Source organism: Lynx rufus, unplaced genomic scaffold (genome assembly GCF_022079265.1).
Source record: "Lynx rufus isolate CCGP_SWC_20201006 ecotype Redwood Valley unplaced genomic scaffold, mLynRuf1.p SCAF_4, whole genome shotgun sequence".
NCBI classification, from domain to species: Eukaryota; Metazoa; Chordata; class Mammalia; order Carnivora; family Felidae; genus Lynx; species Lynx rufus.
In genome coordinates this window covers 97,397,118-97,541,296 of record NW_025814856.1, presented here as the reverse complement: position 1 = coordinate 97,541,296, position 144,179 = coordinate 97,397,118, and the positions used below count along the sequence as shown (strand labels likewise).

At 36.7% G+C, this 144,179-nt stretch overlaps 1 protein-coding gene across 1 annotated transcript; it reads left to right on the top strand.

Annotated features, from left to right (window-relative positions):
• The first annotated feature begins 68,289 nt into the window (after nt 1–68,289).
• On the top strand, nt 68,290–127,718 carry CALCR (calcitonin receptor). Its single transcript, XM_047097332.1, has 12 exons — nt 68,290–68,340; nt 74,941–75,097; nt 76,991–77,101; nt 83,773–83,885; nt 86,749–86,840; nt 94,113–94,239; nt 110,553–110,706; nt 116,064–116,124; nt 116,232–116,298; nt 118,641–118,859; nt 119,553–119,594; nt 127,461–127,718. The coding sequence occupies exons 1-12, from the start codon at nt 68,290–68,292 to the stop codon at nt 127,716–127,718; spliced, it is 1,452 nt and encodes a 483-aa protein (XP_046953288.1).
• The last annotated feature ends 16,461 nt before the right edge of the window (nt 127,719–144,179 follow it).

Genomic DNA, 144,179 nt, shown 5'->3' with positions numbered 1-144,179 from the left:
AAAGATGTGGCTTAGTATAAAGAATTAATATCAAATCTGATCGACCCATACTTCAGGCCATGAAAGTGACTTTCTAAAGATAGGGCTGAATGAAATATAGCTAATCAATTGATTCACAAAGGTCAAACCTTGACGTTGGTTTTGTTGAAGTCATACTCACATGCCTATTCACATACATACCAATGGAGCTGAATCTTAGTTTTAAAATTACTTGTATGTAAGCCCTGAAACAGTGCAGTCTTGCACAGGGAATCAAATCAACAATCAGGACACCTGGGTTCTAGTTCGTTCTGCCAGTAGGTTTTGTGACTTTGGGTAACATGCTTATTGAGCACCTGTTTGGCTTTGAGAAATTGAGCTGGGTATTTTACCTCAGGTAATCTTCATAGCCATTTTGTAAGTTAGGTAATACATTTACTCTGTACAAATGAGGGAATTAAAACCCCAAGAGGCTAATTAACAATGGCCAAGATCATCCAGCTGGAAAAATGACAAAGCTAGGGTTTGACACAGCCATTTTCTACATTGAACTGTTTCCATCACTTAACCTCCTGCGTCTTAGTTTACTTCTTTTTTTTTTTTTTTAATTTTTTTTTTCAACGTTTATTTTATTTTTGGGACAGAGAGAGACAGAGCATGAACGGGGGAGGGGCAGAGAGAGAGGGAGACACAGAATCGAAACAGGCTCCAGGCTCTGAGCCATCAGCCCAGAGCCTGACGCGGGGCTCGAACTCACGGACCGCGAGATCGTGACCTGGCTGAAGTCGGACGCTTAACCGACTGCGCCACCCAGGCGCCCCTTAGTTTACTTCTTTAAAGAAGTGAGGTCTGTGTGCTCTCTATATCCTTTGTAACTTTGACATTCTTTGATTTTAGTATAAATATTTAAATATGATGTCCTATTCTATTGTTATTTTTATCCACTTCACTGCTAGCTGGCCTTTTTCTTAATTTGTATTATCTGTATTAAACATTTATTTCAAGCATATTATGTAATTTTATGTAATTTCTATTTGAGTTGGCTAAATATACCATATCATCATGATTTAATTTTACCTTTGTTATATCTGTAAAATAAAGTTAAATATTGTAGAATTTGACACCTGCAGCTTCAAGCTACCGGCACACTTTGCTGAAAGCAGAGGTGCTGGCACCTTCTGTGCCCTCCACCCAGGAGATGCCATTCCACAAGGATGGTTCAGTATTTGTTTTCCCAAAGGGGAGTTGGGGGGGGGGGCGGGGGGCGTGGATAGAAGTGCCTACAACCTTTTGCCAAGCTCCACTTTCACTGTCACTTTTGGCCTGATGCCTAAAAATAAAGTTGTTATTGTTTATGTGGGAATGGATCCAAACTAGCTGGCACCAAAAAGTCACTGCAGAAGTTACTGTGTTGTTGTTGTTGTTGTTGTTGTTGTTGTTGTTTGAACATTAAAGGACTGATTCTGAGCATAGGAATCACATTAGCAAAACAGCCTTCAGCAACAAATGGGAAGGTATCTTGTTGTCAAACGAGTCGGAAAAGTTTGCCTGCATATATCCCAGAGCTTTATTCCTGCCAAAGAATTTCAGAAGCCTTACTGCTGAAATACACATTTCAAGCTCTTGAGCACATTTCTTGGGAGTCAACAAGTTGTCCAGTAGGTGGCAGAGTGTTAACACTCTGTTAATGGCATTTCGTGTTGAAAGAAATTATCTTAAATTTGGTTGAGAAACAATCTCAGAGAGGACTTGCTTTATATTTATGATGTTAAAACATACATGCACAATATTTATTTCATTTTTGGGACACATTTCAAGATTAAAATAATTTTTGAGCTTATGTATCATGTTTGGGGTGTGTGTGTTAACTTTATACTCATTCATTATACCTTCTTCCTCCAAATATTTATAATATACACTTCTAATTATTTTTCATTAGAAATAATTAGAATCAGATACAGGTTGAAAATGGATTTTGTAAATATTTCAAGTAGGTTTTTTGCCATCCTTAATCCATCCAGATATTATACTTACTTAAATACCCTTTCCCAGTTGTCCCAGGTCCCATATCTCATTTTCTCATGTGTATTTAACCCAAATGGAAATTCTTGATTACAATAAATATAAATTCTAAAGATACAAAAATCCACCAACCCTGATCAAATTGACAAATTTCTACACTAATTTGTCTTTAAAGAGAAAATAAAACCACATGGTACACTATTTAGGAAACCCTGTCTAACCAAGTCATTATTTTGAGGAACAAAGCTGATTAAATGTTCTGTACTGGGAAAAATAAAAAAGTTTTCACCACACATTTTGACATATTGCTGTATTTAGCTAAAGTGCAACAAATGATGAACTCTATAATTGTGTTCTGAAGCAAATCATTGAATTTAATTATGTTGCCAGTCCGATCTTTCCAGTAGATAAGATTTTTAGTGATTAAAACTGAATTGCCTATTTGCCCTATTTAAAGCACTGTTCCATCAGCAGCATGTGGAAGTTTGGGACAGATTAGTTCCCAGATAGACCCTCTTGAATGTACTTGTCATTGTAATAATATTTAAACACTGCTCATGGTCTTTACATCTCAATTGAGTTACAAATATAACTGCATTAGCTTTGCATTTCCCATTAACTTGACTTAATAAGGTCTTCAGCAAGCCTTCAATCTGCAGAGGGTTTATCTAGTCAGATGGTCTGAATGAATTCTAAGATCAACCTCTTAATTTTTTTACTTTGATCTTTTCATCTTAATACCCTAACCACAAATCTTGACCTAAAATTATTCTCCTGGGAAACTTTCTATGACAAATAGTGGATACCTTCAGCCTTCAGAGTAATTATCTTCATATTATCTAATGTCAGTTTCCTGAGCTGGGTATTTTAAATGGTCCACAAGCTGGGAACGCTTAAGAAACAAACTGAAAAATTCAGTCATTGAGAAGATATCATTCTTTTCTCCCAGATTTCCCCTTTTCTCTCTCCACCTTTCCTAGTTGAAAGCGGCATAGAACTGAGAGTTATGAGAATTACCTAAAAAAAGTTATTGCCGTTAAATTAAAGAACAGGAGGTCTGAGAGTATTTTATCATCATTCAGTCTCTAACACTGATGTAAATCTCCAGGTGAATCATAGTGCTCATGTCTTACCTCACTGTACACTGGAGACAGAGCAGCAGGTAATTTAATTAAAGTTAGAATATTAAAAGTAACTTTTTGGCTGGATGATATTATTGTAAATGTTTTAGACATTAAATTGGTTACATCAAACCGCACATTTCTTATAATGAATCATTGGCAAATGTGGTAAGGTTTACCAAAAGCAAGCCTTGTGTTCCCTAGGTAGAAGAAGACTCCAAAGTGGTCTAAACATTTAGAATATCTGCTGCCCCCTGGAGCAAACTTCCCACCCCAGAGTCTACTAAATCCTTCTTGTTCTTGCATATCAAATAAAAGGGCTTATCATACCACCAATTATTACATAAACAAGTTCTAAGACTGTACCACCACATGAGGTTGAAGGCTAGATTATTTGTTTCTTTTTAGTTACAGGTTTTGAGTCAGGAAGGACCTCTTTGAACTCCTGGTCTCCCAAGTGGAGTTCTTTACCATATGAATTCTTCAAGTGCTCTTCAAAGTTTACTATGGCAGCGAGGGAATGGCCCAGGCCTTAGCTGCAGCCAACTTCTACCAAAGCAACTCAGCCTTTTATCCTCCACATGAAATTCCATCTGAATAAAGAGCTAAACAGCTAAAATAATAAATGAATTTCATCTAACACCTTCATTGTGAAATGAAAAAATGAAGGCACAAAGAGACCAAGTGATCAGCCTGTCATTCTTCCTTGTATATAGGTAGAAATTTAACAAGTGGAACTTCTGCATCATTTATGTTTGTCATATGCTTTAACTCATATTTCCATTTCACTTTCTGAAATTAAGGAAATAATTCAAACCCAAAAAAAGTAACACTTTTTTTTACTTGAAAATAATTTTTACTTGAAAATTTTGATAATCACATCATTATGATTCTCTGAAGAAGGAAAAAAAACATGTACAAATTTAAATCTTAATAAGAGTCCCAGGGAATAAAAATTTAATATACACACATGAAAATAATTTCTTCTGGATTGAATTATCATTATGATTATTATCAGTTTACAGTTGTACAAGACAACATGAATATATCATGAATTTTAATAATTACTAAATATCTAAAGTATTGAAAATGCCTCTCTTTATGAGATGGATGAAGTACTTTGTGGGATTTCATTTTTCTGTTTTTTTGTTTTTCTAATTATTTCATATATCCATGGGTAAAGATTATATATTGATAGAAGTATACAGATTTCAGCATCAGTTCTATTTGTATTTTTGGTTTTTCTAACTGAAGTGCTGAGAAAATTTATTTACATTAGAAAGCAGATGGGCTAGAGGAGTTTTACTATAGTTAGGTCCCTTAGTTCTTTGAATTCTTCCCAGTTATAAGTCAAAAATCACATGATAATTGATCGTTAAATTAAGAATTATGTCTAATCATTTTTCAGCTTTACTTATTTAGATCCTCTTACAACTTTGTGGAAAGCTAAGGACTCCACCTGACTTGCAAAAAGATTTGTTAGTCAATCACTGTACCTAATGGTTAGTTATAGCCATTCGCTCTACCAACACCACACCAATATTTGGAGCCAGGAAGGTTCTTTATATCCCAAAAGATGCACAAGAGATGGGTGTCAGGTGGCCTTTGTGTTTTGTTTGTTCATTTATTCTTTTGTAAAGTGGGAGAAGGCTGTTTATGAAAAGAGGTTAGAGAAAAAACTTGGCACACCTAAGACAAATTCGAAGGCCTACTGGTCTTAGGAAAGACTTCATGTAGAGATTGAGAATGTAGAAATTTGCACTCAGTTACTTGTAGGCGCTCTACCTTGGGAAGTGTTCCCATCACCAAGTTATGTGTGTAGTCATTTGAAGACCACTTAGAGAAGCCTCAGGATGAGCAATGTTCTAGAGCCAGAGGAATATGCCCATGAATTAGCCATTTGTTCTCAAACTTAGCCATCAGGGCAATTCCACAAACTCCTTTTGTAGAAGCAAATTTTCCCTCACATAGTGTTGTAAGGCCTTGATAAGACGGTACACCTGAGAACCCACAGGACAGAGGTCAAATGGATCCAGAAATGGCTGATTCCAACTCATTAAGTTATTGGGACCAGTTACTTGCTTTGAATACTAAGGGGTGACTTTTCAAATATAATGAAACATGATTTAAGGCACTGGTAGTTTTAAGGATGAAAAAAGTAAGCTAGTTAACATGGTAATAACTGACATTTTAAAAAATGTTTTAATGTTTATTTATTTTTGGCAGAGAGAGAGAGAGAGGGAGAGACAGCGGTAGAGAGACAAAGTGCGAGTAGGAGACAGGCACAGAGAGAGGGAGACACAGAATCTGAAGCAGGCTCCAGGCTCTGAGCTGTCAGCACAGAGCCCAACCTGGGGCCCAAACCCACGAACTGCAAGATCATGACCTGAGCCGAAGTCACTTAACCCACTGAGCCACCCAGGCACCCCAGAGCTGACATTTTAAAAATGCAATTTACTTAGTACACTCCATCTATTTCTTTCTATACCCAAAGAGTTTTCTGCATTCAGGGGTTAGAGATCAACAAAGAAGTAGTGCTATCTATCCTACTGGATAAAACAGAAACTTCAAAAGGAAGTATGTTCCATAAGTTAACACACACTGTCCTCATGTTGCACTAGCTGTGTGCCGTACCTGCCAGCCAGAGTAGGCAAACTCATCCTTTTAAGCCACTTTGGCCCAATGCCTCAAGAGTAGAGTTCCCCTAAGCCACATAACCATTCCTGAGGGGTCTGTACCATGAGATTGGGGCCTTTTTCCTTGCATCCTGGAAGTCGCTAAAGTCAAATGGGAGAATTTCCATCCCCGTTCGGCACTTTCTTCTCTGGGGGCTAGCAGACTTGTGCTTCCAAGAGCTCATTTTACCGCTCTGTGAGCCAAGAGCATGAAAGCATGCATACGAGCTTATCCTGATGAAGAGAACCCAAATCTGAATCCAATTCTGCTCCACTCTAGGAGTATACTGTACATTAGAAGTCACTCAGCTTCAGGACAAATCCTGGGGACCTACCCTGACAAGATCTGCGGCCAGACTGCCTGGGTTTGATTTCCAGCCTCTGCCATTTAAAAAGTGTGTGGCTTCAGATAAATTACTTAGCTTTTCTATAAATCAGTAACTCATCTGCAAAATGGAGATCATAATAATAGCATCTGCCTCATGGTTCTTACAAGAGAAAAGATAATAAGTCACATAAATAATATGACTATATAAACTATCACTCAAACTGGTACACTTTTGTGAGTGAACAGGGATGTTATTAATAATTACATCAGGACAACAGGAATAAACCAGGACTTTGCTGGGAAATCCAGAATGTAGGGGGTTGCTCTATCATAAAACCCCTAGCATGATGCCTGAAGTCTTCTTAGAATGCACTATTAATATGTACCACTAAATTGCCTGAGGGATTATGGTCAAAAAATATCTGAGAATATGGCATTTTCTTCCATATTAGTATTTTCAGAGTTTGTTCTTTTGCAGCAGTGTTTTGTTTTGTTTTGTTTTGTTTCAACAAAGGGAAAGAAAGTGTGCTCAAATGTATATGTTTAGGAGGGTTCCTTACCATTGTTTCACTTATTTAGCCCCTACTCTCACTTTTTTCAAGAGAAATACAAGCATAGAGTGTAGCAAGGAGGTTTCTTGTGTTTGTTCCAATCCACACCCTTGTCTGATGATGAAAGAGGGGTGATACGAGGTCGGTCCCACACCAGCAGCAGGACTAAGGCTTAGTTTCAGGAAGTTGACAGTTATTTTTATTTAGATTTTAAAAATTAAAAACACTGTGTCAAAAATCTAGCAAAAATAATTGGTAATAGAAGCAAAAAAATTCCAGACTCAGAAGTCCCATGAAGTCATCTCTATACCTCTTGCCAGCATAGGGTCTTTTAAAAACATGTTCTCAAGGTCCTGGCCAGCCTAGCATCAGCTGCCTCAAAGATGGGGCTTCCATCATTTCTTTGGCAAAACATCATCAAAATTGAGCAGGCAAGGTCTTCAGACCTGGATTTCTCAGTTCAGTATAATCCCCATACTAGGAGATACCACATTAAGTGTCTGTCAAATGCAATTTCTTAACCAAACATTGCCTCGTTTGAGCCTGCACATCTAGAAGCAGACTTTACATTTCATAGTTCAAATTCTTTTAATACTAACCATCAAAATTACCTCACCCTTCTAAATCTAAATTTAACAAGCTGGCACTCTCCACTTGGCAAGAGGACAGGATATCTAGTTATGTGACATAAAAAGCAACAGCATACATGAAAGTCACATTTTACTGAGGGGCCTAATAGGTTCCTTTCTTCTTGGTAATAATATCAGGGCCTCCCAGTTTACAAAGTAAGCCAAAATACATTATCTCATGGGCATTTTATTCTTTCAGTTCCACCAATTTAACACGCAGCAGGTCCAGCCTCGTGCACGGACCAGCCTAAAGAGAAAGCACAGACAGCAGTATCACACAGCATGTTTTCAGCCCTTCTCTGGCAGACCAGGGACAGTGTGGGACAGCTCGCGAGAAGATGAGTTCATGTTCAGCCCTGGGAAAGCTGCACAGCAGCCTTTCCTGCTGCTCTGCATGAAATGAGCCATGAGCGGCATGAAATCACTGACCACAGGTGTAGAGATTCACAGTGACATAAATATCTTTGCTGTTTCGCAGTTGGAGGAAGGCTGTGGGAAGATTTACCACAAGCTCCTCCTGGCCAAGCCGGCCTTTATGAAGAAATGGTCATTCGGGGCACACTGTTACCAGGGAGCTTGAGGAGTCATCCCAACTTCCAGCTAAAAGACTCGTGAAAAAGAATTAGAGAAAGGTGAACACTTATCTCAAGCCATCCTAAGGAAAAGAACACAAGAAAAATAATCACAAACTATGAAACTGATAGGTATGTTGGACAACAAAGTCTTGAGATCTTCTATGTGTTAAAAAAAAAAACTCCATAAACAAAAATTTATATAGAAAAATAAAGGCAAAATTGTAATCTGTATGACAAATTATTAGCAATATAACTATATAAAGTGTTTCAAAATTCTTTCGAAAAGGAGTTAAACTGATGAAAATATGCAAAACAAGGGAAAGCAAATCATCAAACGGGGGAAATGTCTTAAAGTATGTGAAATTCACTAATGAGAGATATGTAAATTAATATAAGAAATATATGTGCCATACTTGCCCATAAAACTGGAACAGTTTTTTAAAAATTATAACATCCAGCCTTAACTGGGATGTGAACAGGGGAGATTCTATACCATCAGATTTCAGTTTTCAACCCTTCTTGCATTTTATGTGGTATCAGACCATACTTTATTGATCTACTTTACTTATTCATTTCTGCATCATTTTATTTAGTTTATTACCAATGTAAGCAGGATATAATTGGATTTGATAACCAAATTAAAAGTTAGTCTTTTTTAATGGAGAAATATAACTATGTTTATTGTCATAATTGGCATGATTGATCATAAATTTTGCTATAAATTTTCCAGTTTCCCTCTACTCTGCTGTTTCTTTTTGTTGTTGTTGTTATCCAGCCTATGTTTTGTTTAGTTTTAATTTCTATCAAAATTTAAAATTTGGAAGTCATATAGCAATTATTATCACATGTAAATATTACTAATTGCTAATTGTGATAATGATAAACCACTAACAGAAAAAATAACCAATAATAAAAAATACTAAATATAATAGGTTTAACAATTTGATAGAATATTTTGTAATTATTAACATTTTTTTAAATTTTGGCATAAAAAAATCTCACAATATAATCAAAACTTGACAAAAAAACTAATAGAGTATGATCCCAAATTTATATGTGTGTATAGATATTATACTGTTTATATAAAAGAGAGTGAGAGATGAATACATCAAAATGGTAACAATGATTGTCACCTATTTATCAGTTATGGATATTTTTTCTCTACTACATTTAGAAAACTTTTCCAAATACATGTAATGAGTTCATACTATATTTATAACCCCAAAATAACCACTAAAGTGAATTTTAAATTGCTTATCACTGAACTTCCTATAAAGTTAAAACAACAGAAACTCTTCTAATACAGATTATCAGGATTAATTAGAAGTCCAGAGACCCAGTTTACAATGCATGGTCCAAGCCAAGCCCTTTATTTTTTAAAATTATTTTTAATTATTTTTTTAAATATATTTTTTAAAATTTTTATTTGAGAGAGAGAGACAGGGGCGCAAGCAGAGGAGGGGCAGAGAGAGACAGAGACAGAATCTGAAACAGGCTCCAGGCTCTGAACTGTCAGCACAGAGCCCGACACTGGGCTTGAACCCAGGATCCTTGAGATCATGACTTGAGCCAAAGTTGGATGCTTAACCAACTGAGCCACCCAGGTGCCCCTAAGCCAAGCCCTTTAAGAAGGATGGCTAGTTCCAGCCACACATTAAGCTTGATATTTGTGGATGGACAAATGGATGGAATGGAACTTGTCCTCAATCTGCCGAACTGTTCTCGTATGTTAGCGTACAAAGCACAACCTTGAGATGTCCTGTAGCCCGTAGATTATCTAACATATACCAAAAGAACATAAAACAAAACACTCCAGCAGATGATTTTTTAATTACAAAACTATGTGATATATTGTTCTGAAGTCAATATTTAATGCAAATGAAGCAGTGAATGTATCTTCCCCAGTTTCTATCACTTAATTTCAATTCTATTGCTCTTTTATCTTGAAAAGAATTCAGTGCTCAGTTTCGTGTTTCATTTACAAAGCCATAATTTGATTTTCTTACTTTGGAGTTTATAATCCAATTTGTATCTATTGTTCAGCCCACTGGAGTGAATTTGCATGGCAATCATAGGTACAAATTATAAACTCAAAACACATCTGAAATTTTACAGTCTTTATAAGGCTACAGTGAGTTTTAATGCCAAATCACTTGTCATTTTTCTTAATGAAATAGAATTTTTTGCTACCAGTATTGAACTATTTTTTATTGAATCCTTCCTGATTGATTATAAATGGAGAAAGAGAAGTTGAACTAAATTGATTTATAGAGAAATGCTAATATTTATATATTCCTATTCTCTGTTATACCACTTAAATATAATGAATACATACATCTTTAGAGTTGTCTTAAAGTTTGAGCATAGTTTGAAAACAGGACAGTTGGGGATAAAACAATACAAATTGTTTAAAAGGAACAAGAAAAAGTAGAGTTTACTGGGCATTTAAAATAAATTGATTACCATTGGGTACTAAATTTGCATCCAATTTTCCTGTAAGTAAATACAAATAAAGAAACACACTGAGTTACATAAAGACTAAAATACTTAGGAAATACATTGACAAAGATAAACTATTTACTGGATCTCAATTCAAACAAAATTTGATCATGTTACCCATGTATGAAAAATGTTAGGCATCAGCACAAAATACTTTCAACCGACTTTACCAAAGATAGAGTGACTGTATTTAAGTAGAACCTTCATACAAGAGAACCATAACCATATCCTAACAGTTGACTCCTGTGTTCCTACTTAATGTACTCATGTAGCTTTTTCACAGGTACTGAAGACTCACCAAGTCCAAAATTGAGCTACCTGCCCCTCAAATCCTGTTGAATTAATCAGTGTTTTTATTTCACACAACAGACTCATTTGCAGTCACCTTAACAAGGAGTATTTTGTTGGAAGGATCATAGGGCAGCTTAGAGAAACTGAAAGCAGCTACTAGAGAATAATCCCGCCTTTCCCCCTCACTCTAGGGATGAAACTAGGCATTGAAAGCTTTGAAGAAGCCTGGCAGTACTTTCTATCTAGCTCTCATCTCTGCTGCTCTCTGCTCATCTGCTTCATTTCACTGTAAATCTGTGATGTCCATGGCAGAAGACAGTTGTCCCACAGATCCCTTTTTTTTTTTAAATTTACATCCAAATTAGCATGTAGTGCAACAATAATTTCAGGAGTAGATTCCTTAGTGCCCCTTACCCATTTAGCCCGTCCCCCCTCCCACAACCCCTCCTGTAACCCTCAGTTTGTTCTCCATATTTAAGAGTCTCTTATGTTTTTCCCCTTCCTGTTTTTTATGATTTTTGCTTCCCTTTCCTTGTGTTCATCTGTTCTGTGTCTTAAGGTCCTCATATGAGTGAAGTTATATGATGTTTATCTTTCTCTGACTGACTAATTTCACTTAGCATAATACCCTCTAGTTCCATCCACATAGTTGCAAATGGCAAGATTTCATTCTTTTTGATTGCTGAGTAATACTCCATGGTGTGTGTGTGTGTGTGTGTGTGTGTACATTTTCTTTATCCATTTCATCCATCAATGGACGTTTGGGCTTCTTCCAAACTTTGGCTATTGTTGATAGTGCTGCTATAAACATGGGGGTGCATGTGTCCCTTCAAAACAGCACATCTGTATCCCGTGGATAAATGCCTGGTAGTGCTTCCACAGATCCTTCTTTGACATGGGGCTTCCATTTCAGGCCATGAAAAGATATGGACTGCCTCTTTCTTCTTACTCTCTAGAATCTTGTCATAGGAAGGCACCTTTCAGTTCCCAGAGCACACCGTGCTCTCTCCCTATTATAGTCTTTGCCATGGAACTGCTCCCCCTTTTTCTCACTCAGGATCCTTTGCCTTGCTAACTCTCAGGTATCCTTGGGTTTTCAACTTAAAAATCATTTCCTCTACCTCCTCCATTACTTCTTAGATCATTCATTCATTCATTCATTCAACAAATATTTACTGAGTACCTACTATGTGTCACACAGCACTGGGTACTGGATAAACCCTGGTCTCTTCCTTCATGGAGCTTATAGTCTATGAGGAATATATAAGTATGTCTTATGATAAATACAATAGAGGAAAGCAATAAGATAAGAATAATAGGAGGAGCTCAGGTGGTCAAAGAACGTCTACCTGAGGAAGTGTTATTTCAACTGAGTTCTCAGAAGAACAAGAAGTCAGGGTTCTGATCCAAAGGACTTAGAATACGTACCAGCTCCATAGTACATTTAAAGAATTGAAAGAAGGCCAGTGTCCCTGAAAACACTGAGAACATGAACTAGAAGAGTGGCCATGATAGAAAATGAGATCAACACCCCCCCCCATTCAAAAGGTGGTAGAACAGAAGGGAACAATTAGTAATCTGCACACTAGATTTGGCTGCAGGCACATTTTGTTTGGTAGAGGTTTTGATGATCTTTTTGTAAAAGGTAATATATTAGGCAGGGCAGCACTCCATACTCCACACTTACATCAGGCCAGATTCAGACATTTATGCTACTTTGCCAGTCCCCAGGATTCAATTTGGAAGGTGCTGGAAACAATTGAATTGGCTGTTGCACATTCTGTTTCTGTGGATATGCAGAAACACCTAGTGCAATGTTTAAAATCTTTGAGGTTCTAATAGAGTGGAATGAGCTGAATGGAATCCTGGAGCTATAGAATTCAGCTCAAGATGGTAATGAGAACTGCAGTGGCCTTACTGAAGGCTGGCCGTTTTATTTCTCTGGATAGTAAATGCTCTCAAATTATTTATATAAGGAGATAACGGGGCACCTGGGTGGCTCAGTCGGTTAAGTGTCCGACTTCGGCTCAGGTCATGATCTCATGGTTTGTGGGTTCGAGCCCTGCATGGGGTTCTGTGTTGACCGCTCAGAGCCTGCTTTGGATTCTGTGTCTCCCTCTTTCTCTGCCCCTCCCCCCACTCGTGCACTGTCTCTTGTCTCAAAAATAAATAAACATTAAAAAAATTATAAAGAGATAACTTAAAGGAAATGCTCTTAAATTTTTCTTTCAATCTCATACATATGTTCTTGAGATTGATTACTGATTTTTTTCCTTCTTTTCATACAAGGTTTCCATATCATTATGATTAGCCACATCTGCTGTCTTTACTTGTTTTAGTAAAATTCTAATTCAGGATGTAGTCTCTGCATCTAATCTAGATAAATAATATATTTTTAATAATACCTGAGCCAATGTCTGTCAAATTTTTAAAGCTAAGTCTAACATACCTCAGCTAAGTGATAACTTTTCCTATAAAACACTTGAATACAAATAATAATATTGCTTTCAGGATTATAGCTAATTATACTTTTTAAAAACATAGATATTATTCATAGCTCTATGTGTATCCAGTGTAATATTTTTTCTTTATCAATGAAATTCCTATCATTTCCCCTTATTGTTCCTCCATGAGATTTTAGTGACATCTGGGATTGTTTGTGACCATTCACTATCAATGATCAGTTGCATTTTTTGGAAAAAAATATTGCCCGATGATAAAAAAATAAAAAACAGACCACAATGTTTTGTTATATCTAATAATTAAATCTTGGCAAAAATATTTGAGAAATACCCTAAAATGACGGTTGTCAGTTACAAGTGAAAACAAAGAAAATGACACCAATTCAGACACTTAAAATGGTCAGAATTAAAACTGAACTGAATTGGAAGCTCAAATTGAGTTATACAAAACTATTCTAGCTTAATTATATAAAGGACATAGATACCCTGTTTTTTGTTTTTCTTCATAATTAGAATTAAAAGACATAGTGAAATTCTTAGGGGTTCTGTGGTCTTTCTTTCTTTTTTTATTTAAGATTTTATTTTTAAGTAATCTCTGTACTCAGCATGGGGCTTGAACTCACTACCTCGGGACCAAGAGTCGCATGCTCCACTGACTGATGCAGCTGGGTGCCCCATTCTGTGGTCTTTCTTTGATGACATTCTTTGCATTCTTTTGGTGTGCATGCGATATCTGATAAGGCAGGAGCAAATAGAATGAAGGTGTAACTCTATACCTAAGCTGTAGCCTAACTATACATTAAGCTCCCTGGGGAGGTACTTGTCAGTGCACTGTGATGTTGCACTTCAGTAAAGTCAAACATAGTAAATGCTTTCCTCTGCTGCACTGAAAGGGATTTTTAAGTTAGTAATGGCCAAAATATTTAGCCAGAGCTCTAAATTACACCTATATACTCTATCTTTTCAAAAGACTCAGTTAAAATTGCAGCTATTCTACTTTGGGGGTGACACCTTAATTTACATGGGCAAAGAACCCAGAGACATTTCACTAAATATCAGGCATTCTGCTATACATTCTAACATTTCCTTGCTTCTTGTCTCCCTTCTAAAAGATGATGGCTTCTCAGAAAGCTTCATAAAGGTCGGTGCAAGCTTAATCAACACTTCCCAACCTTAATTTATTTCAGTTTAATGTGGAAGACAAACTCTTGGCTGTCCTGTTTGGCTGATTATTTTTCTCCCTTTAAATGCAAATCACTGAGATGGCAAAGCAAGAATTTAACCCTGAGTTTGGTTTTCATGGTTAATAATACGTAATGATGTATACTTAGAAAATTTATTAACTGTAATACATTGAAAAAGAATGGAACCTTTTAAGTACAGACTGTTTCCACACGGCTAAGAAATGTCATGATTCCATTATAGAAGTGTTTTCAGAAATATGTTTGATTCTGAAAGTCATGAAAACATATTAAACATACAAAAATGTTTCAAAATTTATTTATGTGCCACAGAAAAAGGTGACCATAAATTGTTTCCTAATGGAACACTATGATATTGTTGTATACAATAAATGAGTAACATGTACTCAGTTGTGGCAATAGGAAGACCAGCTTATAATGCCAAATCATAATAGAAATCTTAAAGTGGCATACAAAAACAGAAAGTGGCCCATTTACCTATTTCTTTCTATTATATGTAAGTTTTTTTTCAGATTTGAAAACTTCCAGGCATAATTTGTGGTTTATCCAACTTTAATCAGCATTCATAAGTTTGTTATGCAATGTTACCACCTTTCTACTGCTAGCTTTCTACTCTGCTCATGGTCCTCCAAGGTTGAAATCATGGTATCCGTCCCACTCTGATCTCATTGGAGTTGGGGGTCCTCTCCCAAGGGTGTTTCAAGGTTGTTGGAAGAATTTAATTTCCTGGTATTCTGGGATAAGGATTCCTGTTTTCTCAGTGGTTATAGGATTGAATTCCTGACTTTCTTGCTAGTTATAGGCCAGGGACCCCTCTTTACTCCTAGAGGCTGCCAGAAGTTCCCTGCCATGTGGCCCCTGTCTTCAGCCCTTGTATTCTTACACTTTCTGATTTCAGGAAGGCCCAGTTCCTTTAAAGACTCTTCTGAATAACTCAGGCCCACCCAGGAAATCTTCCATTTGATTAAATCAAAGTCAGCAGATTTGAAACCTTCCTTATATTTGCAAAAACTCTTCACTCCTGTCATATAACACAGTCTGATCATGGGAGTGGATTAGAATATATTCACAGTCCCGCTCACACTTAAGGGGCATGTATTCAAGTGGGACAGTGGGACAGTACACCAGGGGGGCAAGATTCTTGGGGGTCATCTTAGAGTTTTGCCTACAACATGCCACAAGGGGCCAATACTACCAAGAAATCAAATAAGTAACTCTAAGTACTTGCTATATTCCAGCATTATTCTATGCATTTTTTTCTGTTAATTCATTTTGAAGCAACAATTCTATGGAGGAAATTCTCTTATTATTCTTGTTTTACATATAAGAAAGCTGAGCCTTTTAGAGGCATTCACTAACTTGCCCAAGAACACACAACAAGCGAGTATCAGAGTTGAGATGTAATCCTACGTAAGATGTGTTTGATCCCAGAGACCTGTGCCATGAAGAAATGACTCACTGGATGTGAGAGAGTGAAAGAGTACATTGTCATAGACTTTTAAGGAAAATTACTGATTTCAGAGGAACATTTCTTTCTTTAATCATGAATTTATCAACCAATAAAGATTTATTAAGTTCCTTACTTCCTGGGACACTGGGCTGAGCAATCAGTAGTTATATAGATCTGTACTAGATCCTTGTCCTCAAAAGCTCATGATCAAAATATGAAATATAATATACAACAATATTATTAACTATGTTTACCATATTGCTGAGGGTAAATCTTAAAAGTTCCCTTTACGTTCTGAACTTAAAAGTTCAGAAAAAACAGAAGAGTTTTTTTCAGAAGAAAAAGAAATGGTAACTATGAATGGCTATACATGTTAACTAGACATTGTGGTGATTATTTCACAATGTATACAAATATTAAATCACTATGCTGTTGAAGTTAATATAATGTTATATATCAATTATATCTCAGTTAAAAATGGGAGAAATAAGATAACCATATGCCTCCCCTAAATAGCAATTAAGATCTTGAATAACTAAAACATAATACACTTGCCAAACAGGTGGTACAATCAATAAATGTAGATCATTATGAAGTAAAAATTTCACAGAACACTTTAGAGAAACAATGGGACTTTGATGCAAGTGATTGGGTTTTCATAAATCCTTATGCTGGGGATTTAAATGAACGTTTTATATATAAAAGATAATTATCTAGGGAGTCTTTATAACACAACAACATGTTGTAACATGTTGTAAACTAAATAAAGTATGTAAGGTCTCTAAGTTCAAATTCTTCTAGGAACTAAGAAACATAAAACCTGAAGAGGGCACAGAGTGGAGAGTCTTCATCTGAGGATCCCAGACTCTCAAGGAGTCTTTCTCAGAGTGTGGTACACTCTTCATACATCTGTGTCACTTAGAGTTTGTTAAAATGCAGATACTAAATCTCTTGTACTCAGTTAATATCGGAGAGAGTTGGGTAGCACTTGGATGCTCAGTTGGTTATGTGTCCAACTCTTGATTGTAGCTCAGGGCTTGATCTCAGGGTCATGAGTTCAAGCTCCATATTGGACTCCACACGGAGCATGAAGCCTACTTTTAAAAAAAAAGAATATCTTAGAGAGTTGGTCTGAAGAACCCACTATTTGAACAACCTGAGGACATTCTTATCTCAATAACTGCTCTCCTGAAGGGTGTACATACAGGCTATGAGGCAGAGCATATCCTGAAACAGCACACAAAGTCGTGAACACTTGTGCCTATCTGCCTGGCGTGAAGCTCCTTGGCTGCCTTCAGATTCTCAAAAGGGTCTCTGATCAAAAAAATATTAAGAATCACTAGAATACAGGAAAGAGGGATAAGTCATTTTAAAGAAAGAGAAACAGGATGTTTTCCATGTGAAGGGGATCAGAACTGTCTAGCCCAGGATAGAACACTAACCTCAGGGTGGATCTTAGCATGCAACGATCTTAAATGGATGATAATGCTGACCACATGCTCACCACCTCTATTGAAGAAGAATAAGTATCATAATACAAGAGGAATTGAGACAGGAAATAAACACTTTTCACGCTTAAAATGCTGGGAATACCACAGAGGGTAGGGGTATAAACTAGATAGTCGCCCATCCAGAAAGTCAGACACACTAAAAGATTGATGATTTGGGTCTGTCTGCTTTTTCAACCGACAATAGAATTATGCATTTTTGGCTCCTTTTGTTATGACAGTAATCACAATGGTCCTAATAAAGGGAGAGACTTTATGACTTTTAAGGTATTTTGAATGTTTAGGTTTATTAAAAATTAAATTTTAAGTCAGTCTCTTATTATATTTTCTGTGTCCTTCATTAATTATCCATTATCATAGCAAAATGATCACTGCTACAATTTAGTGGATCAGCTAGTGATATTTTAAAAGGCATGTGTTGGGCATATATCACCTGGCTAATTTTCTACTAGAAAAAGATGGGAAAAGTTTTATATTTAATAGCACCCATTCTAAATAAAGTAAGTGTACATTTATCAGTGGCATACTATAAAGTGTCTTGGGCTTTGGCTAAAACAGTCCCATAATAACTAGTCAACTCCATTAATTTGGTAAGAATAAAATTTATCAAACATGTTGTTTGCCCTTATGCAAGAGAATAAAAATATTGATTTTTCATTCAGATGATTTAAATATATATATTTTTAAAAAGTGATTCATAGAATGATAAAGTTTCATGATTGATATAAGAATTATTTTTATTAATTTTTAAAATAAAATTACTAAAACAATGATCAAATAATAAGCTAATTACCTTCTTAGTAGACTAACCTTAAGCTCGTAGTAGGAAAAAAAAATGGAGAAGATATTGTCACTGTTAAAATGAAAAGCTATGGAATTCTACAGAGTTTAAGAAAAGGATAAGGGATGTATAGTTATATCTATAAGTTTTCATTTATGCTTTAGAATGTTTGAAATGTAATTTCATTTAGCTGTATTAATATCTAAGAGAGACGTTGAAAACTGCAATGAAAAGTGGAAAATGTCTGATTTAGAACTAGACTAATAAAACCCTATACTCGATGATACACAAACACCCAGGACCCTATCCACTGCAGCATAGCAAAGGGGCAATAATAACTCATCGTGCCACTTGAGTTCTACTCTGACTTCCACCACCAGTAGAAGTCTTCATCTGTTTGTCTTCATCTGTTCTGATACACTGTGGTTCTATTGAGTAACCCAATGAGCACTTTCCCCTTCAAAGTGCCCAATTACAGTTTTCTTCTCCAAAGCACTAAACATATTAGAAGGTGTTGTCACTGAGGGAAATTCATTTTAGCCTGAAACCTGGAACAGAACTTAAGAGGAAAGATCTTTTTTTACCTCACTGAGTTTTGCATTACTTACGGCTTAAAAAATGTTTTATAAATGTTCATTTGAAATGAAGAAAATTATTTCACAGCATTTTCTTAATATCAGTGTATTTCTCTCACTTATTTCAATAGACCTTCAAACTTACAAAAAAGTCACAAAGGCACCTTGGGTGGCTCATTCGGTTAAGCATCCAATTCTTGGTTTCAGCTCATATCATGATCTCACGGCTTTGTGGGTTCGAGCCCCACATGAGGATCTGTGCTGGCAGTGCAGAGCCTGCTTGGGATTCTCTCTCTCTCTCTCTCTGCCCCTTCTCCACTTGCACTGTCTCTGTCTCTCTCAAAATAAATTTTAAAACTTTAAAAAATGGCATTTATTTAACAATAATACTATTGTTTAATCCACAGTCCATATTTAAATTCCATTACTAACTTTTAATATCAAGAATAACCCAAAAGAAACTATGAAAATATACTAAAACATAAAGAAGTCAATAAACTTATTTTTTTAAGGCTTTCCTCTTAGGAAAAAAAAAAGAGAGAGAGAAAAGATGATGCTCTTTACCATTCTCTAAAATTTTTAGAGATGTCACTTTTTCCATAATGGAATAAGAGCTCAAACTTTTCTATAAGGTCTCTGGTTTTTCTTTCCAAAACCAGTTAACCAGCAAACATTAACCTTTTTTAAATAGAAATGCATGGCATAATAAGATAGATCTCTTTAAGCTGATCAATAGAGCAGGAACAAAATTAATGCCCAGGACTGGTGACAAAGTATGCCACTCACTTCCATGAAATAGCATGTGTCTGTCTGGGGGCAGAAAGCATTTAGTGCAGAAAACAGCTATCAGGATTTATTTTGCACTTTAAAAATGCTCTTATACTTCTTCCATGCACTCACAGCTTAAAATCGATGACTAGAAGTGAGAAGAAACTTCTGGATAGCCTCACCAATTAACTCATTCCTTCTTAGATAGAATAGAAAAATGCTAACATGAGTGCTAGCTGAACAGAGTTCAGGCTGTTTTGGTAGTTCCAAAAGTCCCATACTGTAGCTCAGTCTGCATTGAACTTCATAATTAGGTCAGAGAAATGATCACACTGCCTCTTAGGCCAAGAGCAAGTGCTTAAATAGTGTTTACAGCCCTGAGTAGATAAGCCAAGTTTATTTACTTCTGGTTTTCAATATGAAATTCTTTCCATTTTGAAATTCTTTGGCAATTTTCTGTATATCTCAAGTGAAAACTACTGAGCCAAAGAGGGATACTTTTTGGTCTTTGTGAGAACATTAATTCAGTCATTCACTCATTCAAAAGCTGTAGACTTTAGCTTACTGATGGAAGCAGCAGCAAGATAATAGTTATCTGTATATTAGTTTTCAGTTTATAAGACTTTTAGCATACATAATGTCAAATGATCCTCATACTTACTGCTATAAGACAAAGGTTCTCAATGTCTCCATTTCACAAGAAACTGCTTAAGTGCTTACAAAATAAAATGTTAAACAAGACAGCCCTGTGCACTTAAGGAATTCAAGGTTACAGGTAAAATACTCAGCTAGGTGGAATTTTCATTAAATATAAAGAATAAAATTTGCACTTCAAAGTTGTTTGGTATGAATTATCTAGATTTCAGTTATACAACTGTTACCAGGGTCTCATATAAGTCATATATTATGATTAGAAGAAATGCTGATCATACTTAGAAAAATAGAGCATAAGTACAGAGTTAAAAATTATAGGTCAGAAAGATTCAATGATAGTGAAGTTTACACTCATTTTCCTGAATATTCACATGAATAATTATGGGAGAATTATTGTGAATAGCCATAAAATAATCTGTAAGTAATGTTGAGCAGCAATATAGTTTACTGAGTTAAGATTAGCGTAACAGCTCTATCATTGACTGAGTTAGTAATATTGGGCAAGTTTTTAATTCTCTGATTCTGTCTTCTCATCTCTAAGATGGGGTTAGTAAACAGTCTCTTCCTTGGTTTTTTATATAGATTGAGACACTATGTATAAAATACCTAGTATAACTCAGTAAATGTTATCTCTTTTGTATGAGTATCCAAACAGTTCTATATGGGGTTATTTATATATTTCTAAACACTGTATGCTCTCTGGACTTGGATAAAGGTAAATATTTCTTGTAATGTCTGTATCTGTCTTCAGTAAAGCCTTCTGATATAATTTTACTGAAAAATGAGGGAGGAAGAGACCATATAATGAAACTTGTTTCACAAAAATATTATCCTCCGTTCTGCAAACACTGTTACATATGAGTTTAATATTTCCTCATTATCACTCTAAGAAATTCAAACTTTTCATAAGAAATGTTTTTTTATACCATAATTTGTAAAACTTTGGAGTTTTGTTGGGAGGGATGCTAACATGGATGGAAACAGAAATAATGTCTACCTACATTTGCATCTTTATTCAAAAGAATGATAGTTATTTTTTAATGTTCATTTATTTTTGAGAGAGAGAGAGCACATGCATGAGTGTGCTGGCAACAAGCAGGGGAGGGGCAGAGAGAAAGGGAGAGAAAATCTCAAGCAGGATCCACAGTCAGTGCAGAGCCCAATGCTGGGCTCAACCTCATGAACCGTGAGACTATGACCTGAGCCAAAACCAAGAGTCAGATGCTTAATCCACTGAGCCACCCAGGTGCTCCTAAAGAATGATAGTTATTTTTGAATGAGTTAGGTTTGCAATCTCTGAGCAAATCTGTGCACTTGGGACCAAACAGATCATATCATATGAGGCAGCATGGGTTAGTGGGAAGCAAATGGGCTTTGGAGGTAGATTCCCCTAGTTTACAAATCCCAGTTCATCCATTTACTCCCTGTGCAACTTGGAGCATGCTTTTTAACTATGCTCAGCTTTGCTTTCTACTCTTTCAACAGAAACTGCTAATTCATACCTTTTAGGGCTGTGGAAAATATTAGAGGTATTTTGCAACGTGTGCCAAACATTTGATAGGTGTCTAGTAAATCATGTTTCTTGGTTTTATTTTTAGCTATTTTGATACATAATTTTATGACCTTGACAAAATGTTCATAGTTAGCTTTTTCTTTTATATCGTTCTTTTAAAAGTAGCATCTTCAAAATCATCCCTCTGTTAGATAAAGGGATCTTTTGTTCACCCGTGGTACTTGATTTGTTTTCTACTTGAAAGCAGGTCTCTAGGAAGATAAGAGTATACCAGCAGCTAAATAAACATCAGGAAGGTCAAAGCAGACTGCTCCTGAACTCGTGAGCCATGACTTCCAGATTTATTTCTCAAAGAAATAACTTAGCAAAAAAAAAAAGAGAAAGAAAGTATTTTCTGACTTTACTGGGCAAGGAGGAAAAAGACTCTAAAATGCTAATAGCTTATCTTTGTACACAATTCCAGATGTACTTGGCCACTAAACCTGTGAGCAAAGGACTCTATCTTTCCACTCTCCTTCAGAGTAAACCCACAGTGAAAGGATGAAATGAACAGTTCTTCATTTCAGTGTGTCTACCCACTCTGACTTCCCAATCCATGTTTAAGCATCCAACAATGCCAAGTCTTTTTGATCTTTTTTTCAGTATCCTCCCTCATTGAAACCTTACCTCTGATGTTTCATTAACACAAAAAACCTAAAAACCAAGAGCAGCTTAATGCTTTTTAGCACACTGGGCTTTGCATTTCAAGAGAAGTCAAAGGCCAATATTTCAATTGAAAACATGAAGCATAATTTGTTTAAAAAAAAAATGTCAGGCTTTTGGAGGAAAGGGTGGCAGATTAGGAAGATGATTAGAACTTCCTGCAAAAATGAAGTCATATTGGATGATTGGTGCCAAGCGATCTCTTGGGCATTTTGGTTAATTTGGGAAAAATGAAAATGTCTATCAGACATACTTTTGGCTTATTCAAAATGAAAATCACATAACTGAGTCCCATGGGAAAAAAAGTATTCTTCAATTTAGATTACCTATTTTAATAAAATAAGAATAAAAATGAGAAAATCAGTACTACTTTTATCCTCTAAAATGTTAGTTCCTGGGCGACATTTAGAGAAGTATCATCTATAATCCCTCAGATTTCTTAAGACGTGTTTCTGGGTATTGTCCCACTTCATACTTGTCATGGGAGCACCATTATCATCCTTGTTTTGTGAAACCTCAGAAAAGAAAAGTAGTTAAGGTTGAATAGGTAGTTAGCAGCAGAACTGAGGCTAGAATTAATTTATCTTATTCAGTGGACTGTTTACTGAATGCCTATTGTGAGCCAGGTCACCTACCATTCAGTGCTGCTTGGCCTCCCTCATTATTATTGCAGGCTTTCATCTCTGTCTGGCCTTGGTATGGCAGAGCAAAAGGGATTATACAACCTTCATTACACTAATGCCATGAGTTGACCAAAGAGGGAATGGGCTTTGGTTTCTCCAATTTTCATTGTACCCACAAAGCTCAGGAGCCCTAGTCTATACTGGGTGATCCCCCTGTGGGTTAGATTGCATGTCCCTAAGAAACAGAAACAACAACAACAACAACAAAAACACCAAAGTTCTTCTCCCTTTGGAGGCTTTTATTCTGTAATCTTTCTTTGAACAGAAAGGTACTATTTGACATTGGCAAAACTAACTAAAGGAGTTGATAGTTAACCAACTGGAACGTATGATCATGTTCTTCCTAAATTTAAGGCCAGTCCTAATTTTAACCATGATCCAACAAGTCTTGGTTCTCTGTGGCTCTTGTATATACCAGAGTCATATGAAGGAAAGCCAGAGTGCCATTTTTCCCACTGGTTTGGCAGTATGTTGATCTTTTGTAAAGCATACCAGCCAAATAAATTGATCTCACATCTAGTTTGCCAAGTATTTCTGCATTTACCAGGAAATGGGAAATTATCTTTCACACCAATGACATTGAATACTCCTATCTTTCCTGAGATTTTTCTGCTTTGGACATGAGCAATCAAGGCTCTGTGATATGGATAAAATTCCTGTGAAATCCTTTGGGTCTTTTGGCAAAGAAGCACCTCTGCCATTTGTTTTTATTCTAAAGAATTGCATCCATAGGCCACAATCTGTCTACCATTCCAAAACGTAGCCAGATGGACTGTTAGCGGGTCTGTTCTAATTTGGGAACCATTCCAGCTCTGAAATAAAGTGCCTTAATAATTTTGTTCCATGTGTATCAGCCATTGACTGAGGTTTTGGCCCACCACAAAGAGCAATTACACAGCTTTTTCATTACTATCATTATCCATCTGTAAAGCGTCCTGTCAATAAACTACATTCTCTGCTGCTTGAGGTCTTTTTTAACCTAGCCTCCTGAATATTATTCTATTCTGCCTAAGGTAAAAGGAGACCCAGCAAATAGCAACATATGCAACAGAAGGACTTATAAAGATAGATTAGTGACCAGTGGATAATGGAAGCGTCTGTGAAAAACTAACAAGAGTTCCCTTCCTGTCTTCAGCAACAACCCAATCTTGGAGCTAAACCCATCCAACACACACATAATCTCTTCAGGGCTTGTGGGGAAAGCTATTTATTACAGAGCCTGCACGTGCCTTTAGATAGACTTAATCATGCGGTATCTTTCCTGAAATTGAGGAGGGAAGTTTCGAAGTAATGAGAACATTGGTTATTTTACCACTACTTTATTTTATTCATATCACACAGTTGTGATAATTATTTCTACATGGCTATCTACAGAGCTGATATTGAGAATATTTAATCGTGACCATATCAACAAAACGCATATTCTTCTTATAGTTCATATAAGTTATTTTTTAACATCTCAGAAATAATGATATTTTTAATTTGGTGTGAGTGTTAACAGCATTATGAATTTTGTTGATTTATTTATTCAGTGTATTAAATATCCCTCAGCTATAATTTAAAAACTTCTGTGGTAATTTGTTGATGATGATTTCATCAGATTAAAATTTTAGCTACACATTGAATTTTGATTAACACTTTGGCCACCATATTTTGGAGTTGTTTCAATTATCCTAAAACTAGAGGAGTCCTTTTTTCTGTTTGTTTTTAAGCTTCCAATAGCAGTGGCTTTCACAGTTGGCACTGTTGACCTGGAAACCAGTATAAAGAATGAACAGAATAAAAGAAATAAGGATTAAGAGAATATAAATATAACTGTACGGAAAAAATAAATAAATAAATAAATATAATTGTACGGACACACATATTTCATACTGCCAGTTCTGGAATTGCTTTGAAGAGTATATGAAAATAAACTCAAGGAAAAGAAATATTTTTCATATTGCCTCCCTAGATTGGTAATTTGCTAATGTCTCCATCTTTCAAGATGTTGGGTTTTTTTCTTCACTTCTATTTTGTGATGTGTAAAGGTAATGTGTGATTGGAGGAAATACCCTGAAGTCATAGGGCATGCGAGAAGGACACATGGAACACCAAAGGTGATAATTTGGCATCTCAGATCCCTTCCAATTTGCAAAGCACATTGCAAAAGCAACTCCATCTAGGTTCCCACACTAACTTCCATCCCACCATTGCCTACAGCAAATTCCTCATACAGTAAAGTCATATTACCATCCATATAGTGCTACGTCTATAAATTATTAATTCAAATACATTAATTCTAATGAATTCAAAATGAAGAAATTAAAAATAAGAATTAAACATCCTGTCCATGACCAAATAGTGTTTTATAATTTAAATATAATACAAATTGTAATAATACTTTAATTTTTACATTCCACTGTGTTCTCTCTGGAGAGCCCTTTATCCAGGCACCTCCAACGAGCTTACAGCAGGGGTTCTCAAATTTTCACTTGTATGGGAATCATCTGGAGGGTTTATAGAAACACTAATTGCTAGGCCTCATCACCAGTTTCTGGCTCAGTAGGTCTGGGGTGGGGCCAAAGAATTTGCATTTCTAACAAGCTCCCAAGTGATGCAGATAATGCTGGTCCAGGGACTACACTTGAAGAACCACTGGCTAAAAGAACCATCCATCCTGCCAGGATTGGATTTTCCATCAATCAGCCATTTTGAAAGCTCTCATATGAGTAAAGACTTTATTTTTTCCCAGCTTTATTGAGATATAATTGACATATAACATCGTATAAGTTTAACATGGATAATATGTTAATTAACGAGCAAAGAATTTATATAAGAATCGAGTAAAGTTAGAGTACTGATAGGAGATGCTCTGAATAGCATCTAATACTATGTTTCTGGAGATTCAGAGGTTCTTTTCATAGATGGTGCTGCTCTCCTCAATCAAAGAAGTTAACCACCAAACACCTGTGTGACTAATTGCCATCTGTGCTCTCTGGAACCTTGCTAATAGAAGAACATGTCAGAGATCTTTAATGAATTTCAAAATGCACTGCTTGTGGATGATCTTAAGCACTTTTTATGTCAAGGAAATTATGGACCTCCTGTCTAATGTATTATATGAATCCAAAGAAATGAAACTGAGCCAACTCTTTTATGTGATGTGGCATTAAAGTTAATTAAAAGGTGGGAATAAAGTCTATAGTTACATAATCTACACAGGTTTCTAGAATGAAAAACCTGGTCCACCTGCTGAGTCCCCCATTTGGTATAGCAGTTAGGGACTGGGGAGTATTCCCCACTGGCAGGAAAGCACATATCTAATGTTTCTATGAAAATGGAATTGGTCATAGCTTAAACTAAGCAAAAATCTGAATATTTTGATTTATAAATTTACAACTTCTGTCTGCCACTGACTGCCACTGAGGATCACTGTATTTCCCCAGTTACATAATGAGGGAAAATTATGTTGACCTGCTCCATAGTTTTGTGAGAACACTTTTAATAGAAAAAAGCTCCTTTCTAGAACTTTCTAGAATATAAATAATGGTCAAAGTACTCATTACTGTATCTTTGTTCAGTTTGATTAACCAATTTATGTGAAAGTTCATGCTGTAAAACAAGAGTACTGATAGAGAGTAGTGAAAGAAAAAAAAGGAGCTATGTTTTACATGTAGAGGGTTTTGCTATTATAATGGAAGTATATATTGAACTGTTGATCTAAGAGGAAAATTTTGTCTTCATATATATTAATGTTAATTTTATTGTACTGTCTTTACAATGACTAAGTATTTTAGTGTGGTAATCACTGACTTTGCCCACACCTTCATCTTTTTTCTGCAGATTCATTCATTCATTAAACAAATACCTCGCGTTCTATCTGAACTGTGGTTGGATCTGTGCCTTGACCCTATGTTTTAATCAAAGTTATATATGTCCCATATACAAAATATTCAAACATGAAGTTAAAAGAAATTAAAGAAGACACATGAAGATACCTGGCATTTATGGGATAAGTGATTTAAAAATACATGAAAAATCAGATCAAATGTGAAGTTTTGTTGTTCTTCAAATTGTTGCTTTACTTTGAAACTCTGTGAAATCATACTTATATCTTTATCATATATCTACTTATCAAATTTTATTCACTTAATAGAGTCATCCATGCATGCAATAGGCATTAAAATAAACTAATTTTCCTATAATCATATTCCAGGCCAGTGCCTACAACTATGAAACACATTACTCCACAAGGAATTGAAGATCATAGTTTTCTACAGAAATAAAGTCAAACATTCCTATTTCACAAAATCTTCAGTAAAGTGGGTTAAATATTGCATATCAGTTTCAGGCTAAGTTAGCGAAATCGGAAGCCTTATTCAGAGCAAGTATTTCAGGGTAAAATAAAACATTAGTATTATAGAACTCTGGATAGAAAGTTTCAGTGTAGCTTTTCCTTAGGGTTTAATTTATTAAGGGCTAAATATGAGTAAAATACATTTCTAATTCTTTTCCCATTAGATCTTTTCAAAGAAAACAATCAGTTTTGATATATTTATACTGAGAATACTATTTTAGAACGTATTTCTATTACATCATAAATTTTAAAATTTGCCAAGCCAGCTATTTGACAGAATAAGGAAGATATGTTATTGTGTGAATGTGAAGTTCTGCTAACAGCTTTAGAGCTACTTTTGTATATGGCGACTCCTTATAATAAAAATATATTTCATAATACAAACCCAAATTTGGGGAAAAGAGAGCAGTCATGAATAATAGATATTTTTCTCAAAACTCTTTTATTCTGATTCATAGTTTTATGATTTTGTAGCAATTTAGTTCATCTTGTATCAAAAGATGTCTAACAAATACAAAAGATGTATTCTGGGAATGAATGACCCAAGCTAGAATTTTGGTATCTTATGCTTGTTCATAAATTTATACTGTCAAACAGAGACTCTCTGTCTACTCTTTAGAAAAAGTTTTGTTTAAGTCATAAGGAACTATGTTGTTGAATAAACTTCTAAAACTCACATAGTTAAAAGAACTAACATCTTGTATTATCTATTGACAAATACATGGAATAATTTTATTTCTTTTTGGAATAATTTGCTGTTTAAACTATATGATCTGCCTAATTGAAATAGATTTTAATAAGTTTTCATCTTACATTATTTTGTATCCTCTAGATATCCTGAAAGTCTTATTAACATTCTTTATGACCATTCTTAAATAACCCATACTCAAATCTAACTGATTCAAAATATTCATTATAAATCACAACCTAATTTTTCTTTATCTTGTCTTTGAGTCAATATCAGTAACACTTTTTCCCCTTCTTTACACTGTTCTGTAAAGTACTGATCATTTATTTCTAAAGGACAATAATAGTGTGATGAATTGATACAAACAAAAGAATAAATGCTATAGGAGGTGGTGTCTCTACCATGCTCTGCTATTGTTTACCAGTGTCATCTTGGGGAAAATGGCTTCATCACTCAGGGTCCATGTTTTCTCATCTAACCAAACAAAAAACAATCCAATTCACATAGACATATGCTAAAGGCTCTTTCTGTATTTTACTGCCAGTGAATCTTTTTGGAATGGTGGTTTCTAATCTTTATATTGACTCCTCATCACAATAGTTCATTGAGAAATATACATTGATTCTAATCACATTTCATCTGCCCTAGTTTATTTCCTATGTCTAGAATTGACAATGAAAGCAAAAAAGTGAATTCCAAGTTTGCTTACATGTTCCACTAAGATTAAGCACTGATTTTTTTTGTATACACAATAATTCTTTTCCAAAGAGCATTCAGTCACCTTTATTTTATTTTAATTTTTTAAATGTTTGTTTAATTTTGAAAGAGAGAGAGAGAGAGAGACAGAATGTGAGTGGGGGAGGGGCAGAGAAAGAGGGAGACAGAATTCGAAGTAGGCTCCAGCTCTGAGTTGTCAGCACAGAGCCCAACACGGGCTCAGATCATGACCTGAGCTGAAGTTGGACTCTTAACCAACTGAGCCACCCAGGCACCCCAGTACTCAGTCACTTTTAAATTAACTTAATATGAAACAAGTCTCTAAAACATAAAAAAAAATTATCCAAAAGAAATATTGAAACCACTACGGAAATATTCTATAGTCAAAGAAATAATCTGAAAGGAAGTTGATACTCATTCTGCAGTGCATGTAAAGAAGTGTTTAAAAACACTTGTAATAAAGATGTTTCTGAGGAAGGAAGGAAGGAAGGAAGGAAGGAAGGAAGGAAGGAAGGAGAGAAGGAAGGAAGGGAGGGAGGGAGGAGAGAAGGAAGGAAGGAGAGAAGGAAGGAAGGAAGGAAGGAGAGAAGGAAGGAAGGAAGGAGAGAAGGAAGGAAGGAAGGAAGGAAGGAAGGAAGGAAGGAAAGAAGGAAGGCAGGAAAGGAGAAAGGAAGGAAGGAAAACAACCTAAGGATTAACACTGATTGACTATTGTCAGTCTAATTCCTTACTGGCCTAAATTCCTAAACTTTCAAATTAACAAGCTTGTTGACTTAAATCAAAGCCTTGGTATCAATGAGTATAATGTGGTACTCATAACAGAAGAGATAACTTGCCATCTGGCAAAGCAGACCCAAAACTTGAGTTCCTGGTTCCTGGTTCCTGGTTCCTCTTGCTTTGTGTCTGGCAAACACACTATGATCTGTTTCTACATCATCTTTTGGTCTGAACCTTAATTTGAAAAGCTCTCTACCTTTGATAAGATACTAATTTCATGTTATTAGTTTGAATATAGTTCTGAGAAATCCAACCAGGTAGCTTCTGAGATAGCTTACAAATCCCTAATAGCCTAGCAATTTCTATTATACTAAATCCAGATTCTGTAAGAAAGTCAAATAACCAGAGGGGCACCTGGGTGGCTTAGTTGGTTAAGCATCTGACTTCGGCTCAGGTTGTGATCTCATGGTTTGTGGATTCGGGCCCACATTGGGCTCTGTGCTGACAGCTCAGAGCCTGGAGTCTGCTTCAGATTCTGTGTCTCCCTCTCTCTGTGACCCTTCCCCGCTCAAGCTCTGTCCCTCAAAATTGAATAAATGTTACAAACATTTTTTTAATTAAAAAAATTAAAACAGAAAGTCAAATAACTGGAGAAAAGTAGAGCAGAGAGTCAGTGTTAAAAGGTCATGTTTTTCAATATTTTTTCAATTGGTCAAATTTAGAAGATAGGAATGTATAGAATGAAAAAGATAGAAATATTTAAGTGATTTCTAAAAGATTATTATGACAAAAAAATTAGAATTTTCTACTTAATTGAAGCCAAGAAAAGAAAAAACTTCAGCCTCAAAATCTGAGATTATTATTTGGCCACAAAATTTTCCCAGTAATGATAATTATAATTAACATACACGAAGCACTTTCTATGTGTTTGGACACTTCGGTACAAGCATTAATTCTTTTAATTTTCCAAACAACCCTATACAGTGAATGTTTATATTAGACTTTTATTTTTAAAGATGACGAGACTGATGCAGAGGTTAATATGACTTGCCCTAAAAATTTCAGTTTTATAGTGGAAACCAATAGGGACACAAAATTCACTTTATTTAAAATATACTTTACTGTGAGTGCCTTTGGAATTAATTTTCTAAAAAAAGCACGTAGTCTCATTATCTACTTAGGGATAGTGTGTTAAAGATACAGCTATCTATAAAAATTATACATGCTCTCACACACATACCTTATTCTCATTTATTTAAATTTTGTCTAATAGTTTGATAATTCTGTGAGACCAATTGCATACATGAGCTCCTTGGGAGAGGACAACACAATCAGTAAGTTTGGTGAATGACTTGGAATTAAATTTGCTTACTTAGTACTAGAAAGCATTTTTTTCCTTAAGCAGAAATAAACTTAATAAATAAAATATATAAGATGTAATTTGGTAACTTGGAAGAGGAAATTATAAATATGTGTTCAAAAACTAAATTAGAAAAAATAGACTAAAATATGGTAGGTGGTTGTACTGGGGTGGTGGGACTGTAGCCAATTTTCTTCATTCTACATATATTTTCCATTTTGTTTAATGGATGATTGTTTCCTCTACGATGAAAGACATTCAAGTATGAAAATATGAAATGTAATTACAGGTTGCTATAATCAGAGAGTCTTAGAGGTATAAATATATTATCTAAAATAAATTTCTATAAAATAAGGGCATCCATTACAGAAATTTCTAGGTATTATTATGCATATTTGTTAGATTTGAGATCTTAGGAACAAACTACTTCAAAAGGAAACCTACCTCATTATCAAAATATTAGATACTGGAGCTAGATATTGGATTTTTAATACCTACTTATTGAAAACTTCTTTATATTGATCTAAATTTTATTTCACTGTTGTGGTTTAGGCTTAAAAATACAGGCACAATCTCTAGGTTTAAAAAAGCAATCAAAGGGAATGTTTCACCCATTGATTTTTGAAGTGTTGCTTCATGCAAGGCACTCTGCTAATCCCTAATTGGGGCTTGCCACGACCAGTAAAATATGCGTGCTACACTCAAAGGGCTCCCAGTATAGTTGAAGTCATGAGACATATACCCACATAAAAGTTGAAAAAAAAATTAAAGATATAGAGTGATAGACTTGGATTCATTGGTTCGTTCGGCAAACATTATTGAGTACCTAGGAGGTAATGGGATACAGTGGTCAACAGGATGCAGTCTCTGCCGTAAATAACATCATAGTCACTTAGAGGAGCTAGATGAGAAATCCAGTGATTATGAGACAAATATACTCATTTATCCATCCTTTTATTTCTAGTTCATTTTTAAAGCTTTCACTAAGCACTCTTTGTGCAGCACCAAAACAACAACAAAAACAAAAGTGAGGGCTATAGAACCATGTCAAAATTAAGTCCATATGGAGGGAAATTTACTGTGTAGAATGAAGTAGGCATCTGTTAGTATTTGAAACTATTGGAGAGAAAATTCCAAGCAGTTTTTCTAGATTTTAAGTGATAAAAAAGGATATAGATTAAGAACCTGATTAAGCCGGGGGCACATTCATGGATGAAGTATTCTCTAGCATTCATTTTAACAAATAACTTTTAAATTGCCATGTTCTATTACATTTCAAAGAGATCACTATTGGGAAGCAACATTTTTAGTAATGCTAATTTAAAACATTAACATTAATAATGTAATGACTGAGTCATCTCCATTTTCTTAACCTATTTTACACAAACAAAACAAGGATAAACTAATTAAAAATAAGTTGATGATGCTCTATCCTTTGTTTTTTGCCTCCAAAAGTTTTGCAAGTGGCATAAGAAAGCACACTTTTTATTTTATTTTATTATTTTTTTTTCCAACGTTTATTTATTTTTGGGACAGAGAGAGACAGAGCGTGAACGGGGGAGGGGCAGAGAGAGAGGGAGACACAGAATCGGAAACAGGCTCCAGGCTCTGAGCCGTCAGCCCAGAGCCTGACGCGGGGCTCGAACTCCCGAACCGCGAGATCGTGACCTGGCTGAAGTCGGACGCTTAACCGACTGCGCCACCCAGGCGCCCCAAGAAAGCACACTTTTTAAAAAGTTTGCTGACATTTACTTAAATACTGGTCCCTTTTCTTAATCACTCGCATTTCACAACCACAGGAGAGCACAAAACAAGATAAGATGTTGGGAGTTAAAAGAAGCATGGGCCTCGGGCAGCTTCAGGGCTCTTTCTGGCTAGGCCTTAGGTCAACGTGTGATCTTGCTCAGATCTCTCAATCTCCTTGTGACTCAGTTCACTCAGCTTCAAAATGGGAAAATCTGAAGGAAATTGTAAAAAGAATTGCCCTTCTGCTTTATAATACTTCAGTTTCATAAGGTATATCTTCGACTACCAAAAATTTACTTGAAAAGGGCAACAGTCTTTCCCTCCTTAACTCTCTCCTTCCCTCTTTATCTTTCTATCTCTGTTGCTCTTTCTCTTTCTGCCTTTCAGTCTCTACATGTACACACACATCTTTCACATATAAATACATACACACATGCATATATATCAGTAAAAACAAAGCCATAAACATATTTGAGGCTTATTTCTGATGCATGTTCTATTTTCTCATTTCTTGTAATGCTTGGAATATCTCCTCAAAGAAAATTTAAGCCTTCTGATGTCAGTTTTTAAATGCTTTCAGTGAATGCCACCGTCTTTAGTTAAATCTCCAAAGTTTTGATAATTCATCAAAGTGCACATACCTAGTTGTACTATTTCCTCAAGGTCTCTTGGTATATACACGTCAACTTAATGATCAATAATCTGTCTTGACTCTTTTTCATGACTTGGACTTGAGATCTGTTTTTTTAACCTTAAAAAAATTTTTTTAATGTTTATTCATTTTTGAGAGACAGAGAGAGACAGATCATGAGTGGGGGAGGAGTAGAGAGAGAGGGAGACACAGAATCCGAAGCAGGCTTCAGGCTCTGAGCTGTCAGCACAGAGCCTGACGTGGGACTTGAACCCAGAACCGTGAGATTATGACCTGAGCTGAAGTTGGACGCTTAACCTATTGAGCCACCAGGTGCCCCGATGAGATCTGTTTTTGTATTGTTCAAAGCAGAGTTTGAAAAGTTTCTGATGAATTTTGAAAATGACTTAGTATGTCATTCCAGAAAACTGCACTTTTGTTTGCATGGACAGACTGCAGGATTTTCTGTTTGAAAAATCATTAACATTTTATCAATACTGTAGGTTCTGAAATGAAAAGAAGAGCAGGTATTTACAGACATCTTCACTAACTTGGGGAATACTGTGTGTGTGTGTGTGTGTGTGTGTGTGTGTGTACTCACACGAACACTCCCAATCTCCAGTTGTGAGAGTCCTTGAAGGACCCAGAGGGTGGGGAAAAAAAAAACTGAAGGAGATAAATACTTCATATTCACACATTATCTAAAGTAAACAGTCATGTTTTATCCAGTTCAGTGAAAGACAATAAATCTTGTGTAGTTTTAAACGCTTTACAAATCAATAAATGAATAGCAGCATCAAGAGGTTTAAAGTTACTTTCTTTTTATTTGCTAGATATACCACCTAGAGAATTATATACTTCAGTTTTTAAGTTGATGAGGTATCTGGCTTCCTCCATAATATGAGTGTTATGCTTTGTGCCACTTAAAAAAAAAATCCCTGCTCAGATATGCACTACAAACATACAATGTCTCATTAATATACTTGGGACATTATCTTGGAACTATTATTTAAAAATTAAAAAAAAAAACTATTGAGGGAAGAGAGGCAGAATTCGCTGAAATTTATAAACTCCAGGAATGTACTTACGGCTTTCTGATTTCTCCAAGTTGGTACTGTAAGGTCAGAGCCTAGTCACATGACACAAATTTAGCAATCAGACTATTGCACCCTTCAGAAGTTTGATAGAGTTGTGATAATGCAGATTTGAGGTGACTGTATAATAGAGCACATAATAGATATGTATGTAAAAGGTTTGGAGATATCTATACATCTTAATATCTGTGGTTCTGCACAGTTCTAGGTGGGAAAGAGTTCCCAACAACGAATTTATGTGGATACAAAAAGAATGGGCTGGAAAACAACCTAGAATCTAGGGTGAAAAGAAATATGCAGCCCCCTAATTTTTACTCTTCAGCAACAGATTCTCTTCCTCACTTTCTGATTAGGGGATTTACTTTTTTGGTGCCTTAGCTTTTTGTGGTTATGTTTTTAGAAATTGAGAAATGCAGATACACATATGTTGATACATGGCCTATTGCTTTTTACATATGAAATTGACATTTCTCCTACTTACCAGTAGGATCTGAACAGTCTACTCTTTGCTCATGTCCAGAGGGTATGGTGGTTGATTGCTACTCATAAATCTTCTCACTAAGTACTCTGTGTTGTATGGAGGCTGGGTAGCTGGATAGACTAATCCAGAAAGTCTAATTCTAGAATCATTGCCCTAGACGGTCATTTTATGGGGCATCTGGGTGGCTCAGTCAGTTAAGCATTAGACTCTTGGTTTCAGCTCAAGTCATGATCTCATGGTTCGTGAGTTCAAGTCCAGAATCGGGCTTTGCGCTGACAGCCTGGAGCCTGCTTGGGATTCTGTCTCCCTCTCTCTCTGCCCCTCCCCCACTTGTTCTGTATCTCTCTCATAAAATAAATTAAAAAACAATAAGCTTAAAAATAATAAAACTATAAAAAAATAAAAACAATAAAATTATATTGGTGATAGATACCAATTTTTTAAATTAAGCTAATTTATATTAAAGCAATCAGATGATTATGACAATATAAAGAATTCTAGATAATATGACAACCACATTTATAGAGCTTAAATTCATAGAACAGAGGAAAAGATTGGTATGTATGAGTGAAGACTGAAAGTCTTTAAAGTCTATAGAAAAGGTCTTCATATAAGACTCTATAAAACACCTACAAGATTATGAGTAGCAGTTAATGAGCATAAATCACTATTTATTTAGCATGATTTAAGCTTTTTATTATAAAATCAGCATGATCATTATCTAAAAGTTAAATAATACAAGGGCACCTGGGTGGCTCAGTCAGTTGAGACAGAGAGCATCTGTCATGATCTCACAGTTAGTGAGTTTGAGCCCCACATTGGGCTTTCTGCTGTCAGCCTGTCAGTACAGAGCCCACATCAGATCCTCTGTTCTCCTCTCTCTGCCTCTCCCCACTTGCACTCTCTCAAAAATAAACAAACATTAAAAATAAAAAAATAAGGGGCACCTGGGTGGCTTAGTCATCTAACCGGCCAACTTCAACTCAGGTCATGGTCTCACGGTTCATGGGTTTGAGCCCTGTGTCTGGCTCTGTGCTAACAGCTTAAGCCCGAAGACTGTTTCAGATTCTGTGTCTCCCTTTCTCATTGCTCTGCCCCTACTTGCGCTCTGCCTCTCTCTCTCTCTCTTTCAAAAATAAACATTTAAAAATTAATTAATTAATTAATTAAAATATAAAAGTTAAATAATACTAAAGATTTACATAAAAATAAAAGTATTATTTCTCTCAATTCTATAATTCAGCTCCCCAGAACAATCCACTGCAAGCGATTCCTGCCTTGTATCCTTCCGGATACTTTTTTTGGTAAATGCAAATATATGTTTATGCTAAATGAGATCAAATAAAAACACTGTTATATAGATCTTTTTTAGCTTAGTGCATCTTGAGGATCTTTCCATATTATCCCATAGAGAGTGATCTCATTCTTTTTGATAGTTAATGCTCCATTTCATGGATGAAAAACAATTATTCTAGACTGTTTCCAAACTCATCTGTTTCAAAAACTGCTGTAACCAAACATCCTTGTATGCTCTACACGTGCTAGTGTATTTCTTGAAGTGGTTTACCCTACAGAAGAATTCCTGAAACTAGATGGGTTGAATTTTTATAGTTATTGCCCTTCAAAAATATTGCACCCCTACACTCCCACCAACTAAGAAAAGTGCTGGATAATACCAATGCTGGATAATAAGGCATTTTAGTCTTTGCTGAACCAACAGGTGAGAAAATTCTTCACATTAATTTGCACTTATTTAATTATGAATGAAGTTAATGAATTACTAATGAGTTAAGTGTTTCTTTAATTATGAGTGGAGTTTTACCATATTTGAGTTGGTCATTTGTATTCTATTTTGTCCATTTTTATTGAGTTTTTCATCTTATTCATTTTGTTCTTTGTTTTTGTTAAAGGTCTAGATCATTTTCTATCACATATGTTGTGAATATTTTCCCCAGTTCCTGATTTATGAGTTGCTTATTTATGCTTTGCTGTGTATATGTGGTGTTATAAAGAAATTTTAAATTTCTATCTTGTCCAAATTACCAGTCTTATTTTTTATGCCTCCTGAGTTTGATATGTTTGGAGGGTTTTTCCTATTCCATGATTATAAAAATATTTGTATTTTTAACTACTATTTTCAATGTTTCATGTTTTTAGCTTTACTTGTTTTATTTATCTAAAATTTATTTAGATATAGGGAATAAAGAAGAAACCCAGTGTTTCCCCCCCCCCCAATGGCTTTGCAGTGGTTCCAGCGCCATTTATGAAGTAATCCATCTTTTCCCTACCAAATAACATGCCACCTTTACCCTATAATAAATTCCCATGAGGAGCTGGGCTTATTTCTGGGTATTCTATATAGTTAGACTGAACAAATCCCTTTTAAAGTTCTCCTTGGGTCAGTATTTTACTCAACAAGGTTTCCTTATCTTGGATAGAAAATATATCCTCATTATAGCTCTAAGATAGAAGGTAATCCTAAGAGGTCGATGAGTCAGGCTGCCTTCACAATAACTATGTACAGAGAAGTATGGTGTGTGTGTGTTTTATATCTCAAATCCTTAAAGTGTTAGTAGCTTGAATAGAAGAATAATTTAAAGTTGGCTTTTTGCCATATAGTTTCATCTGTTCTTAGTCCTTCCTCATGTAATCTTTCAGAATTCTAAAAAGATGGCAGCATTGTTATGAATTATTAGACTATATTTAAAAAGTCTTTTTGAAAAATAGAAATAGTAATAATGTATGTACAGTAATCATTCATAGTTTATAATATATCATTATTTAATCTCCCCAGTTATGTGAAGAGGCATGATAATTATTAATATCATCTGAATTTTATAGGATTGAGACCTGTCTTAGAGATACAAGTCATTAACCCATTAGCTATATGTGGCTAGCAAATAACAAAAAGAGATCTCAAATCAAACCCAGATCTTTTCAGAGTAATAATACAAAGCTCTTTCCAGTACTTCAAATTTTCCAAGGTTAGAAGCATTTTCAGAGTTTGACCTTTGTGCCTGGCACTATGATAAGGCATTGGGTGGTAGAGAAAAACCTTCAGTTCTGTCTTCCCATGTGAAGGTAGAATGACGTGTGCAGCCCCTTATAAGCTAGCAGAGGCAAAGCTGTGAATAATGGCTTATCTTGATACCCTCTTGGCAAGTTTTTAGTATCCTCTTCTCAAACACCAGCCATTTCATGTTCTCCTGATTCTAATGGGCAGAAGACATCCCCATGTCCTGCCCAAGCCTGTCCTCCTTGGACTTACTCTCATGCTCTGATTCCAAACTCCTTTTTATTATCAATGCTACCATTTTACAGCTCTGCATGTTAAAGTGGTCTCCAGAAACCCATGATAATTTAAGAGTGATGCAACATTTGGGGCCATTTATACTTTATGAAAGACTTCTAGTAATTGATTATTATTTTTTTGCTATAAAATAAATATATAGTTCCTTTTGGAAAATAGGTACATTATGGGAAATTTCACCCATCCTTCTTTAATAAGAGATAAACAATCTTAATCTTTGTGTATCCACACACATATATACGTGTATGAAGAACAAAAAGAAAATAGGCCTCCAAGTGGAAAGATCTAGGTTTTAGTACTGTCTCTGGCATTTATAAGTTGGGCGATAATGGCTATATTTAGCCTTTATATATATGGTAAAACAGGAGCAATTTCCATTTATCTAAGCCTCATTTTCTTATCTATACAATAATTATATTTCCATTTGCTGTCCCCATTAAGTGTTGCTGTGAAGTACAATTAAGATCATGTATGTAGAAATCAGTTGCAAAATATAATGTGTAAGATTCAAAGATTCAGAGCAATGCATTCTTAGGGATGCCAATCTTCGTATGAATCCTGTTTGTACCTTTCTGGTCTCTGTTGATGTGAAGGATTTACTCTTGGTACATAAAATTATTGAGATTGGCACAAGCAAATGTGTTAATTATTCCACAGAAACATTGGGCCTTTAAAATAAAAATTCCATCATAACATATAATAACAAAGAAGTTTTCCATCCCTTCCCTTGCACTATAAGTTAACCAATAGTTTATTCTCATCATGTCAAAGGTAGACATAGCTCCCCTAAGATAGGTCCTTTTTGTCTTGGCCACAACTGGAACTTACTAATTTTTTTATTAGGCCAGTATCACAGCAGAAACAACGCAGTCAGCAAACAGAGTGGAACAGATTAGATCTATAAGATGTCAGTATCATTTTCTCTGTTTTCAAGGCAAATGAAATCTCTCATGCCTTAGTTTCAATGACTAAGACAAGAAGCTGACCTTGTGGGTAGAGGTCAAGTGCAATTTGATAAGGACCTTGGTCTCAAAATATATTAAAGATCAGAACATCATATAAACGACTAGGATGAAGTTTTCTAAGCTGTTATAAGAACTAGAGAATGTCAAGTTTCAAGGAACCTTAGATATCAGCTAATCAAGCCCTTTCATTTTATAGATGAGAAACAAGAACAGTGTATTGATTAGCCTGAGATGGTATAGGTAGAGTAAGTGGTAAAACCAGGACAAAAGTATGGATCAGTAATATCACTTGCATATCAATATTTGTAATTCCAGTAATTATTTATACTTTTTAAGGTGCCTTCTAATTTTACTTATAAATACTACTTCATGAGTACTTAGGGCACTCCCTAAAATGCTTTCTCCATCTGCCCAGGATATAGAACTGGTTCCACATATGGATTATACACTCAAAGGAAGCTTTCCATAGAGAGGAAGAAGAGGGATAGGAATGCTGTGATTCCATGGTTTTCATTAATTCTTTATTTCTCCTTATCTTTAATTTGAAAGGTCTTTGCTCATTTGCTTTGAGGATGTCTAGAGCAACATGCCTTAATATTGATGTTCTCAGGACATACCATGTCAATTACTCCTTCTTCTCTTCTTAATCTCTCTGTGCCTCATTTTTTAAAAATCTGCAAAATGGGAGTGCGGTAGTACCTACCCCATCGATTGCTGTGAGAAGTAAATGAGACAACATATGTAAATTTTGAACATTGTTAACACATAGCAAATGCTAGTAACATTAGCTATTATTTTCACCATTGTTATTGTTATTTGCTAAATCCTTTCTTCAGTGTAAGATACCACTTTTTAAAAAATCTTGTTGAGGGGGGCTAGGGGCAGAGATAGAGGGAGAGAGAATCCCAAGCAAGCTCCACACTGTTAGCACAGAGCCCAATGCAGGGCTTGATCTCATGAACTTAGAGATTATGACCTGAGCTGAAATCAAGAGTCAGACACTCAATCCACTGAGCTTCCCACGTGCCCCAGGGATACCACTTTTTAAGGTAGGAGAGCGATTCATAAGGCACGTAGAAAAATCTGGCCATATAGCCTCAATAGAATATCTGAGATTAGTTTAAAAGGCTGATCTAACTGTAGAATAATTTTAAGATCCCATTGAAATTTGCTCCTTATCATTACAATGACATAAGATGGTATAAATGATAGTATGTTTATGAACAGAACTTTTCTTTTTAATGTGTAAAATTTTACATTCAGCTATGAAAGGAAAAAATTTACTAGGAATATGTAAAGACAATTCTGTAAATGTGTTAATCTCTCCTAATAATCTTACTGCACAAAGAGATAAAGATTATTATCTCAATTTTATATGCTTTCTAAGGACTTTCTACTTCTCTGACTGTATCTGGGACTTTTCTCCCTGACTTATTAGGCTTTCTAGAGGCTACATTCTTAAATTATAGTTTATTCTCAAAGAGAAATGAAACAGGCTCAGGTCACAATAAAAATGTGTCTATATACTGAATGCTTATTGCATGTCAAATGTTTTATGGACCCAACCTCCTTGAAGTTCACATTAACACTGCAAGACAGGCATTATGAGCCCCATTTTTCAAATAAGAAAATGGAGCCTCAGAGAGACTGACTGACTTTCCCAAGGTCACACAGCTCATAAATGCCATAGCAAAGATTCAACCTTAGCTTGATCATTTCATGATGCCATGCAGAAATTTTGAAAAGTTTTATTGAAAAAACAACATTCCAGAAAATACTACCTTTTAATACTACCTTCTACATATATAGAAATATTAAGAATAAAATGTAAGCGAGGAATTCAAATGAATAGAAATATAAAAGGAAATAGCTTTTAAACCAGCTGTTCTGTAAGAAACCTGTGATTCTATATTGCAGTATTCAACAGAGTATCCCAGCAAATAAATACATATATACTTTTACCCTGAGCAGATGTGGTTACAAAGATTTTTTTTTCCATTTAACATGTATTAACATGAATGATCAGTTTTTTCTTTCTTGAAAGTAAATAATTTTTTCACATCTTCTGTGGAATATCTGAGACTTCTAATGGTCTTTTGGGATTACTCATACCCCAATTTCCCTGAAAGCAGTACTACTTTAACACCATCTCAGAAGCACCACTCAGAAGGTGGGGAGTCAGGATACATATGCACGTGAAGGAAAGTCTTGGGGTTTTCTGGAGCACAGAGCATTGTGGGGGAGCAGCCGCTGTGTCTGGATTTGGGAATGGACATGTATTTGGAGAGCAGTAATGGTCACTCCTGGCCTCCATGGATCCTCTGATTTGCCTTAAATATTTTGTTTGTTACATGGCAGTTTTTAATGCCTGATTACAGTTAGATGCCAGTTCCTAAGTGCAGCAATCATATGTTGGAATAAAAGCAGTTATCATAAATTATGTCAAGGAAATTTTTATCAAGGAAAAAAATTTTATGAGCGCTATTTAGAACCGGATAATTTTCTCTGGAATCCCTATGATACTCCTATGATTCTCTGGAATCCTATGATTCTCTGGAATCCTGTGATTCTCTGGAATCCTATGATACTCTTGTGTATGTAAGGGCCAGGTGCTGCCAAACTGCATGGAGCCCTTTAAGAATTGCTGAAGAGCCTTTTCCACTCTGAGAGCTGCTTTTTAATTAGACTTTTCATGTTGTCTGTATAAGTCATAGTAATTCATACCATCAAAAATATAATTACCTTAAATATTTTCAGATCTCCAGCTGGATTTAATTAAGCAAGAGGGTACCTCCATGTTTATACTCACCAAATGGTTGTCAATCCCATGTAAATTTCACAAAAAGTCTCATGTCATGTATACTTTTAAGGCTCTGGATTACTTTTATTACAAATTGTGGTGCCATAAAACAAAAGAAATGCTTTTTTAAAATGAAACCATTGTGAGGTATGGTAAAAATGAAAACATGGGCCTGTAGAGTCAGAAAAACTTAAGTTTGAACTTAGACTCTGCCTCTTACTAAATGGAAGACTTTGAACAAATCTCTTAATCTCTCTGGGATGCAGTTTCTTCCTCGATAAAATGAAGATGCCATGGCCAAACAGGGTTGTTGGGGAGGTAATTAGCATGATGCCTGTCCATATTAGGTCTCAAACGATTTTGAGTTTAAGGTGATCATTTGCAGTACCCTATAACTCCTCCCCAATCTCACTCCATTCCCTTCCCACTCAGAAGCAACTATTATTTTTATTCTAAAATGTCTACTTATTATTTCCATGATTTTCTTAATCACATGTGTTTGTGTCCTTAAGCAATAAAAATTTTCTTCTGCCTCACATATTTTTACACTTACTCTTCTCAGCTTAAGGTCACCTCCTGCATGAAGTTTCCCCCAACCCCCCAGGCTCCACCCTGACTGTCCCCGCCGCTAAAATTGCCTTTCCCCAACTCATTGTCTGAAAATAGAACCCTGTCACTTTCCCAGTTGACACTCTAGTGGCTCCCCAGTTCTCTTGGTCCAGGCTTAGAGACGAAGGGTTCATGCAACATAAGCAACCTGCAGTGTGATTCCTAACTTTTCTGAAAAGACTGATCACAGCTCCCTTGGGAAAGCCCTGCTACTCTTGATGGATGCCTCCTATTGGAAGGTCTTAACTCATGGAAAATGTGGAGCAGAGAAATGCAGACCTACTCTGAAGTCAAAATACATTTTCAGGGGAAGACACATTTTTATATCATCCATGTAAATAACTATGAATACTCATGACTCTACTTTGAGTTCCACTATGATGACTGAAATAATATTTAAAAAATGCCCTTGCTTACAGACAGGGAAATTTATAGGGAGAAAAAAACAACTCAAAGACTTTAGAAAAGATTTTTGATTTGGTTTTGTTTGTTTTAAGATCTAGATCATTCTAATGCATCTCTGAAAACCCCTTCTATATTAAAAAATTAGTAAAAGTATTATAAATACAATGCCGCATTAATATGATTATAGGGAGGCTTTAAGTCAAACAAGTGATGTAGGGAAACTATATTTTTATGTATTCAGCCTATATGTATTCACATTTTCTAATTAGAATTTAATATTACTACTTTTATCTTAGAGATTTTTTAGTTTTGTATTTAAACTTTCATTATATACTGATGTCATATACATAATTTACTTGATGCTGAGTCCTTAGGAACATAGTCTACAAACGTAACACTGTTCCTGGAATAAATAAGATTCACTTAATGGGATGATTTCCATTGAGGAAATAGACTGGGAACTTCTGTATTTGGCAGAAAGTTAATCTCCAAATGTGAGTATTCCAAATGTTGCTTTGACCAAAGTCTTTAGAAAGAAAATAAAGCCAGTTTCTGCTTTGAAAGCAGTTGACCTCCAAAGTTTTAGATTGATTCTAAATTGGAATTTTTTGCTGAGTTGTCTTGAAAGTTTTTTCATTTTGTTTTGTTTTTGTCATATGTACAGAAAGGTCCAAAAGGACCTAGGGCATTAGTTTATTTATATGATATGAGGTTAGGAATCCTGTTAGCTCTTAAATACACCATTAGGATCTTCTCTTACCCTGATAACATTATCATATTTCTAATAACTTGAGTCTCAGAGTTGCCAGCAACTCTTGAGAGAATGGCTCCCCATATTAGATCTTCAGAAATGTGCAAGATAAGACTTCATGATTTCCTACCTGAAAATGAATATTATTGGGAAAATTTAAGAGATTTGGGGAAAAGAATTTTGCCTAGGCATCTTATAGGATTCCTCTCTGCCATGCTTTAATCTGAACCAACAGGGTACCATTGTGCCTTGCTCTGCCCTGACCTCAGTCTCACATCTCCCAAGGGCCAGTCCAGCTCCTAGAACCAAAACTTTATTCTCTGTCACTAAAACCAGGTTTTCTTTTAAGCGAAAACATTCAGTCTAATTTGATAAAGGTCATATTTCCTGGGCTGGTGGTTCTGAGAATGACAAATTGATGCCCACTTACCTGGCATAGATCTTCATTATGGTTTAGCTGAGTCACAGCCTCACAGCGTGGTATTTTCTTTAGTGTCATAGTTCATTTCTGCCACACAAGATTTTTAACATAGAAGTTGGGTTTTCTGTGATCAACAAAGAGGAATCATATGATTTTCACATAATTTTCTTCCCTTAAATTAACTAGTTCCTTCATTTAAGGATCATTTTGTTTCTAAAAATAAAAAAGACACCAAATGCCTCCAGACAGAGAAGTTCCCTTTTCCTTCTTCTGTTTCTCATCAGGTAGAAATCTCAGGAAGAGTGAAAAGAGAAGAGTAGAATGAGGAGATACAAGTTAAATTTAGATCTAGCCAGACTTCTCCCCAGGAACTTAAGGGTATGTTTCCTTGCCACACCTGGGCCAACCCCCCCCACCCCCCCCACCCCCCCACCCCCCCCCGTGAATCAGAGTCTTGAAGGAGAGGCCAGGAAACTAGTGTGCTTTTAAAGTTCCCCCATGTGATTCCAATCTGTATCCAGGCTTGAGAAGCCCTGGAGTTTCTGATCACAAAACAATATTGAATACTTCTTGTGTCCCCCACACCTTGCATTTGCTACTACATATTACTTGTGTGACTTTTAATATTGTCTATATTGTTTTTTTTTTTTATCTGAAGGTGGTGAGTAATGACAACTGGTCTATTTTTTGTTTTTCACAATGAATACCACAAGCAAAAACATTTACCTTCCATATAGCATTTTGTTCTGTTTGAGGATGTTGTAAATGTGCACCATTGTGTTTAGGGTGATCAATATATTGATTCCTGTCCACTCACTCTGTCACAGTTACTAAGTACTAAAGTATTTAGATAATGGCTATTATATAATTTTATTTTTAAAATAAAATTCATTCATTCAACAAATATCCATTGGGTATATCTCTTGATACTCCCTTATTTAGAATGCCTCCATCACAGAATCTTGGATGCTAAGGCTAAAAGGGATCTATTCTGATTTTCCCAACTAGAATATGGAAAAACTGAGACCCAGAGGGTACTGTAACTTATTCAAGACTAGTTACACTAGACTAAAACATTTAGTTAGTCGCAGAGCTAAAAATAAACACAAATACTCTTACTTAATCTTATACCTGAAGTCCTTGAGCCATATTTTAATATGGCTATCTACTGTTGCACAAAAAATTACTCTAACATTTAGTAGCTTAAAACAATAAAAGTAATTTGTTTTATCTCACCATTTCTCTGGGCTAGTAATTTAGACCAGGCATAGTGGGAACAACTTGACTTTGTTCCTTGATGTTTGGGGCTTTAGTGGAAGATTTATAGGTAGGGGGCTAGACTCATCTGAAGGTTATTTCCTTACATGTATGGCATCTGATGCTCATACTGTTGATCAGAACACCCATACTTGGCCCTTCTATGTGTTATGGCCTGGGTTCCTTACAACATGGTGTCTGGGTCCAAGAGAAAGTGGCTCAATAAAAAGAGAGAGCCAAGGGAAAATAGCTGAGTTGGATAGTCATAAAGAGTTATTCTGCCACACTCTGAAGGTCAGGTCAGTTACTGTGGTACCCAGATTCAAGAGGAGGGACTATAGCCCCCCCCCCCCACCTCTTGGAAGAGTGTCCACATCACATTGTAAGAAGATAATGTGGGATTATATACCTATCAGAGCCACCATCTTTGGGAGAAAACAATCTGCCTCAAGTCAGAGATTATTTATGGGAGCCTGGTACAGGTTGAAAACCATGGCTATCACTTTTTATATAAATAAGGCAAGAGAACACAACTCCATCAAGAATGTATCTCTGAAAAGTCTAAAGTAAATCATGCTTAAACAATATATCCCCTTAAAAAACCCACATACACACTATATATACCTCCTACAATTAGTGTTCTGATTTTATGCTCTAGCTTCATGCTCTGGCTTATTAATGCTGTGTACGTGATGGTAGTAAGACAATGAACAAATTTTCTCTTTATTATTTTCCACAGCACTTGGAAAATTAGAGGGACTTCAGTCCCATATATGGAGTCTCAAGAAGTCAGGAAAAAATTACAATATATCTGGGCAATTGAGTGGAGTAAGGCAACTAAATGTCTCCTGGAGCCTAGAACTTTCCCCTCCCAAGCATATATTTTACAACTTCCTCTTTCCTTCTCTGTATCTTTATATAGAATGTAGCTCTGAGAGGGAATTGCTTGTGCCTTTCTCACTCACAGTTGCATTTCTAGTGCCAGCATAGCCCTTAGCACAATATGTATGTATGTTGATACATGTCAACATATATATGTCAATATATATATTGAATCATTTAATCTTTCATCAGAAACATTACAGAGTGTGTACATGCTGAAAAATATCAAGACTTCTTTTTATTATCATTGTAATTTTTCCTACTGTTTATTCATGGGAGAGAAGTAGAATTTTACTGGGTTTATTTCCAATATGAATAAGTAAGTTCATAGTCCAAACCCACAAGAAACTTATTACATAAAGGTATATTAGAAAAATCTCTCATTACTTTAGAATATTAAAAATATATATCTGAATGTTGAAAGATAGGAATCATTGACAAACTCTAAACCCAATAGGATATTATTTTCCACTGTGATTAATTCAAAATAACCGGAAAAGTTAAAACATTTTAAATCATCTAAAATTTGATTTCATGATAGAAAACCTTAGCCTTACTTTTTATTTTTTAAACTTACCACAATGACACCTTGTTTTTGAAAATAGTCTGTTTTTTTCAGCCTGACTGTTGCTGATATAGTTGGGCAAATACCAACATAATTTAGTAGATTCAAATACTTTTTACATGCTATTACCAATCTTAGTTACTGACTCAGGGAGCCACTGCTAACTATCTCTCATACTACATATAATAACTTAAATACATGCATAAAGACAGTATTAAAAAATAAGATGAAAAACCTCTCTAATCCTTTCAATTTAATGTCAAAGTTATTTTGTTGTATAGGTCTCAAAGGAAGAACATCCTTATTAATTCATCCTTTCTAACCACTAAACAAGTAGGTGGTCTAAGTCCTTTTTGAAAGTTCTATTAATTTACTTTGGAAATCATTTTCTAGTATTTTTAGAATTTAAAACATAGTCCTTGAATTAAAAATGAAGCTGGGACAGAGTCCTTGATTCAAGTATAATTAATTGAATAACCCTTAAGTCAAACCCCAACTGAAGAGCCCTTTAAAACTAACTTAATTCTGAAATACATCCCCAAAGAAGTACATGTATAAGTTTTTCTTGATGTTATAATATTATAAAGACAATGTTGAAAGATTTATATGTTACTCAATCATGATAACTTAAATATTATATCCTATAAAAATGAAAATCTTGGATCATATCAAATGTTTCTTCTCACCTATTTATCAGAGTTCCCTATAATTATGGTGTATTTAAATTTTAGTGGCCTGTTTGGGAAAATATCTAGTGTTGTTCGTCTATAAATGAAGATCACAAGGCTTTTTAGATGGTTCATGAACTTCTTTCTTGTAGCATTGATGCTTATGAACTTTTGGTCTATAATCACCGCCTGCACTTTCATTCTTAGCATGAACTAATGACATACTTTTCCTGTCAGTATATAATGAGTACACATACACATACATGCAGTGCAAGGCATAAATGGTGGGACATTACTCTCAAACTTGTTCGCCACTCAAGTTATCCATAAACTGAAAATGTGAGAACCACCTATCCATGTAATATCTAATTCCTAGTTTGTCTGAAATTTTCCCTTCACTAATTGATTTAATCTCTCCTGGCACCTATTTTGGCATAATATAGTTGCAGTCTATTTGAAATTAATTCTCCAAATATGCCTAACTGCTGAGTGCACAGGTTATGTCGGTCATTTTGTGGGTAATGAAAGTAGAAAAGTCATAGCCAGTTTTTTTCTGTATTGAGTACCTCGTTTGTTTAATTTTGAGCAAGGGAGCAGGAAAGAGGAACCCAAATTCTCAACCTTTAACCCAGCTCTGTGGAAATTAAAATCAGGGAGACATAGTCACTGGGTACAGGGACTGTAAGATCTGAAAGATCTGATATTGAATCCCAGATCTGCCACTTCCTCACCTGCAAACCTCCCCTTTTAGGGTTGTTGAGTGGATTAATTTAGGTGATGAGAATAACTACTTTGAGCACTGCTCTAGGCACACAGTTATTATCTTACAAATAGCTCATCACAAGGGCAGCACTCTACCTGTAATGCACTGGATGGACTTTTCATTTCATATTGGGTTAATTAAAAATATTTCAATGACCCTACCCACTAGACCATTCAACTACTATTTATAGTCATGACTTTTATTTTGTTTTATTGCTACATGAAAACCCACTGTCCATAGAATCAGAATTAAGATTTAAATTCAGTTAAATTGCGTCAAAAACACTTGCATTTAATGCTTTAATTTTGTCCATTTCAATTGGAGTTAAAAAAGGCCACCCTCCTTTGTCCATCCACCTACCTTCTAACAGCCACACTTCCAGTATATCCAACCAGAAAGTATATTACATTTTGCTTTGATTTTTTCCTCTCTTTTATTAGCTAATTACATTGGAGATCTGCTCTTGATAAAATACCCAATATATATGTCATAATTCTCTTATGTCTATGTTTGTGCAGTACATGTCCACCTATCTTTGTGTATATACCACATGACAATCCAGGTTTTAACTATATGTAGTATCAATGCTTCCATAAGATTCTATGAGGGTATCTTATGACATATTGTAGACTGGCTCCTGGCAAGCACGAGTTAACCAGAAATTCAAGATTTGGTAGCTTGGGAACATCAATTTTTCTACATGAAAAGTGAGAAGAGGTAGTCAGCCTCATCTTGTCTATGTGAACAATTGCACAAGGGAATGCAGACTCTATCAACCTGATTCCAGTCCTGTACAATGGTGTAGGGGATGGTTTCTTTGGTTTCTTCCACTTTTGTTTCTCAGTAGTTGTTCCTTTTCTTGTGACCTGATTCCCAACTTTCAGGCTGTCTAAAAAACCCCAATATTAAGGCCCAAAAGAGGCCACCTTACCTGTGTCCCCTGACCCTTTTAATCCTGGCTTACTACCTCCCACCCACTGCCCTGCCAGCTGGTTGTCCTTTTGGAATGCTGCTGTTACATTACTAATTTCTCAGTCAGCTTATACCAGCTTAATGTGCCCCCTTTCTACCACTTCCTCACACCATTAGTATATTCACTATGTGTGTTCGACAAAGAAGTGTTCTGCTTTCCCTCTAATTACACTCAGGCTGCTTACTCTTCATTCTCACTAAATTAACCCTAATTTGGCTCATTGGGACTTTATACTTTTCTAATTATTAGCCACATCCTGGAGGAGAAGTTCTTGCCTAGGAGATTAAGCTAGGATGCTGAGACTCTCCAGACCTTACGCCTCAAACTCGAACTAAAGTGGGAAAAACCAATCACCATAGACAACTCTTTGGCCAAGTGATTTAACAAACAGCTGAGCTCGCTGGATATTTGGTAGCATGTAGTCATAACAACAGAGTCCTGTTTCTTTCCTACCGGGCTATTTAGCAATTTTCTTCTGTAGTGCAGAGATTTATTCAATTTTTTTTTAACATTTGTTCATTATATTATTGAGAGAGAGGGACAGAGCATGAGTGCGGGAGGGGCAGAGAAAGAGGGAGACACAGAATCCGAAGCAGGCTCCAGGCTCTGAGCTTCCAGCACAGAGCCTGATGCGGGGCTCGAACTCACAAACTGCAAGATCATGACCTGAGCCAAAGTCAGATGCTCAACCGACTGAGCCACCCAGGTGCCCCCCTCTGTGACTGCTCTTAAAGCCACTACGAGTTAGTATATAGCCCTAAGTGTGCCCCCAAGAAACACGTCTCTAGGAGAATATGGATAAACTGTGAAATTGGGGGCGACTGGGTGGCTCAGTCGGTTGAGCGTCCGGTTTCGGCTCAGGTCATGATCTCGCGGTTTGTGAGTTCGAGCCCTATGTCGGGCTCTGTGCTGACAGCAAGGAGCCTAATGGCCTCATGAAATTTTAATTACCTTCTTAAAAGGCCTAGCTCCAAATATAGTCACATTCTGGAGCACTAGGGGTTAGAACTTCAACATAAGCATCTTAGAGGGACACAGTTTGGCCCCATGATGTGTGTGTTTTGTGTAATCTAATCCCAACTCCCTTTTCCAGCCCCATGTTTCCCTGTAGTTCACAGGAGTCAAATTCATCACATTCCCCCACATGATAGGACTCCACATATTGCTTTAGTCTAACTGAGAGCTCTTCCTTCCTCTGCTTGGTAAACTCCCACTCTTCTGTCACAACTAATTCAACCTACATTATTTCAGGAATCTTCTGTTACCCGTGCTAGGTGCATTTATTCTCCCAGTCCTCTTATTGTCTGTTACCTCAACTTCACTTCAAGTTTCATGTTGGTAAGGATCTCATATATTTTTGTTTACTGTATTTCCAAGGTCTAGCACATGATTTGGCACAAAATATAAAAGCTCAACAAATACAATTTTTTGTTTGAATAAAATGACTCCCAGAGTTTACTGTGTTCACAAACACAAATGACCAAGCAAACAAAATCAGCATAAGGAAATGATGTACCTTTCAGACTTTCTAAAATCCTAAGTAAGAAATCAAAGACTTAACAAAGAAATCTCTAGTTGTGACCAAAATCTGGTATCTGCCCCATAATGATATACTTTATTTAGTTCCCACACAGGCAATACATCTATAATAATTGTTGGTAAGGTTGTTTGTGACCTCTGGCCATTTGACTTGTTTCTGTTGAAAATCTTATTATCTGTTTGTCTTAACTTATGATTCAGTTTTGTTTTATGCTTTTTCTTTTTGCCTTTTTATGATAATTTCAGCACTCACCAGTGATATGCTTATTAAGTGGGCTAAAGCACCCCAGTGAAGCATTTCAATGGCACAGCACTGTTTGTGATGGTAGTTCAAGGCAGCTGTCACTGCATTTTCATGAGGAACCTCACAACGTAGACAAGGAAAAGAGAAGAGCTATTAAAATAGCGAATAGCCCTGATTCAACATCCTCTATTTCTTGGCCACATTCTGGAGCTATCCAGGAATGGATGTCCTCATGATTCATTCCAAACAATTCTGTAATGAAATAAGGGCATCTGCTTCTCTCTAAGCAGTGTCATTAGACTGAGTTTTCATTGTTTGGCTTGCTGCCCTCCAGAGGGAAGAAGTAATCTTGCCCCAAAGGGAAAGAGATAAGGACGAAATGTGTATCCTCTAGGCCCTATGATCCTGACCACTGTTTGGACCACAGGAATTTTCTAAAGAAATTGTGGTTTATATACACAATGGAATACTACTTGGCAATGAGAAAGAATGAAATATGGCCTTTTGTAGCAACATGGATGGAACTGGAGAGTGTTATGCTAAGTGAAGTAAGTCATACAGAGAAAGACAGATACCATATGTTTTCACTCTTATGTGGATCCTGAGAAACTTAACAGAAGACCATGGGGAAAGGGAAGGAAAAAAAAAAAAAAAAAGAAAGAAAGTTAGAGAGGGAGGGAGCCAAACCATAAGAGACTCTTAAAAACTGAGAATAAATTGAGGGTTGATGGGGGTGGGAGGGAGGGGAGGGTAGGTGATGAGCAATGAGGAGGGCACTTGTTGGGATGAACACTGGGTATTGTATGGAAACCAATTTGACAATAAATTTCATATTAAAAAATTCAAGCAGAAGTAAATATATAAAAAAGAAAAGAAAACATTTGAAAAAAAATCTCTGTTTAAGCATAAGCAATCTGTTTCCTCCTTTCATCTCTGATTGCTGAGTACTGCCATGCTTAATACTCGATTCTCTATTCATCATTCTCCTCCTTCATAGAGTTGTAGGGTTATTGGACTTAGAGAGCTTATAGTGCACTTTCTTATTTTACACAGCCCTGGTCCTTATCTCACCATATTCCCATAAGTAGCCAACAGCAGGGCTGGGACTTGAATCCATATCTCCAAACTGGCACTTGTTATTTCCCGGCAGCCCCACCCCAGCCAGTTACTTTATCCTTCTCCACCATGTCAGTGATGAACTCTAAATGATACCAGTCATTCAAAGCTTCTTTTTTTTTTTTCTGGTGTCTTTTTACTATTTTTTATTTTTCATTGTGGCAAAATACACAAAACATAAAATTCACCATCTTGACCATTTCTAAGTACACAGTTCAGTGGCAATTAGTACATTCATCTTGTATAACCATCACCACTATCCATCCCCAGAAGTTTTATTATCCTGCACAACTGAAGCTGTGTGCCCATTGAACAGTAACCTCCCCACCTGCCCCCATTCCCACTGAGATGGTTTTGATTTGCATTTCCCTCTTGATTAATGATGTTGAGCATCTTTTCATATGCTTAGTGGCCATTTGCATTTTTTCTTTGGAGACATTTGTATTCAGGTCTTTTGCTTATTTTTTAATGTAGTTTTTTTGTGGTGTCCTTGAGGTTTTTTGATGGGGGGGGGAGTTTTTTTGATAAATTATACAACACCTCTCTCTTCCTGAGAAATGTCACACTAAAAAAAATGCCATTTGAAGATATAGCAGGGGTGGAATTTACACAGAGTTGCCGAGGGGGCATATTGTTTTGGTCAAATATATATCACAAGCCTAGTCATTGAACATTTTTATCTCTTCTTTGGTCTTAAAACCATAAAGATTGTGGTAGATATAGAGGCCTATCTTATTTACAAGTATTATTTGAGTGTCTGCCCAAAATGGCAGATCACAGATTTCACACACAGTGGGAGAAAGGAAAAGATATTGCTGAACAGAGAAAATAATATGTGGTTAAAGAATTCCTGCTGGCATTGTTTGAGTACCAGATATTGCTGAGGTTAGATATTGTAACTATCTTATGGTCTATTACTCTACAGCTGGGTGGTACCTTTATTTCAAGCACAGATGTTGCAAATTTTAACTATTTTTAGCTACACGTAAGTAATGTTATCATAGTGTTTATTAGGAAAGGCAATTACGAAATGTGAGATAGGATATGTTGTTTTTTTCCCCTGCTGGTGGGAATTCCAAAGAAGCAAAACAGCAATAAGAAGTAAAATGGAAAACTTGGACAGTTTTCTATAATATCACTGAACATGTTCCATCTTTGTGTGTATTTTGTTGGGAGTTGTTTTTATGGGTATATTATGACTGTTCTTCATTGGCCACTGAGATTCATTTCCCTTTATAGTTTAGTAATTACATTTGTGAAATATATTTTTAACAGCTAATCACCACCAGGGTACTCTTAAGAGATGTAATTAGAAAGACCATCAGACATTCTGTCTTAAACGTATTGCTAATTTAGTACTAACTCATTTTTTTTATTGCAACTTGCTGTTGATATCATGAATGAAGCTTTAATTATAGAAAATGGACCTCTCTGAAATGGCACTCTCTTGTTTTAAGTGCCCTCTTTTAATCTGTGGGGTATTCCTTATTGGGGATTATTGTCAAACATTTTTTTAAGTATTCTTCCAGTTATCGGAAGACAGATTAAAAGCAGGGCCACACAATTAAGGTGAGAGGAATATAACTTTCCCTCCCCTTCTGTAAGTCTTTCTTAGTCTATGCTCCAAAGCTACACCACAGGGAACATTCCTATTAGCAATACCAAATAAAACCCAGAACAAAGGCAAGTTGGTTTATTCTGTCTCTTCTTTTTTTCCCTTTTCTATATTTCAAAAACAATTCCTATGTATTGTAAACATTAGAAAATGCATATAAGCAAAAGAAAATCACCTGCGATCCCACCTCCTGGAGAGGTTTTAGTATCATCTTTGCCACTTACTCAGCTGTGGAAATCTGTGCAGTTTTCGTGGGTACGTGTGTGTATGTATGTTTCTAACTATTCACTTTCTCTTTACTCAGGAAAGAATTGTTTGTTCCTGATACATTGAATTCGGGCTTCATGTTGTGACTTGCTTAGGTCAATGGGATGTGAGTGAGTGTTGTGTCTTCCCCCACCTAAGCAAAGCTTGAAATGCCATTTTGTAGTTTGGCTCCTCTGGCAAGACAACCCCTTGCCAGGAGAACAGCATGCTCCAGATCAGTGCTGCTCCTTCAGTCTTGGTCACGGGAAAACAAGTCATGTGACACAGATGAACAGAGGGAGGTTCAGCTGCCCGGTAGCTCCATGTCACTTGAGCAAAAAATAAAGATCTGACCTCGCCAGCCACTAAGATTTGAGGGTTGGTTGTTACACAGCAAATCTGACTAATATTTTACCAAGCCCCCTAAGACTCAGTTTCCATAGCTACAGGATTACAGTAACAACGATAATATCTAAGGCAACTGAAAGGACTCAGGAAGATAATACATTGATAGTGCTTTCTGCATAAAGGAATTCAGAAAATTAATTTTATTGTATTCTTCAAGCCTTTTTTTATGTGCACATATATATATTTACAAAAATAAGGTGATACTGGGCATTTAATCTGTAGTCCTTTCTTTTTAAATTTTTTTTTTCAACGTTTTTATTTATTTTTGGGACAGAGAGAGACAGAGCACGAACGGGGGAGGGGCAGAGAGAGAGGGAGACACAGAATCGGAAACAGGCTCCAGGCTCTGAGCCATCAGCCCAGAGCCCGACGCGGGGCTCGAACTCACGGACCGCGAGATCGTGACCTGGCTGAAGTCGGACGCTTAACCGACTGCGCCACCCAGGCGCCCCAATCTGTAGTCCTTTCTTAAAGTGTTAATGTAATAAATACCTATCTGTGTAATAAGATAATTAAATATTCTAATAAGATAATTAAATATTCTAATACACAATTTTTAATGTCTGTGTGGTGTTCCATAGGGTAGATGGACCAAAGTTTATTTCACGAATCCATTATTTCGAGCATTTAGATTACTTCCAAATTCCACTACAGTAGACAATATTATAATGAATATTTCTATAATTAAATTTGAGTCAATTTATTTTTTAATTTTCTTTTAATGCTTATTTTTGAGAGAGAGAGAGCACACACAAGCAGGGGAGAGGTGGAAAGAGAGGGAGGCACAGAATCTGAAGTAGGTTCCAGGCTCTGAGCTGTCAGCACAGAGCCTGACACAGGGATTGAACCCACAGACTGTGAGATCATTACCTGAACTGAAGTTTGATGCTTAACCGACTGAACCACCTAGGGGCTCAAATTTGAGCCAATTTATGATTATATCTTGAGAAGAAAAAAAAAAAAAACCCTGTCAAAGGGTCTATATGTTTTAAGGATTTTGACACATACTGCAAAACTGTTTAAGTTTATAAACTTATGCAGTTAATAAAGCAGAATTTTGCCGGAAGATAGTTATATTTTCCTATTACTATAATGCTTATAGTATTTAAGATTTACTGTGGTAAAATCCCATCAAGAAATTATGTTAAAATGCATGAACCCTTATGTTGCAGTATTTTTTCCTACTTCTACTGAATTATTTTAGCCAAAAAAATACATATTCTGACTTGTTCTCTAAGTCTCTAATATTTATGTTGATACAAGGAAAAAATGTGCTGTCTGAGCATGATATTATCATTGCTCTTAAACCAGGTGCTGTTGAATTTTATGTCTTTGATAGTATTGTATAAAAATAGCAAGGCACATTTTGCCATAGGACTCATATATATGACAATCAAATTCTTCTATACTGTCTGCTTTTAATAAAATAGGACTTTTGTTATTTTATTTTTCAAGAAACACTGATTTTTTTGAGTTTATTTATTTATTTTGAGAGAGAGAGAGAGCACAAGAGGGGGAGAGTTAGAAAAAGATAGAGAGGATTCCAAGCAGGTTCCGTGCTGTCAGTGCTGAACCCAACATGGGGCCTGATCCCACCAACTGTGAGACCCTGACCTGACCTGAAACCAAGAGTCAGATGCTTAACCGACTGAGCCACCCAGAAGCCCCAAGAAACACTGATTTTTAATTAAAAAATAACTTTAAAGACATTTCTGAATGACTGTGATAAATATCCTGGTCTTAAGTATAAATCAAGGAAACAATTCCTAGGGTATGTTTCCATTTGTGCTATTGATTTTGTTTCCTGTTCTGGTAAATATTGTCAGCCCATGGGCTCATGTGGTTTACCTTTGTGTCAACTAGGTATATGTATGTATTGATGAGTGTGGTGGGTGAGCTTGTGCACTTTACAGTGATGTTTGCTACCCATTTCAAGTGGTGAATTTGTTATATACACAAAACTCCATGAGAAGCATCTCTGTTCTAGGGAGACAAATTAGAATTGAACTGCAGTTAAACCAGTGCCATGAACTATGAACATCCATGGCATTTAACAAAGTATTAACTGATGACAATATAAGCAAACTACTCATAAAAGTATTACTTTTTATGTTTGAAAATTCCTTTGTTATGTGTTTGTCTTAATGGGCTTCTGTTTACACCTTTCTAAATTATTTCAGTATTTTACTTGCCAATGCTTAATTAAGCTGACTCTAAAACAGCAGTTGATATGGACCAGATGGAAACATTTGGCTGGCTCTATTTCCCACAGTTCTTTGGTTTAGGAGAGCCCAGGGATCAACATTAGCCTCACCACTGATACTGGGTTAAGAAGATCCTTGATGAATTGAGTATTTTGGTTTTGATCTTAATTATCTTTGGTTGTATAGACTCTGCATTTAATTCTAACAGAAGGAGAAAAATATAGCACTGCATTTTTAAATTACCTATTGTAGGCATATTGAAGCAGTTAATCAAGGAGCATTAGTTGTAATCTAGCCCAGTATTCACCTTGGTGGCCAACTCCAGAATTAGCACGATTCCACAGAGAACAACTTTGAAACTGACATTGAAGCACTTGTGAAAAATTGCTTCAATACAGTTAAGTTAGAAAAAAGAATATAAATAATTTACATCTGTCTTTAAGCAACAATCATTTCAAAGTATGATTATTATTTTACATGCATGATTTAGATAAAATTCAATATAGTCAATACAGTTGACCTAAGAAAATAACATTTGTCTAATGTTTTTAAAATGAATAGTCATAAATCTCTTAATGCCTTTTAGATTTGGTCCTTGTTGGAAGCTTTGGGTGGTTATAATGGATTGCTAACGAAAGCTCAGAATCCTCATTGGCCCATAACCCTTCAACAAGGAACGTTCATGAAGAGACCCTAAATGGAAATGTATAGTCATTATTTGGAGTTAATTATAAAAAAATGTATGATAAATTAGAATTCTATAAAAATACAAAGTAAAATACGTATTAACCAAGAGAAAGAATGAAATATATTTAACATGTTTAACACTCTTCAAATTGTTAATTTAAGAGACAATAGATCTTTACCAAACTTCTATATTTTTTCCAAAGTAAAACTTTACATACTTTTTTAAGCACAGATGATTCTCCTTTAAAAAGAAAAATTGTTGAGGGGCGCCTGAGTGGCTCAGTCAGTTAAGCATCCCAACTTCGGCTCAGGTCATGATCTCGTGGTTCAGGAGGTTGAGCCCTGCATCAGGCTATCTGCTGTCAGCACAGGGCCCTCTTAGAATCTTCTGTACCCTCTCTCTCTGCCCCTCCCCTGCTCATGCTCTCTCTCTCTGTCTCAAAAATAAATACACATTCTGAGGGTTACTGGAGGGTTTGTGGGAGGGGGGATGGGCTAAATGGGTAAGGGGCACTAAGGAATCTACTCTGAAATCGTTGCACTATATGCTAACTAATTTGGATGTAAATGAAGAAAAATTTTTTCAATAAATATTAGCCATTATAAAAATCAAAATACACATTTAAAAAAATAAAAAGAAAAATTACTGACAACTTATTTTCAAAGTGCCATTGCCTAATATTGATTTTAAATGTACGTATTTCTAGAATCAGTGTGAAATATGAAAAGAACATAGTTCGAAGAACCGTTTTCAAATTTTTGTCTCTGCCCCTCATTGACTATGAGATCGTAATATAGTCACCTAACACCTGCAAACCTTTGTTTCCTTATGCATAAAGCGGAGATAACGCTTATTTGCATTTAATGTGAGGATAATGTAATAAATAGAATTACCTGGCTCTTCGTATGCACTCAATTCATTTTAGTTTCCTTCCTTCCTTTCCCAACCACCAGTTTTTTCTTAAAAAAAAAAAAAAGTCCATTTTAAGACATGTTTTAATTTAGCTAAAGACTACTATATATGTATCAACAAGCCCCTGAGGATAAAAGTTTTTCTTTACTGGGGCGCCTGGGTGACTCGGTCGGTTAAGTAAGTGTCCGACTCTCAGTTTCGGCTTAGGTTATGATCTCACAGTTTCATGAGTTAGATCCCCACATCGAGCTCTGCGCTGGCAATGCGGAGCCGGCTCGGGATTCTCTCTCTCTCCCTCTCTCTCTGCCCCCTCCCCTACTCATGCTGTCTCTATCTTACTCAAAATAAATAAACTTTAAAAAAATTTTAAAAACTTTTTCTTGATAAACTTTAGGTTCCCTCTATATCTTTGCAGTGTTTCCTTTAGCTACTCTCACTGAATGCAAACCACCAAAGGGCAGCAGGAAGTACAAAGATCTGTCATAGAAATTCAGTCAGAGATTGGGAAAATACAAATAGGGATTACTTATGGATAGAGATTATCTGGATATCTCCCGGACACATTCTGAATTCACTGAACTTGTCTCCATGATTCTCAGTTATCATCCCATCTATATCCCCAAATCAAATCACATGCATTAAGATCACTTCTTTGGTGTTCCTAATTAAATGTATGATCGGCTAAGTCTTATTTCATTGACCATAATTTCTTTACATGTATAATTTTTAAAAAATGAATTGGCAAAGTGAATCATATGCAACTTTCTTTAATAAAGAAAGGACCATTCTTTCTTCAATAAAGCAGGTTGCAAAATGTTGGCTTCTTCTGAAATATTAAATTGCCACATTGAAATTGACTTTGACACCATAATTTTAGACAAAAATCCCTTAGATCAGGGCCTTGAATGTTAGCTGTTAGGGTCATGGTGGGAAACAACTGCTATAATGAAGACTATCTGCATCATCATGGCTGACATTGAGGGTTCCAGCTTGGCTGACCATCCCTGATGTCATTAATCCCACTTAATCTGTTTTTCAAGGGAATCCAGCTAATTTTACAGGAACTTTTGAACCGCTTACACAGCCATGCAATGCAAAAAAGATAATTTCCTAGGCACTCAAATTTCAGGGAAATGGACCCTTAAATAATTTAATAGGAAGAAAAAGAAAGCTTTGTAATGATTAAATTATATTTGATAGTACTTTTCTCTGTTAGTAAATATATGCTACTGGAATTGGAAAAACAGGAGCAGGCCTGCCCCTTGTAAGATTCTCAGTGAAATATCTTTGTGTGGAATCTCAGAAATGGTGAGAGGATTGGGAAACATGTATAAATAAAGGGGGTACATAAGAGTAGCTTCCACTCAGGCATTCTCTGTAGTACATAATGGCTCATAAGAGCAAAAAGTGCATCTGACTCATATATTTAATGAGTGAATTTATAACTAAGTGCTCTCTGCCTCATTCCACTTCACCTCCATTTCTGTAAACACAAACATACAGAGACACATGTATAATGAACACCAAGGTTATGCAGAGGGGAAGAAAGTGGACAACTCCAGGGCTGGTGAGCACTGGCACAACAGAGTCTGCGGTTAACAGCGAGCAAATGTTCTGATCAGTGGATGTTTAAGTGGCAGCCATTGTTACGCATTTTGAATAACACCACAGGATAGATATTCCTTTATATAACCCACTTTATTCAGGCCTAAACATCTTCTACCCTAATATATCCTTGAAATCAGAACCAAACAGAATTCCTGAAGGTGATTAAGAGAAACCAAACTGATCAAGAGGATGATTGTGGTTGTTGTTTACTTCTATCCCAGCGAGACTAGGCCTTACAGGCTTCATGGGCAGAAGGTTGAAACCAACAAGGGAAAACCTTTGATGTGAGGCAAGGTAGTAGTTTTGAGCACACACTAGTCTGGGAATATGATAAGGGTTTAACTAGACCTTTTCCACTAACCTTCTTTCAGTAGGTTTTCATGAGCTCACCTGTACAATGAGAGGTTTGGAAAATTTAAATTCTAGAATCTCTTTCAGTTCTAGCATCCAATGAAATCAGGTTTATCTTTTTCTGAAAGAAGATTTGGTCAAAAGTGTGTGTATAAGGGGCCAATAATGTGTATGTAAGGACTAAATCATAAACCCACAAGTTCGAATTCCTATTGGTATTTATAGAATAGTTTGATGTGTGTACGACATTGAATTCTACATAAATTTTTTTTAATGTTTTATTTATTTTTAAGACAGAGAGAGCACGAGCAGGGGAGGGGCAGAGAGAGAGGGAGACACAGAATCTGAAGCAGGCTCCAGGCTCTGAGCTGTGAGCACAGAGCCCAACGCGGGGCTTGAACTCACAAACTGTGAGATCATGGCCTAAGCCGAAGTCAGACGCTTAACCAGCTGAGCCACCCAGGTGCCCCAGATTCTATATAAATATTTTAAAGTTTGACTTAAAAGAGTTTGTAATTTGAATTGACCAGTGCAGTGCCTCTCAGGATGTCTCCTGGATAAGAGAGGATACTTTTCATATATCAGTAGTTGTGAAAATGCACTTTCAAAACAAAGCACCAACATATTTTTTTAATTGACTATATTCCCCATGCTGTAATAGCACCAATATACTTAACTCAGTCATCTATTCAGGTGAGTTGCAGTAATCCAGACAAGTTGTGGCAAAGTCCTGTCATTTCTATTCCAATATAATAAAGAAATGCTAGTAAGTCTTCTGCTAATAAAGAAAGAGCAACACACCTTTCATTCACTGAAATTAGTGGAAGTCAACTAATAGCTAAGCTTGCCTGTTCAGTCCTAGAGTGTTAATTGCACATTATTATTGGTAAATGTAATTAGTAACAAGAGCTAACTTAAATGAATTTAGTTAAATGATGCAGGACTTCTCAGAACCTTTAGTATCCTAACATCAACCTAATGCTTTTTCCAGAAAAGAGCACATAATATTCCACATTTCTCCAACTTTGTCCTAGTGAATTACTCTTTCCCTTTTTCATTATTAAATGAGTGGTCATAGGTATCATATTTTGGAGAGCACAAAGTGGAAAATGCTGTTTTTGTTTATTTTCTATTGGAGGGTCAAATAGACCCAATATGTATCTAATTACTACACTTTCTCTTTCTTCAAAATATATTTTTTATATTTTGTTGTAGCTCAACTTAGAGCCACTGTTGGAGTGAGAAGAACCCTTAATTATAGCTCTATTGTCTAATTTATAGATAATGAAATTTATGTCCAGACAGGTGCAGTAACATGCTTAAGAGTCACATGATGAGTTTGAGGTTATTCTAGGATTAGACTATGGATTCCTTATTCCTTAGCCCAAGATCTTTTTTCCATTACACTGTACTGACTCGTCTTCCCATATTCACCATAGGTGATCTCACAGAACCCATAAGACTATAAAGTTATGAGCTTATACAGAAGCAGTGAATATATTAATTACAACCAGGTGCATTTTAGGTTCTCCATATAGAAGACCCTGCTGACAACTCCAATTTCATTTGTCCAAAGCTGAGTTTATTCCTTTCATGTCAGATGGCAGTACATAGGTAACGACCAAGAACATGAACTTCACAATCAGCCCAATTAGAGTTTCCTCAATACATTTAATGATTCCCACATCCTTGTCTTTGCTCATGCTGACGCTTTAGACTGGACTGTTTTTCTTCCAACCTCTCACATATTGAAGTTAAATTTTATCTTGAGATGGTATTAAGACACACATAAGTGCATGATGTGTTTTTAACTAAGTTGATTTGAACCAGTCAGTTCTTATCTCTCCTTTCTCTATCATGACTGCCATTGGAGATCCAGTACCATGAGGTCACAATGCCACTTCCTCAAATTAGTCTTAATTAACCAAATCCTGCCTGATTATTCATTAATAATATCCATTTGAGTAATGGCACACTTTTGAACTACACGTGATTTTGAACCATTTCTCCAAGATTTCCCACTGATTAATGTTGCCTAGCCAACTGCTTAGAGGCAATCTATCTTTTTCATTCAATATATGCTTATTGAACACTTATTATGTCAGATCATTGACAAGAGTCAAAGATAAAGTCATTTTTTTTCAATGTGACATCCTTTTTATTCTGCTTCCCTTCTCATCTAGATGCTTTTGCATGATGTGCCAACCAGTTTACCAAAAACAGCTCCCACTGCAGAGAGTGCCAGTTTTTACTACCTAAACTTGGAGCTTAGAGTTAGATGAGCACTTTAAACTCATGATGAAGAGCAAGAAGTCAGTCTGTTTTGCTGAATATGTCAACATAAATAATGACATGAAGGAATGACATAATGACAACACTATGTCTTGGCAAGCTGCCTAGAGGAATGAAGAATGATTTTCTAGTAGGTCACATAATAAAGGAGTTATCCAAACAGAAGGCATTGCTGAGGCAACAAACCAGTATACCCTGTGGTTTCACAAAATTTATTTACCTGTTCACTTGGACTATATCTACATAAACATATTAGATAGATCTTTTTTCAAAAGAAATGTCAAATTTCAAATTTGAAACAGATTCTAGGCCTTGGGTGACAAAAGGCTACAGCTATTTTGAGATAAGCAGTGCCTGTCTCTTCTCTTTCCTGCTGTATGCCCATACCCTCATACTACTTGTTCTCATAGCCAGGGTATTAGAGGAGAGGTTCTTAACAAATAATGCTCCAAAGGAGCAATTGCCTCTGAGATGCCTTTTATAGCTTTGGGCTTTGTACCAAGGCTGGGGAATATTTAAGACCTCAGAAATTCCACTTTTGCTCCATGGAGAAGAAAAAAAGAAAATTTTAAGTAAAAGGGCAGCTCTTTCTCATGACTTGCAAACTTAATAGACTATGGTGGGTTAGAAATTGCCATTGAGCCAAAAGAGCATTTTCCAAAGTATATGCTGTAGATGGGTTAATAATTGTTATTGCCAAAAACATTTTTTTCATAGTCAAATGAGTTTGGAGAATGAAGACTGAAAGTCAGACTAGTGTTTTTGGTACAAGAAAATTAGGTACTTTAAAGTGCTAATGTCTATGGTAGATCTCTAAGAATAATATAGGAAATGCTTAATTTCCCTAAACATTTTTGGCCATGGAAACTTTATTTTATGCTGCTTCTCATGGGATTACTGCTATTCTATGGAATACACTTTTGGAAATGCTGATCTATGAGAATAGACACATTATTTTCAGACAGTGACATTTCATATTCTTTCCACAAAAAAATAAATAAATAAAAATATAAAAAATAAATAAAAATAAAAAAAACTTTACATGTCAAGGAAATTTGTTCTCCTTAAATGAAGATTATTCAATCACCATCATTGAATTAGTGATTTAGACTCTGTGTATTAATAGAAGTGGTTTCCACTGACCAACTCATCCCTGCAACAAAGGAATACAGTCTTCTAGAGAAGAGCTTAGTGTTGAGTGTTCATTTGTGGATTCAAAGTAGTGCAGATTGTATTGTCTCACCCATTAATTGAACCAGTGTCCAGGGTTATTTCATTTACATGTTCTAAGTCCAGCTCCACAATCAAGCTTTTAGACTCCACATTCATCTGGTTTATATATGGGGCTCCCACAAGAGCTTTTGTTAAAAAAAAAAAGTGGTTAAAAGACATGTTGGAAACCATTATCCTAAGAAGACTGCTGGACAGATCCAGTGGAATCCATAAGCTTCGCATATGAGAGTGTGTTCTTCTCCTAGTCAAGGAGGATTGGCTAAGGAGTCTTTCTATAGACAGGAAACTGACATAGAGATGAAGCTCCTTGCCCAAAACAAAAGAAATAATACAAGTAAAATTAGGGCCCCCTGGGTGGCTCAGTTGGTTAAACATCTCTTAGTTTCGGCTCAGATCATGATCTCACAGTTTGTGAGATCAAGCCCTGCTTGGGATTCTGTCTCTCCCTCTCTCTCTGCCTCTACCCTGCATTCTCTCTCTCTCTCTAAATCACTAAAGAAATATTAGGGGCGCCTGGGTGACTCAGTCGGTTAAGCTTCCTATTTCAGCTCAGGTCATGATCTCACGGTTCGTGAGTTCGAGCCCTGTGTCGGGCTCTGTGCTGACAGCTCAGCGCCTGGAGCCTGCTTCAGATTCTGTGTCTCCCTCTCTCTCTGCCCCTCCCCCGCTCACACTCTGTCTCTCTGTCTCTGAAAAATAAATAAAACATTTAAAAAAAATTTTTAAAAAGAAACATAAAAAAATTAAAAGCAGAAATTAGAATCTCTTGGTTCTCCAACTAGGGTTCTTTGGGGAGATAATAATGCTTCCTACCTTACCAAAATCTGGTAAAATTTCATCCCTTAAACTAAGCAACCAACATTTACTGAGCACTTACAATGTTACTGACTCCTTTCTAGGTTCTTGGGTTACAAAAATGAGTAAAGTCCTTGCTGTACAGAAGGAATAGGGAAAACATTAAGAAGTAAACAAATTAATAATCTAATGTCAAAGTTAAGCTTTGTTCTGGTTTTCTCTGAGTATCTTCCAGGTATACCAGATCACAGGTTACCTGTCTCATCTGTACCCATTCCAAAGTTGCATTTTTATCTCCCTTAGCTGCTGTTTGCCTGATTTTGTCCTTTCCTGTTTGGGTGCAGGTTTAACTCTCTAAGCCTTAGGTCAAAACTGTTTTCCTCATGGTCATTGAATTCTGAATCCTGCCTTTTGGAAATTCCACATTAGTCTTTCCCTAGATTCCACCCTGCAATCTATCCATCCTTTAATCATCTATTCAACTAAGCTATAGACTTAGGTTTTCCACGTCCATCATTCTTTTTAACTCCTCTTCATTCTTTCTCTCTCTCTCTCTCCCTCTCTTCCCTTGGAAGAATCTCAGCAAAGGTGAATTACTTCATTTTTTATTCTGATTCTGCTCTTCTTTGCCATGTTTTTCTCCCTTAAATTCATAAATCCCTGTCTTTCTTCACAACTCTACTTATATGTTATTTCTCTCCTCTTCACACATTATCATGAAATACTTCTCTCAAAGAGAGGAAGATCTGCAAAGTACTGTTTAACCTTGAACAATTACAAGTGATCTTTCCTGACTAGAGGCAGATTCGGTACAGTCCAGATCTGCTATAAAGTTGCACATGAGAAATTTGTTATAGTCCACAATAATGCAAGAGTATTTAAAATTATAGACATGTATTTAAAATTATAGACATGTCCAATTAATAGGAGAAAGGAAAGGACTTTGTTTCTTGGCTAAACCCCTCTGTCATTTCTGAACATTCACTCTCAGATCCATGTCCTTACTATTTTCATTCGCTTTAGTTGGTCGTGGGACAATCGTAAAAGCAGTGTGTGGGGCTTTGAAACCATGGGGCTCCCCTTTCCTACAGCAAAATGTGCAGCTTCATTCACCTTCCGGGGGACAGTTCTCCCACAGCCTCTAATGCTCCTCATGGTAATGATACTGTTGAGCGAAAACCTAGCAACTTATACTTTATAACATATCAAATGACATCAAATATATGACATGGATAGAACAAGCCAATTAACTGCCTAATCACCCCATATTCACCTTCATAGAGAAGCTGGCTTCTCACTGTGCGCAGCTCTCACATTTAGAATTAATGAGTAGGACTTTCATCTGAAGAAGAGATCTGACTTTTAATTCTGGCACTCACACATCTTTTCTCTCAGAGGCCAAATCATAGGGTTACCATTAATAGCAGACTTTAAAAAATCAATGTATGTCTATGATTTCCTTCTTAAAAAAAAAAAGCAGGATCTAGTTAAGCAAAGCTGCGTTAATTTCATGAGTACACACAGTACATTTCAAAAGTCCTGCCTTTCAGCCCAGGAAATAAGACTCATCCAAGATTCTGGTAGTAATATTTTTAATTAAAGGATAATACAAATCAAAAGTTCTTTTTCTTTCACCTACTTCCCCTTCCTGAATTTCTTCATTATCTAACTTTGTATCCAAGCTAGCAATCTGGGAGACAACTTTAGTTTCTTCTTCTTTATTTCTCAGCACAATCATATTGGTGCTTCTTGCTATAATAGGGCCCTATATTCTAGTCCTAGTTGAGGGTTTTATTCGTTTACTTAAAGTTTGTAGGGAATCACTGAAAGAAGATACAATTACACTCATTTTAATATAGACAATGGGTTGGAGAGATCAAGACTTAAAGTAGGGAAACATCCTGAGGCTGTTTTGGGGTCCTGATGAGAAAGACAGAGTCCTGTACTAAGGCAGTGGAGAAGGGTGGACATGTCTGAAAAGATACCAAACACAGATAGAATTGGAGTCCTGGAGACTAGATGTTGGGTACGAGGAAGTGCGCAGAATCAAGGATGATTTGGGTTTCTCCTTTGGACAATTCATGGATAATTATGCAAGTCACTGACATGGGAATGCAAGGAATTGGAGAGGGAAAATGATATACAGTATTCAGATTTGTTAATGTGGTCATGTAGAGAAGATGCAGTTTTTAAAAATCACAGAGTTCTATGCTTCCTTTGATTCATTGGACCACTAACCCCCATCATAATCAATAATAATAATAATCATGTGTAAGTGATTATGTGAAGTGTGAGAGATAAAGATAGCTAAAACGTAATTCTTATCTGAAAGGGGTTTAGCATCAGGCAAGGTTGTCAGGTTATGTATATACCTAGATGAAAACGTATAGCTGGCATATAAAGTGCCGAAAGGATGGTTTGGGTAATAAGTTTCCTAGGGACTCAGACCCTAATTTTCTAGCTGTATTTTCACTTCCTGAGGAGCTCTAAGCTCCAGCTAAATTAAACTATTGGATTCCTTATTCTTCAGCTACCCCTAAATTTGCCTATCTTCATATCTTGTTTTCATCTGCTTTCACTGCCTATAGGTCTTGCTTTTCAAAATCCTATTCAGTCAAAATACAAATCCTGCCCTGGTTCCCCTATTCAGAAGCTCTCCCTTTTATGAAGCTCTGTATTTGTACCATTTTTTGATCATTTTACCCATTTTATGTTATAGTTGTGTTAGCACACGTCTTGTATCATTCATACCTAGTGTATTGCACAGACACCCCAATGCTCAGTTTCTTGTAATGGGACCATGTCTCATCCAGCTCACCCATGTGTGTTTTTAATTTACTAGTGGACTTGAGGTAAACCACAAGCCATAAATAATAATCCGCATATAGGATGACACTTGAAAATTATACTTTACATTCTCAGTTTCCTGTAGTACTGATATGTAAATGGAATACAACTTTTGCTCTTTGGGGAGCAAGTGTATTAGGTAGACAGTGCAGATACTAACATACCTAGCAGAATATGTAAGTGTAAGATATATGATGTGATCATAGCCACTCACCCCTAGGTGAAATACAGTTTTCACGCAAATCCCACTGATGAAAAAATATACATATATACTTTTTTGCTCTTTTATTATCTTTCCTTGTGTAAAATTATCTGCAGTCATGAAAAACTGATATTTGTGACAGCAGCATGTTTCTGACGATTACATGCTTTTGGGTAGGAATGGTGAGCTGTTAGGTGACATACTCAATCCTTGCTGTGGAAGAAATTTATTTTTAATAGCGACTTGAAGCTTCTAGAAAATTTTGTAGGAAAGAAAAATATTTTGACATATTCTATCCTTGCTATTGAAGAAATTTATTCTTAATAGCAACTTGAAGCTTGTAGAAAATTCTGTAGGAAAGGAAAATACTCAAGGCTCTAAATAAGACTGCTTAAATAAAAGTTGCCTTAAATTACCTAGGTGATCCTTTACAAATCATTGATTGTATTTGTTCATGTCTAATCAAGTGATTTCTTTCTGGACATTTCCATTGAAATTTTCAACAGTTCTACTGACACCACATGTTAGCTGAAGCCCACATTGATTGCTCTTGATTTCTCTGAATCCTATATTTTGATCCTGATATGTAAAGGTGGCTCTGGAATTTCTTAATAGGAGGACTTTAGACAACAACCAGACACCAGTCCTTCCTGGCTGAAAGGAAGGGCAATAGAACATGCAACTGCATTTGCATCACAAGCATATTGTTTACTTACATGAATTTATTTAGAATGTCTTGGGACATGATCCTCTCCAAGTCAAACTGAAAGACAAGAAAAAGAAATTGACTGTAGTCAGTATTAAACCTATATTAATGTAAATGTCTTTGTTACTTTTATATTTTTCTAGGACTTAGAAGATCATCTTCAAAAACCAAAAATGAAGTTCACACTGACCCGCCGGTGCTTGGTACTCTTCATCTTCCTAAATGTAAGTAAAACATTATTTAAGCCACGTTAATCAAGAATGCTGACACAGAGCATGTGATTGAGTAGACGGTCACACAGGGAGAGGTCTTGCCAAAACTACATTCCACAAGCCAAAACTATCATTTCCTTGATACTTTGTTAACAGATCCCCCCCCCCAACTTCCACAATTTAGATTTGTGTTATAGTTCACTGAAAAATGTGAGCTTTGTTTATAAAAATTTAGCGTTAACTTGAGACATCTCCACATTATCTTGGAAATTAACATCGAAGTCTAATAATGTCCTTCGATAAAATGTTTTTCATCTTAGACATGTGGATCTGAACCAGTTTCTAGGCTTCTGTCTTTTTCAAACATCTGAACTCTTTCAGTCTGGCTATTGATTTTAAATGCATTTCTCATAAAAAAATTTTTTTAAAAAAACTAAGAATCTTAGGTCTTAACATACCAATGTCATTCCATAACTCTTTCTCTAGCCTTGTAAATCATGCCCAATTTCTGTAATTTTATATTGTTTTTTTCCTAAATGGTTAGCAAGTAGTCAGGAATGCAATTATCTTAGAAAATACTACCAGTGCCTGCCTATTTATTTGTGTTAACTTTGTTAACTCCCCACCACATCAACTTCCATAGCACATGAAAGAGAGATGAGTAAATTTTACATAAACAAATTGGGAGTTGTATTGATCCTTATCCTGGCCAATGAATTATACCTGGCAATAAAATTCAGTCAATAACTGATCCTATTATACTCAGGCAAACAAAACTAGTCCAGGGTTCCAGGATTTACATTGTTAATTAATGTGTCGTCATGGGCTTACAAGTTTGTATAAACTGTTTCTCTTAACATTATTCAGGGAAAAATATCACTAATATTCCATAAACATAAATCTTATTTTTAAGGAAATTTTTATTTTGTAATGTTATACATCAAATAAGTGGTTTATGGGTATGATTGTCAATGTAGTCCTTTTGCATCTACTTGGATATTAAGTATAGTCTATTTTATTATGTAAAAGTATCATGTTATAATCTTTAGATAAGATACAACATAATTTGCTAAAAGTAATCTGGTATTTGGAAATGCAGGTAACTTCATGCCATTGTAAATATAATAAAAACACTGGAACAAGAATATTGTAGAAATTATTAGCACATTTTATTTTGTCTGTAAATGCTCAAGCTTTATATGAGATTCTATAGCTACAGAAATATTGGTATATTCTATTTGTGATTGATATTGTTATTTTTATAGCTTAAATTAAATCCTATGTGATCAGTTGTTTGTAAATATCTCTAAATAATTTTATTTTATAAAGCATATAATTATATTAAACATTGACAGAAGAAAAACTAAAGTAACTTTAACTAGATATAAGACAGTTTGAGTGTTTCCACCTTTTCTATTATAAAGACTACAGATAATTTGTGGTGTGCTAAAAAACTAAAGTAGATCAATTCTATTCAAAATTTTTACAAAATTCAAAGATTAAAATAATTTCATATATTTGAGCCATGGGCAGAAATATTTTATGGTTTGTGGGCATCTCTTTACTAGTGAACATACTGTACAGGGCACTTAAGTGGCTTTGTGCTCTCTTTCCTGTGATAAACAGAAATTTGCTTCTCTGTCTTGTATTTGGATCATATATTTGATTTGGAGGATTCTTCCATAAAAAAAAGTTTTGATATGTGAGTTTCCTTCTAAAACACACATTGTGTTCCACACTGATACTCCTTCAAGAAAAGTAAATTATTTTAAAAAGTAGTACTGATTTTAATTACTATAAAATATTACTTTTTTATACATTATTGTGAAAAATCACTGCCAGTATATTTGTTGAATTCTACCAACCTGATTTCTAAATGGTCTTTAAAGTATCAGTTTGGGTCACCACATTTCATGAGCCTCAATTTACATCAATCAAAACCACCTACTCATTTCCTCTCCCTTATCTGTAATAGTGCAATTGGCTTAGAATAGTGCTTGGCACATAGTGAGTTCTAAAAAAAAAAAAAAGGTAGTGATGATGATAATTATAGCAACAATGATGAAGACATAGAAAAACTAGATTCTTCTGAGAAGCATTCGTTGTTGGTAACTGATCTGTATTCCCCTATTTGCTTGGCATTTATCATTATGGAACAGTTTTGTTGTTTAAATAATGCTTAAGTAGAAAAAACATAGGTACCAACCATCTGATCCTACCTGGAAGAACCAGGTTAACACTTTACAAAGCTCTGTTTTATCCTTTATTATTTTGAAAAGTATAAGTAACTGAAAACTACAAACAATTCCAACATGTACATTGTCAGTATTAAGGATGGTGATGTCAAAATCCTGCTCGTTATATCAAGTTGTGGATTCTGGAATCATGTTCCTTTTAGACAAATTCTGTCTGTGGCAATCAATAGGAATCTCTCCCTTCAGCACTGTAGCATGAGTTCCCATATTCATTACGTTTGAACCACTGCAGTGATGCACCATTTCTTAAAGCTCTACACAGAATGGTCCTGTAATTGTTTTGTCTCTGTGCTTCTAGAAACCAAGAAGTAGGAAGATTGTCTTACATCAAAGTAGGAATTGCTTGAGTACATGTCCACTCAAACCAGATTGCTTTCCACTGGACTCCATGATTAGTGTGCACCAAACCTCCTAGAATGTGAGCCCCATGGGGACAGGGACCTTGCCAGTCTTGTTCACTGCTGAATCTCCAGTACCTAGAACAGTAACTGGCATGGGGGAAGCAAAGTATTTATTAACTGAAAGAACAACGGTGTTTCAGCTACGGACTGCAGGTATTGGTGGCAGCTTGGTGGTCGTATGTGTGGCGCCATTTACTTGAACCTTTAGGAGTGACATCACATATACGGCGGCTAAACTGCTGCATAGGACAACAATTAAGAGGTTGTTTTTTGTTTTGCTTTGGGAGAATCATATAAGATGGCTTGTATGAAAAACTTTGAACATGAATCCTTATCCAGAACATCAATGTGCCCTTAATATCTCATCTCTATCTTCATTTGAGCATAAAATATTTATGTGCCAAAATGTATAATATAAACATAATACTTATGATAACTAAAATATTTTTAAGTGTTTCACATTGCTTGGTAGTCTTATCTAATCACTACTGCTTCTTTTTTGTCTCTATATTGCTGAAAATTATGCCACCTCACTAGCCACTTTTATTGGTACAAAATCACCAGCAAAACCTTTCTATGTTCATGAGCTTTATGAAGTTTGTATATGTATTATTTTTAAGCAGTAGTAATTCCATTATTAGAATTATATATATAATCGTTATCTGTCTATATCTTCATATCCGTTATATATACATATATGACAGAATGCCTCAAATATATGTTATTTTCAGAAGAAAGTCACTGAAGCATTCAGTTACCACTGCAAACATTCTATAGTCATTGCTCACACACCAACCAGACAAGGAGTGGACTCAGATTACTATGTCTCATCTATGACAGAAGTTCTAATTTCTCATTCCTTCAGTGTTGAAACAATCTCTATGGAACCAGGCTCCAAACCAAGTTCACTGGAGTTTGTTTCAATATTGCAAGAATGGTAAGATTGATGCTCCTATCATCTACATGAAATACACATGCTCTTTCAGATGGTCATATCTACACTGTTATAGATGTTAAAACTTCATTAAAACAAATCATGCTGTAATTGAAAACACAAGTACCAGGCTTTCCTCTTGGTATCCTTGCACATAATGACTCCCCATGGCTTACAAGAATTTCCAACTAGTGCAGGAACATTTATTAATTGGTTGCCCAGTCCATTAAAGATAGAATTCAGAATGTTACTTTTGGAAAGAATGCCAAACTTAAACAGGATTCTCCCTAACATCTAAAACATCTAGTATAAATGACAGAAAATATTTATATCGGACATCACATTCCAGCTTCTAATTTCATTTGAATATGGTGAGAAAATTACCCATAAATAAATAATATATCAAATGACAATTCTCACATCAATTAAAGATTCTAAGAATAGAGCTACAAAGAATCTAAAATAGATGCATAAGGTTAACCTATAATTGATATCTCTTATTGTGGAGATACAATGATCTATTAAAGACCATGGTTATGTGATCTTTAGTCAGATTGTTAAAACACACACAGCCACATGCATTCATACAAATGTAGGCTAGTATAATCTACAATGAAGCCTTTAACGTGAAATCTATTAAAAATATGTATTTTTTACTCCCAAACCACATTCCAATTCCTGAAGGAATACTGAGCATTCAATTATTAATGATTCTTTACATTTCACAGTTCCTGGTGTCAGGAAATATTTTATGTTGATCTTTCTTGCTAGACTGTAAGCTCCATGAGGGCAGGATCTATGTTTATTTTACTCAGCACTATCATAATGCTTGGCTGATAAAGTTCAATGACTATTTGCTGATTGGTTGATCTTAAAACCAGTAGGGAAGGATCATATGACAACAGAATGGTGTTCAACTATGTTGGTAAAGGATTTGTACATTTGAAATAATTTCTGTGAGTTCATTAATGTCTCTTTTTTTTCTGTCATACATTCAAGAAGCATTAAAATTAGAAACAATCCTAATATTTAAAAAGTAGTATCAACTATACCAACAGTAAGTGTCCATCTAGAGTTATCACAGTATGTAAAAAGTATTCACCCTCTTCTGTTTGCAAGCAATTTCTACTCAGATGCCTTGCTGGCACCTTCAAAACAAGAACAAAAGAGAACTTACATTCTTCCCCCTAGTAACTTCTCCCTTCTCAGGTATTCCCATTCTTGTCCATTATGTAGGTTAAAATACCTGAGCTATTTGACTATTACTGTTCTCCGGTCCTTATATTCAAATATATGTTTTTATTATCTGAGAAAGTGCTGAGGGTTGTGCTTCCCTGTTCCCTCACGCAGTGCTCTAGTCCATGCCTTCAGCTTCCTGGCTCCCTCCCCAGCTCTGATCTGTGAACATCTGATGCCCACCACATGAATTTTACTAACATTTTCCTTTCACAAACTTCACTGGTCAAAAGCCTACAGTACATCTTTAATTTATTGTCATGTTTTAATGATATTAGCTAAAACGTATTGAGCCTTTCATTGCACTAGGCATTTTGTATTTGTTTTCTCAGGGCTCTATATTATCTTATTTTCCTTGATTCCATTTCTTACTAACCCCCAAATATGCTTCTCTCCAGGAACAATGGTTTCCTTACTGTGTCTCATACGTGCCATTTCCTACCTTTGGGACCTATACACATTCCTTTCCCTTCATTCAGAAAGCCTTCCCTCTCCTCTCTGCCTATGTAGACACTGCATATACTCAAAGTCCAGTTGAAATTCTACCTTGTATCTGTAATGGTAACTGACTATTCTTGCACCATGCCCTCTGTACACTCTGAATTTTTATTGTATTATCCATTGTACAATTTAGCATCTAGTGACATGCTATCTGATAGGAAAGCATGCCGCATCCACACAATGACATACACTGGGAAACAGTGTGGTTACACTCCGAGTAGCCTGAGGTATACAGGTCAACTTAATAAAAATGAGTTTGTTTTAGAGACTGTGAGGAATAGAGAAAAGTATGCAACACTGTTTCTGGCATGAATACAGTTGGGGAAACTTCAATCTTAGAATAATTTAGACAGAATAAGGCCAAATAAAAAAATGTGTTTAACAGGTGTGATAGAAAGAGAGCAATGTCCTAACTTCAGAAGAAGAAAAAGCCAGTGCAGGCTGGAGCTTGCAGTCTTCTCTGAACAAGTCTCTATGCAGAACATGGGTATAGAATCACAGATTCAAGCACCACCAAAAACATCATGGCCACAAAAGAAATTGAAATCTATATAAACATGACTTAGGATGATTTGTCAGTCTGTGATCATGACCAGTGACAGCCTGTACCAAAAGTGCAGAAGCACTAAGAGAAATATTTAAGATTTGCACTGATTTCCAGCAGTGAAAATAAATTATCCTGTGTAGGTCACCTGCTGAAGAAGCCTATTTAAAGATATTAAAGCCAATTATCCAATGCAGAGTATCTCAGAAGAACAGATTTTGTTTGTTCTGTGACTACCTGGAGTGAATTTTTGGCAGTGCACATAATCTAAGCACAAATAAAAATCAGCTGAAAGAATCTAATATAAAAGTTTACTTATTGCACTAATATATCTATTTTTAATAACATGATTCATGATTATTAGAAGTTCCAAAGAAGGCAAAGTTGATTTAATATTGGTATTTTTTGGAAATCAGGTTATTTGTTTTGTTTATCTCTAAACTTAACAGTGATAACAAAATTAAAACAATCTTATATGATAAAGAGGTGCATGAGTTTGAGTGGGGGCTATACATTTTCAGTAGTGAATGGAAAGAATGCATATATGAAATCTGTAGGTAGAATTTGTAGATGAAATATAAATACACTTTTCAGTTATGAGGAAAAATATTCCACTTGGAGACCATATATAATTGTTGCTCGTGGAAGGAAAATGTTTTCAAACTTTTTGACTGTCTCATTTATTTCTGTATACACCGGTTCCTGCTCTCTATAAGTGACTGATTTTTCTTTTTAATACAGCACCCAACCCCAATTCTTCCTGCCACTTCAAATGACACCTATCCTCCAAATATGAAGTCCGAGCCATTTCTCTACGTCCTAGGACGTAAGAAAATGACGGATGCGCAGTACAAATGCTATGACCGCATGCAGCAGTTACCCCCATACCAAGGAGAAGGTAAGAAGAAAGATGTATGCAAATATGTTTCAAACAACATTAAAGGTTTTTTGCTTCAGTGGGTAAATATGTGTTGACTAGTTTTAATATGCCAGCAGTTTTAACGGTGGTTTTCAAACTATGGTATGCTTGTATATTTCATGCTGGACACATGCCTACTTTCTTTGCTCAAGTCCACCCAACTGGTTTTGGGCTAACATCTACACTTATGACAAAATTGCTACAATAACTCAGTATTCACACCTAGCAAGGAGGAACAATGCAGGACGAAGTGAGGGAGAAGAATTGGAAAATGATAGGAAGGGAATGGGAAAATGGTGGGCAGAGAATTTGCCTCAGGTGAATCCTGTCAAAATCCTGTCTTGTTTTGGGTTAATTAGGCAGTATCTTCCCTTAACTGTCAATTCGTTGGCAACTAGTGCTATTCCTTCTCCTTTTCTAGCCCCAGTTCCCAGAGAAATTAGAAAAAAGCTATCTCCTAGGCAGGCATTGTTTATCTGTCACCTTCTCTAGAATGCTCTATGTGACTGTTCAAATATTTTCAGGGCCAAGCCTATTCTCTTAGCCATAGAGGGCTATGTGATGGCCAAGCATTACTACATCCATTTCAGTTCTCTTCCCTGTCCCCTAAAACATTTGAAAAGACCCAACAAGATCTTGTACACCCTTGTATATTCTAAGATAACACCGCTTGGTGTGTGTGTTGGGGGTGAGGGGGAATATCAGTTAACTATATTCTATTACTACACATGTTTGCCTTTAAATAGTTAAATTTCTATTTAATTTCTACTTCCTGTTTTTAGAATATTTCTTTTAAACAGAACTCAAGACAGTAGAAAGATAGATACATGTTCTTCTTCGGTCTCCAGTAGTTTCAGTGTTTTTTAAGAAACTGAAAAGTCATTAGATGCAACTCTGCCCAAAGAAGAAATCATTTCTTCTGAAGCAAGTGAAACAATAGAAACACAACATTTATTTTCAGAGACCAAGCGAGAGCAGACTCCTTCATTCACTTCAGTCTTAATCATTTTGGGAAGCTGAACTTTTGTGCTATGATCATTCTTTTAAGATTTCTTTTCTTTTTTTCTGTTTTTTTCTTTTTCTTTTTGCTTTTCCTTCCTTTTCTTTCTTTCCTTCATTCCTTTTTTCCTCCTTCCTTCCTTTTTTTTTGTTCTTGGACTGCCTTCAAAGCCTGAGGCTTATTCTTTTGAATAGCTTTATAGAGGTCAATCTTCACATTTTAGGGTAGATTAAATTTTGAAAGCAGTGAGACACCACTAAGACCCAATGCTGATAAATACATAAACTACTCGAACTGAGCATTATTTTAGCTACTAACAAAGTGTGATTCTAAAATAATAAGACTAGATTTCTGTGTGACCTGTTATCTGTGTACAAATGCATCTCCCACAGGAATTTTGAACAATTGAATTTTAAACCCTTAGATTAAGAATAGAACTATTCAAGGCAACCCCTTTGAAGGTTAATGGCTAGTAGGATCCATATGTTACAAAAACATATAGTTTTTTCAAGGTAAGCCTCTGATTCCAGGGGTGATACTGCATATACCTTTCACAAGATTTCTTTGCAGCATTTCTGGAGACATTTTCAAGGAAAGATTTTAGAGGAAAGATTCCATACAGATGACATGTATGTCTTTTGAGGAGCAAATGGAGAAAACCCTCTAAAAATGTAAACTCTATTAAGAGTTGGAAAAGTTAATATCTTTATTTTGTTGCTGTTGCTGTTCTTTTTAATATTTGCATATGCATGTCCAGAGCTCCAAAATAACCATCTATTAAATAGATAGATCCTGTTTAACACTGTCAAATCCCTGCTGATGATTCTGCAACTTTTTCCAAATACAGTGTTAATTTCTTTCTGAATAATCAGGTCCGTATTGCAACCGTACCTGGGATGGATGGCTGTGCTGGGATGATACACCGGCTGGAGTACTGTCCCATCAATACTGCCCAGATTATTTTCCAGACTTTGATCCATCAGGTAAAATATTTCTTTTTATTTTACATTTTGCTTCGCTTTTAGAATTTTCATGGTTCTGAAAAGAAAATCAGATATAAAAGATATCTATCTAATCATACTCTGTGTGTTTCAGCATTTTCTGAAGAATTTTCTTACTTGAAATATTACCCAGTTGCACAAATATTACAAGCTATCCTTATTTTTTAAGTCGCATTACTGGTCAGTTGTGTACATTATGTCTTAAATTCTAAATAAAAGTTAAATTTTTATATATTTTAAATATTTGTTATTAAATTTTAGTAAAATTTTAAATTAATTTTTTTAAACTGTGAAGTTTTACTTAAATGTGGTTGTTCTTAAGTTTTCAATTGTGTCACATTTAGCAACTTATGCAAATGCTTGGTCTAGAGTTTGGGTCTACTGGGCTGATATAGCATGCACAATGGAAATTTGATATAACATTGAAAGTTATATAGGGGCATCTGATGGCTCAGTCGGTTAAGTGTCCGAGTTCTGCTCAGGTCATGATCTCACGGTTCGTGAGTTCAAGCCCCATGTCAGGCTCTGTGCTGACAGCTCAGAGCCTGGAGCCTGCTTCAGATTCTGTGTCTCCTTCTCTCTTTGCCCCTCCCCTGCTCTCTCTCTCTCTGTCTCAAAAATAAATAAACATTAAAAAATTTTAAAAAAGAGAGTTATATAAAACTGTCATGTCTAAAGGAAAATAAACCAGACGGTGGTAACTCTAGACATCTACTAGATTTCTGTTCCAACAGTAGATTATTAAAATATGTTCAGTAAATAAGACTAATGCTGTTATAATGGATCATACTAATACCCAGCTCCGTGCCCTGCACAACATAAGCAGTCAATAAATGTGTGTTAAGTAAATGAGTGACACCAAATTCATTTTAGTTATAAAAGTAACACAGGAATACTTTTCATTGAGTGTCATTTTTAACTTTTCAAAACATTTTCATATATATTATCTCATTTTATATTCACACAATATTTGACACAAAATTGCAAGTGTACCAAGTCCCTAGAGCTCTTACCTAACCCTCTCTTTGTAAGTAAATGCAGGGGCACCTGGGTGGCTCAGTAGGTTAAGCATCTGACTTCAGCTCAGGTGATGATCTCACAGTTTGTGGGTTTGAGCCCCATGTCAGGCTCTGTGCTAAAAGCTCTGAGCCTGGAGTCTGCTTCAGATTCTGTGTCTCCCTCTCTCTTATATATATATAATATATATAAGTAAGTGCAACAGTCTTGGAAAAGCATTTGGGAAGCAATATTTCTAAGTCTCCATACAAACTTGTGCAGATTGAAGTACCTTTAGAACCTTCTAAGGAAGACATGTTTTTCCTTCAGGCCTTAATCTAGCCACACTGGTGTAACTGGAAGTTGGGTCAGGATGCTTAGGCAGGATAAAGGTCGAGGAGTACCAGTTACCAAGTGGAGTGAGAAGCCAGAGGGCTGACAAGATGTATCTCTGAACTGTCAGCTATCCAAATAAATTGGAGATCTGGAATCCAAGATGCTGTGGTAGTTAGTGGTCAGGAGCAGTGCAAGGAATGTGTAAAGAGATGTTTGAGTTTGTATAACAGCCTCAATCCAGAGACTAGCTACGTGGGGATCAGGGGAATGGATTTGGGTAGGTGTTAGCAATGAGTGATTCTCAACTTAGCTAAGAACCTAGGAAACTTAAAAAAATCCTGATGCCTGGTACCACCCCAGATATTCTTAAATAATTAGTTTGGAGCATAACCTGGGCATGATCTTTTAAAGTTCTGCTTGTGATTAAATGTATAGCCAAGATGAAAATGTGTTAAATAATAAAGAGAGTCCAGTTAAGAAAGTGGCTGGTACCAGGGAAAGCTCAACCAATACACTAAGTAGCTGTGCCCATGGGAGGGAGAGCCCAGTATCCGACGAGACTGTACCAGAGGAGTAAAAAGCAGTAGCCACCTAGCTTCAGGGACTGCAGGTGTTGGGGCCAGAAAAATTCTGTTCCAAAACACTAGATAGAAAATCTGCCCTAATGAAATACTATATGGGATAAACATACTGAAAAGGGAGTATAAATCTTAGTTATAAAAGAGACCCATATGCTGAAACTAAGCTACAGACACACGATTTAAATCCCAGTTAACAGGTGAGGTTTGTGCCTGAGAGCAGAGTGTGCCTGGGTGTGCCTGAGTCCCAGTCTGCTGACTGTGTTTAAGTGGCTCTAGGTGTTGAACTGGCTGGCTGGGAGTCAGGGCCCCGGGTAGTCAGTTCATTCCGTCTCAAGCTCCTGATCCCTTTTAACAAGATGTGATATAACAGAACACAGTAATCCCTCCACACTTCACAGTGCCGATTTTCCTCAGTGTCCTTTTGGGAGTGGTTCAGTGGAAGAGAGTTGGAATATTCAGTGAGTGGAAGGGAATGCCAAGGTCCTGACAGGAAGGATCTTCATTGAACTAACATTTTGAAGGGAGGAATCAGTGTTTGTTTCATGCTTAAGAGATTATGTATGAAAAAACCAACCTTAACTTTCAAATTTTTCCAAGAGTTGTTTGGTCAGAGTTTCTACCACCTTTTGGGATCAACCAGCCCATCTGTTTCCCTTTACTCACTGATAAAGAATGGCAAGAGGTTACTGCTGCACAGACCGAAAGTGAGATCATCAGTTAAGATAGAAACAATAGTCAAATGGTAAAATCTAGTCAAGAAAGTCTCTGGAATCCAGATTAGAGCAGAGAAATTAGTCTGTCCCTGTATCAATGTTTGAGAGATGCTTTTCGTGCATCTAGCAAGGATGTGATCCAAAGTTCCACCCCGTAAGACAGAAATAGTGAAAATGAGATTACAGGGGACTACTTTAAAAACCAGTTCAGGCCAGCCACTGCTGAAAATTCTTATTGTGAAAAGAGGAAGGGCTTAGTGCTGTGCCCCTGCTCAGCACTACATTCCTGTAAACTCTAACTAAATGCTATTTGATGATAATCTTTCCATCTTTTATTGACTCTTCCCAGTAAATGATGCTTCATTAATCTTGACTTGACAACTACATTAGAAGTAACTTGATTGGCACAAAGAGCTTTTCTGCAACTGAGACTACAAGGCCAGTTCCAAAGCAGCAATGGGCTCTTGCCAAAATGGCTATACTTACTGACTAAAAGGCAAGTTTTTGGTCAGCAAAACAGGGATTTCCAGGCATAGATCCATCTTATCAGCCTGGTTTGTAGAAAGAACCCTCTCAACGGGGAGACAAATCCACTTCAAAAGAAAAACACATGTTAAAAATACCTATTTCACCAAACGTAAATTCTTTAGGATTTTACCATTGACCCAAAGCTACACCTTGATGATAAACAAAACAGTTTCATGAAATGACAGAGATTTCATTTTAGACAAAGTGCTTGGTAAAAGACAGGTCATGAGAGAGTGAATAACAGCACTGAAATTCAAAAGAGGCTGGTGGCCTGAAGGAATATGCTAGAATGTAAAAAGCAGATTTACAAGGAGGTGCTTAAGGCCCTGATCTTAATGTCACTCAGTCAACATTAATGGCACAGTGCCAAGATGGTCAACATGGTTTAAGACAATGATTCTCAACCCTGATACCCTTTGGAATTGGTGAGCTTTTTAAAAATGCTAATGCCTGGTTACCTCTCCAGTTAATCAAGTTTGAATCTCTGGAGATTGGAGCTGAGCATCTGTAAAACCTCCATATGAATCGAAAGTGAAATAAGCATGCTGCCCTCTTCATGGGGCAGTCCAAACTTAAAATATTTTAGGGAAATACCAGTATCACAGCACATGCAGAGTGGCTCCAGACTATGAAGGGACGGCAAACTGTGTAGTGTGAGTAAATAGGGATGTTTGGTTTGGAAAGGGAAGTTAGAGTAGACATATCCTTTCTTTGAATATTGAAAGACTTGCCAGGTGGGGAGGACAAGTTCTTATAGCTGTAACAGGTAGAACCAAGAAATGCTTAGATCCAGACTTTAGTGACATCAAAACAAAATAATATTTCCTACAGTCTTGTCCATGATTGGAATGGACTTCTTGAGGAGGAACACCCCTCCCTCCTCCATAGAATATATTTTGCCTTACATAGCTAAATAACATTGTTAAAACAGATTGTATTCATTTTAATAAAGTAATAAGCTAGTTTCTGACAATATAATAAAGATAAGATGCTGCATTGCAAGCCACTTTTCTAAAAATTGCAAGAAGCTTCAACAAATAGCATTAGCAAAATCATTGACCAATTGTCAATATCAATTTTTCTATGCTGATTAGTGCTAACCCTTTTTTGTTAGTGTGTCCAGTGGTGATTCTTTTTTTTTTTTTTTGAATGTTTATTTATTTTTTAGAGAGAGAGAGAGAGAAAATGAGGAGGGCAGGGGCAGAGAGAGAGGTAGACACAGAATCCAAAGCCAACTCTGAGCTGTCAGCACAGAGCCCAACACGGGGCTCAAACTCACGAACCGTGAGATCATGAACTGAGCAGAAGTTGGACACTTAACCAACTGAGCCACCCAGGCACCCCTCAGTGGTGATTCTTTATATAGTTTTTGTCCAATGGCTATCTCAGCAGATTTACAATTAAAAATTTTTCCATTTAACTTTCTAACAAATTTACATTAAGCAATGATGAGTCTCATAGGTTGCTTGAAAACATCTTTTGCTTGCAGAATGTGTTTTTTCATCCAATTGAAATAATTATTAGAGTAGACATACAAACAAATCTACAATTTTAAGCTTGAATCTTATTTAATTTGATAGCACCTGTTTCAGTTCTATAATTAAAAATTTTTAATTTCCCTTAAAATCTGCCAAAGATAAAAGAATTCTCATACTAGCTCTTAGCATATTGATTGACTAACCATAACTACTGATAGAAAATTATTTTAAATATTATGAGATCTCAGTGATGTTTCAGACAAATAAGGTTTTTTTTAACATGAATTGTTTTCTTAGTATTTAAAACAATAACAGTTTCCTCCAAATATTAGTATGTGATTCAGACTCCCACATCCTGGACTAAAAAAAAAACCCAAAAGTGATACAATAAAAGGTCTATCCACAGGTGGGACAGCTCTTTGCCTTTGCCAATGAAGAAAAATGCTTCAAAAATATTTTTGCCAGGAAATTATCAAAAATCAAAATTTTGTAAGTGTTCTAAATACACTGGTAAAACCTATTTGCATATTATACCAATTTGAGGTTGCTTTATGATATCTAAGGCAATAAGTGCATTGCAGAGATACTCTGGAGAACTAGAGGAAGTCAGAATAACTCAGATTAAATTTGGCAAGTGCATTCATTTCAATGTGCATTTGTTCATTATTTTCTATTTTATTTAACTCAATATAATTTTTTCTTCCATTTGTATAGCCAATCAGATTAGATTTTAAATACTATCTTACAGTCAACAAATTATTTATGATTCTTTGGGTCACTGAATGGAGTGTAGATAACTTGCCCACAGAACTATGAGCCTTAATACAGAGTTAACTAGCTGCACAATAGCTTTGGAATCAAGCAGACCAGACCTGGATTTGACCCCTGGCCTTCCTACTTGCTAGCCATAGATGGGGAATTTACTCAACCTATCTGAGCGTCAGTTTCCTCATATGTACAATGGGAAGACCAATACCCATCTTAAAGGGTCATTATTAACATTTAAGAAAATAATTCTGCAAAGTGCTTAGCACAGTGCCTGGCCCATAGCAAGGTGGAGATCTTTAAAATGCCAATCCAGCCAAATCAGCAAATTTCACTATCACCTGAGAGATGGTTAAAGAAGTAAATAGCGAAGGCTAAATCTATACATCCCTAGTATGCCCTCTGTGGGATAAAGAGATGATTTAAATGAAATATTTTTGAGAAGCACAAAAATTATTTCTTGACACACCTCTTAGTTTTGGACTTCTTTGTTCTCTTGGATTTAACTATATGAAATTGCCAATATTTGACCATCTGACTCACAAAAACTGTAGTTTCATACAGTCAACCTAATAAATAAATATTGCATATAAATGAAGATGTGGTCTTGCTCTTCTCATATAGTTTCTATCTAAAATCAGAAATGTAATGTGGCTTTAAAAAAATATGAGGTACAGTATAGGTAGCACTTTTTAGTGCAAACGACCTGACATTAAATCCTAGCTGATTGGGGCGCCTGGGTGGCGCAGTCGGTTAAGCGTCCGACTTCAGCCAGGTCACGATCTCACGGTCCGTGGGTTCGAGCCCCGCGTCGGGCTCTGGGCTGATGGCTCAGAGCCTGGAGCCTGTTTCCGATTCTGTGTCTCCCTCTCCCTCTGCCCCTCCCCCGTTCATACTCTGTCTCTCTCTGTCCCAAAAATAAATAAAAAACGTTGAAAAAAAAAATTTAAAAAAAAATAAATCCTAGCTGACCCACTATCCAGTGACTTTTCAAACTCTATAACCTCTCTCACTCTCTGCTTCCTGTTTACAAAATGGAGATATAGCAACATCCGTTTTATATGGCTTCGCTGATGATAAAATGAGACAACGCATGCTAAAACATTGTGCATAATACATCTTCATGATGGTCTCCATTGACCTATATTCACATTCAAGTTATATAAAGTGATTAACATTGTGACATGGCTTTTAAGCTTTATTTTTCCATCTTGGTAGTTTGAGATAATAACGTAATAATTGTGTTTCCTTAACAGAAAAGGTTACAAAATACTGTGATGAGAAAGGGGTTTGGTATAAACATCCTGAGAACAATCGAACCTGGTCCAACTATACTATGTGTAATGCTTTCACTCCTGAGAAACTGAAGGTAGGTTCTATTTCAAATTTCGGTATTGGGTGAGAATGCCATTATTTTTACATAGAAATATATGCATCACTATGAAACACCTGCTACCAAGATGCCAACCTATTTTATAGAAGGAAATCAGATAATGGCCTGTAAGTTTCTAGGGACTCTATGAAGTAGTATTAGAAAAAAATGACATGCTACTTCTTGTTTTGACACCTGGTGTCAAAGAGTTCCATGAGCATATAGAATCAGGCCATTTATAATGAGGCAAATAGTGTCCATGGGAAAGATGATGGGACTCCCCATTCAGACATTAGGCAGCATTTCCAGGGACTCTCTAAGATGTCTCTTCTGTGGGAAAAATTCCAAAATTAGAGATTTTTCCTCAAGCCACAAAGTGACAGTTTCCCCTCTTCCCTGCCCCCAAGATGCCAGTTAGAATTTTACTATCAGGGCTTGAAGGAACCCTTAGAAAGGGGCTGCCCATCAGCCTGTAGATACAGGTGTGGCAGTTTAGGTTATTTTCAGTGGAACTACTTTTGTCTTACTGCCTGTTTAATATTTTTAGTATCATCTCTGCTTGGATACATTTAAGCCAATGGGAAAAACCCAGATACTTACTCTCCAAATGCATGAGAAATCTGAAAAAAAAAATCACTAAACCCACAATCAGCCTCCTCTTTCCCACTGAGCTGGGAGAAACAGGCAGTGTTTAACCACACAGCAGTAGAAACCTTTTGTTTCCTTCAAAGATAGGCCTGCATGCTAAATAATTACTGAGTTGGAAGCTAAAAGCTCATCAGTGCTTCTGTTTGCTACAGTGAAGATTTAGGAGTATAGAAAATTTTCCTTTTATTAAAAACAAAACAACAGCAAAAAACAAACAAGATGAACAGGTAGCCTTGAGACCAGATGACTAGAGACCAGAAGGACATCTTGTCACAGGCGTAGGCTGGGGGCACCAATGCTGGTTACTGCTTTACAAATTGCATAGTCGCCTCTGAGAATTAGATGCATGTCTACATCCTAATGGAGAGCTATTTACGTAATAAGGTCTGACTGAGATGACATGTCACCAAGTAAGGAATACCTGAATGAGTGTTAATTATGATTTTACAGGAAAAAACTGTAATCCTGTTAACTCAATTGTTATAAGGAGTACATATCCAAGTAAGTAGTTCTTCAGGCTGCCATATTTGACCTTCTCATTCTAGCCACATCTGAGATAGAAAGAAAGGATTTTAAGAGTAAATGTTCCCCTCTGGGCACCTAACATAATGATTGAAATTCTTTGAACAAATATTCCATCTATATACAGGCAAAAAAAAATTTTTTTTGTTTTGAAGAAAGAATCTTAGAATTTATTAAAAAAAAAAAAAAGCACTTCTCAGTCTTAAGAATGACACCAAGAATGGCAACTAAATTATGAGCTGTTGGTTTAATCTTAGACAACTTTATTTCAAAAGAATAAATATTTTTTAAAGTAGTCTGGAGGCAACTGAAAGAAAATTAATTGTATAAAATTTTCTTAGAAATAAAAATATACAGAGATAAAAATAAAATAGTGACAGAGGATGGGGCATGAGCATATATCTAAATTAAAAACAGTACTTTCAATGACAAGGGGATTCTACATGGTGAACTATTTAAAAGGAAGAACTCTTAGAAAATGCCACTCCTGGTTTTGTCTAGTGGTAAAGTGAAAAAAATAGCCAGAAAATGAATTGGTGGGAGAAAAGACAGCAGCTGAGTATCTGTTTTTTTGCAAAGATTCCTAAATACTTCCTAAGAAGGGGCTTATAGGCTATTTTGAAGTCTTTATCATAAGTTCTAGATATAAACCAACGACTCCAACCTTAATTATCATTTCTGCAAAGATAAAAAGCATTCTGTTAGGAGAGTAGTATCAATGAAAATGGCAAATAATATGCAAATGCCCGGTCAAGTGGTGAACAGCCACAATTCAGGAGATGTTGATTAGTTCATTTTGAAATTCAAACTCCTAGAAAAGCAATATTTGTTTCTGTCCAGCAATAATGCATTTAACCAAACAAAGGACTCTGCATGCTTTGAGAGCCTGTTAGTGGAATCAGTACTTCAATATCAGGCTCTTCACGAGTAAAGTGACAAGAATCAAATGCAGAAGGGTCATGATTTGTACATAAATGCCACATTCTACCAGGAATTAAAAAACTTCACAGAAATTATCCAACTTATTTATACTGCGTTTGTATTGTGTGTTCTATTGATTACTAAGTGGTGTCAGCGTTTGCTTTATGTTTATGTGGTTTGAACTGATATTATTAGGTGAATAGAAATTACAAATTGTTTTATCTCTCTGACTTGAGCTCTGGACCTATATGATATTACACCCATTTTCTTGTGGTTAGTGTTTACCTAGATCATCATCTCCCCATCCTTTTATGTCTAGTATTTCTGTATCCCAGTATTTAATTATGTTTCTTATAAGTAGTATGTAATTATTTTAAAAATCATTTAGTTTGACCACATTATTTTACAGATAAAAACTACTGAGATCTAGAGGGGTGAAGTGGCTGACTTATGAGAGTCACACAAAGACTTAATCACTAATACTCTGAGTAAAGAACAGCTCTGATGAATCCAGTCTTACATTCTTCCCACCACATCATGCAAATTCTAGTATAACTGATAATCTTATACTATTTAACCTGTTAAACCCAAATATTATAATTCAATATAATTTGTCTGAAATATGTTATAATTTTAGATTTTTTTAAAGGAGAACAATTGTTGAATTACACTTATATTAAAAATAGAAACTATTTTCCCTCCTCTATTATCACTTATTTGCCTGTTTATTTTTATAACTGTTTCATTGTTGTTGCTGTTGTTGTTGCAGAACGCATATGTCCTGTACTACTTGGCTATTGTGGGTCATTCTTTGTCGATTTTCACCTTGGTGATTTCGCTGGGGATTTTCGTGTTTTTCAAGTAAGTACCCTCATAGCATCTGCTTTTTATTTTCTTATTTAAGGTACTGAAGTAAATGGTTAACTCTGCAAGAGTTGGGGGAAGGGTGATCTTCTGCAAATCACAAGAGAAATGCACCACCAAGAGTCATGAAGTAGCAAGGAAAATAAAATTAATTAAAACCGTTTTTAATCCTATCTCTGAGAAAAATAAGGTGGAATCGTATAATTCTCAAAGGCAATATGCCTTTCCCAAAATGAAACAGTCCTGTGAGCCCATAGGTATCCTGTTAACATGTTAAAGGCTCCACTTACCATTGCTAAGGTTGCAGGAAGTATTGAGGAGAGGCTCTTCTTCCTTCTTTTACCCCCATCCTAAAATATGGAGGTCATGGCCAGAAGTTCAAATGCACCTTGCCTAATTATGAGCTGTATCACAGGTGGATTTGGCCGGTGGAGAAGTGTGGCTACTGAGGCCATGATAGTGTTTAGTCAGAGAAGGAAGGTAAGGCTCCCTTCTGGCCTTGACTCACTCATCCAAGACCAAGGAGAATCTCTGGAAGAAGAGTCAAGTGTCAGTATTTTGCCCTTGCAAACCTGGCATCATCCACCACAGTTACCTCCTAAGACACTGTGAGGAGTAAAATCCCAATGAGGTTTCTATTCCAAGGCTGTGTCTATGTACTTGATTGCATTATATATGACAAAACATTGGTATAACTACTGATTTTGTATTAATGGAGAATTTGAAACTTTAAATCTGTTTTTTTCAGGAATGACTTCATAATGCATGTGAGATAGTAACGAAAGTTAAAGTCAGTTCTAGAAACATCCTAAATTTAGTGTAGTTCCTTTAAATCAAAGGCAGGAGGCGCTACGTTACCCTTTCATGAGAATTCTAATTTCTACATTACAGGGCTGTCTCCTTCAACTAACACTTTTTTTAGTTGCAGTGGTATTATATAAATGGTAAAGAAAAGCTCCTTCATAGGCTCAGACTACAAATAATCCTCCACACTTTACAGATGTGATTATGTAACTAAATATACAGTGATTCATATATAGTATAACAGAATCTTAATTTGATTTTTGTTAAAATATTATCATGATAATACTAAAGAAGCCTAACCCAAGGGGGGAATCACCTGTAAACACACCCTTAACACAACTACTATTATTTTTTTCCTTGATCCTTTTTAATCTTTGCCTTTATCTTATACCATTATCATATTATGTCTGTATCTTATATAGTCAAGATTCTTATTCTGACAAAGGAACGTAATTGAATAGCAATTTTTTGTTAACTGCATAATAATAATTAAATAACAATAAATAAATAATAAATTAAATAAACAGAATGAGCTCTTTCCATATATGGTTTAACAGGAGAAAGATATAAACAAAGCAATAAGACATAAGGGATCAATTACTAGAATTAGAATAGAAAAGTATTTTCAATTATAATGATCAGAATACAACAGAGTAAACACACAGCATGATTAATCTTGGAATGTCTATTCATTTTTCAACTGCACTTGACCACGGTGAATAAATACATCATCATGGCTCCCATACAACTTTGATTAAAAAGTCTGTCACTAAAAGTCTCACCTTTAAAATTTTTAATGTAACCATAAAAAATTGAAAGAAAAAGCCCCCAAGTTTGTAATGGTGAAACTAATAATTGTATTCAGGAGTTTAAAGATAAAAAATGTCCAGGGAACATTTCTTACTTCTTTATTTCTCCAGTCACTTAAATAAGTGATAGGATGTGAGAGCCAAATCAGCAAAGAAAATAGCAGTATTCTTTCAACACTCATGCTGTATTAAGCCACTGAAGATGGGTGTTTAAAAGTACAGCACATAAGTAAAGTAAAATACTTCTCAACTCCAGTTAGACCCAGAACACAATTAATCTCGCTGAACCCATGAGAGAATTTGGGGGCAGATTGATTAGAAAGCACCTAATATTGTCCTACTATCTCTCAGTTCCAAAAGCCTACCAAACAGCAACTTTAATCTTGGGAGGAAAACCAGCTCTTATGGATTTATAATCTGAGTGCGATAATGGGGAGACATAAACCGAAATAGCTTGTTCTCCAAAGCACATACAACAAGAGACAAATAGGATATGAAAAACACACATGCTGAGATATCAAATATTCAGATCTAAAAGCAGTCACACATGATTTTTATACTTGTTCTTAATTTTATCTTAAACCTGCTCAAACTAAAAATATCCAGGGCATTTGTGTTTTTTCTTAAAATTAAAGTATGTTTCTGAATCTTCAGATTTTTTTCTTTACATTTGCATTTCATAAATATTAAAAGAAGGTAATTCTGATCTATCATTGGATTTTATCTTTTAATTAGCAACATTTTCCCCAAATTGTTCTCAATGTTCAACATCACCCTTAAGGTCTCTACTTCATATTACAGTGGAAGCTTCTGTGATTTATGAGTTTAAGATGCATCATCTGCGCAAACCTGAGCAAAAAAAAAATCATAATTCCCTCGCTTAATTCCACATTCCCAGGGTTGAGTTATTTTGCAAAATCCAAACAATCAATTTCATAAAAATTTCATGAAACCAAAATGAGAAGTTACACCCAGCCCCACTTTTCAGACCTAATGCCCCATTCATAATCATCCCATTGAAACTCACTCTCAACTCATCAAATGTGCCTTATAGGATCTATAAAAAGGAATAACCCTGCAGGTGTCCTCCTCAAACCAGCAGGCTAAGAAAGCCTGCAGAGGAATTTAAAGTCACTAAATACACGGGAGGCTGTGGAACTGCCAATACGTTGCTGCTAAAAATCTGGGAAATTACTCATATATACTCATTTTCTTTGCAGGAAAATTAGTTAGGAGCAACAGTATGGAGAGGGATTAAATAGAAACATCAAATTTATTCAGCAGGACTCCTCACTACTACATGCCAATAGTAAATGTCAACAAGAGAGTTAAGATGAAGATACCCCGAGGGGAGACAGGCTTGAGAAAGCCACATAAGTGGACATTTATTTGTGTGCATTTCCTGACCATTTTAAGCAAGTTTGCAATAAAATTCACTTATCCCATCAGTTCCAGTTAGAATTATCAATTGACATTTCTGTGGAAGAATCCTAAATTACTAAATATCTAACTCTTTTTTCTCAGGAAAGCACAGTAATAGAACATTCATTATCATCCATTTTAACTGCTTGATACTCATGCCTTACTTACTGTTAAATTTTGAATATTAATTACTCTTGCCTGAAAGTTAATAGAGATATATGTTGGAAGATGGGGGGGGTGTCTTTATTGCATTACATTGTCTACATTACATTACATTGGCCATATCAGCACAAAAGGAGGTTTTCCACTGGGACCTTCCAGAAGCAATACTGATTCCTCTCTACTCATCAGCATTCACTATTATTCTGTCACATCTACATAGTGGATGGATAGATAACACTTTATCTTCTATAGCATCCACTATGATACATCTCCAGCTGCCTTCCTATTGCTCCAAAGAAACCACTAAATCAATGGCACCAAAGATATCCTCCTTTCTCCCAACCCACCCTTGACACAACAGGACACAAAAGATAACTGCCAGTCATATCTTGGTAAACTGTTCACTCATAGAATAGTGGTAATAGGAAAAGAAGCAAGAATTATGATCAAAAGGGAGTTCCTTAAGGATAAAGATTTTGTGCTAAATCCAAAGGTATAAAGTCTCTTGTCAGAGGGGAAAGATATAAAGAGTATTGGGTTTCAAATTCTTCTAGGAGTTTTAATGCAGTCCATTCCACGACTCCCTCCCCTTCTCCTTACTTGTCTGGTCTATTGTGAACAAAATATGATAGCCAGGTAAAGAAAAATTTAGCATTACACTGAGAGATATGACTCCTTGTACTAATCACAACAGTTATTCCAATGCACATTTTCTCATGCATCAGTAAATTCAAAACAACTTTTACTTTTTTTATTGCTTGCATCTTTCCTCATTTACTTTGAATGTGACTGTAATTACACTGTCTTATAAAGGACTGAACACTGCTCTTCCTTATCCTCTGATATCAGACTGTTTTATGCAATATGCAAAACTCAAGGCAAATAGAAATGCTTTCTCATATGACTAAAAGCTCCCCAAGAGCACACACATACATACATAGGGTCCCAATTATTTGAAACAAATAGTGTGGCAGATTTACCCCAAGTAAGCTAAAACCATGAAAATAACATCTAGCTTTAGTCTTAAAGTATGACATCTTGAGATTCATACCTAGGTAAATCATTATCTCTTCCTCACATTTGAGTGACACTTTGGGCCAAGACAGACGTCAATCATGTTCTCTTATCCTCCTGCTATTAGAGAATCTATAGTACTTAGGGTTCCTTGTCTTGCAAAGAGTAAGCAATGTTCTGTCTATCTAAATAACTGTTTCTTTTAATCAAGAGGAATGAAGTATAGCTAACATCAGGTTTGTGCTATTTTCTACTTAAGACCTTTCAGATCTGACAGATCATGTTCATTCAAGCAACAAGGTATTTGCATTGAGAACAATTGAGCGCATAATTACTCATGTTAAGTTCAGTTACCCTCTTTAGCATCCTATACCTCTCCTTCAGAACAGTAATCATAATAAGAGTAAATAAACAGTTATTTAGCATATAAGGTCTCTGAAGGCAGAGGCTGTTTTGTTCATCCATATACCCCTAGCATCTACCAAAGGTCTGAACCATATGGTAATGTGTGTTGGATTTTTAAATGGGTACACAGTGATATGTGTTAGATTACTGAAGGAATTTTAATAAATTTAAAGTAACTCTAACTTGCTTCAAAAAGCTGAGTTTAAATGTTGTCAAGTAAGTGTAATAAAATTTTTTTAAACTCAATAAGCAGAAATTATATTGAAATTTTAAGACAAACTCTTATTTATATACTAGTCATATTCTTCCTTTGGAGTCTAATAGTTTATCCAGCTTTAAACCTTCATTTTCTCATTATATAATTAACACCGTACCACATACAGGTTTTAGCTACTGTTGAACAACAGTATAATGTCCAATATCAGGTAGTTAATACCTATAGTAAGAACTTGGCAAATGTTCAGTATGATTCAAAGTATAAGATATTACACAATCTAGCACTTAATGTAATTCTCTGATATACTGGAAAACTACTTACTGGCCACTGCTTGAAGAAGGAAATTGCTCTTATGTAAAGATTTTTAATTAAAAAACATGAGTATCAAGCCCTACAAGGTGTCAAACACTGTTCTAGGTGCACAAAACAAATCCTTTAGCACTCCCACTCTAGTGAAAGAAATGGAGAAAATAACAGGCAATAAACAAATATATGATATGTCAGAAGGTGGTCTTAAGAGAAAAAAATAATAAAGTAAGGATAAAAGGGCCAGGGAGTAATAAGCTAGAAGTAGAGGAAGCCGATTTTTGGTTTACACAGAAGATTGAGCATTAACCAGTCCTTTAAACTAATGTTGTATATCAGCAGATTATTGAACTCTACCTGATCAGAAGAAAACCAGGCATGAGAACAGCGGCACTGTATGATGCATTTATCCATACTCTTTAGTTCTGGATAATGCCAAGTGTCGTTGGTTTAAGCCAGGCAGAATCCAGTAATGAGGCCACAGATATTTGCCCCCCAGTGAGAAGAATTATGAAATGCTATTATGACTATATGGAAAATGGCAGGTCACAGGTTTAATGTACCAGTTGCAATATTGAAGAGTTTATGCAGTATAAATGGGTATGATGTTTCCCATAAGTAATTTTTTTCTTTTTAAAGCCTTAAATTTGCAACCTACTTTTATAGTACTATTATAAAACCAATTAGGTTTGGTTTATTTAACAGTGTTTTCTGCTGTCAAATAAAGTAGTACAGGGGTGTGTGTGTGTGTGTGTGTGTGTGTGTGCACATGCGTATGTTTAAGTTCTTCTCTAAACCCTTCCTGGATATAAAGTTCTGCATTCTATCCCTGCTCAGCAAGTTGAAAAATTTAAGATATTCTGTGTTAACTATTTTCTAATGGTTGTGCTTCCTGAATGTTGAAAGATGTAGTTACAATAATCAAAATATGTTTTAACAGATGCCCTTATTACTTAAATCGACTTTTTACAACAGATAATTGCATTTTCTTTTGATTCGAAATTTAGGAAAGCATTGTTAAGTAAAGCCAGACCATTCTCATATTTCATCTTTCCCCAGAATTTCCTTTTCAAAATTCCTGGAATCCTAACTTTATTCCATGAATTAGGAATAATTACTATGATCAGTCATTGGCATCATTAATTGAATGTTTTAGATTTTCACATTATGCTAAATGTTTTTTGACTGGATCAGTTATGGTAAATGCAAGATTTTTATTCCTCTTGGATAATCATTCCAATTTTGTTATAGCCATCCTGCAGGACTCTCTCCATTTGCATCAAAAAGTGGAATAGGATATCCAAACTAATGTTTATTTATGTGATCATTCACACAAATACGTATGTACAAGCTTATGAAATGGAGGAGAAAGGAATGAAAATTCCAACAAATTGTTTAGTGTCCAAAAGGTGGGAAATGGCTATGCCAACAAGCAGTGGCACGTGGATGGGTTTCATCAGATCCAAACCACAATATGCCTTATAATGAGATCAAATTTGAGCCTGTGTAGAATTCTGTGCCTGTGTCTGAGCTCCACCATCAGGAGGATGTGGAAAGGGAGAACCACAGAGTTGATTCCAGTTGGAATATGAGAAATACGAAGACGTTAGAAAAAATAGCAAAAGAGAAGAATGACGGAGACTTAATAAAGTCTGTGTCTGTGATGGGTCAAGGACACAGATTCAGTACTTTGTCAAGGGCAGCCTTGGTTCTGACTTCATGCTCTGTTATCCCATTTGCCACACAATTTCTGCCCGGTTACATCAATGAATATTCGACTTTTCATCTGAAGCACACTCCAAACCCTAATGGTTTCTCTTGTAAGAGTCCTTCTCTTAATTAATTTCACGACATTTGGTATAATTAAAAGTGATTTTATCACTCACTCTTTCAGTTATTGTATGAAGTCACCCTGAGGACTGAAAACTATGAGCTACCGTGACTAGAAAACTGTTCTTAAAAATCAGGCAGAAAACTAGTAATGAGTCTTAAAGATGGGACCAGTCTCACTTATTTCTATATGTCTCTCATCTATTGCTAAAAGAAATAATACAAATATTACCAAAAAAATTTTTTTCCAGGTATGTCAATATTTTTGGCACCAGTTAATGCTGTTACTTTTTCCTCCAGGAACCTTGGCTGCCAAAGGGTAACTCTGCACAAGAACATGTTTCTGACTTATATTCTGAATTCTATGATTATCATCATCCACCTGGTTGAAGTAGTACCCAATGGAGAGCTTGTGAGAAGGGACCCGGTAAACACTGCATGATTTGCTTTTGATTTGTTCTTAAGGATGTAGTACACATGAAGAGTAAACATGGTGCTATTGTGTTTAACTGAAGCAACTGTTTACATGTGTGATCATATTTACTTTTACAGTTGAGTTTCGCATCAACCATGACATATCATTTCTATATAGTTATTGGAAGTAATTGCTATATGCAGTAGTAAAGGGCTGGGAATAATTCAGTCATAACCAAACAAGAATTATACAACAAATCTTGAGTTTTTACTATGAATTAAAAATTTATTCACATCTATGGGAAGTTTACTGAGCACATCTTGTGAACGTGGGCAATTTGAGGTGTACTAAGGCAATGCCCCAGTGTGTCACTAATGGGTTACAGGTGTCCTTAAAAGTAATTCCCCTTAGCATCCTGACACCAGGCTGGGCTTGCGCCAGTCAATTTAGCTATGGGTTGCTATGCATTTACTCTAGTAACCCACATAAATACTGTCATATTCTATGTCTGCATAACTTGAAAAAGGTTTAAATACCCCTAACTCACTCACTCTCAGCTCCCAATCTCTGCCGCCAATCCCTATTAACAGAGCTCAGCCATAAACCAGAAGGCAAGGAGGCCAGGATGGAGTTGTACAGATGTGTTTCTCTGGGCCCAGGGCAGTGGGAGCAGGGTGGAGAGTGCATTTGAGAGCATGAACAGAAGCTATCCAGCCCACAGTAAATGACCAAGGGATACTTTTATTTTTGTTTCTCTGCTTAACTGTGTTATGCAAGCATCTGTAGATAGCCTCATCTTTCAAAAGTGGCATTTGACAGTTCTGCCAACCCAAAGACAAAAATGCGTGAAATCTGCCCAGAGCATGCATCCTGTGTGACAGTGGCATGGCATGGGAAAGCAGCTTAATTTGGCTTCTAATGAATCCACAGTGTTAATAATTTTTGCAGTGCGAATATATCCAGAAAGGTATGATGGTCCATCTCTTAAGATCATGGCATCTGTTATCCGAGAAGTCTTATCTTACCTACAGAATGTGACCCAATGGGCTCATCTTGATGAGTTTACTTTTTGAATGTCAACTGATTTTAATAAAAATAATTTCATTTCCTTTAGTCTTCCCAAGACCCCAGGAAAGGGTGGATATTATTCTCATTATTAACTGAATAAATTGAGGCTCAGTGAAGGGATGTGTCCTCTGTACTGTGGTTAGTACAGTTAGAGATGGGATTCAAACCCAGACCTGTCTCACACAAATCCCATCCTCTCTCCTATATACCACATGGAGCTCTTGATTAATTTCCTTAAGAAGATGTGTTCTTAAAGAAATAGTCTCAGCCATTCCCAAGTGGTAATTGCCCATAATTGGGCACGTATACTATGTTTCATTAGGGAAGCTGACACCTACTAAAATGTAAAAGCAATTAACTAAGCATCTCTCATCAGAAAAGCTCAAATTTTTGGTTTCCCATACAACATTAAGTGTGGAAATCCTGACAAATTACAGTCTGTATGGAGTAGGCCTGGAAATGGCACTTTAGTCACTAAATAATCATGGGAGCAACACTCAGTCACGTTATGAAGTATTGTAAATTCTTGAGTAACCTCTGTCCCATCTCTCTTGTGAGGGTTTCATACCCCTGTATCATTCCACCATCCCTCTCTCTGGCTCCTAGGGTGAAGGGGGCTTCTCATCCATTGTGAAATCATACTAAACCTATTATCTTCCTGAAATAGTCTAAATTCAGGATTTTTCTGAATTCACTATTGAATTACAGAAGCCATTTAACCTTATCCATCAACGAGAAAAATAAAAACTGCCTTGCTTACTTCCAAGAACTTGTCCTGGAGTCCCAAAAGTAGCACAAAGCTTTAATTTTTTAAGCTTTATTTTCTTCATTTCAAGAGTGGGGGGTGGGGGGTGGAGAGAGAGCACACATGCACACATGAGCATGGAAGGGACAGAAAGAGAGGGAGAGAATCCCAAGCAGGCTCCATGCTGTCAGCACAGAGCCAAACACAGGGCTTGATCCCATGAACTGTGAGATGATGACCTGAACCTAAATCAAGAGTCAGATGCTCAATTGACTGATGCACCAAGATGCCCCGAAGCAGAAAACTTTTAAAAATTCCCAAAGGCACAGTATTGCAAATGATCGCTCACACAGTTGCTGCTAACTCTTGCCCTATAACTGACTTCCTAGGTCTCTGCACTTGGCTTCCCTGGTCCATTTATTAGTCTATTCATGGCTCTTAACAGTGGATGTTTTCACTTTCATAGGCTACTTTAGGGGCACACATGTCTATCTGCTCTGCCAGTTACCATGCATAGGCTGCCTCCTAGCCAACAAGTCAGCCCAGCTCTGCCTTGCAGCTTCTCTCTTGCCTAGAAACCTATAATAAAGCCTATAAGCAGATGTTTAGGGACCCAGTTCAACAGCTCATCTCCTGGGAGAATGTGTGAGCATAGGAGAGCCAGAGAAATTAACAGGAAGCTTTCTTCTGGTATGGAGGAGTGAGGGTGGCTCCTTTGCACACATTAGGCAATCTCAAAATGACATAAGTTTGAAAAATGGAAAGAAGTTTATCTTTATGACATGACTAGCACCTGGTTCTGCCAATCAATATATTGTTAACCTAACAGACTTGTTATTTTTAGCTATGCAAGAATAAACTTCCTAGGGAAAAATTGTAAAATCTTGAAAGGCAGAATTTAATCCAATCAATCAAGTGTTGTCGATCGCCCAAAACTCGAATTTTAGTCTTCAAGCTGAACTACATTCATAGAATTGGGGGAAGATGGCTATTTATGACGTCTTCTTCACAATGCCTAGGAATAGACTAAGCCTCATATGGAAACAGCTTCCTATGTATTGCAACCAAACATGTGGGGTTCAGTCCTTTTTTTACCTATTTCCAAGTGTTTGTGGGGTTTCTTAACGGAGAACACAGGAGCAAAAAGTCTGGGTGAAAAAGAAGCCTCCTCTCCTCTGAGGTTAGACAAAATGAGAATAAGCCACCAATAACAAGCCACTGACAGTGGGAAACAGGGAACATCATAATGTGTGAACACAATGTGCCCTCTTTCACATTTCCAAAAGTCTGTTTCTTCCATAAAACAAAATTTGGAAATTCATGCCCTTTACCAAATATATATAAATAGTGTAGACTAAGCACAAATGACTACAACAACAAAAATTAATTCATGTTTGTAAATTGTGAAGCATACACTTGCTCCCCCCCCCAAAACTAGGTCATTTGGTTTTAGTACGTTTTCTGTTTGAAAATAGTCATTGTTTTTCAGTGAGATCTTATTAAATCTTTTCTCCAACTCTCTGTATGCAAAACTTGGGGCTGCTCTGTCTAAGCAAAGTTCAAGAAAGGGCAAGAAACAACCTTCAAGTAGACATGTCTTCTATGTTATTTATTCATCCTTGAAACTGCTTATTTAGTATTTCCAAGAGAGACAACAGTCTTGAAATCTGTGCTGTAGCTCACCTTGAAAACACATATTCCGTCATTAACGCCCTCAGAGAAGCCCAATTTCTTAAGTATCATTTCCCATCCAAAGACAATGAAATTGAATTGCAGTTGCAGCTATAAATTCAGGAATTGAGAAGGGAGAAATTTTCCCTATTGTGATATATTTACATTTACAGGGGATAAACAAGAACTAGGAGAAGTTTGACTAGGAAAGCCCCATCTTTCCTAAGAGTAAAGTTCTTCACTGCTTAAAAAGGCAGAAAAAATATCATCCAAACACCGAGAATCAGGTCATCAATATATTAGTAAGTCACATGCAAAATTGTATATTTAAATGTTACTTTAAATGAATCATTTGAAATATTGCCTTTTTCTTGAAAGAGTGACATTCCAGAAAACATTAGATTATGGTTCTCCATAGCCAAGAAGAGTGGAGATAATAAAAGCCCAAGAATAGACCCCCCCCAAAAAAAAATTTTTAAAAGCACAAGAAATGTTTGAAAAAAAGAAGTTATTAGACATTGTCAATTACATATATCTATTGAAATTACAACTAACATAAAAAAATAACCACAGTCATAAATTAAAGTATATTTGCCAGCATTCCATTTATCTGTGATTCAGGTATATGTCTCCTTTAAAAAACAACAACAACAACAAAATATGTAATTTTTAAACCCACTTTTTCTCTTAAGCAAACTAAAAGCAGAGTTGTAGATTATTTTTTCATTCTGACCCAATTCTCAGGTCACTGAATCAGCAGTTAAGAGGCAAAAAGATTTTCCTTCCCAGTGCCCAAGGGAATATATTAAAAAGAAAGTTATTTCTTGTAAAAGGAGGCTGCATCATCCCAAATGCTGTTGCACTACTTCTAGAAGAGTTTATTTCGTTGGGGGCAAAAGCAAACAATGTTCTCACTCCTCAGTAGGGAATCCCTATGGACTTGCAGCCCCTTTCCCATCAAAGTAGCTAGTTTCTTTCCTTGGAATTTTTTTGGTTAGGCAGATTCTCTCCTGTAAAACCAAGGGTGAGAATTTCATTCCTTGACATTCTTTTTTTAAAAGTTAAACTCAAAATAACTCATGGCACAAATAAGGGCTGAATAGAGCCTCAGTTTATTGAGTGATGTGAAAATTGCCCATTGTCATTTGTGTCATCTGAGTATTTCATTTCCATAATACCTAAAATTTCATTTTCTTGTTCCATCTGCTTATTTGATGATCTTCATGTAGAGTCAGGAGGCAGAATTAAAAGCATTGTTCTTACTGCATCTAAAGGAAGCTGGCAGCGTACTTGTCATTTTCTAGGAAGAAATGTCTCTCTGAACTTTTTATCTGGGTCTGAAAGGGACAATACAGGGAGATTAGTTTTTACTGGAAATCTGGGCATTTTGCACTTCAAAAGCCAAAATAATCGAGACACATTTTCTATAGCCTCTTATATAAGCAAAGTCTGAAAAACAAAGTGGATTTCTTCTAATTCTAATTTGTTCAGGACAGTTGAGCCACCAGACTATGTCAGAACTTCATCATAGTCACAGAAAGATAGGTTTGGAATGATTGCCGAGATCTAAGGCACCAGAGACAGCTGAAACCCAGGGTGGAAACTAGAACCCTCCTACCCAGCCCAGAGGAGACTGGTGTAAGGGAGGGCATCTCCATGTGATAGAGGTGACAGGGACAGCAGAGTTTTTGAGATGAGAGATCAATGCAGGTAAAACTAGATTGGAATTATCCAGCTTAGTAGCCTGTGGAAGAAATTAGACTGGGAATGAAAAAGTATGATGCATTTGAGGGATGATGCAGAGAGCATGTTGCCAAGATGTGGTAATGAAATGAAATATCCTACTCTGGTCATTTATGCCATTTTGTTTTACTTACACATCAAACCAATAAATGATATTTTAACCAAGATTATATGGTTTCCCATATGGGTTTGAAGCATTTACTGCTAAAATGGCTATAAACATCAACCCAACCTCCAGTTTCTCTCATCTGGCCAATCTGGGTGGTTCCTCTGCACAGGAAATCAGTGACTTACAAATGGTACCTTGTGATGTGGTTTGTGTAGCAAGGCTTCATGTCAACATTTACAGCTAGTTTCCCCTGCTTTGAGAAGGTTATCATGCATTTTATGCAGAACTTCTTATAGATTTTATTCTCAAAAGCTTTTAGTTGAGATAGAACCACTCTGTTGGTTGTATGAAGGAGTTTGTACATTGAACCAACCCTGTTGGTTCATCGCTAGAATCGCTGTGCTTAGCTGGATTGCTCCAAATTGGTCTTGCTGATCTTAGAGGATCTCAAATCCTGTAGTTCTTCTACTTACTTAGAGATTATTCTGTAATGTTGAGCAATTTACTGAAACCCACTTTCCTAATGTGTAAAGTGGAGATAATGATAGCACCTTCTTCATAGAGTTGTGTGTGAGGGTTAAATGAACTGATACACTTAAAATGCTCAAAACCAGGCTGGCACATAACAACTGTCAAATGTTATCTATTATTACTTATATTATAGTTGTTACCACAGTCATGAGGCCTTAAGTACTTGTCATTTTCTAACTCTGCACCTAGTTTCATTTCTGTGTTACATAGCATAGGAGACTGGAAACACAGAGCATTTGTAAATTTTGCTTAAATCCAAAAGGACTAAGTGTAAAAGCCAAATGCAAAAAAATACTTAGAGGTTAGTAAGTCAGAAATAACCAAAAGGGTGGTGGTCTGAGAAAATAAAACTAACTCAGTCGTGGCTTGAGAACTTCTAGTGAAGAGTGACATAATATCCTCATTATATCATATAGAGAAAGACCCTTGAGCGTAGCAAGCTGTTAATTTGTTTTCCTTCATCACATTCCTAACAGGCTTTTTTTTTTTTCCATCATGTGTGTATCCTGCTTTTCTGTTTACTATGGCTTTGTTTTCTGAATACTTCCAGAACACTTCCTTTGCCAATGTGTGGGTCATCTTCCAATGTACTTATCTTAGATGGGACTTTTATCTCCAGTGCTTTTTCCCCCCTAAACACACTGAATCATGACTATAGTTCCACAGATTCAAGCTCATTTTCTCTGAAGCTTTATCAGAAATCAGCTCAGAATTGCATGACAGACTCGCATTTAATTGAAAATGTTACATCCTGAAATTCCTCTGCAGAAAGATTGTGGTACTTCCTTACAAAGTTATTTAATGCTGATTTTCTGACTGGGGGATTCTTCTCCTTCATTCAGCTAGCTTTAAAGACTGTAGAAGTTGACAGTTTTCAAGTTGATATGAGTGCCTTTTTGCTCCTCCATTTATCAACTGCACTGGCATCTTGACAAAAAGTACTGTAATTTCTCCTCATGAGGTTTTAGTATACATGTGACTCAAAGTCGGGACTTCTCCCACTGCATTGTGAGTCTCCTGGAACATAGATAATTAGGATTATCGGCACTGGAAGGCCAGCAAGTAACTAAAACAGGAGTAAGATACTGAGGAAATTACATCTATACCCTAAATCCATTCAAAGAGGGGCCCATGGAAAAACAGCATCAGGATCCCCAGATACTTGATAGAAATGCAGAATTTTGGGTCCTATGTTAGACCCTCGGAATCATAATCTCTATTAGTAGGGCCCAACAACATGCGTTTTAACAACCCCTCCCGGTGCTTTTTGATGCATGCTACAATTTGAGAAAATCACCCCCATAGGAAGATCACCACTGTATACTCTTTTATTATTTACATTTGAACTGAACCTAGTTTGGAGGGGTGCACTATAAGAGGCTTTCAGGAACTCATACCCATACCTTTTCGGCTTCAATATCAAGGAGTAGATTAGAGGGAATTTTCAAGCTTGTAAGATATATGAAGGGATAAAGAGGAAAAATTAAGCAATATTCATTTTCTTGTTCTCCATGTATCAAAATCACCCTCTCACTTCAAGAGAAGAGAGCTGGGAAAATTACCAGCTTAAACGAATGTCAGTCTTATTTGATCCATCCTCCCTGGTAGACAAACAAAACTTTGCCCACAAATTCACAGCACTGTTCACTCCAGTTCCAAATAATTCAGGGAAGATCAGGGAGATGAGCCTCCATTTCCCAAAAGTTTGTGCCCACACAAGACAGAATGATCTACAAGAGGCAGAACAAGCCAGAGATGCAGTGCCTGCTGGTGCCGTGTTGACGTACATATATATGTTGGCCAGCTCTTCCTGGAACATTCAGAGAAGAACAGAAATGTGATTTCTAGAAACCTATCAGACTCCAACAAAATTAACTAGAAGATCAGAATCCTTTTTGTTTTGGCTTTTAGATGTGGTTAGCCTATTTCTCTCCCACAAAGATTTTCTTCTCTGCATTTTTACTCATCACTCCTTCCCATCTCCTACTTCTTCTGGATGGTTTCACCCCAGTTTTCATCTGTGACCAGTTCTGGTTGTCTGTGTGGAAGTGGCTAGAACACAGACAAAGTTCTAATCCAGGGAGCCATTCACAGGAGACTGCATTGCCCCTACAGGTCTGACTCCTGTCTCCCAAGGAAGCCCCACATTGACTCTGAAAGTATAAAATCCCTCTTCCAATGGCCCTGGGCCCAATATGACATGTTTCCCTGGAGAAACCAGAAGCAGTCCTTTCCAGTATTTCCTGATCCACACATCCAAAGACACCCTCAAATGACGCAAAACATTTCTTTGGAGTAGCTCTACTGTAGCTACACAAAAAGTTCTACAGAGAAGTTGCCCTGAAAAAAGTAATCAAAAATCACCCTCATGGGAAGATACTGAGACCATGACTATTTAGAAATATCATTTAGAAATAAAAATACCTGGGTCTCCTGAGTGACTCGCTCAGTTAAGCATCTGACTTCAGCTCAGGTCCTGATGTCGCAATATGTGAGTTCGAGTCCCACATTGGGCTCTGTGCTGTTAGCATGGAGCCTGCTTTGGATCCTCTGTCCTTCTCTCTCTGCCCTTCTCCTACTCTCATTCTCTCTTTCCCTCTCTCCCTCCCTCCCTTTCTCTCTCTCTCTCTCTCTCTCAAAAATAAAAATAAATAAATAAATAAATAAATAAATAAATAAACATTTTTTAAAACAAAGAAATGAAACACCTCAGAAAAGAAAATTTGCATTCCTGTGATAGAGCAAAGTAAATGCTAGTTTGAAAAGCAGACATATTATAGGCAGGAAAAACCTCAGGTAAAAACAAGAAGGTGAAAATCTTCACTGAAACCTGAAATTTGAAGACATGAGGGGTCAGGCCAGATGTAAGCTACCTTTAAAATAAATAATTTATATCACATTCTAGAGACACATTCTCATTTCTCCCTCTAAATTTTGCACATTTGGAATGCAATTCCATGGTTGATAGGTTGGGGAAACAGAAGACATGTCTAATAGCACAAAATAATCAGTCACCTAATAAATTGATTTAAAGAATACGAAGTTTTACTTAGAGATTTACAAATTATTCTCCTTAAAATGAAAGCCTAAAGAGAGAAGCAGTATAGTGGAGTTGTATCATAGTAGGGGTGTTGGGTATTAACATTAGCCTATTAAAATAAAATTCTCAAATCATCAAATTATGCTCCAAATCCCTTAATTCATCTGTCAAGTACAACATACGTTCCTGTACAGAAATGCTTATGCACATGAAAGTTTGAGGACACTTTGGGTTGTTTTTCTGGTCATCTTTCTCTGCTGGGAACTCATTCTTTGCTTAAAAATAGCTTCCAGAATGATAAGGGACCACTTACAAAAGGGAGACAATGGCAGTGATAAATAACATCACTAATTTTCCGCTAAGCCTTTTTGGAAACTTTATAGCACTGATATTGCTTTAGAAGGAAAGAAGAGCAATAGGAAAGATGAGAAAAGTAAGTCCTTGACTCTAAAAATGTAAAATAATTTACCTTTCTTTGATTATATACCAAAACATTCACATATCTCATTCTCCCATAATATGTCTCAACACAAATCCACAACTTCAAATGATTAAGTAAGGGAAATAAAATGCTTCTCAACATCCCTCATCTCATCAGATCCAATAATCTCCCATTTTGTTTTGGTCCTATAACTGGGTAAAATAATGTTTACAATGAATGAGAAATAAACACATACTTCCAATCATATCACAGAGAATGGGAACATTTGTAAATTTTTTTACATAAAACTAAAAGCTAATTATGAAAACCCTTCTTCAATAATAATACTTTAAAACTATCCTGAAATCAGGGGTCCCTGGGTGGTTCAGTTGGTTGAGCATCCAACTTTGGCTCAGGTCATGATCTCACTGTTGGTGAGTTTGAGCCCCGAGTCGGGCTCTGTGCTAACAGCTCAGAGCCTGGAGTCTGCTTCAGATTCTGTGTCTCCCTCTCTCTCTCTGCTCCTCCCCTACTTGCGCTCTGTCTCTCAAAACATAAATAAACATTAAAAAAAATTTTTTTAAATTTTTGTAACGCTTTATTTTTTGAGAGAGAGAGTGAGACAGAGTGTGAGTGGGGGAGGGCCAGAGAGAGGGAGACACAGAATCCGAAGCAGGCTCCAGGCTCTGAGTCATCAGCACAGAGCCCGACGCGGGGCTCGAACCCACGAACCGTTAGATCATGACCTGAGATGAAGTCGGACGCTTAACAGACTGAGCCACCCAGGCGCCCTCCCAAATTTTTTTTAATAATAAAAAAATAAAAATAATAAAACTATCCTGAAATCAAAATTCTTTCTCAAAGTTGGGGGTAGACTGATGAAGTGCCCATAAAGTAGAACCTTTTTCAGTCATTTGAGAGCATGTTTTCTCTTGATTTTGTGTTTTCTAAAGAAATGCTGTTTGGAATGGTGGGGTGGGGAGAAAAGACTGAGTATATTTGACCCAGACAAAAGCCTGTTTTCTTTTAATTGAAATGATAAGGGAAGCAGCAAAAGACATACTTTTAAATAGGTCTCATAGAAAGATGGCCATTGTAGAAAAATGTTTCAATTGCATCCATGAATAGTACTTCAATGGAGAGCATCCCTCTTAATGTCACATGCAACTCAATTTAGCTGATAAATAAGTCTTGCATTTCTCCCTTATGAGAAAAACAAGTGACAATGGATTTTAATAAGCTCAAAGGCCTTGAAAAGTTCTGGATGATTTACATGTAGTATAGATAATTGAAAATTGTGAACCATTGTTAAAGAGTAACAAGCAGGTATATTACCAAAACTAAACTACCGCGTTTATAGGTGACTGTATTTTTAAATACATTATTGAAACATTATCTCAAGACTGGGAACATATTAAGATAAACTGCAAATCGTGATGAAAGGTAGCGTTTTCAGAAAGAATTCGTGTGCCCAGTTTGAAGATCTCTGTTGTACCAGGGCTAATGGGTATAAATGACAGGGAATAGTTGACCTTGGGGATGCTACCTTCTAAAAATCCCAAAACTTAGAAGAACATCACAGGTTCAGGAGGGCGCCCCACACCCCGCCAGGGATCCCACCCAGCATTGTGAGTTTTCTATTGGTATCAATAGCCTGACCCCTGCAGACATTTGCAAGAACCATAGGTCTGTTAGGAAAAAAGGACCCTGGAATTTATTTGTTAAATCTTGATTAAGCAGCTCTTGTTTGGGCACTTGAGAAATAAATTAGGAATTGAAATACTTTCAGATGAACAACATTATAAACACTATCCAAAGCCATATTCATTTAGATTTAATTAGCACCTACTGCTCACCTACTGTATAAGTATTACTGGGTTTAAATCCTGTGGGTAGAGATAGAAAAAACAGCAGAGACAAAAAGATGATCAGGCAGACACATATTTAACAGTAATTACATGTTTACTCAATATGTAATCTAAATGACCACTGAGTAAAATTTAATAAAAGATTAACCTGGTAAATTTAACCAATATAGGCCACAAATCCTTCTTATTCAGGGTTTTTTTTTTTTTTAATGTCTTTTCCTTCAAGCAAATTATCTAGAGATTGCTTATCGATTCCTCTTCCCTGGCTCAAGTAAATATAACTTTGCACCCTTCCTTCTGTGCTAAAATGAACTGATGAGAAAACATTTTTAGAAGCTTCAGGGAAATATAAATAATCATGCTTAATCACTCAAAATCACTCTGAACCTACTGCAAACGTTATTTCTACTTTAAAACACGACTTAGGAATAAACTTGCCAACTTCGACTTGACAGAGTTAATATAGAAGCTGAACCTATTCACCTGATATTCCATTTTATCAATGAAAGAGAGAAATTCCAAGTATTTTTTTTTTTTGTAAAAGAGGAGAGTTTTTGGTCACATATAAAATGTATTATGAGAATGAAGTATGCATTGGCTTGGCCCTTGCCAAAGGTTTCCAGTGGACAAAGCTTACCTTTGGCAGCCCTTCCCTGGCCCTTCAAGACACTAAGTTTCTTGGCAGTAGGATCTGTGTTTGGCAGCTGTAATCTTCCAGCCTAATGCCTTCCTCCAGCACAAGAGTAATAAGCATTTGTTATGCCACATTCCAAATCTGCACCTCCTAGTATCCTCCACCCTCCTTCCCTTTCATTTCTTCAATTCTTCTACTCTAAATTTTCTATAAATGATAGGATTAAAATGTGCAATCCTTTCCAGAGGTGTGACATTTTAATAAGGAAAACAATCGTAAGCTAAAGAAATGAAATTATGTGGCATTTCAGACATCATGAAGATGGTGGAATAAGTTCTCAGAGGCAAGATGATATTCCCTAGCTCCCTTTTAGACCTGGTAACATACCCGTAGGGGAAATGGTATCAGGAATGGTTCGTGGTAGATTTTTCAATGGCTTAAAGGTAGGATATAGGTTGTGACCCACTGTTGCTTGCATTGCTTCCATGGAGCAATAGCTGATTTCCTTTATACTTCTCAACCCAAAGCCCTTCCCCTGTCCCAGCACAATAGAACATCTCAAAAACACTGACTACCTGTTGTAAGGTTGGTCTTTTCTAAAACAACAACAAAAAATTCCAAAGCAGTTTTCATATGGAGGCATTCTTTCCCCCGTTGAATGGTTCTTAAACACACTGACACACAATATTTCCCATGCTATACATATGGGAAGAATTTTAAGTGTGTTGAAAGATAAAATTGGAGGGGCACGTGAGTGGCTCAGTGGGTTAAGCCTCTGATTCTTGGTTTCGGCTCAGGTCATGATCTCTCTGTTCATGGGACAGAGCCCTGTGGTCAGGCTCTGCACTGACAGCATGGAGCCTACTTGGGATTCTCTTTCTCTCTCTCTCTCTCTCTCTCTCTCTCTCTCTCTCTCTCTCAGAATAAATAAATAAACATAAAAAAAGAAATATACAATTGGAACAAAATCCACAATTGAGTATCTTCTATAGGATTTTGAGGCTGACTTAATTTATTAGACTAAAGAAAATTTCTGCTCTGCAATTCCAATTCCATTTTTAATCACAGTACTATAAAATATCTTCATGCTATTTGATGGGAAACATAGATTTGTCTGATGAGTATACCCAATTAAGAAAACTGTAGGATCTGTTCCCTTGATAGTGACATTATTGCTCAACAAATTTTATGTTCTATTGAATTATGAGCAGATAATGACACTAAATGGTGATAACAGTTCATCTGAAGCCAAAGCAGATACTATTGCTTTTATTTCTTAGAATGCATATCATTCACAGTAGAATTATCTCTTTGTAGTCCATATTAATGAAGAAAATAAAATAGAAAATAATTCACAAATTCCACACATTTCTGGCTTGGAACATTTGTTGTATTACTTGGGAGTGATCTAGTTATATTTGAATATAGATTATGTCTTGCAGTTTTGGAAATCATTACTCTAACCAAAATTATAGTATTGTGACCACAGCCTGAAAAAATAGCCAAAAAGCTATTTAGCTTATTTGAGCTCAGAGTGAATCTTTTAATACCTCATTCTGCTAAGCAGAAAACTATCCCAGAATGATGTGAAGCACTAACCCTCAGCAGAAGCCCTGTCTGTCTGTTGAATACCTGGTTCACCCCATCCTTGAGGGAAAGGTTGTAATCAAGTCAGAGATAATATGACTACACCTTATTCATCTTGATATTCACAGAGTTAGTATAGTTCCTGGCTCATATTAGGTGCTCTGTAAATGTTTGTGGAATGCAACAGAATGACCTTGAATATCTCAGGCACATGATTCTTCACTAGGAACTTACATTAGAAACTCCTAAAATATTTTGAAAATACAGAAGGGAGATGAGGTCTGGTTATGCATATTTTGTAAGTGTCCCCCAGGTGATACAGATAAACAACCCTAGTTATGAACCACTGACCTAAGTGGTGACCAATTTTATAAAATTTTAATAATCAACTTCATCATCTAGATATATCCAATCATGTCCATGATACATTGGGGGGGGAAATAATAGACTGGTCATTTTCAGAATTTTTGTGAACGTTTGAGCCATTTGCCCTCCAAAGAATATCTTACCCTGAACCCAAATATAATTGATCCTCATTATTGACAGATCCATATTTGCAAATTTGCCTACTTGCTAAAATTTATTTATAATTCCAAAATCCATATTCTCAGTGCTTTCATGGCCATTTACAGATATGCACGGAGTAGCAAAAAAACACTGAGTCACTTGATGTACACATTCCCAGCTGAGGTTGAACAAGGCAACACTCTGTCTTCTTATTTCATCTCTCATAGCATAAATGTCCTTTTCATGGTCTATTTAAATGCCATGTTTTTCACACTTTGTTGCTTTTGTTGGGTGATTTCACTGCTTAAAATAGCCCCCAAGCATAGTGCCAAAGTGTTGTCATATTCCTAAGTACAAGTTGGCTGTGATACACCTTACAGAAAAAATAGGTATGCTAGATGAGTTTCCCTCAGGCAGAAGTTATAGTGCTGTTGGTCATAAGTTCAATGTTAACAAATCAAGAATATATATTAAATAAGGTGTCTTTAAACAGAAACATATAAAACAAAGTTAGATATTGATTGGCTGATGAAAATATTTTGACCAGAGGCTTATAGGAACCTAACCCTGTGTTTCCCCTAGGAGCAATGGCTCAGCATTTGCTAAATCAGTTTTTGCAGCAACTTTATAGAACATAACTAGCTGTGAGTAATGAGAATTGACTGTATGTAAAACCTGAAGCCAAAGCTGCTGTGGATGACACAGAACCACATCTTTGCACAGGGCTGTCATATTCATCCTCTTCCTCTCCCTTCCTCCACAAGTGGCGGCTGGCAAAACATCTCCACTGGAATTCTTGACCCAGAAGGTATAGGGCTTTTAAATAAGAGTAGTGAGAGTCAACTGAATTTCTTATTTCAAATATATGTTTGAGTCTCGTGTGCATATAGCAAGTATTTGCGTAGCAAATACAAACTAATATAAAATTAAATAATTCTAATCAGGAAGCCATTCAGATGGGAAAAAAAAAAAAGCCAGTGCCTTCCTAAGCCAAATATTAATTACTTTTGGGTTACCTGATGTTTTGAATTCTCTGCATTACTGTTCCACTTTGGACAGAATCAGAAGTTGCTTCTATCTCTGAAAATGCAGTATTTGCCTTTTTGTGGCCCCAGCTGGCTTTTCCCTATGTTCTATGAGTCCCAAAAGGACTGAGCACATTGGATTGTCAGTAAATAAATTATTACTGCTATACATTAAATAGAAACGTGTAGTCCTAAGAAGGTTACTATAGTACTGACAGTCATGCTATGACTACCTTACTTAGTGAAAAAAGGCCCAAAATTGGTCAGATTCAAAATGCAATATGTAAAGCAGGGCATTTGGTAAAATAATAATGCAGATAATCATCTCTAATGCCCCAAGTCTTAAATGCTAAATGTTGTTGTTGCCATTGTTGTTAGAGAGAGTTAAACACCACTAAATACTCTAGGTATTTAGGTATCTAGGGTAGTGTTCCTCAACCAGGGGCATTTTCCTCTATTTGGTAATGTCTGGAGACAGTTTTGATTTCATGAATGGGTGGAGGATGCTACTGGCATCTAGTGGACAGAGGTCAGGAATACTGCTAAATACCCAAATAACGCATAACGCATAGGACAGCGCCAGCACAACCAAAAATCATCCAGTCCAGAATATCTGTGGTGCCAAGATGAAAAGCCCTATTCTAAAGGTGACTATGAAATAATTTAGGGTATTCTGTTATTCAGTTGAAGCAATGATTATTTCTCTACAGACAACACTATGCAGCTGCTCTGATTCCCCCAGAGGTATGGCTCCTACATCTGCACTGAGTACTAAATAAGATTGCTATCCTAATCTCTGTGCACCAAACGTTTGGATCTCAGTATAGAAGCTAAGCCTCCCATATGAAAACAAAATCACTCACATCAATTGGGTTCAGCATAGCTCCTGGCTCATTTTTGAGAAATGTATCACTTGGTTCTCTCCTCTGTATTGCTAACGAGACCTCACCAACAGATCAGTGAACTTTAGGAACATCACTAACAAGTTCTGGGTTATTTGCCTCACTGGCCACAGAAAAAGGGCCATAAATGCCACGTGAAAAAGCCTTGGATGCTCTCAAAAATTATAGGCCTCAGAAACATTGCAGGGAAATCAACCTCTCTAGTCTATATAAGTCACCAGAATGTAATAGGAAAAGAGCATTTTGAGGAGTAGGCTTCCATCGCCCTGGATGGCTGTTTACCTGTAATACTACTGCTCTGCACACTATCATTCTGACTTGTGGATATAGAGGGTGGCGCGTGTCCACAGATCCTTGGGGAGACGCCCTGCAGACTGCATGTTAATACTTTGGCTCATTTTCGCATTTACCCTCTGTTCACTGTCAGACCGTTGCCAGTGTCTTCCACTGACTTTCTCCATTTCTTTCTGACAGCTGAGCTGCAAGATTTTGCACTTTTTTCACCAGTACATGATGGCATGCAACTACTTCTGGATGCTCTGTGAGGGAATCTACCTGCACACACTCATCGTGGTGGCTGTGTTCACTGAGGAGCAACACCTGCGTTGGTATTATCTCTTGGGCTGGGGTATGTATTTTTTCCAGCCACCTTCCCTTCTGTCTGCATATTTACAATCTTCTTCTACTCTTGGTCTCAGAGAAGAGTCAGGGTCCTAGGTCTTGTGAGGAATGGTGGGACACAGGTGGGGGCAGGAGTTCAGTCTCCAAGAGAGCTCGGTAGAAGCCCATCAACAAGTTCATATGGACTGTGGCCAGCACAGGGGTCAGTGCAGAGAAGGAAGAGTATGATTATGTGTTTCTGTGGGAACAGACCAGCTAACAGACAGACAAACATGCTCTGATTGAGAGATATGATTAGATCCTCCCTTCAGTTTTATTTGTCACCTGTTTGTAGAGAGTCTCACATTTTGAATTCTGTATCTCCTCCATCCAGGCACCACTCCCCTTCCTCAAAAACATTCCTTCTTAGCAATCCATCAACAACTCCTCCAGTAAAAAGTCAGGTAGAAGAGCCCCACTGAACAATAGACACAAATAATTCCATGGGACTCCAAGGGGAGCCACCTGACACCACAGTGCATGGCAATGACTTTGAAAAGCCTCTGGTTCATTGCTTAAACCATGGTCACTTCTGTACATATTGACTAAGGGTGCTGAGGTCCATGAGGCTACTCTAAAATTTCTCCCCTTCACCAAGTATGCTAAGATATGACTCATTCTGGTGGAAGGAAACTGGGTAGGTAGTGAGGCAGGAAGAGGGAAAAAGCTTTGGGACAATAACTCATGCAGTGCTATCAAAAAAAGACACATCCTGTGAACCTCCCAGACCAGAGGAGGATCCTGACTGTAGAGCTAAAGGCTTACTCTTATTCTCCACTAATAGGGTGACGATGGCTGTTGGAGCAGGGGCTATGGATTGTCCTCAATTAAACCTGCCCTTTAATGCAGCATTTTGGGGGACCCCAAAAAATATTGATAAGAGAGGAAAAATTTAATGAGGAGAAAAGATAATCCAAAGGCTTTCTAACAACATGACCCTTTGTATTTAAACCCCTACTCAACAGGCATTGTCACCAATGTATGGAAATGTGTCTGGGAAGTCATATAAGTGACCTAAAATCTTCTATAATCTACACCAGGACTGGCCCTATGCAATATTTGTTTCTATAACACCCTCCCCAATAGGAGTATATGGACTTTGACAAAACACATGACCCAAAACCAATGGAATAAGTCTATAATGGTGAATTAGTAGGGCAGATATTTGGGAAGTCTCATTGTTGAGCTAATAATGCTATGACACTTTGGTTGCAAGTAACAGAGAATACAATTTTCTAATTTAAACAAAAAGAGAGAAATTATCAGAATCTAGAGTACCTCATGGAAGTCAAGATCTGAAACACAGCTCAGCTACTGAACGAACTATACACTGAGACCAGAAGACCAGGAACACTCTCCCTCTCTTTTGTCTCTTTTTTTCTAAGTATATGTTTTAACACTTCTCTTTGTCTACAGAACATAGACATAGATGTCTATAGGGTCTCTGCTCCCCCAGTCCTCGTGGTAAACACAAGCCACCCCAAATTTTCCCGAGCTCGCATTTTTCTGTTCCAGGTACACAGAAACACTAGATAGATGTTCGTCTCTAAGTCCCAATTGTGAATAGCAGGACAAGAAAATCTGATTGGTTCAGCTGAAGTTAGGGGGCCAGCCATGGTTCAATAAACCATGGTCAAAGACTTTGAAAGGGATATTAATCACATAGTGCAGACATGTCTGGGGATGGTGACCCATCCAGAAAAAATGGGAGAGGGGTTTTTTTGAACTAGAAAGCCCATATAGAATACACCCCAAACCACCTCATCCTGTGGGCTACTCCTTCATGCTCCCCTCATTCTGTGACTTACAAAATCCAGAAAGATTAGAAAGAAAGTTTGTGACTATCCTGCCAGTCCCACATCAAGTGCTAGGTTCTCTTACTCTTCCTTGTCCTCAAAACGGGTCAGAATACAAAGGTCAAAATAGCCTTTTATTATGTTTTTCTTTTAGCTGTGTCCTTCCACAGAAGGCTGATCTTACCTTTCCCTGACCTTCTCAGCCTCACACATACCTTGTCAGAGATTTCTAGTCCTCCAAAGATGATCATACCAGGAATCAACTGGATACAGTTTAATGCCCCGAGAAGAAATTCTGATCATCACAATAATAATGATTGGTGCTGGTCAGATAGATGCCTTCCAACCGAAGACCTGAAAATAACATCACACTCCCAGCCTACCACACACACACACACACACACACACACACACACACACACACACCATTTCTGTCTGATGTATTTTACTTATTTCCAATGACATAAAATTTATGGCATATTTCTTGTACTGGTTTTGACTATTCAAAAACATCTATCTGCCATACTCAGAAAATTTTCCATGGAAGCAAAAGGCTATAAATTTATTCTTGCCCGTGACATTCAGCAGAGATGAGGGCACCCTGGAAGGAACAATTTATAACTACTCTTTCCATACTGATGCATTGTGAATTAGTTATAAAACTTTTGACATCATCAGAGACAGCTTGATGAAGACATCTGCTTAACACGCATAAACAATTCAAGGGGAAAAAGGAACAAGCTGTTCAGCTGTATCAAAAAGAAAGGAATAAATATAAGTAAAATGTTTATGGAATACCTTAACCTTTCTTAATCAGAAAATACTTAAAACTTTATCAGAATGATTGAAGTGGAATCCTAAGGAACATTGCACTCAGTAAGGTAAGCATAGAATCATCAATTTAAAAGCATGAGGATTTGCACTTCCCCATAGATAGATGTTTGGAAAGACAGATAGTCAACCAATAAAGTTCTAAAGTGTAATTATTTTTTAGCATGCCAGACATAAATCTATCTTTCTCTCCCCCTACACACACACACACACACACACACACACACACACTCCATAATTCCACCAAACTCTTTACCATCTCTAAGAACAAAATTGAGAGACAACCATGATGATGCATTTTAAAGCAATAGTTCTGTCTTAGAACTTTAGCAAGTATTATCTTTGGTCGGGGTAAAACAAGTAAAAGTGCAACTGAAATGACTTCTCCAGAAAAATAGTGTCACAGAATCTTTAAAGAATTTAATGGAGCAGAGAAGGCATTTCCACTGGATGTTACTTTTATTGTCCTTTTGAAATTATTTCACACCTAAGCAGTATGATAGAGCCCAAATTTTACAATGCCATGAAATAAGGCATAACCTGTGCTTTGAAAAGAGTATGAAAGTGGAACAGCGAAGATTTAGCCCCAGAAAGCTATGTCCTCAGACCTAACTTTGTTTCCAGGTGACGCACACCCCATCCATTCATTTCAGCTGTGAATAATATTACCACTCCAGGATCTGGAACAGATCCTAAAAATCATAAGAGACATAATGAACATCACCCTCTGGGAGAAAAGTACCTGGTAGTACAGTTCTCTACAAGAGAAAGTGAAAGAATGCTTCTTTTGGTGGTTACTCCCTTACAAATCTGCACAGGGCCACTTACTAGTTGACTTCTCTCAAATTGAAGCAGTTTCAAATAGTGAAGTTTAGCTCTCAGAAAAGTCACTTATTTTACAACCCTCTTCAAATTGATTCTTCGCCTTGCTGGTTCTCCTCTTGTTATAAATCAAAGAAGGAATTCCCCCCATGGACTTTTACAATGAACACACAGAATTTATCTAGTTCCCTAGAAAAAGAATCCTAGGGAGAAAGGATTATTTTTACTCTCACCAACTTTAGTGGAAGGAAGGGTTGTTACAGCTCTTGGGGCCCTGGGGGATGAGAGGAAGAGGAAGGAGAAAACAAACTGCATAAAAGAGACATCAGTGGCTAGAGCAAGGCAAAGAGCACCAGGAATCAGCAGATATGGGGTCTATGCTCCTCTGTACACTAAGGAACACATTTTCCTCTCTCCAAAATGATGTGGTGAGAGTGAGATCTCCATATGCTTCTTCTGCTGTTTAATTCTAAAACGTAAGTTTCAGAATAAATCCAGAGAATGAATTTCTGTTTTTAAAACCCAAGTGGGGAAATGCTATGTTATAACTGCTGTGAATAAAATACAACTATATTTTGTGCAAATAGTCTAACTCAAAGTTCTCCCAGGTCAAGCATTTAATCAGTAGCCCTATTGAATTATATGCTTCATGGGTTAAGGAGCTGAGGCTGTTTTTGCATATAACTCACAGAAAATAAAAGTGTGGAGGTCTAGGGGCACCTGGGTGGCTTGGTCGGTTGAGCATTCGACTTCAGTTCAGGTCATGATCTCGCAGTTCCTGAGTTTGAATCCCATATTGGGCTCTGTGCTGACAGCTCAGAGCCTGGAGCCTGCTTTGGATTCTGTCTGTCTGTCTGTCTGTCTCTCTCTCTCTCTCTGCCTCTCCCCTGGCCACACTCTTGTCTCTCTCCCTCAAAAACAAGCATTCTTTAAAAATTAAAAAAAGTGTGGAGGTCTAACCCACTTCTCAGATACATTTCTTAATCTGATGATAATTTTAAAAAGTCTTCCCACAAATGTCTCAACCAAATCAAACAATATTCTGTTGGGCAGGGGTACCTCTGAGGAAAAAAAAAATTTGTTTTACAAGAATTACAACTTTATTCTAGATTACACTGATAGAATGAAAAATGATTTTGAAAACATGTACCCTGACAGAATGCATTGCCAGTCACGACCTCCATTGTTCCATTTATAAATTCAAAGTTGTTTTTTATTAGCCCTTCAAGTTTAGTCAGGGAAGTGGATGGTAAGCTGCCTTAATAAGGGTTCTGCAGCTAGAACTTACAGAGGGTAGGGAATCCAGTACTGCTCTGAAGTATTCTTACAGAAAGAAAACATGATCAATGCATGTAATATAAACAGACAAAAACACAAGAAACCTACAAAAACCACTATGAACATCATCGAGGCATTCAGAGCAATCAGGTGATTGACTCCATAAGCTGTCCCAGGTCACTTCCCTCCATGGTGACCCAACTCCTCTCTATAGCAGAATCCAGTTCACACTCAGTGAAGAGCTTTCTGGTCTCAGCTAATAGTCGTCATCATCATCATCATCACCACCACAGACAACAATGATATAATAGTCATAGTGAGAGTAATAATGTACCTACCATCTTGGATAATTCATACAAGGTTTTTAATTACCTAGAAATGTTCTTAACCAAATTCTGAAAACACATGATGTTCTAACCAAGAGCATTTTTATCTGGTTTGACCAACAATACTTTGTGCAAAAACATCAGGGAAATATTTTGACAGAGACATTAAAATTTGCCACTGTTTTTGAAGATAAACTACCATTTTCCATGCAACCCTACTTGTAGCTTATGACAAGACACCAGGTGTGATTTCTGCTTTCTCACATTTTTAGGGTTCCCACTGGTGCCGACCACTATCCATGCTATTACTCGGGCGCTGTACTTCAATGACAAGTAAGTATTTTGATCGTTTTTAAGTGAACATATTTGTAAATAAAATGCATTTATATTCATGTATTCCCTCCCTCCTTATTTTTTTTCTTATTTTTTATTTTTTTTAGCTGCTGGCTGAGTGTGGAAACCCATTTGCTTTACATCATCCACGGCCCCGTCATGGCAGCACTGGTGGTGAGAATTGCTTTTTTATTTATTTTGTTATTGTTGTCGAGAATTGCTTTTTAAATCCATTATTAAGTGTTACCTCTTTGAGAGGATTTCTGTAAAGACGGATCTATGTAGCATGTGTATTCGAACTTCAAAATTAGGCTAATTTAATGATAATCTATAGTGAGATAATCTGTAACAACTTTATTTGAGGGTCTTCAAGTGAAAAAAATAACATTTAACACAACTGGGGAAAGGGCATAAGTTCATTTTTACACCCACAATAACAAAAATATAGTTTTCAATGCTACAACTTTGCTTTAAACAATGCTATAACTAAATGCTTCTAGTTAAAAGTAAAGATCAACGGGCTGAGGAATGATAAAAAATGTTTCTGATAAAGAAAGTGAAAAACCGCAGAGTCCATCTGCACCTTTTCCCCTGGTCTCTGCCAAACAAAACCATCTTTCATTTCATCTTTGGTACATGAGCCATCATTGGAACTCCCTCTCAGCAGACACTTAACGTATTTCAGGCACTTCTCATACGCTGCCATGCTGTTTCTAACAGCAACCCTTCAAAAAGCAACCCTTACTCAGTAGGAAAACTAGACCCAAAGATTCAAGTAAACTCACCCCAAATCACATAGGCTAGTAAGAAGTTGGGGTAGTGGAGAGTATGACCATCTGCATCTATTTCCAAGCTCTTTGTTTCTACCCAACGTTTACTATATGGTGACCAGTGTCAGAACCACCAAATTTAATATTTAGACATTAGTTTTCCCACCAACCTCAAAGACAGTGTTTTCCTGGGGTACGAATGAGAAAAATAAAAACAGTCTGAGCCATACACCATATTCTGCTCCCATACTGAAGAAGTATTCATTAGTAACCAGTGTCTCTAGTCCAAAGCCAATTTCTTCTGCCCTCCTCCAGAGCAGTGATGTACTTACCAGCCTGACAGTCCTCACAAAGACCCACCGATGTAGGTCTCGAATATTTCCAACACCTCGTAAGAGTTTATTTGTTAATAAAGGTCTCTCTCCTTTACTGAATTTTTTGGGGGCAATCGTGTTACTTCTCTTCCAGGTTGAAGAATCATTCTAATCATTTAAAAATAAATCATCAATTAAATTTTAAAAACAACTTTGGTTTCAAAACTAATCATCATAGCCAAAAGTAGTTTGGCACCCACTAGAATGGCTAATATTAAAAAGAGTGACCATACCAAGTGTTGGCAAGGGTGGAGAACAACTGGAATTCTCATCTAGTGCTGGAGGGAACATATAATGAAGCCACCTCTCTGAAAAATAGTTTGGCAGTTTCTTATAAAGTTAAATACATGCTTATCATGTCAACAGGCAGTTCTCCTCCTGGGTACTTGTTCAAGAGAACCAAAAACATATGTCCACACAAAGACTTGTATGAAAATATTCATTGCATGCTTATTCATAATAGTCAAATTGTGGAAACCATGCCAATTTCCATCAACAGTAGAATGAATAAACAAATTATCTGTATTACCCATATAATAGAGTGCTACTCAGCAATAAAAATGAATGAAATGTTAATATATCCAACATGCATGAATCTCACAGATAATATGTCAAAGCAAAGAAGCCAGACACACACAAAAAAAGTACATACTATATAATACTCCACTTCTATGGTAATAGAAATTAGTGGTTGCTTAGGGTGGAGGGGAGGGGGTTGTTGACCACAAAGGAGCAGGAGAGAACTTTCTGGGGTGATGAAAATGCTCTTTTCTTATTTGGAGTGGTTGTTACATAGGTGCATACCTTTCTCTAAACTTCTGGAATGTAAACTTAAAATCTCCATTTTACTGAATGTGCATTATACCTCAATGAAGTGATTGTCTTTAAAAAGATGTTATGAAAGAGAAAAGAAGGCTGGGTTCGCTGTCTCCACTACAAATACTTTACAAATAAATGTCTCGGTCCTCATTTCAGCCTTGGTTAAGTAGTCTTGCCTACAGGGAAAATCTTCATAATGCGATGACCAAAAAGGAAGATCGAAAAGTGTCATCTATGATGCTCCTTTGTAAAAACGTAAAAATCAAAGTAAAGAATAAACCACCCTCCTTAGAATTGAACTTAATATATTTATATATGCAGGAATAATATTTTCTCATTTGGAAAAAAAAAAGAAATGTTAATTCAGGTCTGAAAGGGTCTGGTCATACTGATGTTCCCAGCAATGCTTAGCAAATTACACCATGTCACAGGCCATCCCTCATGTCCTGCAGAGGTCACATCTGCTCCCAGGAATAAACAAGAACTGAGGAAAGTGGGCACCCTTCAGTAGTACTGACATAGATGATTTCCTCAAAACATCATATCTTTGCAGGTCAATTTCTTCTTCCTGCTCAACATCGTCCGCGTGCTCGTGAGCAAACTGAGGGAAACCCAAGAGGCAGAATCGCATATGTACCTGAAGGCTGTGAGGGCCACCCTGATCCTGGTGCCCCTGCTGGGAATCCAGTTTGTCGTCTTTCCCTGGAGGCCATCCAACAAGATGCTTGGGAAGATCTATGATTACCTGATGCACTCTCTGATCCATTTCCAGGTAAAGAAGCCAATAATGTATTTATTCAACTACTTGCTCAGCTAGTTGACATAAGGTGAACCATTTTCTAGGCCTCATATATGATTAGAAGGACCTTTTCAAATGTATGCAACCTGGAAGGGATACAGCTTCTGTCTTTCTCACTGCCTGTTTCCCCTTTTTTTGAATCCCAAAACTGAAGAAGGAAATAGAGGGAGTATGAGCTTTGAGAACAAATCTTCCTAAGGACAAATATTTGTCCAGGGATGGGCCCACTGCACAGTACTGAGGACAGAACTTCTATTCCCACCATCCTTTCAACCTTTCCTTCCCCTCTCCAGTATTTTGAGGGCCACATTTGTTTTTCCTTCATGAAGGGGAGTTTTGAAGATCAACATCACCAATGTCAGTCAGTTTCCCAACCTGGATTTCTATCATCATAGTCCCCAATGCCAAGAAAACACAGGGTAGAGAAGCACATGTTTATATCAGTATGAAATGCCTCCACTGGACCCCAAGCTGGAAGCTATATCCCTTTAAAATGGAATATTCTTGTAATAAAACACTGGATATGAGTGCTGTAATTGTCTTTTCTTGAGCCTTCACTTGCTGTTGCAACAGTGAAATGTTCCTCTCCAGGCTATTTATATTGATTCCTAAATAACATAATGCACACAAAAATAACTTCAATTCTATTTTTCCTCCTTTTTTAAGGGATTCTTCGTTGCCGTGATTTACTGCTTCTGCAACAACGAGGTAAGCATGCATTTCACATAATACCATCACTCATTTATATAAAGCCAGCACTTTACAGTTCCCAAAGGATTTCTGTACACATTTCATTTGCTCTCACTTCTACAGTTGACCTCGCAGGGTTTCCTGACTTGAGGGATCATGTTTTTTCCGTTACTTGAAGCTGCATCTTATCTGTGTTTCTATGGTACAATTGCAGATACTATCCAGACAGGCAGCTAAGTTCTGATTTCCTTGGATGGCACCTTAAGTTAGTCAGTTCCTTGAGCAGGAATAGTGAAAGCTATTCTGGATTCCCATAGTAGGAGAAGTCATGCTCCCATTCCTTTGGAAAACCCAACTGCTCACTAGAGCAAAACCAATATCCAGCCAATTTGTCCTGCTTCATCACTTTTTTTCTTCCCATTGTTTGGTGCCGGTGTCATATCACTTATTCGACATTTTGAAAACAACCCTGAAGTTAAGACTCAAAAAAGCATTCTCAAATAAGTAATTTATTATCTGAATATTTAGATCAGTAAAATCTAGAGATCCATATGGCCAGTGTTTTCAGGGGTGGGGGGAGTTAGTCAGAGTTCCCTTTCTTCCAATGAAATCTCTCCTGGGACCCCAACTGTAAAGCATAAAAATGCCCCTGCTTACTGTCCCTGGGAAAGCAAACTTGTGGAACCACTGTGGAAAAACAGTATGGTGGCTCCTTGGAAAATTAAAAATGTAAATATCATATAATCCAGTAATTCTACTACTGGCTATTTACCCAAAGAAAATGAAAACACTAATTCAAAGAGATAAGTTTATAGCAGCATTATTTACAATAGCCAAGATATGGAAGCAGCCTGAGTATCCATTGATGGATGAATGGATAAGGAAGATCTGGCATATACATACAATGGAATATTACTCAGCCATAAAAAAGAATGAAATCCTGCCAACACATATGTTAATTATACTTGAATTTAAAAAAAAGTGGAGCTGCTTAAACTTGTACCACAGAATATCCAGAGCTTCAAGAAACATGGTTTGTAAGCTTCCTCATTTTTTAGGTGAGAAGTCTACACTCCAGGAAGAACATGTGACTCGCACAATGTCACAGTCATAGTTGTATATTGTATAACGGTGACTAGAACCCAAATTTCCTGATTCTTAATTAAATGAACTGCATCTTCCACTGCTCTATAATATGTCTAGGATTCCTCCCTGGAGATTTGTTGGCATATGTTCTCTAGTTATATACCACATGAATTTTAATGCACAATTATTTTTTATAATTTTACATTAATTCCTATTAAGAATAATTCTATACCAAGGCAAATCAGATTTTGTTAAGAGATAAACAAAAATATTATTTTTCTATTACAAACGAGAATGGTTTTCTAACCATGATCAATTAATATTTAATTGATTCTCCATTCTTTATTTCTTCAGTTAAATAGTGAGCACCTATAATATTTTGCTGTTTTGTGACCTATTATTTATCTCCAACCTCAACATTGCATTGTGGGATTTTTGTCATTCTCATTCTCCTTTTTAATTGGTACATTTTATTCCTCCCTTCGTCCATTCATCCATAAACTCATTCCTTCATTCAACAAAAATATATTATGTATTCACTATTGCTATGGGCTAGACTGAAGGCCTGGGATAGAAATGAAAAGACATCTTTCTGCTGCCAGCTGTTAAAGTGTCTTTCTTCCTTTGTTTTTTGTTTTGTTTTGTTTTGTTGTTGTTCATTTGTTTGAAGAATAGCAAAAACTAATAAAAAAATAAATAGGGCTTAGGTCACCTTATCTTTAGTCAGTTTCTGTGAATGTATGTCTCTGTCTTCTGAGTTGTTACAGGTGCCATACAAAATAAGTTTTCCCATCTAAAGCAATACCCATATAGGGCTAATATAAAAACCATATTCAGAAGGGGCATGCCTTGAAAACATTAGAGGATTGCATGCGTTTGTAAAAATACCTCAGTACTTACTATGTTTTAACCATGATGCTGTCTTGGGAGTGTCAGGCATAGAAAGCAAGCCGAGGAGTGCTCCTGAACAATTGAATGTTTCTAGTTCATTTGAGTATGTTATCTCTGCTTTTTGAAGTAAAGAAACTGTCTCCATTTTAATTAAGATTCTCTCACCAGGAGAAGCTACAAGTGTGACATTTCTAATAAGATAGAAATTGTTTACTGTGTCAAATGTAATGTCACAGCCCCATGAATTTTAGGCCTGTGGATCTCAGCAAGGCCCTCTGTGAACAACCTGAAACACAGGCAGGGCACTTGAACCTGCAGGAAATTCTTGCAGCTGCATCTGAGACAGAGTTGGGATTGGGCTTTGCCTACCAGAATGTTAAGAGATTTCCGGGGTTAATATGTCAGTTAGATTATGAAGATTGAGGTTTTCGTTTTTATTTTTTATCTGTATGTTATCAGCGATTCCTGTTATGCAAATGGATCAGATAGGATGAAAAGACTAGAAGCAGGAAAGGAATTTGGAGAATTACAGTAGTAGGAATCAGGAGGTAACCATGAGAGCGTGCTTATGGATCAAATAGTTCCTACAAGTCTTCCAAGAGTGTGGACATTGACCATCCAACTTCAATAAATTATTAACTATCTAAGGGACCTCAAAAAGATTATCACAGCTATAAAGATACTCAAATGTTTCCAAGCCACAGCTTAAAAATTGAGAGAGCACTAACAACACAGTGAATGTTCTCCCTTTTTCATGTTTCTTGCTATTGTCCATGCATTATGGCTAAAATAGTTTGTAGATCAAACTAGCATGATCAGGAAGATTTCGGTTTAAGACTGGAGTGTGTGAAAACTGACATTATGCTAGCACCCCCTGTTGAAACTCATGGTGGCTCCCCTCACTACTGAGGACCCTAGAGATCATTTTACTCTGTAGTCTCCTTGACCAGGCCCTGCCCCTGTTCTGATTACACCAGTTTTCTGAGGAGCCACCTGAGGAGCCTGGGAAGTCAGCCTCCTTTCTTCACACTGAGAAGGGCCTGTGAATCTGTCTTCAGCTAATGTCATAGCCACTGCTCAGGCACCAAGTTGGACATGGTACCAAGCCAAATGTGGGACTTCTTTATGGGGAACTGTGCTCTTTATCTAGAACTGTGCTCTCAAAATCATAAGAGCAAGATTTATTATATTGGGGTGTTTCTGTTATTCCTGCTTTCTTTCTTCTCCCCATGTCCCCAGGTATTTCCCCCATGAAGGGAAATGCAAGGTCCTTTGTGTCTCTGTATCTCTCTCTTCTCTTCCTCTGGGGCTTAGAAGGGTTTTGGGCTCCCCACTCCCCTTCCTGTCTGCAAGGAACTCTCCCTATGTCACATCCTGTGTGTTCTCTGTACTATGGCTTTTAGTAAAATTCTGTTTTCAGAGCAGTAAGGTTTTCACTTCAATGCAAAGGTAAACTTTTCTATTTAGAAATTCTCTCACTCCATAAAACCTGGTTTTCAAAGCTTGTCCTTCTAGAGACTCAAGAAAGTCAGCTTGGAGACTCAAAGCTAAGCAATGATTTTTCTTGTTGTTTTTCCAGACCAGTGTTCTCAAACTTAAGTGTGCATCAGAATCACCTGGAAAATTTGTTAAAACACAGAGTGGTTGGCCCCAACCAGAAGAGTTTCCTATTTAGTAGGACAAGAATGGGGCCTGAGAATTTGCATTTATAACCATTTTCCAGGTGATGCTGATGCTGATCAGAGAATACACTTGGTGAACCTACTCTAGACAAAATCTAATTTGTTCTTCAAGCAATGAATGACCTTCACTTAATGAATGAGAGGGTTGTAGAGTAATGTTATTTAAGAAACACAATAGTTAAATATTTTCAAAAATATTAACCTTATTATAGATGATATTTATTTATTTCTGTCTTCTAGAACAGGGAAGCTTCCCCAAACATAGGAAAGTAGGTAGTGAAAGGGAATTAGAAAACCTTGATCTTATAATCTTGCAGTACCCAATTACCTCAAACTGTAAAACATGTAAATTCTGTAAGATAAAGACTAGTAAAGATAATGCTCCCAAAGGATGAAAAAAAATATCAGTGGCAACTTTATGAATAATATTCAGAAGTCCCCCTCAGCATCTAATTAACAGGATTTAATAGAGATCCAGCTTCAAAAAGTCATAAAAGCATTTAAAGCATATAGTTACTTTTTTTTTTTAATATGAAATTTATTGACAAATTGGTTTCCATACAACACCCAGTGCTCATCCCAAAAGATGCTCTCTTCAATGCCCATCACCTACCCTTCCCTCCCTCCCACCCCCCATCAACCCTCAGTTTGTTCTCAGTTTTTAACAGTCTCTTATGCTTTGGCTCTCTCCCACTCTAACGTCCTTTTTTTTTTCTTTTTTCCTTCCCCTCCCCCATGGGTTCCTGTTAAGTTTCTCAGGATCCACATAAGAGTGAAACCATATGATATCTGTCTTTCTCTGTATGGCTTATTTCACTTAGCATCACACTCTCCAGTTCCATCATATAGTTACTTTTTAACTTCCCAGTGGATTTAAAGTGTTTTTAAAACTCATGATTTTTAATCTTAAATTTAGATGGCAGCAGGTCTATTCAGTTGTGGCATCAACAAGGGAAGACATGAGGGAGGAGTTTTGAAAATCTTTTCATCCATTGAATCAAAACTCCCTGGGAGAAATCCCACCTTCCATTCAACAGTATATAACTGCTGGTGCTTATACTGAATTTAAGCAAAACAAAGGCCAAAGATAAAAGCATTTAAGTCCAACCATGAAGATTGCAACCTGATTTTCTTTTTCACAAATGTAGAAACTGAGGCCCAAATGTACCAGCCTTATACAGATGGTTAATAATAGAGCCAGGTGCAATAATTATGTCTTCAAACCCTCAGTCCAGGGCTCTATTTTTAAAGGTGGCAATAAATAAATTGATATAATTAGGGAAAATGTAAAGTGATCTGTGTTAATTGCTTTTAGAATGAGTGATGAATTTATACAATTCAAACTTTGTATATTTATCCCATTGGCCTCTTCTAACATTTCTGATGCTTTTCAGGAGCAATGAAAAGTCTCCCTGTTTTTTTCAATCAGATTCAATGCCCTTATTCTTGTGATCAAAGCAGCATCAAGCCTAACCTGTGGTATTGTAGGAGATAATTGCCCTATTAAACTATAATTATTCAAGTGTCTTTTACATCCTGTTAAGGGCCTATTCTTATATGTGTGGTTTACAAATTGAAGCAGATTGTCATCTTCACACAAAAGAACAGGTTTATAATTCAGGAATGCAATTATAGAAGGCTATGAACATTTCTGTAATAATAATATTAAAAACATGAAATGGGTCTCAAACCCTTTGGCCTCATTTACGCAGGGTACTTCATTAAAATGCATGGGCACTCCAAAGGGGATTATTTTAAAAGAACAGGTGAGGAAAAACAAAGACTTTTTTTTTTTTTTTGTCTGCTGGCACTTTTACAAACTCACTCTAAACTTACACTGTCTGCCTTGGATACCTCTAAATATTGGTGTAAGTTTTAGCTATAAAGACAATGTTGGTATTTGAGAGATGCTGAATCCACAAAAACTATCAGTTCCCTTTGTCTGGGGACATCGCTTCTCCAAAAATATGCTGAAACAATGTATTTCCTATTTCCTCCACAGGGTATTTGATGGTTCCTAGATTATGAACCTGGCATTTAAAACATTTAAGGACCTAGACTTAATAGACACTACACACACACACACACACACACACACACACACACACACACACGAGGAGAGGGAGACATACCAAGCATTATAATATAATGTAGCAAGAGCAATAATGAATGGAGAATAAGTGCAACAAAAGCACAGAAGAGACTCCTAACTCTGTATTAGGGGGTTAAGAAAAGTTTCCAGGGAAACAGAATTGAGTCCTGAAAACACAAGTTTTGGTGTTAGTGAAGGGTGGGGGGAGGGGCATTCCAGTCAGAGGGAACACAGTGAACAGAGGCCTGATGGGAAGAAACCATATAGCTGGTGGAGACAGACCAGCAGTTTGTTAATATTGGAGAATCAGGGTCAAAGCAATAAGTGGCTTAAAACCACTTTGGCAGAGAGATGAGCCAACTCAGGCAAACGCAGTAGAATGATGGATGGGAATCTTCCACTTCTGCCTGATGGCAGCTCTGTTCCTGGTGTCTGAGTGCTCTTACGGGACCAGAATCCCTTCTATCTGTGCCTGGCCGAGTGACTGAAATGGAGGCATTTTTGGTAAATAGCTAAAGGACAAACCGACGAGGCCAAGATTTCAGGTCACCTAGGGTGTGGACTGAATTCCTTCTGAAAAGAATAACCGTGATCAAGTTCAGCCTATCTGGAGCATGTCTCCCTACTGCTATTTTGAATGGCACTAGCTGAGTGCAGGAAACCATAGTGTGTGAAGGAGTATATCGTTTCAATTAGAAATAAACGGACCTAATCTTTCAGGCTTCGTCTTCTCTTTGTGTCTTGACCTCTAGACAGAAATGTCTCAGAGGGTTAACAAACTAGTCAATACTCAGTTATTCAGCACTGTCCTAACTGCTTTTCTTCTTTACTGTTCTGTTCTTCCTCACCTGTATCTCTTCCATGGCTCCAATCCATCCTTTTCTCTCTATACATATATTACAGCTGACATTTGTACCTCTTCTACTGATTTGCTTACAACCATAGGAGGCAAAACACTTACATGAATCAGTTTTCAACCAGCAAATAGCCTTAATAAAGAGCTAGGTCTTTATTAAGTGCTAGATAATATTAAGAGAGACACTTGACTCTCTCAAATCCAGCCACATTGACTGGGAAATCCTTGGAGGTGGTGGGTATAGGAGGGGAGTCAACGTGGGGACAGAACAGGAGAAAAAGTAGGGAATTACTGCTGCTATGCACCAGTAGCATACTAGGTGATTTAAATAACCCCAATAAATCTTACTCATAACTCTGAATTAGTGTCATGATCTCCTTTTTACAAAGGAGAAAAGCCTAAGAAAGAAAAAAACAACAACAACAACCATGGAGTCAACAAACTGGAACTCAAACCCAAAGAGCACAGTCTTTGGAGCATATGTGTAAGCACTGTATGCTAGAAGACAACAGAAAAGATTAACTTAACTACTAAATTGAATTCAGTTCTGTAGAAAGCAGAGCTAGGGAAGCAACACTATCGTCTGTGTTGTTTTCAGCTATGCTTACTGTAATTTTCATATTTAGAACTTTCTGACTTTAGCACCTTCTCCCTTGTGCTCAAGATAGAGTTTATCATATTTATAAAGTATGTTTGATGAGTTTATTTACATACTAGAAGTTTCTCAATAGAAAGAGATTGAAATTTTATTCTTAAAAGCTTGTCACTCCATTAACCAGAGTTTTACCTTGCACATCCGCTCTCAAGCCAATCAACAGTATGAAGTCATTATCATAAAACCCAGAACTGTGCAATGGTTTCCATCATGACCAATAATGTGTAGGTTTAGATGAAAGTTTCTGCCTTACCAGAGGTGGTAGCAGATAAAAGCTTCTCAAAATCTTTTCCTCTGATATGACATGTATACCATATTGGGTATGAAACCAAGTCAAATTTCATTGATTGGGTAGAAGAGCTAAAGAACAGACTTTTACTCATAAGAGCAAATGACCTTGCCAGTGGTAGCTTAGGCAAGCAACTCACTTCTCCAGTTTGTAAATTCTTCTGCCAAGATGGTATGTTCCCCAACCAGAGCATATCCTGCACAGTCCTTTGGATCAGAATTACGATTCGATCTCCTTTAACCTCTGATGAGCTCCTAGAATTGTGCCCACTCATAAACCGCTCAGGTCCTTTCTGACAATTATACCAAAACAAGGTCGCCTTTTCTCTTCCAGGTCCAAACCACCGTGAAGCGCCACTGGGCCCAATTCAAAACCCAGTGGGATCAGCGCTGGGGGAGCAGGAACCCCCGCCGCTCTGCTGCCAACGCTGCAGCCGCTGCTGCAGCCGCTGCCGCAGCCGCAGCTGAAGCCGGCGACATCCCGGTTTACATCTGCCACCAGGAGCCGAGGAACGAAGCCGCCAACAACCTGGGCGAGGAGGGTGCGGAGGTCATCGCTTTGGAGATCATTGAGCAAGAGTCATCCGCTTGAATGTGAAGCTTACATCGTGATCACTGAGCCTTCATTTCCTGGGAGACAGACAGACCATGTGTTTAAAGTGATCCCCATCCTCCCAGGAGCTGAGCATATCATTCGTGAAGAATTATTAAGTGAATTTGTCCATAGTAAATCTGGAGAAAGTTATCCTTGGTACTATTGCTGTGGGAGACAGTCTAGGAATGGGGTCTCCCACTGCATCACTTGTGATCTCCATCTTTCATCTAGGACCGAGATGCAGATGTCATAGTAATGCAAGCAAAGTATCCAAGAGAAACACAACTAAATTGACCTAGTTCAGAAACAGGGTGCTCCTTGTTAATCTTGAGCCATTTATAACTTTGAAAAATCAAAATCACGGTCACTATTTTTCTTTTTAACTCTAGACTTTGAATTAGAATATTTCTGTATTTGGCTATGGATCTGATTTTTAATTTTTTTATTTCAACCAATTCCAATATTACTCAGATGTTTTACCATCCACACAATGTAAACCGCACAAATTACATGACCTCTGCAAGACCGAGTGGCTTTCTAATATAGAGATGACTAAGAATGTCGGGGGACAGACTTGCATTTGGCAGGAAGGTGTAATGCTCTGAATGAAAAAGAAGTTTACAGTCAATTTGCTCAAAACATTAGATGGGCCACCTTGTTAATTGGTTTATTAATATCGTACACTCAGTTTGGTTTTGGATAATCTTGTCCACCGAACAGGTCTAACTGCTGTTAGGAGCTGGCCTTCATGTTGAATATGCTTTGGTCCTTGACATTTATACACTGGGAGGTCACAAAGAATCCATCACTAAATTTTTCAAAAAACTGCCAAAAATATAATTTCTAGTGGAAGAGAATATTCTCTTTAAAGAGACTTTTCCACTTTCCTAAGCTCCAGGATTTATAAAGCAAATCACTCTAAGGTTTATAAAGCAGATTACCTCTTGCCCTTGGGTGCTATCTAGCAGTAAAAGATAAATTTGTTTAAGACTGGTAATTAAAAGACTCCATATAAATCCATTAACTGCCTTCCACCCAGCTTCAAAGCTTAACAAGATCTCCGACTTTTCCGGGAAGATTCAGTAGGGCTAATTAGAAATCAGTTTGTAGTTGACCTCTTGTTTGCTGCTATTAGCAAGACAGGAGGAGGAAAAGTAACTGCTACAAGTTTGACCATCCACCAGTTCATTTAAAATGAAAGTAGAGGTTCTTCTGAAAACCCAATATTATATTCCCATGTCTCTCTTCACTTCCTCAGTATAAAATCCTTAAAAATCCCTGAATAAACCAGTTATCATTGCTGGCACCTGAAATTCATTTGTGAATTTGCAACAGTAATCCGAGTCACCATCATTTAGTTTTGTGCTAAATGAAGAGATCCACCAAAACCCTCCAAATCTCAAGTCTCATCTATGTCCTTGATGCCACTGCCTTTCAGAGGTGATCTAGTTGTGGGAAAACAAAAACTTGATTTGTTCTGGTTACATATTTAGTGCACCCGAAGAAAAATTATATTCCTTCAGTGAAAATGTATTTTGGATACTAAAGTGGCTTAAGTCTCCTTTACTGAATGTAAAGGAGGAACTGAAAAGAAGGTATTTTTTCAATCACAGTGTTTATGTAGTGGTGTTCCTATTTTCGTTTACAAACATGGAAAACAGAGTATTTGAGGCAGCTCTAGTACAAATGTGATAAAATATTGCTAAATATTCTAGACATTATTGTGCTATTATAGTACGGGCTGAAAAACAACACAGCTTTCCGTAGAATTGTACACAGTGCCAAAATGATGTGAAATGCTTACGCTATGTATATCTATAAATTAATACAGAGTATGTTAAAAGCAAAAAGATGTATATGTGCCTATTTTTCTAAAGAAATATATTCCTCATCTTTCATTACATTCATCTTGTCTCCTGCTCATTCCATGTTCAGTTTTGTGGGTTTTTTTGTTTTTTTGTTTGTTTGTTTTTCATTTCAGCCATGGGCTGCTAACATCCCATTTAGTTTGTGTTACAAGAGGGGGAAAGATAATCCAAAAGCATAGGTTAGAAAACTTATGTGCAAAAACATCGAGATTATTGCCTTTGTCAGTGTGATCATCTAACATCTTCAATTTGACTATAAACTCCAAAGTACAGCTCTCATTCCCTTGATAATACAAAAACCACACACACCCTTTGATCTATATTGCATAAGTTTGGGAAGCACAGCAAAGAAATCTAGGCCAAAAGTATCAAATCCTTTTATTGTTCTTGACTTTTTTTTTTTTCATTATTCTGGGACCAGACTTGAAACTGTCCAATATCACATCAGATCATTAGAATTGTTACGATCATTGATTTTTAATATAGTTTGGGAGAGAGACTAAGGCAGGATAAAAGGCAACTAACTACATGTCATTAGAATGCATAAAGGCCACCATTGGAAAGGTTTTCATATCTGGAAAGCATGAAATGGAAAGATGAGGATGAAATTAGAACTGTGACAGACTAATAATGGGGAACAGGAGCCATCTGTAGGTTCTGTGCAGTTCAACTATTGTCCTCATAAGAGCTGGAGAACTTTTTCAGAAAAGATACATAAGGGCTATATCTTACTCTTTGTGTCCCAATAGGCAATACAGATGAATATTATTACCCTTGAGATCTTGAAAAACAAAAGGAATTTTCCATCATACCATAAAACCTGATTCTTCAGCAGGCAACCTGAACTCAGGTGGTCAGCTGCCCACCTGCTTTGATCCCTACTACAAAAAGATCCCAAATAGGCCTTTGGGTACACATAGATATCATGGTTCTTAAAAGAGGAAAGATGTTGAGAAAGAAATAACAGAAATGCTATTGTCATGAGGCTCCAGCCTTTCTCATTCATTCCTTCATTCATTATCATTGACTCAACAGGCATTTCACACACCTTCCATTTAACTCTATGACAAATATTTATTTATCATAGTTATCATGGCAAAGTTTCTTTGCAGTGGTGACTGCTTCTTTCCTGGGTCAATGGTACGTATCAAAACCTGCCAAGTCAACCATGACCCTAAAACCATAACCATGGATATCTTTGGGGTGGGAGAACAACGGGACAAATGTGGTTGGAACTGGTAGCTGAATGTGACCTTTCCTCCTTATTAGTACTGGGCAGGACAGCTCAAGTTACAAGAAACATTTTCAGAACAAGATCTCTGCATAAATACCTAGCAAGGACTCATTTTCTCAAGAACCAGGTCTAAAACAGTGATTCTTCCATTGGCTAGACTTCTTATTGGGGAGTTAACACTTCAGAGTTTCAAATAAGCATATTCATGAAGAGAGAAAATCAGAAGCCATATTTAGAAAAGCAAGCAGATAAACTCAGAAGGAAGGTCCATTTGTTATTTTGAAAGAGTAGACAAGATGCCTCCCTCCTAGCTTAAGTTTACATAAAATTGATTTTACTGAACTAATCCATAGATACCTTGTGTGTATGTGCAGCAGTGGGGCAAACATGGGGTAACAATAACTAGAAGCATAAAAGAAAGAATGATAATGTGTGCTTGTGAGAGTCAAGCAAGGTAGAAAACCGACATTTGAAAATAAAGAACTATCTTTCTGATTATTTCTGTTCTTCTGGATATAGAATTTACATGTGTTTAATACCTATGAATAATATGAAGCCTCAAAGGAGAGAAAACACAGTTCAACTTGGGAAGATTTTCTAACATCATATATTATTGCCCCATTGAGATTAGTGAGCATCTCTGAAAGATTTCAGAGATTTTTTATTATCTTAAGCATTGACCAGCCAGTCTCTCAGGTCACTGATCAGTGTCCATTTCCTCCCCTCACAGAAATTCAATGCCTTCTAACTTTCCAGAAATGCTTTCACTGAGACTCAAACTGTGCCCCAGCTCTTGGCTGACTGACCAGCAATGCCACTGCATGTCCCTGTAATCTCCTTTACTGAAGAGACTTCCTATTTTATTTGGAGAAATTGCTTCCAAATAAAATCTCAGAGTATTACAAGTGAAGAGCTGAATAGAAATTCAGTAAAACCAGTTGAGATGTCTTTAATGAGGGGAGGGGAAAAATATGTTCAAAATATAATGTCAGGAAATCTGTCTCCATCCACTCCTGCCAGACTGGCTAATCAAAGCTAGTGCACCAGTCTCACACAGAGACCCTGCACCTAAACATACACCCAGCTGCAAACTCTTGAAATGTGTGCACAGCAGGGTGGGTGGTTACTCCCAGGGCTGCAAGCATTTCCCTGCTGTGCCCATGCATTACAGCTTCTGCATGCTGTCATCACAAGAGGGTTATTGTCATGGGGGCTTAATGTTATGGAGAACATTCCCTGCATAGAGATGATTTAAGAAGAAAAGAATAAAGAGCGGAGGCTGGGTGGCTCAGTCAGTTGAGCTCATTCAGTTGAGCATCCACCTTTTGATTTTGGCTCAGGTCATGATCCCAGGGTTGTGGGACTGAGCCCCATGTTGGGCTCCACACTGAGCATGGAGCCTGCTTGAGATTCTCTCTCTGTCTCCCTCTGCCCCTCTCTGCTCACACGGTCTCTCTCTCAAATAAATAAAATGAAAAAAAAAAAAAAGAAGAAGAAGAAGAAGAAGGACAAGAACAAAAAGAAAAGAAAGGAACACCAATCACTGAAAAACTATAGTCAATATGAACAGATTTATGGGGTGCCTGAGTGGCTCAGTAGGTTGAGTGTCCAACTCTTGATTTCAACTCAGGTCATGACCTCACAGTTTGTGGGATCAAAGCCCTGTGATAGGCTCTGTGCTGACAGCATGGGGCTTGCTTGGGATTCTCACTCTCTCCCTCTCTCTTCCCCACCCCTGCTCGTGCACACACACACTCTCTCTCTCCCTCTCTCTCTCTCTCTCTCTCTCTCAAAAAAAAAAAAAAAAAAAAAAGAATAGACTTAGACATTAGCTTACCTACTCTTTGTAACAACTGAACCTGTTTTTAACCCCATTTTAGTGATGAGAAAGCTAAGCGAAAAAGAAGTTAAATCATGCATCCACCACAGTCACCTGATTAGTAAGTGGCCAGGCTAGGATCTGAATCCAGAGTGCCCAGTGCCTTTGCTTTTTAAATGGTTGTCTTGGTTGGCCCTACTGCACCATCCTACACTTACCAAAGTAAGACTCCTTCCCTCTTAACTCTACCAGATTGTTGTCTCCTGTTGATTGAGAGGATGGAGACAGTTCACAATATGTATCTTCTTTGGTCCAAAATTAATTCATGGTCCACAGATTCCTTCAAATATGAGTGGATTTAGATGAAGTGCATATTTCTATAGTTTAAAGGGTTTCTTTCTATAGTGATGACTTCTTTTTCTATCCAGAGATTTTTTCACATACAGTGCTGGTTTGGTGCTTTTCCATTTCAGATATTTGGGAGACAAAACATGCTTTGGGAAACTCTCAGTGACACACCAGGCCTAACTTGAGGTCTGCAGACTGTTTGTAGGCAGACTTCCATGTACTGATTTTCAAGAATGGAGGCCTGAACTGACAGGACAGTAAAGACCATGAACATACATTCACCCGTAGAACTCAGTGCTAGGTGATGAAGGGAGGCAAAGAGTGGGGAAGATAGAGGCATGGGGAACTATAGGGTCAGCCAAGAGGGCAAACTAGTTAGGGGGGCTGCTGGCTCCAACTCCAGACATCAACCCTGGAGAAGCTACAGAAACAAAGGGGACACATGCATTTCAGGAATTAGTATTTAATGGTGGGGGGAGAAAAAGGAAAAGGAAAAAAAATAAAAATGAAACTCTAGGCTTCTCAAATGAGTGTATATTTTGAGGAAGGGGGGAGAGCAGTCTAGAGAACAGCTGGAGGCCACTGCAATAAAGAATAGGATAGAGGAAAGAGTTTTATTATGTTCTGGTCTTCAACTTCTCATCACTCTGGGACATCACCTGCAGCAATAGCCCCCCTGCTGGTACCAGTGTCCACAGAACACTCTCAGGGCAGCACAAAAGCCCTTAAGGAGTAAGGAGTTCCTGAAAACAAATAAGTATGCACTAAGCAGTCAAACTGGGCATTCACTCCTGCCCTTCCTTCTTCTCCAACACCACAAGACTGGCAGGTTATAACAGGGGGGTGGGGTGGGATGAGGGGCAGTGACCAGGTATAAGTTGTCCGGGTAGAGTAGCAGCACAGGAAAGTATCTAGGATACTCCAAGGTGACTAGATCTTTACCCTGGGGCTCACTCCCTCCATTCTCCTTAAATTCACCAGGATCCACAAAGCCATGACTTGGTCTTTGGCTACTCCCCAAAAGACATTAGAGACTATTTACTCCAAAAACAGGAACTCCTCGGCCAAGACAATTAGACATCTCAGGAATACAACCATTCCAAAGGAAGGCCAACAAACTGAACAAAGTATACAATAAACCAGAGTGATTAGGAAATGCTGATGAAAAATTCCAAATAAGCTTGAAAACATATATTGATGGGCATAAATAAAGATTATTAGCAATACAGAAAGAAACAAGAAATAATATAAAAGAACCCAGGGGAAAACTATTTATGAAAAATGCAATAGCTGAAATAAATAACTCTACATGCAATAATTGAAATGAATAACAGTTAATTAGTAAGATGGACATTAGTAAGTAAGAGGATCTGACTAGGAATCTCCCCCAAAGGATGCAGTGAAGAATAAAGAGATAGAAAATAGAAAAGAAAAACTGAGATACAGAGGTAGAAGTGCCAATGTTAGACAACAGGAATCCCAGAAGGAGACCAAAAACATATAATGGGGAAGAGGAAATATATTTTTTTAATTCTCCAGAATTAAAGAAAGATAAGAGACCTCAGATAAGAAAAGTTAAATATTAACAAATAAATACCCCAAACTAAAATCTGTATTGATGTTGACAAGATTGGGACAAGATCAACATGATAATCAAACAAGCTAAAGCTTTTTTTCTTTTATTGGTGCTCTGTGAAGGGGCAGGGAGGATAAAGATTGGGATAATTAAGAACGCAATATGGGTAAATAAACATGAGTATGGGTCTCTAAATGTATGAAATAATCATAATATAACATTATAATAAAGTGGTTGTGGTCACCAATTAATAACAGAGAATCTCACATTAGATTTAAAAAAATAAAGCCCCACAATGTGACACACACAAGACAAAAAGAAAACAAAATTTTGGAAATGGGTGGGAAAAGTTATGCTAGGGAAATATAAACCCAGAGAAATGTGGGGTCATCTCTTAATATCGGACTAAATAGAATTCAAAACAAAAAAATCATAAAGAACAGAAAGAAAATTATGTACTAATAAAAGAAATAATTGCACAAGAAGATTATAACCATCATAAACTCATATGTACCCTAAAATACAGCTTCAAAATACATCAATACTGAAAGAACTTCAGGAAGAAATAGGCAATTTACCAGTTGTAGTTGATGATTTTAACACACCTGCTTCAGAATCTGATAGGTGAAGCAAATATTACAAGTGTTACAAAAATATCTGGAAAATATAACTACCCAAACTCAACCTATTGAAAATATATTAACTATACTCAACAAACAGGAAACCTGCATTCTTTTTGAGTATAGACAGAATGTTTACAAAAATAGCCATCTTTAAGATCATAAAGAAAATCTGTATTCATTCCAAATGATTAATACCATTCAGAAGATCTCAGACCATAAAGCAATATAATTAGTAATTAATAACAAAGTTATAGGTTGAGCAGTCTGATGTTGGAAATAATAAATATTTTACTATAACGTCTTAAAAATTATAGAATGGTGACTGACTTATATTAGTATCATATTACTTTTAAATTTATGAGACATACCTAAAGCAGTTCTTTGAAGGACACTTAGACTTCTTTTTTTTTCCAACCTAAATTAGTTATTTAAGCCACCTCCTGCCTTGAGCAAAGGGATGGAAGATCAGTACATTGGTCATCATTTGATACAAGTATGGAAGGTGAGCATAAGGTCCCATATATTTTTCTAGCCCGTGTGCAGAGTCATGGTCCAAACCAGTGCTGTGGTCCCCACTGGGTAATGGGAAAGACACTTAAACTTTAGACACATTTATCCAAGAAGTAATAAGAGGGTGAGCTACAGAATGAAAGCAAAACAACATAAGAAGGAAAATGTTATGTGAGAAAGTCCCTTGAGGCAATGGTATTTTCCATGTACTCTATCAGGCAAGATATCTCAGAATTCATGCCCCACAAAGGTTTATAGACCAAATTAAGATTGCTCAAATCATGCAGTTTTTTTTAATCAACTGAAAACACTCAATCAGAAATTTAGAGAAGAAGATCTTAGGATAGAGTACAGCAAAATAGACTAACCATACTACCTGAATCCTTAGTGTTTGCATTTCTTCTCTGGACCATATATTCCCATAGATATGAAGACCAGAGTTGAGGTTTGAGCAGTGAGGCACAGAAGAGGAAAGATGCCTAGAGCCAACATATGGTACTTGATCTACAAGACAGATGCAAGACTAAGTACTCATGGCTACAACTGTAGCTTCCAATTACCATAATTAACAGCTATGGGTTTTATCTTTTCTTGGGCAGAGGACAACAGGAACTACAATGTCACCATTGATGGCATATTTAATCTCATGACCACTGAATGTCTTAGAAGCCTAATGTATATGTACAGTATCATTAATACTGGGGTTTGTATGCCTTGGTACCTTTAGTGATCTTAAATACTTGGTGCCTTGTCGTCCCTCCATATCTTATAGTCTATGTTAAACACACATATGCTCCATTCAAATTATTCTACATCTAATATAGCTCACAGGTTACTAATCTACTTATTATTCATACTTCTCATTTACTTTCTTTGTCTTCTATAGCAGAATTAAATGTTCTAAATAACTCATCACACATGTACTTCAAGGGATATAGGTTTCAGAGCAGAAGTCAATAAAAAAAAAAAGAACAAAAAAGAGAAGGACAACAAACCCAAATATTTAGTTCTTCAAAAAAAATTATTAAAGAAAAAGGCCTCTAATGAGACTGATCAAGAAAAAAAGAGGATAGGATGCTTTTACTGTAAAAATACATAATAGGGTTGCCTGGGTGGCTCAGTTGATTAACTGTCCAACTTTGGCTCAGGTCATGATCTCAGGGTTCATGAGTTTGAGCCCTAAATCAAGCTCTGCACTAACAGCTCAGAGCCTGGAGCCTGCTTCAGATTCTGTGTCTCCCTCTCTCTCTGCCCCTCCCAAACTTATACTCTGTCTCTCTTTCTCTCTCTCAAAAATAAATATTAAAAAAAATTTTACATACATAACAAAATGATGAATAATTAGGACACCACAGAGATTATAAAAGCAATAAGAGCATTAAAATTTCTGTATGCTATACAACCATATGCTAATACATTTGAAAACTTAGATGAAACTAAATATCTAGAAAATATATATATAAATGGGAGAAATTGGACACAAAAAACAGAAAACTTCAATAAACTAGTCAAACACCAGTCTTAGATGGTTTTATGGATAAGTCCCATCAAATTTGTTGAGGAATTGTTAATTTCTGCCACAAAATATTTTCCAGATATACAAGATTTTCCAGAATGTATAACAAAGGTGATACCACAAATCAGGGGGAAATAATGATTTGTTTAATAGATGGTATTGGAAAAACTGGATCACAACATAGAGAAAAATAAAATTGGATCACTTCTTAAGAGTCCAGGGATATTAAATTTCTAATGATATAAGGTAAATATATGCATTTATAAGGCACCTGGGTGGCTCAGTCAGTTAAGCATCTGACTCTTAATTTTGGCTCAGGTCATGATCTCACGGTTCATAGGATTGAGCCCTGTGTCAGGCTCTGTGCTAACAAGATGGAGCCTGCTTGGAACTCTCGCTCTCCCTCACTCTCTGCCCCTCTCCCACCCTTGCAGGCACACATGTGCTCCCATGCTCTCTCTCTCAAAATAAATAAACTTAAAAATACATATGCATATATATGTATGCATATATATGTATGCAAAAAGAATATGTAAACAAATAGCTTGATGGCAGGGAAATATTTCTTAAACAAATAGCATAAACCAAAAGGCAAAAAAAAAAAAGAATTTGTTTACATTAAAGTAAAGATACCTAACCAACAAGAAACAGTGTTCCTTATTAAATAGATATCTTTAATTGGCAAATGATAGGAAGCAAGATAACACTGATTTAATAACTAGAACATAAAAAGAACTTTCACAAATCAACAAGAAAAATATTGGCATGGGATATGCACAAGCAGGTTACCGAAGAGGTCATCCAAAAAGTTAAAAAGTATATGCAGATATGCACAAAATCCTTAGTTAGCAGAAAAGTGCTCACTAAAACAATAATGCCACTATTAGATATGGGAACATGACTATTTCCAGGGGGAACCACCACAGTCTGTACCTCATCTTGTGAGAGAAGGGAAACAAAGTGGGCATTATTTTTTACTGATTCAAAAGTTTCACAGATGAGGGGTGCCTGGATGGATCAGTCAGTTGAGCGTCCAACTCTTGATTTTGGCCTAGGTCATGATTCCCGGGTTGTGGGATCCAGCCCTGCATCAGACTCTGTACTGAGCATGGAGCCTGCTTAAAATTCTCTCTCTTTCTCCCGCTGCCTCTCTCCCCTGCTTCCACTCTCTGTCTCTAAAATAAGAATAGGATAGGATAGTATAGTATAGGATAGGATGATAGAATAATAATAAGTAAATAAATAAAAAAAATTTTAGAGGCAGAGCCAAGATGGCGGAACAGCATAGAAGTTTTTTTGTGTGTCTCGTGTCCATGAAATACAGCCAGACCAACACTAAACCATCTTACACACTAGAAAACGGATTTGAGGATTAACACAACAATCTGCACAACCTGAACCACAGAATTCAGCAGGTACATGGCACGGAGAGGTGAACTTGGGGAGAGAGAAGCCGGTGGCAGGCAGGGAGCCACTTTTGCAGGTGGAGAGAGGACAGAGACTGGGGGGATGGGGAAGAATATAGGAAAAGCACCCCTCCCCAATAGCAGTTGGAGAGAAAGTAGAAAATTGGAAACAGCCACAGGGACTAAACTAAAAAGGGAGAAAGGAGAAAGGAGAGGGTTTAAATTCCATTGAAGACTGTAAACAAGGGGAGCTTAAAGTCTGCAACTCCGCAGCTCCATACCTGGCAGTGCTCTGGTGGGAAGGGCAAATCCCCAGGAACGGAGTGGGGTCCGAGAGGTTCTCGGTCCACACGGGGAAAAGCGGTTCCACTGATGGAAGGACATTTGGTGGAGACTGTCCCAGCAGACCCCAGAAAATGGCCACATTCGCTGGTGCTGGAACAAGGTCATTAAGGGTGAAGCCTGGTGCCAGATGTGTGTTGTGATTTTCCATAATCCCTGAAAAGCTGCTGTTACACTATCTCGCGAACTTTTTCTGTGGTGGGCTGGCACCTGGCGGCAGTCTTTAGGCACCAGCAGCAGCAGGGTCCCACACACATTCCTGGGTGCAGCCGACATTGGGCCATTGCTTGGAGAAACCCTCCCACAGAGGGGCTGAATGGGTCAAAGCTGCAGTCCTTCAGAAGTAAGGGGCTGGGGAAAACAGCCACATCAGAGACAAAACTTGGGAGAGAGGTACTGCCTGGGGCTTGGTCACGAACAGTGAAGAAGTGGGGAGTGGACAAAAGCTGAAGACAGAGGATGGGTGTGCGATTGCTGATCAGGGAGAACAGAATTCGGATACTGGAGCCTGGGTAGCTGGGTGACGCCATTTTTTTACCACTCCTGCACATACTCATAGGTACTACAAGCACCTGCAACAATCCACCACAGTAGGCTAGCAGCGCCATCTGGTGGAGAATGGAGCCATTACACTGAGCCCCGCCCAAATAGGCCAACCTCTCTCTTCAAGAACACAAGTCTCACCACCTACTTAGTGTATGGACTATAAAGTGCTACATAATCTGACTTCTAGGGGAAAACGAAGTAATTTCAGTCCTATTTCAATCTGTTAGCAGATCCATCTATTCAATTTTCTTTTTTTGTTTTTTTACACTACTTTTCTTTTTCTTGAATACAGAAAGAGAAAAAATTCATTTTTATTTTCAATTTTTATTAAAAACATTTTTAATTTTTTTCACTATATTTTTTACTTTTGTGTAAATTTTTTTCAAATTCTATCTTACTTCCATCATTTTATTTTAGTCTACTTTGGTGTATTCACCTTTTCAAATTTTCAAACGATTTCCTTTTTTTTTCTTTTTCTTCTTCTCTTTTTCATTTCTTTTCTTTTTCTTGAATTCATGCAGAGAGAGGAAAACTTCATTTTTACTTTCAATTTCTATTAAAAATATTTTTCTTAATTTGTTTTACTATATTTGTTGCTTTTATGTAAATTTTTATTAATTCTATTTTACTCCCATCATTTTTAGTCTACTACAGTGTATTTACTTTTTCAATTTTTCAAACGATTTCTTTTTTTCTCTTTTTCGTTTCTTTTCTTGAACACAGAAAGAAAAAAAATTCATTTTCCTTTTTAGTTTTTATTACAAATATTTTTCTTTAATATTTTTGTACTATATTCTTTACTTTTGTGTAAATTTTTTCAAATTCTGTTTCATTCCCATCATCTCATTTTAGTCTACTTCAGTGTATTCATTTTTTCAAATTCTCAATTTCCTCCCCCCCCCCCCCGCCTTTTTTTCTCTAATCTGTCAAACCACTTTCAACACCCAGACCAAAACACACCTAGGATCTAGCCACTCTGGAACACAGTATGGAGGTTTCTCAAAAAACTAAAAATAGAACTACCCTACAACCCAGAAATTTCACTACTTGGCATTTATCCAAGGGATACAGGTGTGCTGTTTCAAAGGGACACATGCACCCCCATGTTTATAGCAGCACTATCAACAATAGCTAAAGTATGGAAAGAGCCCAAATGTCCATCGATGGATGAATGGATAAAGAAGATGTGGTATATATATACAATGAAGTATTATCAGCAATCAAAAAGGATGAAATCTTGCCATTTGCAACTACATGGATGGAACCGGAGGGTATTATGCTAAGTGAAATTAGTCAGTCAGAGAAAGACAAAAATCATATGACTTCACTCATATGAGGACTTTAAGAGACAAAATAGGTGAACATAAGGGAAGGGAAACAAAAATAATATAAAAACAGGGAGGGGGACAAAACAGAAGAGACTCATAAATATGGAGAGCAAACTGAGGGTTATTGGAGTGGTTGTGGGAGGGGGGATGGCCTAATTGGATAAGGGACACTAAGGAATCTTCTTCTGAAATCATTGTTGCACTATATGCTAACTAATTTGGATGTAAATTTAAAAAAATAAAACAAGTAAAAAAAAAATTTTTTAGGGGCACCTGGGTGGCTCAGTCAGTTGGACATTTCCAACTTTGGCTCAGGTCATGATCTCACAGTCCATGAGCTTGAGCCCCACGTCGGGTTCTGTGCTGACAGCTTGGAGACTGAAGCCTGTTTCAGATTGTGTGTCTCCCTCTCTCTGACCTTCCCCCATTCATGCTCTGTCTCTCTCTGTCTCAAAAATAAATAAACGTTAAAAAAAATTATGAAAAAAATTTTTTAAAAACAAGTTTCACAGATGATATATATTTTAGGACTGGACAGGTATCCGTATTCAGGGGAAAGCAATCCTCCTCCAGTTCACTGGGAGACTAGAAAGAATAGAGAAAAAAAATTCTGAAAGACTAGAGAAAAAGCAAACCAACGTTTGGAACTTAGTGACTAGAAAAATACATAAAGAAGCGATAACTCTCGACCTGATTTATATGACAACTATGTGGTCAAGGAGGGTGAAACTAAAGCACTTAATCAGCAATGACAACCAAAAACCCTACCAATAAAAAACTCAATTAATAACAAGAAATAACCCCTGGACTTAGTATATGCTAAAATAGTTGAATCAGAGAAAATACATTGTGCATTTAAAAAGTGAATAAATCTCCATTCTAGAACAGTGAGTATGTTGATGTACTGATAAGTCAATCATCACCTCTCCATTCACACCACCATCTAAGAGAATCTGTTTTCCACCCATGCTTTGGCAGCTATGTTTAGGCCAGATGATCTCACTGTCTGCCACAGCACATTGGACTATAAGCAGATACCTAACCTAAGCTGAACTAGTAAAATTCTCTCTGTCTCAGGAATCCTAACTAAGATACATAAACACTATTAATTACATGGTGATGGACTTTGGAGATAAAAGTCCACAAAGATCCTGATTTGGTAGCCATTTTTAGCCATAAATACAGTGATAAATAATGAGAATCTGGAGAACAAAATAGACAGACTGAGGGAATAGAGACAAAGAGCTATGATGAGAGTGAGAGAGTAACAGAGAAAGAGAGAGAGAGAGAGTGAGAGAGAGAGAGATGAGGGGAGAGAGAGGGAGAGTGAGAGAAATGGAAAAAATAGCTGCCTGGTTGCTTTCTATCTCTGAAGAGACCTGGCTGTATTTCCAACAATTGGATTCTATAATATTGCCATGTATTCTTACAATTAATCGCTCTTTTCTTGAAATAGTTTCAGTGGATTCCTGTCCAAATATCACAATGTGCCCTGACTAAGATAATTGGCTTCTTAGAACATATGTCTAAGCCCTGAACAAAAACTTGCCAAGGCTAATTAAATGCACCAGACATACTCTTCTTACTCCTATAGGAATGAATAGTAATGTCATAAAAAAAATGTTCCCTGTCAGAGGGTTTTAGGTAAGAAGCGGAGGGTCATGGAAGCACAGATGGTTTTCATCTCTTCTTCCAAATGATGGTAGTAGCTTTGTCAGGGAAAGAAGATAAAATGAAAGGAGTCCAAGCTGAGGATATGAGTGAAAAATAGAATTTGGTTTTCTGAATTTTATTACAATAGTACATTGAGTCTCTGCTGAGGAGCTGCCGGCTCTACCTAAAGGCTAAGAGGATTCTACTGGGCAGAAAACTTACTGGTAAAATTCAAAAAAAAATGTTTTGGGAACTAAAAAATGAGGACGAAAGGAGTAATAGCACCCAGATACTGCTCCACAACTTTCTCTGGAGGGCCCCAGCATGCCAGATAAAGCAAACCGAAGAAGAATAGGGTATGTTTCATGGAGAAGTATCTGGGAAGAAAGTCAGAACTAATTCTTCTATCCTACAAATCTATATGACAGTGTGAAGTGTGGTAGTAACAAAGTGAATCAGAAACATTAACACAAGTAGACGAGTACTGTCACATGAATGTTACAGAAAGTTGGAGAGTCAACAGCAATAGAAATATGTGATGTCATGTGTGTATGTCTGCATGTATGTGTACAATGTGTATAATGATGTCAAACACATAAGTTTTATTATATACATATATTTTTTAACTCAACTATCAAACAAGTGAAAGACCACAATACTATATTGAGAATATATGGAAAAATCATTGATATGCCTATAAAACCAACAGTGGACCTAATGAGGAAGGGGAAAAGAGCATCAAAAGAAATCAGCATGGTATTCATGAAGCTCTCTAAGTAAGATACAGAACATTATGTATCTCGTGATATGTGCACAGCTGGAATTCCTAGTTCTATTAGTGGTTCGTTAGGTAGTTCAGATTCTTTTAGAAACCAACCAAGAACTTTGATAAAATACTAAAATCATCTTGTTAAAAGTAAAAAATGAAAACAAGAAAAAAACCAAGGCAAAAATCAAAAGTGGATGGAAAATAATAATCCAGAATCATGAGTGCTCCCAGAAGCCATTCACACATTGAGGGCATTTGTTGAAGTGAACCTTAATTTTGACAGATAAGGAAGACAGACAACTTAAAACAGAAATCCCCAATAAGCTATCATCCCCAAAATCCTGTCAGGATTCAGAAAGAGGGTAAATTTAAAGTGAAATAATTTATGGAATTACATTCCATCCCACTCTTCAAGATAAACTAGGGAATTTCAACTCTTGAACTTAGTTTAAGTTCTTCAGAAATACTTGTGCTGTCCACTGGTGCTTTAGCAAAAGAAAACCTAAATGTCCTGGCAAACTCAAGTGTTCTATTTTTAAAAAATGTAAGTGTAAGCTTTGCCAATAGTAAAAAAAAAAGTGTATGTAAAGTGTAAAAAAAAAAGTGTATATAGATATATGTGTGTGTGTGTATGTATATATATATATATATATATATATATATATATATATATCTCCTGTGCAGCACACAGTCAAAAATGACTAGGCACGTAGGAACAAGGCTACACGAAAAGAACAGGAAAAAAAATAGACTTGCAAACACATTAGATATTTAAATTGTTGTGTGTATGGGCTATGAAATAATTCTGCTATGTTAAACATACAAAAAAGACAAGATATCTGCAAACGATAAAAAAAGTTTAAGTAGTATGCTAAAAGAATCAAATACAATTTCTGTAATGAAAAATATAATAATATTTG

Coding starts and splice junctions, on each gene's coding strand:
- CALCR (XM_047097332.1), top strand. CDS start 68,290: ATGAAGTTCACACTGACCCGCCGGTGCTTGGTACTCTTCATCTTCCTA. Junction 83,886..86,748: donor TCACTCCTGAGAAACTGAAG/GTAGGTTCTATT, acceptor TTGTTGTTGCAG/AACGCATATGTCCTGTACTA. Junction 119,595..127,460: donor ACTGCTTCTGCAACAACGAG/GTAAGCATGCAT, acceptor TTTCTCTTCCAG/GTCCAAACCACCGTGAAGCG.